General features: G+C 39.5%; 1 long non-coding RNA gene and 1 pseudogene across 1 annotated transcript; both read left to right on the top strand.

Annotated features, from left to right (window-relative positions):
- The first annotated feature begins 34291 nt into the window (after positions 1 to 34291).
- LOC118650319 lies at positions 34292 to 86110 on the top strand. Its single transcript, XR_004965992.1, has 3 exons — positions 34292 to 34340; positions 65410 to 65476; positions 86080 to 86110. It is a non-coding gene; the product is annotated as an uncharacterized LOC118650319 (long non-coding RNA).
- Positions 86111 to 98688: 12578 nt separating this feature from the next.
- Positions 98689 to 99848, top strand: LOC118651360 (annotated as a pseudogene).
- The last annotated feature ends 41049 nt before the right edge of the window (positions 99849 to 140897 follow it).

Here is a 140897-nt window from a genome sequence, read left to right as displayed (position 1 = left end):
AAACTGAAACCCACCCTGAATTGGCTTTGGAGGTGCCAGAGTACAGTTTGGGTTGCAGGGATGCAGCTGGCCTCTGGGATATCTGGAGGAGGCCTTGTAAAATAGGTCTTTACTACGTGGCCCAGTTCTGATGATTTGGTGTATTTTCAAGAGAATGTTGAACATGGAGCTAATCATGGAGCTTTTCGTTTGGGGTCGGGGGAGGACACTAAAAACATTAATACTTTTTTTTCCACCTTCTACGTTTTCCTAGGCTGGGCCAATCAAATTAGCAGAGACAGGTTAACAGGAGAAAAGCAAAGTTTTAATATATGCACACAGGAAATTCACACAGGCATGAAAATCCCATAAAAGTTCCAGAGAGTGAGGCCACATTGGGTATATAAGACATTTTTAGACAAAGGAGAAGTGGATGAGGTATTAGATTTCAGAACTGAGAGTGAGCGATTATAAGTAGTTGAGGAAAAGCAAAATTCTTGCTAAGTGACTCAAAAACAATGGGAAACAGGGGTATCTAGCTAAAAGGCCTGAAGTCCTCTTATTTACCATACTTATTCAAACCAGGCTAAGACGGCATCCTAACATTCCCTTCTTGAAGCAGGTTTCTCCATCCAAATCGTGGGCAGGACAGAGGAGAGGGTCAAGCGTTCTTTCTGAGTCTTGTTTCTTAATAAACAGCTTAAAATCAATATCTCAAAAAGCAACTTAATGGTGGCAATACCAATGTCTTCAAATTTGTTGGCCATTCAAGGCATGAAGCATTTGAAAAGCCAATGAAAATGTTCAAGATCTGAAAAAGAAATTATAGGAACAAAATAAGAGGAGGAAACCTCAAAATGAAGCAATTTTAAAAATAAGATGATACAAGTCCTTTTGCAGTTTAAAAAAATGTTATATTTATGATGAGATGTGAAAATTATATATATATATATATATTTGATATGATGAAAAACAGTATGTCCAGAATAAGAGGGTCAGAGGTCAATGAAGCTCTTTTAATGGCCCTGGTCCCGGGCACATGGAGAGCAAGCAATAGATGTTTCTTAGGTTTAAATACTTTTTTTTCTGGTTAAAAGTTTATTTTTGAATGGACATGGACAACAGGGGGATGGGAGCATGAGTGTGCGGGGCGGGGGGGAGGTTGGGGGTTAATGGGGTGGATGAGGACACATTTGTAATACCTTAACTAATAAAAAAAAAAAGAAGAAAAAAAAAAGCTTATTTTTGGTTTTTGCCCCCTAGAAAGGGATGCTAGTAATGTGGGATATGATATAACACTTCAATTTCATGTGATGACACCTTAGCAATGTCTTGAAATTCCCACCATTGTTAGGTTGGGTGTGACATTCCAGCTGAACCTGCCTCTTTTATTAAGAGGTTTGGCCTGGGTGACTTCAGAGAGGAATTTTGGCAAAACAAAGGTGCTGATTCTAACACAGGTAGCAATCTCTGGGCTCTGGACAACTTTTTGTGTGGGTTCTCCCCTTCCTCCTTTTAAAACTTGCAATTAACCTTGGGTAAAGAAGCTTTTTTTCACTGAAATTTACTTGAGGGACCCATAATTTAAATGTATATTGGGAAACAGCAGAGACAGAAGCTAGGAGTTTTGCCAGACAGCTGGAAACAGCTCTATATTACACAGCGTCTTAAAGTTGGAAGGGACTTTAGAAATCTTCCCTCGCAGCCCCCACACCCGAAGGATGAAGGCAGGAAGCACAGATGAGAAGTGCCTTATTAGAGGTGTTAGAGGTAATTTGTGGCCGGCCATGAAGGGATTAGCAAGTAGAATCCTGACCTTGTCTCTTGCTCCATGCTGACAGAGTGGAAGGGAGAATAGAGTCCACTTTGGTGTAGAAATGCGTCCTATGAAGACCAGGGGAGACTGAGTCATTGGGATTAAAAAAAAAAAAATAGAGATTCAGTGCAAACTGCACACAGTATGTAAGATAGAGGGAAACAACTGAATACCAGGGCTGATCATTTATAACCTGGTTGTTTACCAAGTGTTCAATAATTGTATTTGATCTTAAGACCTCCCCAGCCATACTCTGCTATGTTCTGGGCTTATGGTTTGTGAAGCCTGCATTTATTAGTGTGGATGGAATCCTATGGTATATAGAGAAGAGCTGGTAAATATTTTTCTAGGGAGATCTCTAAGGTGAATATGCTCCATTTATCCATGCTCATTGCTAGTGGGAATAGTGATAGCTGATGTTATAATGCCACTGTAGAAATGAAAAGCATTTGACAGTATGAAATATTATTGGTGAATGAAATGACTGGGTAAAGAAATGGATAAAGAAAAGGTGGTATATATAATGAAAGAAAAGGTGGTATACATAATGAAAATATATATAAAATGGAATAGTGTTAGCCTTAAAAAACAAAAGGAAATCCTAGTATTTGTGATAACATGGATAAATCTAGAGGGCTGGCTAAGTGAAATAAGCCAGACAAAGAGTGACAGATATTAGGGAAAAAAGCCAAACTCATGATAACAGAGGATAGACTAGTGGTTACCAAGGACTGGGGCATGAGGAAAAGGAGAGATAAAAGAAAATAAATAAGTTAGAATGGTAGAACTGCGCATTTAAAAATGATTAACATAGTTTTATGTTACATGTACTTGAACAGAACAAAAAAGAAATATTATCACATGTATTGTTCCCATATTTAACTTTAATAATTTCTTTCAACTTTCCAGTAGCAAAATCCAGGAGTGTGCAAACCCTTAAAACGCTTCTCTGCAGGATAAAATGGTTGGTAAACCTTAATTTTAGGATGCGCAGTGAAAGATTTTAACCTGTGGCTTTCAGCTCACCTGTCTTGAGGCCATTTTATCACGAAGAAAGTTTGTAATCTAGTGCTGATCAGCTGTTTTGTTCCAGGGGGCCTGTACTTTTCCCATTAAGCATTCAATTGATGTGGATGCTACACTTTTGCCTTTTTCTAAAGCGTATCTTTATATCTCAGTGATGGCAAGCCCAGAAATTCTCTACAGGGACATTCTATTGCTTTCAAGCCCCACCTGCTATTTAGGCGAGTAAAATATAATGCAACGGAGGGAGATGTTACTGAGGGCTAACAGACTGCTTTTCAGAGACATCATTTCCAAGATCTTGACAGAATGCCTTCAAACTCCCGAGCAAAGCTTGGAGAGATGGATTCCATTAGAGGCAGAGTGTTTTCTTGAAAAAGCTCTGCAACAAACCCAAATTATCTTTTACAGACTGGAAGCTAACAATTCAACCAAGATAAAAAGCTATAAATGGTCGTTTATCTACAATGGCTATTCCTTTTGCACCAGGACGTTATTTTCCACTGAGCCCAAACCTGTTCCAGAGAACTTTCTGATTTCTTTCCACTGAATGGAAGTGCAGGGCTGTTTTTGCCAATGTAGCAGTGCTTCCTTTTCAACAAACAGCAGAGCACAAGCCCCTGTTTTTTGTACTCTCGTTTCTGTGTGGCCTTGCTTTTAGGGCACGGTTGTCATCTTCTTCTGTTTTTAAAAGTCACACTTTTTAAGTTAGTATAAACTATTTAATTTTTAATTGGCTTCACCAATGCAACTGAAATAATAAAAGTACTGTTCTTGAGGGATTTAAAGTCCTTATAAAAAGCACTTACTGTCTTTCTCTGTGACCTTAATTTTGATTTCCTCATTCAAAAAAAAAAAATGGGAATAACAATATTACTTCAAAAGGTTATTGGGAGTTTTAAATGGAAGTACATGTGTTTGACAAAGTATACATTAGTTTCCCATTTACAAATGAGTGAAACGATTTGTTCAGTTGAAATCCATGTTGGCTTAAGTTCAATCCTTGCTGAAGACTGTACATTTCTGAATATATATTTTTTCTTTCTATAGACTCGTCTCAAAAGTCTTGTAGATATAGATGTTCAACATCTTTCTCCCTATCCATGCACACTATTGAGCAGTTCTGTTTTTTGTCCTGTTCTGTATGTCATTTACAATTATCATCATCAAACACACTTTTAAAATTCCTTTTCACTCCCATGCAATGGAAACTAAGCTAAAAATTCCATGGAGTTCATTTATGAAGTGATAAAAAAAGTTAGTCATAAAATGAAATAAAACGATAAAATCAAGAGACTTATTTAAACTGTTTACAGCCATGCAAATAAAGATAAAAATGGTTTGATAGAACACCTATATTGAAACAATAAAACCTTTAAGCTACCATTTCCACCAGAGATTAGACCCCACCTAGAAGTAATTTGGAGTGGAGTGAATCAGATTTACCTGTTGACTCATAATCTGGGTAAGAGATTTTCAGTCTTTCCTTTCCTGAAGTTTATTGATTTCCCTAGAACATGCAACTACCCTTCAGATCAAGCAGGCTCCCATGGTAACCAGTCAACTAAAAGGACCCTGTTGCCAGGAAAGGTACATGAAACAAAACCAAAACAAGGCAGACAGGAAGACAGGGGCTGCCCCAGTGGTTGAATTGGAAGATGTCAGGGGAAACATAAAAATACAATTATAAAATAGCTCCAACTATTTGCCAGGAATTTATATATTATATTTAGTTTTTTTTTCTTTAGAGACAGCTTTAAAATAAAAATTGTTATTCTGGCTTTTCAGATTCTTCCAAACTTACTTTAATTATAAGCTATCCCTGATGACTCTCTCTCCCTTTAGGTCCCTCAACCACGTAGTCCAAATAAAATTCCTTTATAGCTCTACATTTTAAATTTGCAATTAATGATCATAATACTTGGGACAGAGACCATGATTTGTTCACTGGTCTATTCCTAGAGCCTAGCACAGTGCCTGTCACACAGTGAATTCTAAATGGATACCTGTGGAATGAGTGACATGAGAAGACCAAGGCTCAGGGAAGTGGCTAAATTGTACACAACTACTGAAACTATAGCCAGGGGCCTTTCCACCAGATACTCTGCCTTGGAAGTTCTTTTTGCCCTAAGAAATTAGAGAACATACTAGTATATGTTCTCTAATATTAAATATTAATCACATTTCAGTAAGCTAAAGGGAGGAATGCTGTCTTCCCTCCATTTTAAGATGCAAACACAAGTTTAGTGTCTTGCCTAATATCCCACATGTTCTATAATAATAAGTAGGTTGATGATAATGATAACAACAGCAATGACTTACAAAAAAAGTCAGGGCTGGACCCCTAATTTCTAGTAGCATACTGTTTAGACAGATTCCTCCAAATTTTTCCTTATCCTATTTTGTTGAATAAAGCATAAAAATGATTTTCCAATCTACTTCTAGCATGATTGTCAGTATATGTGCCAGTTTGTTTGTTTCATTTGACAACAAGCATTTTGAGGGTAACAACTGTATTACCCGTTCTCTATATTTCCGCTTTAGAGTCTGGCATTACATAGCAGCAATTCAATAAATACTTATTAAATATATGAATTATGTTGCCAACATCCTTATGACTGTGTGTGCTGATTAGTCTCTTTCTCCTAATCTATATCTATCTGAATAGTTCAAGTAATGCTGTGGTAACAACCCCCATATTTCAGGTTATTTCTCATTCACCATGTCAGAGAGAGCTTTGCTTATCGTAGGGACTAAGGCTGAAGGAGACATCACCATCTTCTGACTAATCACTAAGCTTCAGGGGTTTTCCATAACAGGTGATGAGATAGAGCTGATGAGTCAAATACAAGCCTGATCCAGAGTGTCCTTTGCATTCCTTTGGCCTCAACTATCAAATGGCCACATCTAACTTCAAGGGGGCATATAAATGTCTAAACAAAGATAGAAGAAAATTAGGTCTGATAAACCTTAATAATTCCTGTCATACAACTATAATCTGAGATGTCAGGCTTTGTGAAAGAAGGGAGGGAAGTGGTAGACAAACTCTCAAAGAAAAGAGAATGTTCAGAAAATAAGAAAAAAAGGGAGGGGGAGGGGAATGATGAAAAGCAGAAAGAAAAATCTCAACTGGTAAGGCTATTCCGTCCGTTAGCTCCTGTCCCAAAGGAGAATCAAGCCCTTAATGAAACCAAAGACTTACCTTCTCAATACCTCTCTGTTGCTCATCCACATGCTCATTATTAGTAAGATGGCTGTTCTTATACCACTGTGGATCTTTCATTGGGAATGACAATCACTAAGGTTTCCTGGATCATCTGTCATGCACAAGGTATATAAGATTCCTGCTCTCAACTTGCGGGGGTGTGTGACAAATAGAAAATAATAAACAGAGGTGTCTCTGACACTGAATTACATTATTATCCTTTCCTATCTTTCTCAGCCACTATTTAATCTCTTATTAGTCTCCTTCCTTGTTAGGGTAAATAGCACAAAGGAAAGAATTGTGGATGCCTTATTATGGTTGCATTCCCTGAGTCTGCAAGCACATAGACAGTCCTCAATAAATGTTCACTGATGGCTTGAAAGAGACAACTTTGTGGACAGAGCTATTACACTTGCAACTAAAGATTCATTTTCTGATGTGGGCCCTTTGGAGTTGCCATTCATTTGATTAGGCAAGTTAAGCAGGGAAGTTGTTTTTAATCTTTGGGTTGGTCCTTGGCAAGATCTGCTTAGTCATTTTTTCCCCCAGTTGGTAGTTTGAAAGTCCCTGCAGTATAGCTTATGGCTGGCAGTCAATTAGTTGTAAATTTATTTTTAATCTTTAGCAAATGTCCCTTGTGAACAAGCACAGGATGCATCATAATTACCATCAACTACTATTTCTTCAGCTCCCCTGTGAGCCTGGCAAAGTACTGTGCAAAACAGACAAAATATAGTCCCATACTAAAACAGAGCAAATAAAGATGATTAATTATTTTGCTATATTAAAAAATAATAATTTTGTGTAAGGGAGTGATTTTCTTATCTTCTGATAAAATGCTTCATTGAGGACTAGAGTTTTAAAGTTTTTAAATGAAAAGGCACAACAATAGAGTATATAAACAACAAAAGGGGTCCTTTGATAACTGTACCAGTGTAATAATCTACACTAATAAAAGACAAACATGCAAATTGACTATACCTTCGCTATGCCTTAAGCCACGCCCACCAGCCAATCAGGCAACTGTATGCAAATTAACTCAACCAAGATGGCGGCTGGCAGCCACAGACCTAGAGCAAGCAGGAGGCTTGGTTGGCCCAGTGATGGAGGAAGCCAAGCTTCCTGCCTGCCGCAGCCAGCTCTGAGCTCCACTCAAGGAAACAAAGTTTCAATTATAGAAGATAAATAAACCTCAGATACCTGCTTTCAGCTGGCCATGGTCATGGAACTGGAGCGAGCAAGAGGCTTGGGTTGCCCCTGGCGATGGAGGAAGCCAAGCTTCCCGCCCGACCTGACCAGCTCTGAGCTCCTCTCAAGGCTACAAAGTTTCAATTATAGAAGGTAAATAAATCCCAGAATAAAAAAAAGAAAAGAAAAAAAGGAGAGGCTGGGAGCTTCCGTCGCCAGGGGGGTTGGCCAGCCTGAAAACGGCCCTCAGCCCCTCACCCAGCCTGGCCAGGCACGCCAGTGGGGACCCCCACCCTGAAGGGGGTGTGACCAGCCTGCAAACAGCCATCAGCCCCTTACCCAGGCTGGCCAGGCACCCCAGTGGGCCCCCACCCTGATCCGGGACACCCTTCAGGGCAAACCAGCTGGCCCCCACCCCGTGCACCAGGCCTCTATCCTATATAATAAAAGGGTAACATGCAAATTGACCCTAACAGCAGAACGACTGGGAATGACTGCTCACTATGACACACACTGACCACCAGGGGGCAGATGCTCAATGCAGGAGCATATCCTGGTGGTCACTGCGCTCCCACAGGGGGAGTTCTGTTCAGCCACAAGCCAGGCTGATGGCTGCCAGTACAGCGGTGGTGGTGGGAGCCTCATCTGCCTCCTCAGCAGTGCTAAGGATGTCTGACTGCAGCTTAGGCCTGCTCCCCGCTGGCAAGTGGACATCCCCCGAGGGCTGCCAGGCTGCCAGAAGGATGTCTGACTGCCAGCTTGGGCCCATTCCCCCAGGGAGCAGGCCTAAGCCAGCAGGTGGACATCCTCTGAGGGGTCCCAGACTGCAAGAGGGCATAGGCTGGGCTGAGGGACCCCCCGAGTGCACAAATTTTTGTGCACCGGGCCTCTAGTTAGTAAATAATATGATTACCAGGTGGTAAAGATAGTTTGTTGAGATAAAAAGCAAGTGGCTTAAAAAATCACATAAAACCTCAATAATAAAGGACTATTTCCTTTCTTTCTTTCTTTCTTTCTTTCTTTCTTTCTTTCTTTCTTTCTTTCTTTCTTTCTTTCTTTCTTTCTTCCTCTCTCTGAAAATAAGGGCCCACTTATGCTAAAGGCATGGAAAATACCCATTATTTGTTTTTCTGCTCCAGAAAAAGCATTAAACTAAACCTAGTTGTATGGCTCCATAAACAATTTGAAATTCAGAAGAGTCATAAAGGTAAGAAAGAACAGAGTTACTATATTTAATAGCCCTAGGAAATGAAAGGATGAATAAACTCTTCCTCCTAACCTGAGGATGTAATAAAGAAATATTTAGACTCACTAGAATCTTGCAATTTCATATCTTTCTAAATAAAAAACTTTGAGGTGCACTTTTTTATATGCTGCTGTGATAGGCGTTGATATAGAACACAATGTTCTGTTATTTCAAAAATGTGACTAAAAAAGAGAGAGAAAGGTCTATTTAGAACAAAATGAAGAACACAACTCAAAGCTACACAAAAGCAAATGTGTGTAGATAGAAGCACTTTTTAACTTTTTCCTTGAAATTAGACTAGTAATGGCTGAGAGTCAGATGCTCTGCTTGCAGGGAGTAGGGCCCTTGCTCCAGCATGTGACTCTGAGGTCACCTTCTTCAATTTGTAAAGGCAAGATCTTTCTATAACCTTCTATTTTTCTTCACCCCTTGGGAGATGGTGTAATACCCAGAAGTAGGAGGTTGGGGTGGCAGTAAGACCAAGAGTTCTGAAATGTTAGGCGTAGGTTGGACTCCTAACTCTACCATTTCCTCACCTTGAATCAATCTCTTAGGCTTTTTGAGTCACAATTTCCTTATCTGTAGAACAGAAATGATAATGTTTTCTGGTAGGAGTTTTGTGAGGATTAAATGAGACAATATATTAACTATTTCTGGTAAAATGAGTTGATATCATGTTTTTGCAGAGTGTGGTAAATTGTTAGTTATATTTGCTCATTGATTCATTCATTTATTTACTCATTCATTTGACTCATGTGAAATTAGCCCCAGCTATGTGTTAGGTGCTGGGTCTACAAGATTGGGTTAGCCCTGACTGGTTTGGCTCAGTGGATAAAGCGTTGGCCTGTGGACCGAAGGGTCCCAGGTTTGATTCCAGTCAAGGGCATGTACCTTGGTTGCAGGCACATCCCCAGGAGTGGGTGTGCAGGAGGCAGCTGATCGATGTTTCTCTCTCATCGATGTTTCTAACTCTCTATCCCTCTCCCTTCCTCTCCGTAAAAAATCAATAAAATATATTTAAAAAAAAAAGATTGGGTTAGATAGACATGGTCTTTGTTCTTACTGAGTTACAGAATTATGGAGGCAAATGACAAACATGTAAACAGTAATTGCAATACAGTGAGATGCACTAGGTTCTAAGTAATTTGTAAATAGTATGATACTGAAGTTTAAGAAACATTTACTTTTACATTTAAATTGGGATGTATTGATAGCAGTACTTACAATTTTACTCTCATTTATTTCAGCCCACTATGCTTTTTTTTCTCCTCAAAATAAATAAATAAATAAATAAATAAATAAATAAATAAATAAATAAATAGAGATAGAAACACTATTCAAGAATATATTTCCCACAAATACCCTATGCTGACCTAGCATATAATAGGTGGTAAGTGAACAATAATTATGGGGATGATGAGGAGGATGAAAGTGCGTTGAAATAATGCTACTGACAGTGCAATCCTGGCCGTGTTTTATTGAGACTGTGTGTTGTAAAAGTCAGTTATAGTTCACTCCAGATGTTCTGTTTTTCTGGTCTATAAACTCTAATGACAGAAAACAGGGTTTTATGGCCCCTCAAGAATATCATTGTGTGTATTATAAATAAAATTTTGGAAATAGAACCAATAGTAAGAAAATTTATCCTTTAAAATTTCCCATGTAAAAATTTATAAAGATGGACACATGTATTTTGGGGACCTTAGGAAAGGATTTCTGGTCTCTCAGCACACTTGTCTGATAGGGGTAGGCCAGGTGACATTGCTGGACTTCCTGCTTCTGGCTCTGTCTTGGGTCATTTGGTGAATCACCATCTCCCAGTTCTTGGCAAATAAGCAGGAGAGATACTATGAGGCTTACTGAGACTATCCATCTGGCCTGACATAAACACACCTCACTGCCCTCTGCTCCCCTTACTTGAATGGTATGGAAACCTTGAAGATGTCAGCCTCTTTATTGAAAAAGTCTTCTGCAGCCACAAAAGGCTAATCTGCTAGAGTTTTCTCAAGGAAGTTTAAGGTCATGGAAGTTTCAGGGTAAAGGGAACAGGAGAAAAATCCACAGTCTCTGAGAGGAAATGGATAGGAAGGACCCATCATATAAATCCTGGGGTTCTATTCTAAATTATTTTTTCAGTACCATATTGTTCTCCCCCAAATGAGTTGGATTCCTCAGGCACAGGTAATAATGCATAATTTCAGAAATTCATACAGACCAACAATAGGAGCATTTTTTTTATTGCCCTTTCTCTTTTAGACTGATATTTGGCAGAGATGGCTATAGATAACTGTGTTTTTTTAGGAAGAGTGGATAATGTTCTGGATCTAATTTTATACTAAGTTAAATTTTCAGGGTTTTTCTACCTTTAGGAACTGAAAAATTGGGAGATATGTGCCTAGATAATAAACACAAAGATGTACCATCAATTAAAAGAACTTTTACAAAATTTCAAACTTCTATAAGGGTTGGCAGTATTGTATAATAAACTTCCATGTACCTATCACCTAGGGTCAACAATTATCAACTTGTGAAAAATAAATTTTCATCTCCTATCTACTTTTTCTTCCATACTGTTTTAAAACAAGTCCTGAACATCATATGTTTTTATTCACAAATATTAAGTTTGTATCTCTAAAAGATAAAGACTCATTTTAATTGTGCTTATTATAACCAAAATACCATTGTCAAAGTTAAAAAGTTAACAATAATTTTAATATCATAAAATACCCATATCCAACAAGTGTTTAAAATTCCAATTACCTTATCAATGTCATAATTTTTAATAGTTTTTTTTTCTCCTGAATCAGGAGCTAAGTCAAATCCACACAGTGTGGTGGGTTGATAACACCTTTTAAATCTCTTCTAAGATACAGGTGGCCCCTCTATTTTTTCCCCTTCCAGTTTATTTGTAGAAGGAACTGGGCTTTTTATCTTAGTGCTTCTCACAGTCTGGAATGTGCTGATTGCATCCCTGCTGTGTAGATTAACAGGTTTCTTCATCTTTTGTACTTCTTGCAAATTGGTAATTGCATATGTAGACCTGATCAAATTCCAGTTAGATTTTTTTTTTTTTTGCATGATTACTTCATAAGCAATGCTGTGCTCTTTCATCTGGAGGCCCATAATGTTTGGTTGGCTCTCTTTTTTTGTGATATCCACAGCCACTGATGTTCAATCATGAAACATTGATTCATTACAATTTACTAAATGATGCTATTCTAATTCCTGATTTCTACTTCCCATGAAATCTGAAACATTTTTATAATGTGAAGCTTCCATTTCTTTTCTATATTGATAGTTCAGTTCACATAGGAAAGGCTTGATTTCTTTGCCTTTATTTACTAATGATGCTCAATTAAAAAAAATTTGTTTTGGTAAGTATTAATATGTTCCCATGGATTTAAACATTATTTGCTATTAAACTTCTTGCAGTTTATATAATTATTAATGTGCAAATTGTCCCTTTTTAAATTTTTTTTTTGGTGAAGAAGTTCTGGAACCTTTTAAAATTAGTTCTTGAGTATTAATTAACATGACCCTAGCAGACTATGGTAGTTTCCTTGTTATTTGGAAAGGATACTTGAGGCTCATCTTGTGTTTTCTGCCCCAGTCCTTAGAGAATGGAATTTAAGACCATGATCTGGATCTAGAAATGTATATACGTTTATGTGTATCTGTATGTATATATCTATATACATATCTATATCCTATCTAATAATAGAGAAACATGGTAATTAACTGTAACTTCACTACCCTCCCCATTGGCTAATCAGCAAGATATACAAATTAACTGCCAACCAAGATGGCGGCCGGCAGCCAGGCAGCTGAAGTGAACAGGAGGCTTGTTTGCTCCAGTGATGGAGGAAGCCAAGGTTCTCTGCCTGCCGCTAGTGGCCTCTGAGCTTGCACTCTAAGCAACTATGTTGCAATTATAGAAGCTAAACAATCCCCAGAAACCTGCTTTCAGCCTTCAGAGCTGGAGGGAGCAGGACCGCAACAGTGTTACAATTATAGAACCCAAACAAACCCAGATACCTGCTTTCAGCAGCTGAGGTCTCAGAGCTGGAGCCGAGCCTCAGAGCTAAAGCCAGCTCTCAGCTCCAGTGACAGCCATAGAAGGTAAATAATCCCAGAATTAAAAAAAAAAAGAAAAAAAGGAGAGGTTGGGAGCTTCAGTCACCCACGAGTCCGAAAACGGCCCTCAGCTCCTCACCCAGACTGGCCAGGCACCCCAGTGGGGACGCCCACCCTGAAGGGTGTGTGACCAGCTGCAAACAGCCATAATCCCCTCATCCAGGCTGGCCAGGCACCCAAGCGGGACCCCTACCCTCATCCAGGACATCCTTCAGGGCAAACCAGCTGGCCCCCACCCGTGCACCAGGCTTCTATCCTATATAGTAAAAGGGTAATATGAAGACTGACCCTAACAGTGGAAAGACTGGGAATGACTGGTCACTATGACACACCCTGACCACCAGGGGACAGATGCTCAATGCAGGAGCTGTCCTCTGGTGGTCAGTGCGCTCTCACATGGGAGGAGCTCTGCTCAGCCACAAGCCAGGCTGATGGCTGCCAGTACAGCAGTGGTGGTGGGAGCCTCTCCTGCCTCCTCAGCAGTGCTAAGGATGTCTGACTGCAGTTTAGGCCTGCTCCCCGCTGGCAAGTGGACATCCCCCAAGGGCTCCCGGGCTGCCAAAGGGATGTCTGATTGCCATCTTAGGCCCAATCCCCCCGGGGAACGGGCCTAAGCTAGCAGGTGGTCATCCCCTGAGGGGTGCCAGACTGCGAGAGGGCACAGGCCAGGCTGAGGGACCTCCCCCCCCCCCCCGAGTGCACAAATTTTTGTGCACCGGGCCTCTAGTATATATATAAAAGCCTAAGCAACTGGCCAACTGGCTGACCAGCTGACTGGCAGTAGCTGTGAGGTGCACTGACCATCAGGGGGCAGATGCTCAACACAGGAGCTGCTGTGCTGCGGTCACTTGGCAGTGGCGGTTCTTGGGTGACACACCCGGAACCAGAGAAGAGGGGGTCTGGTTTTGGGATGTGTCACCTGAGAACTGCCCTCTCACAATCTGGAACCCTTTGGGGGGATGTCAGAGAGCTGGTTTCAACCTGATCCCCACAGGCCATGCCAAGGGACCCCACCAGTGCACGAATCCTATAATATACTATATATAAGAAATATATATAATAAGAAATATATATTTTTAAAAAGGCAAAACACATTATGAGTTCATGCTGATACTTCCAGTTCAAACTTAGGAACACTGGCTTTTAAAAAAAATTATTTAAAAAATTTATTGTTGAAAGTATTATATATGTCCCCCTTTTTTCCCCATTGACCTTCTCCAGCCCTCCCCCATACTCAGGCCGTCATACCCTATTGTCTGTGACCATGGGTTATGCACATATGCATATCTGCATAACCTTTGGTTGATTATCTCCCACTCACTTACCCTTACCTGCCTTCCCTCCAAGATTCCTCACGCTGTTCCATGCTTCCATATCTCTGGATCTACTCTGTTCATCAGTTTATTTTGTTCATTAGGTTCTATATATGAGTGAGATCATGTGGTACTTGTCTTTCTCTGACTGACTTATTTCACTTAGCATGATACTTTCCAGGTCCCTCCATGCTGTCTGAAAGGGTAAGAGATCCTTCTTTTTTACTGCTGCATAGTATTCCATGGTATAAATGTACCACAGCTTTTTTATCCACTTCTCTATTGATGGGCACTTTGGCTGTTTCCAGACCTGAGCTATTATAAATTGCACTGCTATGAACATAGGGGTGCATCCATTCTTTCTGATTGGTGTTTCGGGTTTCTTAGAATATATTCCTAGAAGTGGGATCACTGGGTCAAATGCCAGCTACATATTAATTTTTTTGAAGAAACTCCATATTGTTTTTCATAATGGTTGCACCAGTCTGCATTCCCACCAACAGTGCACTAGGGTTCCCTTTTCTCCACATCCTCTCCAGCACTTGTCATTTGTTGATTTGTTGATGGTAGCCATTCTGACAGGTGTGAGGTGATAGCTCATTGTCTTTTTAATTTGCATCTCTCTGATAATTAGTGACTTTGAGCATTTTTTTATGTTTCTTTGGCCATCTGTATAGAAACACTGGCTTTTAAAATTTCATCTAAAAACTTTTGCCTTCTTTCTTCCAGGCTGAGAATTCTGGTTCTCAAGATCACTAGAATTACTGAATTAGAAATGCCACATAATTTCTCTTTTGCTTAATTCCATAATATTGACATAACAGTCTTAGATAAGCAATACAAATACTACTACCAAAATGTAATCTCATAAAACTATTAAAAATAATTTTTTTTTTTTGCAAATTTCTTTTTGTCCTCAGATACATCCTGCTAAGAATATCGGGCAAATGATTGTGTTTTAAAATCACTTAAAATAGTCTTCTCTGTGTAGTTTCGCCATTAACTGGATACAGAATTACAGTAATTTGTTGTTTTATTTTTTCTTTAAAATTTTTTGTAATTATTATTATTAGTTTTAGTGTACTCCCTTTGGTTTCATTAAAATTTGAATTTTAACACCCTAGCCAGTTTGGCTCAGTGGATAGAGTGTCAGCCTGCAGACTGAAAGGGTCCTGGGTTTGATTTCGGTCAAGGCCACATGCCTGGGTTGCAGGCTCCATCTCCAGTAGGGGACGTGCAGGAGGCAGCCAATCAATGATTTTCTCTCATCATTGGTGTTTCCATCTCTCTCTCTTCCTTCCTCTCCAAAATCAATAAAAATTTAAAAAAAGAATTTTAAATATTTGGTACAGGGAGTTAGGTTTAAATTTCTGCTTTAAAATTAACCTCTTTAATGCTTCAAAAATAGCTTTAATTTGTGGTTTTTGCAATGCAGCTAGAATATGCATTTTTCTTTAATAATTATTTTTCAATTACAATTGACATGCAATATTATATTATTTCCAGGTTTACAATATAGACATTTTGTAATAGACATTTATATAATTTACAAAGTGCTCACCCTGGTAAATCAATTATCCATCTGATCAATACAGTTATTACAATATTATTGACCATATTCCTATGCTGTACTTTACATTCCATGACTATTCTGGAACTACCAATTTGTACTTCTTAATCCTTCCACCTTTTTCACCTATTCCCTCAACCCCTCTCCATCTGGCAATCATCAAAATGTTCTCTGTATCTATGAGGCTGTTTCTGTTTGTTTATTTTGTTTTTTAGATTTCACATATAAATGAAATCATCTGGCATTTGTCATTCACTGTCTGACTTAGTTAACTCAGCACAATTACCTCTAGGCCCATCCATTATGTTGCAGATGCCAAGATTTCATTATTTTTTATGGCTGAGTGAGTCATATTCCATTATATTCATGCACAATTTCTTTATCCATTCATCTACTGATGGACACTTAGTTTGCTTCCATATCTTGGCTATTGTAAATAATGCTGCATTGAACATATGGGTGCATATGTCTTTTTTATTTAGTATTTTGGGTTTCTTTGGATAAATGCCCAGAAGTGGAATTGCTGGGTCCATCTTTGTCTCTTGATTTAAAGTTTATTTTTTCTGGTGTAAGCTCTCCAGCTTTTTATATATTACTAGAGGCCTGGTGCATGGGTGGGGTCCCTTTCGGTGGCCTGCAGGGATCGGGCAGAAACTCGCAGTCCAACGCCTCCTGCAGCTCCTACCTGCCGCTCGCACTCATCCTGGCCCAGCTCTGCTTGCCGCTGGCTCGCACCCCCCAATCAGTCCTGATCGGGAGAGGCTTATGCTGACACAGCAGCACTCACCAGCCATGAGCCCTGTGCCTGGCACCCTCCCACAGAGAGTGGCCTGTAGGATCGGGCTGAAACCAGCTCTCCAACATCCTCTGAGATGTCCTGGATTGCATGAGGGCATGGGCCAGGCTAGGGACCCCACTGGTGTAAGATCAGGCTGGGGAAGGACCACGGGATAGCTCCAGGGTATGTCCAGCCCATCTCGCTCAGTCTTGATCAGCCGGACCCCAGCAGCAAGCTAACCTACCAGTTGGAGCATCTGCCCCCTGGTGGTCAGTGCACATCATAGTGAGTGGTTGAGCAGCCTTAGCATATCATTAGCATATTACACTTTGATTGGTTGTTCGGTTGTTCTGCCATTCAGTCTATTTGCATATTACCTTTTTCTAATTTCATGGAATATCTTTTTCCATTCTTTTATTTTCATATGTGTATGTCTTAGATCTGAAGTGAGTCCCTTTTAGATAGCATATATATAAGGGCCTTGTTTTCTTATCCATTCATCTACTATATGTCTTTTGATTGGAATATTTAATCCATTTGAATTTAAAGTAATTGTTATAGATATTTATTTATTGCCATTTTATTACATTTAAAAATCTATTTTTCCCCTTCTTCTTCTTAAAGAAGACCCTTTGACATTTTTGTAATATTGATTTGGTGGTGATAAAAAGTGCTCATCAGTACATGAGTGGATAAAAAAACTGTGGTATACTTATGTAATGGATTCTTTTTTCTTTTTGCTGTTCTGATTGCTGCTCCCTTATCTTCCAAATCGCTGATTCAATTTTCTGCTTTATCTAATCTACTGTGGCATCCCTGTAATGTATTCTTCATTTCTGACTGGTTCTTTTTTTATGGTTTCTATGTCTTTTTTATGCTGTTGAACTTTAAGTTTCTTGAGCATCCTTATAACCATTGGTTTGAACTCTGTATCTGGTAATTTGTTTGCCTCGATTTCATTAAGTTCTTTTGTGTAGCTTTACATTCAATACATCCATGGGAGGAGGAAAGTATAAGAGCATCTTATATTGCTATTTTGATTGATTCTGGGTATTATTTAAACTATTAATATCATGGTAATTCTTAGAACAAAAGGACAAAACTTCCTAAATACAAAAAAACTCTTACAGCCTTTATTTTATTTTAGGACTACAAATATATATAGTGGTTTATTCTCTTCTGCTTGGACTTGAAATTCAGGGGATACTTCGTCACTTAATTTTGCTGATATTTTGGTATCTGAATTGTTTCTATTTTTAAGGAAGATTTAGAAGGATTCATAATTATGCCACTACCACTATATTAGAATTCTCAATGTTGCTTGAGTATGTAGTGGTCTTTCCTTAACTATTTATTTTACATGTGCTCTATTATTTTTAGTTCATGCTTTTGCAGGAGTGTTAATTTTTAATAATGCATATATGACATAACATCAGAAATATCTATCATGGAATCATTTTTACTCAGATTTGAAGAGACCATTTTGGAAAAAATAATATTATAAAATACTTTGAGTCCTTATCACTAAAGTATTATTTTTATACTGTTTTAAATTTGAATTTCTAGAAAATGATGTATTCCTTGAGGATGTAAACAATAAATATGCAATTAGATATAAGAAAGAAGAGGAAGACAAGAAAGAAAAAAAGAAAATGAAATATTATATTAATAACCTGTGCTTTACTCATGACTTTAAACTTTGTTCAGATAATTTATCAGTTCTTAGTAGAGTAATAAAGCACTGTCTTTGGGATTATTATACTTATAATGAGATTTCTTCCTAAGCATATCCTTTCTTTTTAGAAGAAAAAGTAAAACGTTAACTCTTAGGAATCATTATACAATAACTAAGAGAGCAATGAAATTTTATAGGAGTTGGACCAAGCCCAGTGACTTTTCTGGTTTGTGAAAAGTTCAGTGAGAAGTAAGTAGGTCATATAATGGGAAGTTGAAGTAATAAAATGGGGGAGATGGAGAGATGAAATAGCCCTTCTTTTCCCCATGTACATACAGTTGTGGATAATTGTTGCCTTACAGTGTTGTGCTCATTACAGGCACAGGCAGAATATCATAATAACAGGGATATACTTTTGGTGTGAACAAAAATCCATGGTGGTAGGGCCTCAGGAATGTAAAAGAACTTGGGAGGTAGTTTTACATATTGTTTTCTAATTATTCTCATATTTGCTCCTTTGTTGCTTAGAAAGAAAACTCCAAGTAGAGTAATATGTACCACTGTGTGTTAGGATTTTACCACACAGTTAAAAGCAAGGCATGCTATGTACATATATTTCATTTGGTGCTACCACCTATGAGAGACCTAGGTGAGGAAAGTGATGCACAGAGAAGTTAGGCGACTTGCTGAAGGTCACAGAGCTAGTACATTTTGGAGCCTTGGTCTGAACCCAGGTTATTCTGACTCTTGAATTGTGGTCTTAGGCATTGTATGAGTGTTTTCTAAAAACTGCATAGTTTAATATGAGGTGAAGCTTTTAAAAGGATCTATTCCTGTCCAAGCTCAGTTTCCTTTAGGGAGCCTGGGGATGCGTATGTTGTGCAGAAGATAAAGTTCTTACCTGACAGTCCCCATTCAGCTGACAGTCAGCAGAGGATCAGCTTAGTTTCTCAACTGGCCCAGCTCAGCGAGCCCTGGTAATAGTGCCACACAATGTGCCAGATTTCAGGTATATGAAAATGAATGAGATGCATCCTCAGGCCATGGGTCCAGTGGAGGGGCAGGTTACATTAACAGATGTATATAAAACAAAGCAGAAGCTCAATTCTAAGAATTGAGAAAGTCTTCCAGCTGCAAGTCTGAGGAAGGCAAGTAGGGGGCTAATGAATAGTAAGAAGTTCTCTAAGGGTAACCAGATCCTCTTGGTTTGCCTAGGACTTGCCAATGTTAGTATTTTAGTATTGATGGTTCCACATTCCAGGAAATATCTCAGTCGTGAGCATACTGAAATAGCTGGTGATTTGGGTTTCTGCTGGTTCAAAGCATTAATGATTTCCCATTAGGTAACTGGGGAATTCCTAGTTAATTCTACTAGGGAAATCAACATTTATGATCATCACTCTGAAAATGATGGTTTAATTTTTTGTGGGCAACGTTTTAGTTAAGCAAGCTTGATTTACTGCTTTATTTGCTGCTGGTAAGTTCAATGAGTTTGCTTTGCTTTCTTATCTGGAAGGAACCCAGGTTGTCATTAAAGACTTTACAACCACCAACTATGAAGACAAAGGCAACTTAATGTGGGCCTAGTCAAGATAATGGGCACATGTAGACGGCTTGTGAGGGAGCAGACTGCTTAATGAATAAGGATTTGGACCAAGTCCAGGGAACTAGGTTAGGAAGGATCTGAGTTCAAAAATCAACTGGCAGGGTTTCAACAAACCATCAGCACTGGAACAGCCCTAGGTGCGTAATCACCGAGGGTCACCGAGGTTAATGTACCCATTTACAGCTCACAGGGCATGGCCTTGTCATGTGCTTCACCGAGGGCACTGTTTTATTATTTTGAACTTACAGAGTTATTTTACTCTTTTATGACAAGGGTTGTCTAGCATATTACTGTTATAAAGGTGTCCAGAATCTTGAAGAATTACATTTTAAGGTATTCTATCACATAATTAAAAATTTCTTTTTTTATTCTTCCCTTTCTCCTTTCTTTCCCCTCCTGAGTCCTTCTCATTCCAACTAGTCCCCTTTCCTTATTTCTTATACTCTCCTCTCATCTTTTTTCTATCCATCTCTCTTCCTCTTTTGCCCTTCCCTCCTTCCTTCCTTCCTTCTTTCCTTCCTTTCTCCCTCCCTCCCTCCCTCCCTCCCTCCCTCCCTCCCTCCCTCCCTCCCTTCCTTTCTCCTTCCTTCCTTCCTTCCTTCCTTCCTTCCTTCCTTCCTTCCTTCCTTCCTTCCTTCCTTCCTTCCTTCCTTCCTCCCTCCTCTCTTCTCTCCTTTATCTCTTCTTTTACCCACCTTCTTTGAAGGAACAGGGGATTTTGAATCTGATCAGATGAAGGATTCATTCACACAAGGACTTCTTATCAAAGACTGAGCTAGGAGAACTCAACTGGAGTTTTGTTTTCACTGCTGTAGCAAGAAATCTCCCTAAATATCTCTCAGCAAAAGAGGTAGATGTGCTGAAATCTGGAAGAAAGAAATGATAGCATGCCTCCTTGTTCTTCTAAAAAATGTGTGGGCTTGGTTTTCTAATGCCTAGGTGCTTCCTGAAGAACCCTTAAATTCTAATATTGGCAAAAAAAAAAAAAAGTAGCATGAGCTGTTTGGTGTTAGAGTAAGAAGAGCAAAGCTCAGTAACTAGGACAATTTTAACACTTAAGCTCCATCCCTAAGTTAATTCTGAAATTATCGCTGGTTCTAGAAGTGCTAGGGCCACTGGCCCAGGGATAAAGCAGCATTGAGGGTCCTTTCCTGAATGCTCTAGAGCAGCGGTTCTCAACCTGTGGGTCGCGACCCTTTGGGAGTTGAACGACCCTTTCACAAGGGTCGCCTAAGACCATCGGAAAACACATATATAATTACATATTGTTTTTGTGATTAATCACTATGCTTTAATTATGTTCAATTTGTAACAATGAAAATACATCCTGCATATCAGATATTTACATTACGATTCATAACAGTAGCAAAATTACATTTATGAAGTAGCAATGAAAATAATTTTATGGTTGGGGGTCACCACAACGTGAGGAACTGTATTAAAGGGCCGCGGCATTAGGAAGGTTGAGAACCAGTGCTATAGAGCAATCTGATTAGAGTACTCATCCCAGTAACCCATTTGGGAGACTTACTAGCATCTCTGGCTGTTCCAACATAACAGCAGACACTTTGTCTGATACATTTCTAAAAGCCCCCAATGAATTATCCCACCACCTCATGAAGGTAAACTCCAGAACACCCCAGAAAGAGCATTTAGTGTCAACTGGACACCCAAAGGGCTATAGAAGGTGCTTAGTTACCTATAATTCAAGGAAACAAATGGAGCACCTTCATATATCTTCAGAGAGCTGTGAAAAGAGGGGCATGGATACCTCTGTCACACACTAATAGCTCACAAAAATGAGGCAGATGAACCTACACAGATGTTCTGTTAGGAGTATATGGGAGACGAGAACCTAGTAATGGAAAGGAAGAGTTTAACTTTTTGCTTTATTGTCCTTTATCTGCTACTTACTTGCTCTGACAAGTTGGTAATTAGCTGAAACTCTCTAGTCTGGTTTGTTTTTTACTGTGGTATGATCTCCTGAAGTCTCTTTTAGTGATCTTTTTATTTATAGTTTAGGAGGCTTGTACACTTCTGTGGAGAAGGATTCTTTAAAGTAAAAATTATATTGAATTTTAACCTATTTGACTTTTTAAAAATTTTAATATATTTTTATTGATTTCAGAGAGGAAGGGAGAGGGAGAGATAGAAACATTAATGATGTCAGAGAATCATTGATAGGCTGCCTCCTGCAAGTCCCCTACTGGGGATCAAGCCTGCAACCCGGGCATGTGCCTTGGACCAGAATCAAACCCAGGAACCTCCAGTCCACAGGCCAACGCTCTATCCACTGAGCCAAACTGGCTAAGGCAACCTATTTGACTTTGCAGACAAATTTCATCTAAACCTCCCACCTCATGTATCTCTGACTCACCCTTGTACCTAAAAGGACTGAATTCAGATGACTGGATGTGTCCTGTGCATATGCACAGAGCTTGGGGGAGCAAGTCTCAGTAAGAAGAGCTTCTCTCTACTCCCCATGTCATGTGAGCCATGATACTTCATTACCTTCACACTCTGGTTAACCTCATTAAAAATATACTGCCTAACCTGTTTAACGAGGCAGGACTCCAGGAAGTAACTTTTCTTTTTTTCTTCTTCATCCTTTTAAACTATAGATTCTTGACCAAATTTTAAAAGAAGAAAATCAGTTCTTTGCCAAGGGATTTTATGAATGTCTTATAACTAATAAACCAAGTTACTATCAAGGAAAGTTCTTCCACACCTTTACCGGGAGAGCACGGAATGTCCAGTCAACACAGTCATTATTTTACTCACAATGTTAACTCTAGCAACAATGGAAAACTTTCTGTTCTGCCTTAGGAATATTTTAACATTTTACTTAATTTATCTGTCAGATGCCTGAAAAAAATACCACCTCAAACTAAAGAAAACTTAAAATACGCACTTTAAATAAATAGAACATCTTTCTAATAAGATTGCATATCCCACCTTTCAGAAAAGAGCAAGGCATAAAATGTTGAGTACCTCTATAATTGAAATGTTGGTTTAGGACACAAGAAAAGCACAGACAATAGAGAAAAATAAAAACAGTTTTTTTCTTAAGAAATTTTGCCAGAGGAAAAAGTCTCATTCTCATGATGTGTTAGTAAGATCTCAGTCCTGTGTTTTGCTTTATGAGAGGTATTAAAAGTAGCAACAATACAATAAGATACATTAAAATTAGGAATAATGGGCATGTATTGATGACTATAATTTAAGCCTTAAATCTAAGTCATAGGCTAAGAATGCTTACTTTCTGAGTGGTGGTATAAAAGATATTGGGCAAAAAAAATAACAAAAAAGAAAAAAGACATGATGTTGATTTCCTTCAAGTAGTTTCAGGGTGTTTTCTTGAGTATTGTGTGAGAACCCAAATTCCCTGAATTTATATCTGTCCCAGGTAACTAGAAACAGATGTCATCTCACCTAATGGAGAAGAAAAGAATAAAACTTTAAAATGCCTCCTTTTCTTTTTACCTACTGAAGGCCTTTTCTTACTAGGAACATGTGACATCCAATTAAAAAACAAACAAAAGTCAAGGCTTTAATCTGAAATCCTATGGAAAAGTATGATAATAATCTTTTCACTGATATTCTAATCCAAATATTTTAAAATTCAAATGATATTAAGAATTTTATTTTAGGTAGTCTATCCTAAAACACAACACAAATTAAACATATAAGCATGCTGTTAAAATCTGTATAAAAATATTGCATACTCATTCATCTTCTTCAAAACCTCTAATAACATTTTTGCCAATAACAATTTATTGGCATACTTATTAAACATATCAAATGCTATAAAAAGAATAGGGATTGTGCTAAGAAAAATTAAATAATGATTAAAATTTTAGAAATCTTTTCTTAAAGGATATAATCAAAATCAGTTTTTTCAAGGAATACAAATTCTAAAAATATAGGAGTAGGTTAATTACAGTGTTCAGGATTTTGATCCTTTATTCCTTGTTTTAAACACTGAACAGCCCAATGACCCTAACTTCTTGTGGGGAGATGGAGTGCAATTCTTTTAAGTTTTTAAGTGATACAACTTTCACTTATGCACATACAACAGAAACAGAAATTAAATTCATTCAGTGGAATCTCATGTTGCAATGTACACAAAATATCTTGCAAAATATTCAAAGGCAGTTTATGACGGAAAGAAAGCTTTTATAGTTGCAATATATAGATAAGCAGAAGTAATTTGGAAAATGCAAGTCAGTTGAAGTGCAAACAGGTCTTAGTTTTGCTGACTCTACAAAAGGCCATAATACTTTATACTCCTTGAGGACAGTGAAAAGCCTGTAACATCTAAAGCCTGTAATGCTATGAAAATGGAGAAAGGTGAAATGGCTTAAGTCTCCCTCCCTCCCTCCCTCGCTCCCTCCCTCCCTTCCGCCCTCCCGCCCTCTCTCCTTCTCTCCCTCCCTCCCTCTTTTCCTCCAACCCTCCTTCCTTTCCTCTCTTTCCACCTCCCCTCCATCACCATTCCTTCTTTCCTTTCTTCCTGCCAGTCTGCCTTCTTTCCTTGTTTTATTTTCAGCAACCATTAATCAAACATCTGTAATATGTTATGCATCACGTTAAGCCCATTGTGAGTAAAGATGGCTGGAGAACACGCTGTGTGTAAAGCCAGAAAGGAGAGGTGTCTGAGAAGATAGACTGGGCTTACACTGTTGAGGGCACTAAATGTCAGATTAAATTATGATAATAGCTAATACTCATTTAGTGCATGGCTATTATAAGTGTTTTACTTATTTTAACAATTAATTATTTCAACTACTTTATGAGGTAAGTGCTATTATTATCTCCCTTTTATAGGTTAAATAAAAAAACCCTGAGGCACAAAGTGTTTAAATAACTTTCCTAGGGTCACAAGGAGTTACATGGCAGAGCTAGAATTACAATTTCAGGCAGTCTGGTCTTATAGTGTGTGCTTTTAACTATGATGCTATACTGTGATTTGAGATCAACTTTATTTTGCAGGCAATCAGGGGCCATGTTACTCATTGGCTTAGTTTTATTGTAAAGTAAGGATAATAATAACAATACCTTCTTCAGAGGGTTGTGGTGAGAATTAAATAGGATAATATATGGGAAATTGTTTTGAAGAGTTATAATGTGCCACATAGCATTAATAAATATAAAATATTATTCAAGTAAATAAAAGCTTGAGTAGTTACTATTTACCAATGGGCACAACTCTTCCTGATATTATCAGCCAAATATTAGCCTTGATTATATGAAAAAAAAAATTGGAGAAGAAATCAAAAATGATAGTGAGAGGAGATAATGATGGCACTGATGATACTACTGAGGAAAGAGTAACCCATGTAACAAATATTGTTGAGTGCTTATTCTGAAAATGTTTACTTGACCAGATTTTAAACAAAGCCCCTGCCCTCATGTGCTTGCAATCTATGATCATCCAGATTTCATGGCGGACGAAAGGCTCTCAAAACTATTTTACGTGATCATACCATCTCCTGAAAAAATTGCATTGGAAGAGAAATTATTCCCATTTTCTCAATCAGGAGCTTGAGTGACATCTCCAGTGTCATACAAGTAGAATGTAGAGTCAGGACCCAAACCTAGATCTCTTGCTCTTCAGAACATCATTCTTTCTTCAAGACCAGACTGTCTTATGTAGTAATAATAATAATAATAATAATTAATAATAAGAAGAAGAAAGCACTAACTGCATGCTAGGCATTATTGTAAGGGCTTCACATATATTAGCTCATTCGACACAGCAAAGCCTGAAGGATATATCTTATACTATACCAGACTGTTCACTAAGGTAAAGCTATGTCTTTTGATACACATTGGTACTAGTAGACTTCTCTTAGCTTGATATTGCCTCTGAGAGGACATTCAATTTTTATGGTTAATGAGTCTGCACCCTTGAGATGGGGAGCTGGCCTGGAGCAGAAAAGCCTCTCTGAGGTGGTCTGATAGTAACAGTGGGAGACAACGTTCCTTCTTTCTAAGGAAGAAGAAAGATAAGCATTGTGCACAGGTTGGAATCCTCTTCTGAAAACCACAGCTCTGTGTCCTTGCTCTAGCTGTAGTAGCTTGTCTAGATTCCTACAGAATGAATCTCATGGCTAAGCCTGCCTCTTCGGTTTCCTCTTTCACAATCGAGATGTGAGAAAGCTGTGATGACTCCTTTCCCTAGTGTACCAGCCTGAAGGCTAGAACATAAAAAGCAGAGAATGGAATAAGTGAGTAATAGCACCCAGCTAGAAACCTGAAACCTGGCCTCCTTTGACCTCGTTATTGTAATTTTTATTTTATTTTTTAAAAACAGAGGATTGTTCAAGGGGAACAGCTAGAACTGATAACGGATAACAATTAAACAGTCTTAAGTGAATGAAAGTTAAAAATAAACTCTGGGGCACTTCTATGAGGTGTTCACCAGAGTGAAGGTCACAATCTGTATTTAAGAGCAATGATTTTCTAGGTGAAAAAGGTGGAGGGATTGAGAAGTACAGATTTACAATTACAAAATAGTCTTGGGGACGTAAATACAGCATAGAGAATATACACATCTACACAGCATAGAGAATATTATGATAATTATGTATGTTGCCAGTTGGGTACTAGAAATATCAGGGGAACACTTTGTAAAGTATATGACTGTCTAACCATTAGGTCGTACACCTGAAACTAATAAAAAATATTATTGAATGTAAACTATAATTGAAAAAGTTAAAAAAATTAAGTAAATTTGAGAGATAATATCAGTAAAATAAATTTTAAAAAGATCAATGATTTTCCAAAGTCATTTAATAAAAATAAGGAACTATTACAATATTTGATGTTTTATACCTGAAGTCTATATAATTTTATTAGCTAATATCACCCTAATAGTGTCAATTTAAAAATAAATAAACGAAAAAGATATTCCATCTCTTTTTCATTTCAACTCCCCAAATCTTTAAGGACGTCAGCCATGGAATGCACACACCTCAAATCAGGTGGCTCAAACTGGCCAGACAATTTAATCCTCTTTTATATTTACTTAAAATGACACCTTGGTTTTTATTTTTATTTTTTCAAATGGAACATTCTATCTTCATTTCTAGAAAGCTTTGTGTATGCGTATATGTACATATGTGTGCTTTTTGATGGTAGAGAAGATGAAAAGTGTTTGGGGTCAGGGTAGAGAAAAAGCTAGTTATCCACATGAGGAGTAAATTTTCATTTTCTTTAATTTCTATAGTTTCTATAATTTATTTAATTTCTCTCAGGGTACTCTTTCCTTCTCACTAGCAGTGTTCCTAAGACATCAAAGCAACTGATTAATTACATTTTAAAATTGTTCACATTCATTGACATTGGAGGAGAGAAGGATGGAAAAGAAAGAGAACACTTTCCTCACTAAACAGAAAACTTTTTAAAAAGTTTTTGAAAATGCATTTCCATTAAATAAGCTATAACAGTTGTGTGGGACATTGAAATAACTGTGTTTAAAATTAAGATAGTGAATGTAGAATTAGACATAATAAAGAGATATCTCTGGAGCCAAAATGATGTTGGGCACTCAAAATTGATTTTAGTTAAAAAACAAACAAACAACAAACAAAAAAACTGAAAATGCATCTGATTGAAAGGAAGAAACACTGAGAAAATTAATCAAGTAAAAGAACTTATAAATGTACTTTTATTTCCTTTTAATAAAAAACAGTAATAAATTATTAAAACACAGTAGTCTTCCCTGGGCCTCTTTGTATGCTAAAGATTCACCATCCTTTTCTCTTCTCTCCTGACTTAATTATACAGTGTAGCATGTGAATGTTACCTTTAACTTTCCAATGTTTTTTCCACCGTCTCCCATTATGTGACATTAGTGCAATTTGAATTCAGCTCCAAGGTGTACTCTGATTTGCTGTATTCGGTCATAGAAACCCACATCCTTTGCTAGTGACTGCTTTAGGAACCTAGAGCTAAGCCAATCATTTCATAATTTGTGAGCTCCTTTGATGCAATCAGATTGAGGAAGGACTTTTTTCTAGTACTGGGAGCGAGGTGTATTTTATTTCCCTCTACCTGTAAAAAAAGGGAGCATGTAGCCTTTTTTATCATTGGAAATTACCTTTCAGTCAAGAGGTTGGAGAGAAAAAATCTTAGGTCTTTGATGATAACATTGACTTATTTGATTAACCTACTGTTATGTCTGCTCTTCTCTGGACATTCACTTATTTGAACCAATACATTTTCTTATTGGCTTTCAGTGACTTGTTTCTAACAAATATAAATAGTACAAGCCCTCCTCTCTTGGTGATGAACATAGTGCATCTGAAGAGGAAATTAAAATCCATGCAACATTCACACTACTTTCTGCAACAAACAGATAAATACAAACTAAAATTTTAGTTTAATTTAAAATTTAATCTTTGCACATATAACATATCACTCTCAAAACCACAGGGTAGGGATAATATCTAGGTTATCCCTGTGTTCTCAGCACCTAATATGGAAATTGCATAAAAATTATGTCATCTAAATGGTATCTCTACAAATTGCAGTTGAACTAATTACGTTTCTTTATTTATATAGCCTGTATTAGCTCAGTGGTTTGCAATCTCTTTGGAATTATGACATTCTTTGCTTGATTTTCAGTACATGGAACTCTCAGTGAACTCACAGTGTAGTAAGGGAAATAGATACAAATAACCATTTATGATATAAAGTAATAGTCTTAGAAATAAAATGCTTCCAAGACCTGAAGGAAGGAATGCCTGGCTCTGACTGTAATGTGGTCTTATCGAGGAAATATTTCTGAATAACTACATTCTTAAGAGTTCTGAAATAGTTTGTCTGGCAGGCAGGAGGGCAGGGGCAGTGAAGAGAGGGCATTCTAGGCAAAAGGAACAGCATGTGCAAAACACAGTTACATAGAAAGTAAATCATAGCATGTTTAAGAAAGTCTAAGTAATGGAACAATTATGCAGAGGAAGAGAAAGGCACCACTGTTTGCTCAGCAACTAAGTTGTATTAGGTTCTGAGCTAGGTTAACATATATGATTTCATTTAATTCTCACAACAAACATGTCATAGATTAGGAACAGGAGGCTCAATAGGGCTGGCTGACCTGGCTGTTTCTTCCCAGCTAGCAAACAGTCAAGCTATGATTTGAATCTGGGTTGGCCTGGCACTAATAACCAGTCCTTTCTCACTAAAACGTGATGCCTAGCTGTATCATAAGGTACATGTAGGCCACATTGGGAAATACAGCTTCACATTTAGGGAATGCCAGATAGGAGGAGGCTTGTGTTCCTTACAATGGAGTTTGGATCTTATACAGTGTGAAGATGTCTAATAGGATATTGGAGACACAAGGCTGATACAAGTTAGCTGGTGATAAAAAAAAAAGTTGGCAGTTATCATTCAATTGGTTGTATTCGGTCACATTTGCTTAGTCAAAGGGTATGAAGGTAGAAGGCCAAAACAAAGCTTTTGAGAATTCCAATATTTAAAGAATTTTTATGAAAAAGGAGCCAGAGAAGGAGACTAAGAAAGAGTGCTGAAAGAGTTAGAAATGAAATCATAAAAGGGTGGTGAGATAGAGAATTTTATCCTATAGGTGGTAGTGAGTATCAATAGCTTCAGGAGAAGGTAGCAGTTAATCAGGCTTCAGTAATGTAGGATCCCTCATTTCTATCTCTGTTGTAATCTAATAAGTGATGGGTGGGTGTAATTAAAAGACAGCTTTTTATTCAAATTTACAAAAAAATTTGTACAAGAGTAGTTACTTATTGGGAACAAGCTATTTCAGGAAACATTGGTATTTAGAGTCTAATTGGAATCTCAAAGTTGGAAAAGAGCACAGAAGTCACCTAGTCTAGCTTAGGTAATGGATCAACATCCTTATGCTAACACTTGCCCATCCAAGTATACAAGAAGCTTATTCTGATATCACTGAGTTTAGAAGCCTATAAGATGCGGTTATCATCAACAAATAACAAACGACAAATGCTGGAGAGGATGTGGAGAAAAGGAACCCTCGTGCACTGTGGTGGGAATGCAGACTGGTGCAGCCACTGTGGAGAACAGTATGGCGTTTCCTCAAAAAATTAAAAATGGAACTCCCATTTGACCCAGTGATCCCACTTCTAGAAATGTATCCCAATAAAACAGAACACCAATCAGAAAGGATATATGCACCCCTATGTTCATAGCAGCATCATTTACAATAGCTAAGATTTGGAAACAGCCTAAGTGCTCATCAGCAGAGGAGTGGATTAGAAAACTGTGGTACATCTACACGATGGAATTCTATGCTGCTGTAAAAAAAGCAGGAATTCTTACCATTTGCAAGAGCATGGATGGAACTAGAGAGCATTATGCTAAGTGAAATAAGCCAGTCAGAGAAAGATAAATGTCACATGGTCTCACTCATTTGTGGATTATAATGAATAACATAAACTGATGAACAAAGTAGAACCAGAGACATAGAAGCATCGAACAGACTGTACAACCTATGAGGGAAGGTGGTGGGAGGATAAGAGATCAACCAAAGGACTTGTATGCATGCATATGAGCAAAATCAATGGACACAGACAGTAGGGGAGGGGAGTGAGGGCTTGTACTTGGGAAGGAGGAGGTGGGGAGATAGGTTAATGGGGGTAAAATGGAGACTCATGTAATACTTTAAACAATAAAGATTTTTTTAAAAAAGATGCCTCACTTTTCTGGTTTATGTCAATCATTTCCTCTTCATAATGTATCACTAAAAAGCAATGATAATTTACATATTTATATAGTTTTTATTATAGTTTACAAGTTTCAACAAACTTTCACACATGTTTATGATTTGACTATCTCCACAAGCCAGTGAATTAGTCAGAGAAATGAAGTGTTCCACTTACAGATAAGCAAACAAAGGTTTAGCGAGGTTAATGGAAATTAACCTGAGGTTCCTTAGAAATAGATTAATGGGGTCAGAAGAAAAAATTAGCTCTGATTTCTAGTTTTCTCTTAATCACTGTACCATTAGTGGATGATTATATAAATTTGGGTACTGGTTTCTTTCTCTTCACTTTTTTTCATGTAAAGCTTGTTTCTTCAACTCTGCAGTAATCTTCCAAAAGATTTACATTTCTTCTGGCTGAGGCTACAGTAAGATGGCCCACGAGTAATGGTTCTTCCCATTTGGACCACAGACTTGCAGTGAAGATTAAGAAATAAGTGTTGCTTGTTTAAGTGAGTAAGCTCCCCTTTATAGCTGGATAAAATGATGATGTGATTCTATTTTACCAGCATTTAGATGAAGGATTTAACAGTTTTCTGGGTAACTTAACAACTATAGGAAGTCAGCCTGGATATTTCCAGCCTGTTGAGTTGGTTTTCTCTTTGTTTGAATTCTCCACAGAGTTCTCTGTCCCGGTCAATTGACGAGAAAGCTGCTGAGCTTGCCAATCACTGTGTGCTGGAGAGAAGGTGCTACAGAACACAGATATCTCATGTTCCACCCATCAAACGACTCATGAAGAAAATAAAATTCATACTCTAAAATAGACATGACTTTTTATTTTTCTGACTTTTTTCCTTCTATAGTCTAAGAGCAGTGCTGGAGTTATATTTTGAGTCTTGACATTTAGATACCTAGAGATACACAGAATTCATAACGTAAAAAATAAAAGTGTGCAGAAATGTAACTTCTATGGATAGAAGCCTTCTAATGGACCCATCTCAGTTGATGTATTTGTGGCTTACAAATTTTTTCTGATGGTTTTTAGTGTGGGTCCTCTGCCTCTCTCTTGTCTATTCTGTTTATTTTTAGGGGAATTATTCAAAGGGAAAAAGAATACATCTGTGACCAGCTTGTGATGTATTTATCTTATACATAAAGAGATTTGATTTCTTTCCCATGGTCCTGCTATCATGCCCTATCCAACATGCCCATCACAATGAGAGAGAGAGAGAGAGAGAGAGAGAGAGAGAGAGAGAGAGAGAGAGAGAGAGAGAGAGATTGCATCTGATTCCTATATATACCATAAATAAGAAGAATTGCTTAGGGTTTCTTCTAACTATTCTGATTCTCATTACCTTGCCCTTTTATGGAGATGCATGATGAAAATCACAGCCTTTATTTACATAGTAACAAAATACTTTCCTCCCATTCTGTTTTATCTCAGATTAACTTGTCCTTTCCTTGACTCCCCCCTTTCCTCTATTTGTAAACTCAGTACCAACAAATGTGACCTGCCTACCACTTCCATTCAAGTAACCTTTTTTTAGTTCCTACCCACAATTTGGTTTCACTGAGTAATCTCAATGAGGAAATATCTACAAGACCACTTGGCAAGACTTGAGATTTTCCATTCTTTTTGAAAACTAATGAAAAGGCAATTATTGCCTCACACTGTTCTGTTTCACAAAGAACTGCTTTTCTAGTCCCTGAACAGAATCCTCTGTTGCTGTCTTTTATCCTCAGTCACTCCCTGACTTCTTTCCCTAATGTTATTTGACCAATACTGAGGTAAACATATCTTTGGGTCCAGGGAAGTGGCTGCGTTTCTCAGTTGGGAACAGCCATCATACAAGCATGAGAACATTTGTTGAGTGTTTACTATGTACCAGGAACAGAAGGATATGGAGATAGGTAAGACAACCTTGCTCTTTGCAAAGAGCTCCCTGTCTAGCAGGTTAGACCACTATGTAAACAAATTTAGTAATTTCAATTTGTGAGACTCTCAGATCTGAAGAAGCTCATGCTGAGTATAGAGACAGAGGAGATGCATCTGTAACTAGCTTTGGCAGTAGTAGATGAAGAAGACTTTCTGGAAGAATTGAGTTCTGAGCTCGATTTTGAAATATGAGTAGGGATTGCCAGGTGAATAATAGGACAATGGAGGTGGGCTTGTGAAGAAGGATATGGAAAGAAATTAGTCTTGTAATAAAGGCACAGATCAGTTTTATTATAGACCTTTAGGAGACACGTGACCAGATTTATAATTAGAAACATCATTTTGACTCTGTCAAGATGATGGATTTAAATGCAAGAGCTGAGAGCAGTTAGATATCTATTTAAATTAGGGGTTGACAAACTATTGTCAGGCCAAATCTGACCCAGCAACAGTCTATTTTTTTTAGTATATTTAATTGATTTTTTACAGAGAGGAAGGGAGAGGGAGAGAGAGTTAGAAATATTGATCAGCTGCCTCCTGCACACTCCCCACTGGGGATGTGCCCGCAACCAAGGTACATGCCCTTGACTGGAATCGAACCTGGGACCCTTGATCCCGCAGGCCGATGCTCTATCCACTGAGCCAAACCGGTTAGGGCGCAACAGTCTATTTTTGTAAATAAAGTTTTATTGGAACATAGCCATACTCTTCTGTTTATGTGTGGCTTATGGCTGCTTTCATATTACCAGGATAGATTTGAGAGGTTGCAACAAAGACTATATGTCCCACATTTGGCCCTTTACAGTAAAAGTTTGCTAATTTAAGTAGTGCAAGAATTAAGGTAGCAGAAGATGATGGCTTGAACTAAAGCTGGGGCAGTAGGGGTAGAGAGGAGTGGATGGTGCAAGAGCTATTTAGGAGGAAATGAGGATAGAATTTGGTGAATGATTGGGATGAAGATAAGGGCAAAGATGTGAGAGACATGAGTCTGGGAAGAGTCCTAGTTTCTGGATCTCTATTTAGCATCGTGTCTTGCATAAATATGCAAAAGAAGCTGGGAGGTGCAAACCCAGTAGGAAAGATAATGTGTGTATGTAAAGATAAATATCTTTAATACAAGATTGAAAGAAATTAGGTCATGAAATTTCAGGGGAGAGATGATGTTTACATGAATATTTAGGGATAGCTTAAAGTAAAAGTAATAGTTTGAGTTTTGAAAAATTAAGAGGATTTGGACATAGGATAGGAGGTGAGAAAGAAGATGTAGGAGCAGAAGTAAGGATCTGGACACCAGGTGGGAAAATACAGCGATGCCAACTTTAGGAGCTTGGATTTTATAGAATAGACCATGAAAGTCTGAAGGTTTTAAGTAGGAGAATGATAATGTTAGAACTGCACTTTGGCAATGAGATTACAGTTGCTGAATAGAGAAAAGATCAAAAAAAAGAAAAGAAAAGGAAACTAACATTTGTCTTTCAAAGCTTTGCTTTGCTGACACTTTCAGAAAATATTTGTTCTTCCTTTATGTTTCCACCATGCCCCTAAGACTCCTAGAATCAGAGCACTGGTTACCCTTTGTTGTAATAGAATGTGAGAAGCCAGGGACTGTGACATTCTTAGTACAGTGCCATGGGTAAGACCTGTCTGGGATTGACCTTTATATGACGTGACCCTCTCCGGGCCTTGGTATTCTCATCTGGGCTTAATAATTGTGACTATTACTTGTAATTATTAAGTAAGATAATGTGTGAATAGCACTTAGAACAGTGGCTGGCACATAGTGAGGGCCAATACATGCTATTGATTATTATTTGTAGTGCCTAGCTCAGTGCTTGGAAACTAATAAGGATTTTGTTGAATGAGTGATTTTAAGTGCCTACAGTGAGCCAGAGACTTTGTATTAACACTTCTGCAAAAAAAAAAATATATCATTTCTAATTTTAGAGAAGATGTAAGAGCTCTGATAGAAAATGACAGAACCAAGATGTAGACGGAAACTTACCACGCCCTATTTAGTAGAGAGCTGGTAGGAGAGAGAGAATTTAAAGAGATGAGAGGAATGGATGGACTCAAGCCCTCAGGAGACAGGAGAGGAACTGTATCAAAAGCATGGATGAAGGCCCTCGACTGCTTTCCTGAGATAACACAGAGGAGAAACTATGGAGGGTAAGTGTAAGGTGAAGGGGAGGGAAGTAAAACGGTTAGCTGAGTAGGAGGTTGGCAGGCTGGGAAGCCTGCTAAAACAGGAATCGAAGAAGACTCCAAGTTCTTGAGCTTAGGTAACTAGAGGAATGATGATGCCATTTGTAGAAATAGAAATGTGAAGATTTGTTTTTTGTGTATGAACTTGAGTGTTTAGTTACAGATATAAAGTTTGATACTCCCAAAACATTAAGCAATGAGTTGGAAATGTGGCCCTAGAGCTTGGGGGAGACATGGGTACTGTAGTGAAACATGTAGAAGTCATCTGTCTGGAAGTGAGGGCTGAAGTCATGGGCACTGCATGCATGGACAAAGCACCGGGTTAGTCAGCCCCACAGGCCGGTTCTTGACTCAGCCTGAGAAAGGGCTGGCCCACCAGGACCCCATGCCCATCCCTGATACATATTTGTAAGCTGATTTTTGACACTGAATTTCCTCGTTGGCCCATTAAAGGTGTGGCAAGTGACCAGTGTGCAGTCTCAGGAACTTTCTGCATGAATAAAAAGCAGTGCCAGCAACAGGTAAAGTTGTCTAACACAGGGAAAGAGGAGACAGAGGAGTGAAGGCCCGCTTAAAGGGTCAACTTCTTCACCTTTGGTGCTGGCTACCGAGCCCAACCTCTCCTGCCTTTTCTAAGCACAGAGCTTTAGAAATGAATTGAATCTGCTTAAAGCTACCCACCAGAGAATCTGATGCAAGTGAAATTATTTGGTCAGAGAGGGTCATAAACACATGATAAAATCTGACCTTTCCAAGAGGGGATTATCTGTAAATAACTGCGGTTATCCCCTGGGGTGCTGGGCATAAGCCTGGTGGAGGGGCAGAGAGAAGAGCTATTTCCTCAGCTTCCTGGGCATCACTCCAAGAGGTGAACAGCAGAAGGGCTTTACAGAGGCTCAAGTATAAGCCCTCGCAGTCATACACCCACTTCCTGCTGGCAGGGCCACAGCAAATTTACGGGGGCTCCTCGGCTCTGCTGAGCAATGGAATGTGGCTACCAGGAAAAGAATATGAACATTGCTGTTTCTAAATATGTCACCAGTGAAGCTCCTTTTAAAATATTAATTGTGGCAGTGTTGAAAACGCATAAAAGAACTGACAATCGTGCTTGTTCAGACCACAGAAAGTTTAATTTCAAAATGTGGTTTTGAATTGCTTTTTCTCCCTTTCTGCCGGTAAGCAATGGATTCATCAAAACCCTTTCTTTTGAATAAAAGAAGAGCCCCTAATGGTGCCCATCCAGTGTCATTAATGTGGAGGAGGTGAGTGTTATGAGACAGCCTACATTTATGAGGAGCCCATTCGTGAGCCAAATGCCCATTGGAGTGGTTGCTAACAGATCCATTCCCTTAGTTTCCAAGATAAGAAAGAATCAACCCTGTTTTTTAAGACTTGGTATGCAGTGATCACCATATGGTTGTTCAGTAACCTATGCAGAGGAGACCTTTGTTTACTAAATCAGCAGTTCATTTCCTTTGTCGTGTCCCCAGCCCCCGCCCAGGCAATCTGACTTCTGTTGTTTTCAAATTACAACAAAAAGAAGATAAATTTCTTTTTTTATATTTTATTTGGTTATTTTGTTCATTATATTCCACACAGAATTGAAATTATATGTTATTTGTTGTTCTCTGATTGGCTTATTTCATTTAGCATAACATTCTCCAAGTTCATCCATGTTGTGGCAGATGGTAAGATTTCCTTCTTTTTTTTTTTTTTTTTGGCTGAATAGTATTCCATTGCGTAAATGTACCAAGCTTTTTTTATCTACTCATTTACTGAAGGGCACATGGGTGGTTTCAAATCTTGGCTATTGTAAATAATGCTGCAATGAATATAGGAGTGCATTGATTCAAATTAGTGGTTTCTTGAGATATATTCCAGAAATGGAATCCCTGTGTCATAGGGCAGTTCCATTTTTAATTTTTTGAGGACACTCCATACTCTTTTTCCACAGAATGCACCAATCTGCATTCCTCCTAATGGTGCAAGAGTGGTCCCTTATCTTCACATCTTCCCCAACACTTGTTGTTTATTGACTTATTGAAGATAGCCATTCTGTTAGGCATGAGATGATATCTCATTGTGGTTTTTATTTGCATCTCTGATAATTAGTGATGATAAGCATCTTTTCATATGTCTATTGGTCTTCAGTATATATTCTATAGAGATGTTTCTATTCAGGCCATTTGCCATTTTTTAATTGGATTTTTATGGTTTCTAGTCTCTTTTTTTTTTTAAATCTTTATTGTTCAGATTATTACATTTGTTCCTCTTCCCCCCCCCCCCATAACTCCCCTCCTTCCAGTTCCCACCCCACCTTCCGCCCTCACTCCCCACCCACTGTCCTCATCCATAGGTGCACGATTTTTGTCCAGTCTCTTCCCACATCTCCCACACCCCTTTCCCCCCCCCCAAGAATAGTCAGTCCATTCCCTTTCTATGTCTCTGATTCTATTATAATCAACAGTTCATTCTGTTCATCAGATTATTTATTCACTTGATTCTTAGATTCACTTGTCGATAGATGCATATTTGTTGTTCATAATTTGTATCTTTACCTTTTTCTTCTTCCTCTTCTTAAAGGATACCTTTCAGCATTTCATATAATACTGGTTTGGTGGTGATGAACTCCTTTAGCTTTTCCTTATCTGTGAAGCTCTTTATCTGACCTTCAATTCTGAATGATAGCTTTGCTGGATAAAGTAATCTTGGTTGTAGGTTCTTGGCATTCATCACTTTGAATATTTCTTGCCACTCCCTTCTGGCCTGCAAAGTTTCTGTTGAGAAATCAGCTGACAGTCGTATGGGTACTCCCTTGTAGGTAACTGACTTTCTTTCTCTTGCTGCTTTTAAGATTCTCTCTTTGTCTTTTGCTCTTGGCATTTTAATTATGATGTGTCTTGGTGTGGTCCTCTTTGGATTCCTTTTGTTTGGGGTTCTCTGCGCTTCCTGGACTTGGAAATCTATTTCTTTCAGCAGGTAGGGGAAGTTTTCTGTCATTATTTCTTCAAATAAGTTTTCAATATCTTGCTCTCTCTCATCTTCTGGCACACCTATAATTCTGATGTTGGTACACTTGAAGCTGTCCCAGAGGCTCCTTACACTATCTTTGTATTTTCGGATTCTTTTTTCATTTTGCTTTTCCGGTTGGGTGTTTTTTGCTTCTTCGCATTTCAAATCTTTGACTTGATTCTTGCGCTCCTCTGGTCTGCTGTTGGGAGTCTGTATAGTATTCTTTATTTCAGTCAGTGTATGCTTAATTTCTAGTTGGTTCTTTATCATAACATCGAGGGTCTCATTAGATTTCTTGTAGATCTCATTAAGTTTATCGGCGGCTTCTAAACAGTTCTTGAGAGACCTTAAAAGTTTGGTTCTGAACTCTATATCTTCCATTGACAATTTTGTCCTGTTTCTTTGTCTCCGCATTTTTTATGCTTTCTTGGTGCACCCCCTAGTGGTCTTTGTGCGCAGTCTTGTTGTAGTTAAGCCTTGATTGTTGTAGTTAATACTGGGGGGATTTGACCTCCAGGCCAACTGGCTGTGAGAGTCAGCTGTGTCTGCAGTGGGAAAACTTCTGTCCTCTGGGGAGGTGCTAATCTAGCCTTTGCCTGAGGCTATCCGGCAAATGGCTCTGTGCAGGCCTTGGGCAGAGCGGGTAGCACAGGATCAACAGGGCAGGCGGAGCAAGCAGTTATGGCTGCTCTCAGTCCCGTCCCCAGAGGCTCTGCCTCTCAGAGTCCCAGCAACCGCTGCAAACCTCAGAGAGAAAGCTGCCCTCGTGTTCCGACTGATGCCAGACAGTCCCACTTCTCCCGTTTGAGTCTGGGTCCCTAGAGACTCACCCAGAACTGGAGCTCAGGGCCTGAGCCTCCCTCCTGATTTAAAACGACAACTGCACCCTCAGCCACCAGCCCGCTCCGCGCGCACCTCCACACCTTTGTATTTCCGCACTGCACCTCCTCTGAGTCTCAGTATGCTGTTCTCTTTCCTTCTAGTTGAAGAATTTCCCCTCAGCCAGGTTTCCTGTGGTTCTGGGTGATGTCCGTTCCATCTTTTAGTTGTATTTTTAAAGTGGTTGCGCGAGGCAGCATTCTCCGGTGTTTACCTATGCCACCATCTTGGTTCTCCCTGCACTGCCTTTTAAATGGAGGAATGAATTGGTTTCTAGTCTTATGTTTAAGTCTTTAATCAATTTTGAGTTTATTCTTCTGTATGGTGAAAGAAGTTTGTCTAGTTTCTTTGTTTTTCTCTTTCTTTCTTTCTTTCTTTCTTTCTTTCTTTCTTTCTTCTTTTTTTTGCAGGTATCTGTCCAATTGGTTATTGGTTGCCTTCCACATGTGCCCCAAGTGGGGACTGAATCTGAATCCTGGGTATATACCCTAACTGGGAACTGAACCTATCACCTTTTGGTTTATGAGACAGTGCTTGAACCAACTGAGCCACACTGACCAGGGCCCAACACCATTTATTAAATAGACTACCTTTACCCCATTGTATGTTTTTGCCTCCTTTGTAAACTATTAGTTGACCATAAAGGCATAGGTTCATTTCTGGGCTCTGTATTCTGTTCCATTGATCTACATGTCTGTTTCTCTGGCAGTACCATGCTGTTTTGATTACTATTGCCTTGTAGTATAGTTTTGATGCAATCATAAATGTAGTTTTCCTTTATGATGACTCATTATAAAAATACAACTAATTTCTGGATATTTATTTTGTATCCTGCTACATTACTGAACTCCTTTATCTATCCTAGCAGTTTTTGTTGTTGTTGTTGTTGTTTTTTTTTTGGTGGAATCGGTAAGGTTCTCTCTATACCAGTGATGGTGAACCTATGACATGCGTGTCAGAAGTGACACATGAACTCAATTTTTTTGGTTGATTTTTCTTTGTTAAATGGCATTTAAATATATAAAATAAATATCAAAAATATAAGTCTTTGTTTTACCATGGTTGCAAATATCAAAAAATTTCTATATGTGACGTGGCACCAGAGTTAAGTTAGGGTTTTTCAAAATGCTGACACGCCTAGCTCAAAAGGTTTGCCATCACTGCTCTATACAGTACCATGTCATCTGCAAATAATGACAGTTTTGCTTCTTCCTTTTTAATTTGGATGCCTTTTATTTCTTCTTCTTGCTCATTGTTATGACTAGGACTTTCAGTACTATGTTGAATTAGAATGGTGCAAGCAGACATCACTGTCTTGTTCCTGATCTTAAGGGAAACACTTTTAGTTTTTGCCCTTGAGTATGATGATGCCTGTGGGCTTGTCATATATGACGGTTATTTCCTCTATTCCCACTTTGCTGAGAGTTTTTATCATAAACTAGAGGCCTGATGCACAAAATTCGTGCAAGAGTAGGCCTTCCTTCCCTGGCTGCCTGCACCGGCGTCCCTCTGGCACCCGGGACCTGGGCTTCCCTCACAGCCCTGGCTTCGTCCAGAAAGTGGTCTGGAAGGACGTCTAGTCTAATTAACATATTACACTTTTATTATTATAGATTATTATAGATGGGTGCCAGATTTTATCAAATGCTTTCTTGTTGATATTATCACGTAAATTTCATCCTTAATTTTGTTTATGTGGTGTATCACCTTTATCAACTTGTGGATATTTCAAATTTGTATCCCTGGAAGACATCTCACTTGATCATTAGGTATGATCTTCTTAATGCATTACTGGATTCTGTTTGCTATTATGTTGTTGACAATTTTAGCATCTATGTTCATCAAGGATATTTGCCTATAATTTTTTTCTTTGTTGTCTCCTTAACTGAATTTGGAACTAGGATAGTGCTGGTCTCATAAAATGAACATTGAAGTCCTCCCTCTTTTTGAATTTTTTGGAACAGTTTGAGAAGGATAGGTTTTAGTTCTTCCTTGAATGTTTGGTAGAATTCACCTGTGAAGCCATCTGTTACAGGACATTCGTTTATTGGCAGTTTTTTAAAGTTACTGCTTCAATTTCATTAATTGTAATGTGTTTATTCAGATTTTCTTATTCTTCCTAATTGAGTTTGGAAGATGTATGTTTCTAAGAATTAATTTATTTCACCAACACTGACCAACTTGTTGGCATTTAGTCGTTCATAATATTTTCTTATAATCCTTTGTATTTCTGTGTGTCAGTTATTACTTCTCCTCTTTCATTTCTGATTTATTTATTTGGGTCCTCTATTTCTTTTTCTTGAAGTCTGGTTAAAGTTTTGTTTGTCTTTTTTATCTTTTCAAATATCCAGCTTTTAATTTCATTGATCTTTATATTGTTTTTATTTTTTTTAGACTTTATTTTGTTTATTTCTGCTCTGATCTTTATTATTTCCTTTCATATACTATTTTGGGCTTTGTTTGCTGTTCTTTTTCAAGTTTCTTTAAATGTAAAGTTAGATTGTATATTTGAGATTGTTCTTGCTTTTTGAGGTAGGCCTGTAATGCTATGAGTTTCTCTCTTAGGACTGCTTTCACTGTGATGCACAGATTTTGGGTTGTTGTGTTCTCATTTTTATTTGTTTCAAGGTTTCTTTTGATTTCTTCCTTGATCTTATTGTTAACTCATTCATTATTTAGCGACATGTTATTGATCCTCCATGTCTTTGTGTGTTTTTCAGTTTTTTCCTGTGATTGATTTCTAATTTCATACCATTATGGTCAGAGAAGATACTTGATATGATTTCAGTCTTTTTCCATTTATTGAGACTTGTTTTGTGTCCTAACATATGGTCTATCCTAGAAAATGTTCCATGTACACTTAAAAGAAATGTATATTCTGCTGTTTTTGGGCGAAATGCTCTGAAAAGATCAATTAAATTAATCTGATCTAGTGTATTATTTAAGACCACTATTTCCTTGTTGATTTTCTGTTTGGAAGAACTATCCATTACTGTCAAGCTCTCTCTTCGTGTCCATCAAGTGTTACTTTATATATTGAAGTGCTCCTATGGTGGGTGCATAAATATTTATAAGGGTTATTTACTCTTGTTGGATTGCTCCATTTATTGTCTTTAATTTTTAAATTCTTTATTGTTGAAAATATTAACATATAGTATTACATGTATCTCCTTTTCCCCCATTGACCTCTCCATGGCTGCCCCCACCCCCCCTGCACATGTCTTCACCCACGTAGTGTCTGTGTCCATTGGTTATGCTCATATGCATGCGTACAAGTCCTTTGGTTGATCTCCTACCCCCACCCTCCCCTGCTTTCCCTCTGAAGTTTGATGGTCGGTTTGATGCTTCTATGTCTTTGAATCTATTTTTGTTCATCAGTTTATGTTGTTCACTATATTCCACAAATGAGTGAGATCATGTAATATTTATCTTTCTCTGACTGGCTTATTTCACTTAGCATAATATTCTCCAGGTCCATCCATGCTGTTGTTAAGAGTTCTTTCTTTTTTATAGCAGAGTTATATTCCATTGTGTAGATGTACCACAGTTTGTAATCTACTCCTCTACTGATAGGCACTTAGGCTATTTCCAAATCTTAACTATTGTAAATTATGCTGCTATGAACATAGGGGTGCAAATGTCTTTTCTGATTGGTGTTTCTGATTTCTTGGGATATATTCCTAGGAGTGGAATTACTGGGTCAAATGGAAGTTCCATTTTTAATTTTTGAGGAAACGCCGTACTGTTCTCCATAGTGGCTGCACCAGTCTGCATTCCCACCAGCAGTGCAAGAGGGTTCCTTTTTTTCCACATCCTCGCCAGTGCTTGTCATTTGTTGATTTGTTGATGATAGCCATTCTGACAAGTGTGAGATGGTACCTCATTGTCATTTTTATTTGCATCTCTCCAATGATTAGTGACTTTGAGCATGTTTTCATATGCCTCTTGGCCTTCTGTCTGTCCACTTTCAAAAATGTCTATTTAAGTCTTTTGCCCATTTTTTGATTGGATTGTTTATCTTCCTTTTGTTAAAATGTATGAGTTCTCTATAAATTTTAGAGATTAGGCCCTTATCGGGTATAGTTTTCTTTGTCTCTTACTATAGCCTTTGCTTTAAAGTAAATTTATCAGATATATGTATGGCTACCCCAGCTTTTTTAAATTTGTCATTTGCATAAAATAACTTTTTCCATCTCTTTACTTGTAGTTCATGCATATCTTTCCTTCTAAGGTGGGTCTTGTCAACAGCATTATATCTATATCTATATCTATATCTATATCTATATCTATATCTATATCTATCTATCTATCTATCTATCTATCTATCTATCTATCTATATATGTTTTCTTATCCATTCAGCTATCCTTTGTGTTTTGATTGGAGCATTTAAGCCATTTACATTTAAAGTGATTGTTGTTAGGAACATATTTAATGCCATTTTATTCTTTTAACTATCTTCTTCTTTTCTTTCTTTTTTTTTTTTTTTGTCTTCTTATTTTTCAAGAAGGCCTTTTAACATTTTTTGTAATACTGGTTTGGGCAGTAACAAATTCCTTTAGCTCTTCTCTTGTCTGGGAGGCTCTTTATTTCTCCATCAATTTTATTTGATAGCCTTGCTGGGTACCATAATCAGTCATAGGTCCTTGCTTTTCATCAGTTTGAATATTTCATGACAATCTCTTCTGACCTAAAATGTTTCTGTTGATAAATCAGCTGATAGACTTATGGCAGATTCTTTATAGGTTACTAACTTTGTTTCTCTTACTGCTTTTGAGATTCTCTCTTTGTCTTTAACCTTTGGCATTTTAATTATGATGTATCTTGGTGTGGGCCTCTTTGGGTTCATCTTTTTGGGGACTATCTGTCCTTTTTGGACTTCTGTTTCTCAGGTTAGGGAAATTTTCCATTATTGTTTTTCCAAAGATGTTCTTGGTTCCTTGCTCATTTTATTCTCCCTCTGGAACTCCTATAATGTGGATATTGCTATGCTTCATGTTGTCCCAAAAGTCCCTTAAACTATCCTTATTTTTAAAAATTATTTTTCCTTTCTGCTACTCTGATTGGGTGTGTTCTGCTTTCTTGTCTTCTAAACTGCTGATTTGATGCTCTGGTTTACCCAACCTACTGTTTATTCTTTCTAGTGTATTCTTCATTTTAGATATCACATTCTTTATTTTTTATGGTTTCTATTTCCTATGTCCTTTATTATGTTTGCTATCTCTTTGTTGAAGTTTTCACTAAGTTCCTTAAACATCCTTATAACCATTTTTTAAAACTCTATTTTGCTAGATTGCTTGACTCCATTTCATTTAGCTCTTTTTCTGGAGTTTTCTCCTGTCCTTTCATTTGGGGCATGTTTCTTTGTCTCCCCATTTTGGCAGCCTATTTGTGTTTGTTTATATATATTAGGTAGATTTACTCTGGCAACCTGTCTTTTTAGGGTGGCCATATGTAATAGGTGTTTTGTAGGACCCAGTGGTGCAGTGTTCTTGCTCACTTCATCTGGGTGCTCCAGCAATGTCCTTTGTGTGGGTTATGTGTCCTTCCTGTTGTAATTGAGTCTTGATTGCTATTAGCCTGTTCACGTGTGGGGTCAACCCTCAGGCTGGTTCACTGTGTGGATCAACCTCCTTCAGAGTGTACAAACTGTGTAGTTGCAGACCACATGAAGAAGATATTTCCTCAGTAGATTCTAGTGCCTGCCAAGATCTCCATTAGGATATGCCACTTGTGAAGCTAATTGGATCCTGTTCTGATGTTGTCTGAAGCTAGCCAATGGGTGCAATGGTTCTGGATCCTCTTGGGAAGAACTCTGGTGCAGGCAAGTGTCAGTTGCTGCTTGTGACTGGATTTGGGCAAGCTGTTTGGAACTACCAAGCGATCCACAGTTTGTAGCTACCTCTGATGAACCTGTATGTACCCAGGAAGGACCAAGTTGTGCACCAAAGCCAGCGTTTACCAACACCAGGCCCAGAGGCAGGTGAGTAAAAGTCCCAAGATAGGCTGAGTCAATGAAAGAACCTTTGGTTGTATTTGAGTTATGTGAGAGGCTCTTAGTGAGTCACCAGGTAGGGGCGAGTGGTGCTCACCAGATTGATGGAGGTTCAAATTCAGTTCCAGTGCTGGGCCTGAGGCAACTTAGCAAATGTCTCATGGTATACCAAATCTGCCTTCTATCTACTGGGTTCTCACAGACTTTTGTGGTTGGGTGTTGTCTCAAGAAGTCATCAGGGTGAGACCAGCAGAATTCATCAGACCCAAACAGATCAAGATATGGCCACTTAAAAAATTATTCTCTCCTGGTAGGGAGGGTGAGAGAAAAATGTCTCCTGTCCAAGAGCCACACAACTTAGTCTATCCAATGTTCTGCCAGCAGTCCAAGCTCAACAGGGTAGGACCACTGGGAGTTGGGAGGGTGAAACTAGTGGATCTCCCATGCAAGGGTGGTGCCAGTCAGGCTTGGGGGAAGGTGTGAGGAGTGGCCTCCACTCCCCAGACACAGCATTCAGTCTGTCTTGGATTCTGTTCAGGCTTCAGCAGGGCAGGGCCTCAAGTAGTCTAGAGCAGTGGTTGGAAAACTGTGGCTTGTGAGCCACATGTGGCTCTTTGGCCCCTTGAGTGTGGCTCTTCCACAAAATACCACATGCGGGCGCGCTTTTACAGTGCGATTGAAACTTTGTGGCCCATGGGCAGAAGTCGGTTTTCGGCCTGGGTGAGTCTATTTTGGAGAAGTGGTGTTAGAAGGAGTGGGGGGTGTCGGTTAGTCGGGCGATGGGAGACGTGGCGCAGGTGGGCCATGGGATACATAGCGCTGGGGAGATACATTGTTTTGAGGTACGTTCACTGAGGTTGACCCCTTCCAACTCTCCTATCCACACTCGTCTATCTGAAACAAATATACAAGACAAGTGTGGATAGGAGAGTTGGAAGGGGTTGACCTCAGCGAACGTACCTCAATCAGACTGAGGGTGTTTTTAGCAAAGGCCAGCCTAGGAGTACCCTAATTAAGTTAATAACAATGTACCTACCTATATAGTTTAAGTTTAAAAAATTTGGTTCTCAAAAGAAATTTCAATCGTTGTACTGTTGATATTTGGCTCTGTTGACTAATGAGTTTGCCGACCACTGGTCTAGAGGATGGAGCTACCTGGAACCCAGAGGGTGGGGCTAGAGGATCTACCATGAGGGGGGTGTGCCAGTCAGGTTCACAGGAAAGTGGAGGGAATGGCCTCTTCCCCAAAGCCACACCACTCAGTCACTGAAACCCCCTGAGTATACAAAGATCTCTACACCCTGGCCTAGGCAGCTGACTCCCCAGCAGGGTGGGAGCTCTGCAGGGTAGGGTAACAGAAAGACCAGAGGGTGGGGCTATTGCATTCCCCCAGGCTAATGTTTTAAGGAGGGGAGTGCTCCAACCAAGATAGGGTACCTGCATTGCAGGAGAGTGACTCAACACAGGGTCCTGGCACTGTCCCCTCAGCTCTCTTCCCAGAGCCACAAACCCAAGACGCTTCTCACACAACTCCAGTCTGCTCCTTCCTCCCTCTGCCAGAGCCCAGGGCTACTGGCTATGAATTAGATTTTGTGCATTGACTCTTTAGGAGGGGGCCTGTGTCTCTTGCTGACTTTTGTGTCTTCCTGGAAGACAGAATCCCTGCTGATTTTCACAGCCAGATGTTATGTGGACACCTCTTCCCAGTTTAGGTGCTCTGGGCTGGGGATCCTGGTGTGTTGTTGAGACTCCATGTTCCTAGGGGGAATTTTATTTTAATCTTCATCCAATGGTGTGTTCTATTATTATTAGAAAAGGTGAAAGGGGGAGAGAGAGAGAGAGAGAGAGTGATGTGAAAGAAAAACATTGTTCAGTTGCTTCCTGTATGCACCCTGATTAGGGATTGAACCTGCAACCTAGATATGTGCTCTGACTGGGAATCAAATCCACAACCTTTTTGGTGCATGGGATTGATGCTCCAATCAATTGAGCCATCTGGCCAGGTCTCAGGGAGAATCTTTGCAGCTGAGATATCCCTTCGGAACCTCAGCCACTGCCTGTGGAGCAGGGTTAGGCCTTTTTGCATATCTGCCCTTCGTACCAATTGCAATGTGGCTTCTTCTGTAAATCCTTGGTTATAAGACTTCTCTTCAGCTAATCTCCAGTTGGTTATTCAGGTTGACTGTTCTATATTTTAGTTGTAATTCCAGTTTGGTCCTTAGAGGAAGTAAATATAACATCTACCTAGTCAGTCGCCCAAAAGATCTAATTCCCATCTAACATTTCTAAATATATCAAGAATTGGAAACATGGGGTCTGTGCTGGGAGTTTTTCTAAACCTGATGGTGTGAGTTAGGTTTGGATTTCTTTGAGAGTAGGGAACCACGTCTCATACTTAAAACAAAAACAAACAAAAAACACTTGTAATAGTCATAGGATCTAGAACCAAGTTGGAGACTATAAAGAGTTAAAGAAAATGGTGTAGAACATGCATTCCCAATAGGAGGAATACCACACTCAACTGGGTGAAAACTGGTTTGGGAGAGAAAGATGAAAATATCTTAGATATTACAATCTAATCTCTCCAAGGCTCAAACCTAGTACTTATTTCATGGTGATGAGAGGAACAAACAGGTAAAACATTTCTAGAAAGGGTCTGTGGAGGGAGGGAGGCATTCATTATTTTGAAAAACACAGTTGAGAAACACTGGTGGCTATAAAGGAAGGAGCCCTGTTATTTTTTGTTTGTTTGTTTGTTTTTGTATGTTTTTTTTTTATTTGTTTTTAGTTAGAAGGATCTCTTTTGGAGTCTTCACCACTAACTACCAGCGTAGCTCATCTCCATCAGCTTCAAGTGTCTTCATCTGTGAAACAGTGATCATGACATAGCAAGGAGGCCAAATTTGTTCACTATCATATACCCTCCACTTAATACAGTGACTAGCACAAAGTAAGTTCTAAATAAGAATTTATTAAATGAATGATCCCTCAAGAGCTATTTGATGATTGAGAGGATGACCCCAGAGATCCTAACTTATACTTGAAAATGTTTAGATGCTCAGTAAAACTGATAGTTGCCTTTATTTTCTCCCTTCTCCCCAACTGCCCTGCACACACAGACTTCACAGATGAGGACATGAGAATAAGACAGGGCAAGTAACTACCCTAATGTTTTAGATCAAGTCTGTAACCCAGCTGAGAACTGAAGCTGGTTCTCTCAACTCCAATTGAGCTTTATTTCATAAATTATTAGAATCATTTTCCTAGAATACTCACAAAATTCTCTATATTATTGAAAAGAAAGTTCTTACATCACTGAAGTATATAATCAAGCCATATGTAAATTTGTTTCAATATGGCACCATCTGGATGTGCTAAGCACACATTCACATGCCTGGAGCAATAATGCAAGTGCTCTGCTCTGCCAATAAGAGGGTCTTGAAAGAGCTTTGGGAAGCAGTCTAAGGGGCAAACTGACACATGGCCCTGTGTCCAGTGTGACAGGCAGATAATTCAGACAGGAAGACTGGTAGGCACAACATGATGCTTTGGAAAAGCCAGAGATTCAGATGGTGACTGGGTGGATAAACAGGGATGCATCACTGGTACTCCACTAAGGGTCTTCCCAGTGCTGAGTTTATAAACTCTACATTGTACACCAACATATGCATCCAAGTATCACAAACACAACATTTGAGAATGTAGAATTGCTTCTAAGAATTTCCAGCCATCAGCTTCAGCAACATTCAAATAGTAAGGGCATTCTGCTCCCTTTTCATTCCATTTTAGCATTTGGTAATGCTTTATGCTTTCACATTTTTTTAGTAAATCTATTTTGAGGGCAGAGACTATGTCTTAGGCTCCATGCATACTTTCCTTGTTATACCTTGCATGTAGTAGATTCTGAAAAATGCATGTTGAACAAATGAATTTATGTTATAGCTAAAAGGGAAAGAGGGCAGACTTAACATTTATTGATCAATTTTTATTTTCTAGGTGCTGTACGGTGCACATTACAAGTATTATTTCAATTATCCTTTACAATATACTCACAAGTAATTTGCCCAATGTCACAAAATTACTAAGTGGCTGAGACTAGAGTTAATCAAGGTTATTTATAAAACTCCAAAGATTATACTTCTTGAGGAAAAAACAAAACTATCAGCAGCCACAAGAATGTACCTCAAATACCTTCCAGCACAGGGAGTGTAATTAACCAAAGAGCCCAACAGCATTTACTAAAGACCCAGCTGCTGCTGTGAGTTGTGCTTTGACAACTCTCTCCACTTTTACACAGAGGCCATGCCTCCCATGGCTGCTCCCGGCCAGTAATGGAGGGCAGCGGGGATGGTAATGCTGGATGACGTTGATTTAAGGACACACTTCCATAGGCTGCATGGCAAATGAGGATCTTTCTTTCTGTTCATCTTTTATTCAGTCCATCTCTTTTTTACTGGAATCAGACTTGCCTCATGATCTGATGGCGCTTTAAGTCTTTCCACACTCCCTTCTGGTATTTCCCTCGTAGACATTTCCCCTAATAAAATGCTTATATATTTAATCAATTCTTGGGGACGGATTTTTAGAAGACCTGATTAACACAGTTTTAAATACTTTTTCCATTCCACACTATTGAGATTCATAGCTGAAGTTAGTTTTCATCAAACATTTTCCCCAAATGTGCTTTCTATCCCTGATGGCCTGGGGACTGCCACAGGTAAAAGATCATAGAAAGCTCATGCTTTATTTTGCTATTACTTGTCTAGTTTTTGTCTTCACAATAAGATAAGCCCCATGAAGCTGTGGCTGTCTTGTTTACTGCTATATGCTCATTGCCTACAATAATAGCTGGTATATAGTAGGTGCTCACTAATAAAGGCTGAAAAATTATAACAATTATTTTTCTACTCAATTATGTAGTCATATTTGTTTGATATTTTTGAAAAAGAAAATATCTTCAGCAAAATTGAAGTTTAAATGTCATTTAAATGTAATATTTAACCTTTAGTCTTTAGCATGTCAGCAGGTTTAAAAAAAAATCCCTGTTTTAAAGTTATGAGTTAACTAATTTGCCCAAAGGTAAATTTTAGAAACTCCTAGTTCCAAAGTGTTTTCCTTTCTATGCAACCATGTTCTTTTGTATTTACATTTTACTGATATATTCCAGTTTGAGAACTTTTCTCCCACTTTACCACTTTCCTATTGTAATTAACTTTACCCAATTTGTTATTTTTCTTTGTATACATTCTATTCCCTGCTAGCTTCATGTAATCAATGACTACTCTAATTCATACTTTTTATTTTGGAATCATTTGGAAACTTGAGGAGGGAGGACTGCACCCAATCTTTGAATCATTGGGAATTTTTTCTTGCTTGTCTTTGATTCACTGGGCATAGATCTTTCATTCTGTCTTTTCTCTGTGGAGGGTGGAGTTTTGTTCTTATTAAATTGTGGAGAAATGCTTCTTTGCGATTGAAGTCATGCTGAACAGCGGTGTTTAATTAACTTCCCTCTTCCTCCATGAAGACCCTAACACATGGAGATGCTCAAAAATTTCTCACCCCCTCTTAAATGAGATGAGCTCTACAGTGACAACACCATTCTTTTCATTCTGGCTAAAATTTTCCTCGGAGACATAACCCTCATCCAATTTATTAATAACTTCTGTTGATTCTACCTGAAAAATATACCAGAAACTGATCAATTCTCACCACCTTCATTGTTACATTCCTGGGACAGGACCCATCTCCGGCTCATATTATTAAAGTTGCCTCCTGACTAGTCTCTCTACGTCTACCCTTGCCCCCTTACAGTCTGTTCTCAATACTTTTAGCTTGAAGGCATATCCTATCACTGTGTTCTACCCCACCCTTGGCTTCCTAAAGAATCAAGGTAAAGGCCTGAGTCCTTAGAGTTCACTTCCAAGGTCCTACTCAACTCTCAGATCTCATTTTACTCTGCTCTGGCCAAATTGGCTTCCTTGCTATTTGTCAAAAATGGCAGCCATGTCTGGGCCTCAGGGATTTTGCACATATTGTGTTCTTTGCTTGAAAGGCTCTGTCTTTAGATATCTGCATGGCTTGTCCCCTTTCTTCCTTAAGGGTTCTGCTCAGATGTCATTATCTCAGAGAAGGCTTCTTTGACCACCTAGTTAAAATTGTAACCCTTCCTACTACTGACACTTAAAAAAAATAATTTTTTTTTTTATTGATTTTAGAGATAAAGGGAGAGGGAGAAAGAGACAAAAACATCAATGATGAAAGAGAATCATTGACCAGCTGCCTCCTGCACAACCCCCACTGGGGATTGAGCCTGAAACCCAGGCATTTGGCCTGACTGGGAATGGAACTATGACTTCCTGGTTCATAGGTTGAAGCTCAATCACTGAGCCACGCCGACCGGCAACTCCTGACACTTTTGATCACCCCACCCCCTTTTTTTTTATAAGCATACATCTTATGATAAACAGAAAAATCATGTATTTTATCTACTTAGTTTTTTTTATTAATCACTTTCCTCTAATTATAATAAAAGCCTGATAAGGGTGGAAATTTTTTGTTTGATCGTTGATGTGTCTCTAGCACCTGGCATGCAGTAGACACTCCATAAATATTTGTTGGATGGAAGAATGAATGTTCTGCCTCCTTATTGATCCTTCCAATGCTACCTTGAATATGAAACTGGTCTATGAAATTTTCCTAGCAATCAACCCAACTGCTGGTCCCCTCCTTTTAAATGGAGTACCTTGGATGTACATATTTTATAGCATTGATCTATGCTATACATTTTCATGGATTTTTTCTTCTAAACAATGAGCAACTCAAGGGAAGGGATGGTAATTTATTAATCTCTGTACCCCAAGCATTTATAACAATACCTGGCATGTAATAGTTATTCAATAAATACTTGTTGGTTGAAGTAATTAATTAATGAGTAGCCCAAGCAAAGCACAGCTGTTACCACTACATTTGCTACTGCAGAATAGTAACTTGTGCACAATTTTCATAATTGTTGGTGACAATAGCAATGATGATAACAGAGTCACCCTGACACTGGAATGGGGAATCTCCAAAATTCCTTGAAAGAAAATATGATTGGGTTTTAGGTTCTTGGCTTCCATCTCATTATGGCAAAGGATTAAAAGGCTGAAAATTGGTACCATTGACTAAGACAGTTTTCCAGTAAATTGGTGAGCTATTCTCTGAGGCAGGACTAAAAACCTTAATAAAATAGTGAAGATAAATCAGTCATTATCAAGGTTAGTAAAACATGAAGGTTTTAACCATATTCCTAAAATTACCTAGGTTTGATAAGGAAAGCAATTGGATTAGATTAGATTAGATTAGATTATTCTAGCAAGATTTTTTCTTTTTTATATTATTTTATTTTTAAAGATATTTTTGTTGATTCCAAAATAGTGGCAGAGTAAGTGGAAGCTACACTGACATGCTCCCAGGACCAAACTGGAAACTGAAATGCAGAAAAACCACCCTGAATAATCAACTGAAGACTAGCTGGAAAGAACTCTGATTACCAAGGGCTGAAAATGGGGACTACATAGAGAATGGTAGGAAGTATGAAGGCACGAAAGGGCTGGCTGGGCTCCCATAGACAGTACCTAAAGTTCTGGAGGGATATCTCAGCTGTTGGGGTTTCCTACTGAGAACTCTGGGGTCTAAATCTCAAGCTAGGCTCCCCAGAGCAGATCACCAGAACCGAGAAAGGTGCTAACATAACACCTGGCTATGAAAAGCAGCAGGGTTTCTGTCTGCCAGGGAGAGATGGCTGGAAATGCAGGCACCTTGTTAAAGGGCTAATGCACAAAATTTTGTGTGCAGCCACTCACCTTGAGCTCTGGCAGAGGGAGGGCAGAGTGGACTGAAGCTGTGTGAGGAGAGTCCAGGGTTGGGGGCTTCAGGGTTGGTGCTTAGAGGGCAGCCACTCCAGTTTCCTGTGCTGAGTCATTCCCTCACACTGCTGAGGACATCTTTCTCTGTGGAACTTTGCTATCCAGGCTGTTACTGCCTGGGGGGAAAGCAGTTGCGCCATCCTGTTGGAAGATCTCTTACCCCGCCCACTGGTCAATAACCTGAGGCTTATCAGTCTGAGTGTCAATCTGACTGCAGGCAGAGGTGGATTTCTGAAGTCTTTGAGTCTTTGCCTGATCTCCTCTGTATCTGGAGTAGGAAAAGTAGGAAAAGACATCTTGTCCTTTCAAAGGTACCCAGCCCTAGCAGAGGGAGCAACAAGCTGTGGATTTCTCATAGCTACAAACAGGATACTCAAAGCCCATCAAAAACAGTTTCTGACATTGTCCTACACTAGAGATTGGGAGTCATATCAGTTAATGGTTAACCTAATACATAGACACAAACTCAAATAGGCAGTCAAAATGGGGAGACAAAAAACAGGCCCCAAATGAAAGAGCAAGAGAATTCTCCAGAAGAAGAGCTAAACAGAATGGAGATCAGAAATTTATCAGATCTAGAGTCTAGAACAGGGGTGGGCAAACTTTTTGACTCTAGGGCCATAATGGGTTCTTAAACTGGACCAGAGGGCGGGAACAAAAGCATGGATGGAGTGTTTGTGTGAACTAATACATGTTAACACTGCTGCTGGTGAAGGAGCGGAGGAGAGAGCAAGAGAACCCTCCGCTCTTTCGGCTATGCAGGCCGGATAGAACAGCCGAACGGGCCGGATCCGGCCCGTGGGCCCTAGTTTGCCCATGGCTGGTCTAGAATAATGATGGCAAAGATGCTCAACAGCATGAGAAAAGATATAATAACTATGAAGATTGACATAGCACTAATAAAGAGCACAGTGGAAGGAATACACAACAGATTAGGAGAAACTGAGGATCAGATCAGTGAATTAGAAGACAGGATAGGAAAAAAGATCACCCAGAGAACCCAAAAGAAAAAACAATTAAAAAGTAGGAAGGCAGCTTAAGGGAGTTTTGGGACCACATAAAACATAACAATATTAGAATAGCAGGTGTGCTAGAAGAAGCAGAAAGGGAGAAAGAGATAGAGAACTTGTTTGAAGAAATAATGACAGAAAACTTCCTTAACTTGGTAAAGGAAAATGTCACACAAGTTCATAAGGTACAGAGAACCCCAAACAAGAAGAACACAAACAGGCCCATGCCCAGGTACATCATAATTAAAATGCCAACAATTAAAGACAAATTGAGAATCTTAAAGGCAGCAAGAGAGAAGCAATTCATTACCTACAAAGGAGCTCCCATAAGTCTGTCAGCTGATTTTTCTTCAGAAACTCTACAAGCCAGAAGGGAATGGCATGAAGTTCTCAAGGTAAGGAAAAGCCAGGATCTGAAACCAAGATTACTATATCCAGCAAGGCTATCATTCAAAATAGATGGTCAAATAAAGAGCTTCCCAGACAAAAAAAGGCTAAAGGAGTTTATCACCACCAAACCAGCACTGCAAGACATGCTAAAGGAATTGCTGTAATGAGAAGAAATCTAATCTAATAAAAGAGAAACATGCAAATTTACCACACCTCTGCTATTCCCCCAAGTCACGCCCACCAGCCAATCAGAGTGACTATATGCAAATTAACCCAACCAAGATGATGGCTGGAAGACACGGAGCTGGAGCAAGCAGGAGGCTTAGTTGCCCCAGCAATGGAGGAAGCTAAGCTTCCTGCCTTCCCTGGCCGGCTGTGGCCTCTGCTCAAGGCAACAAAGTTTTAATTATAGAAGATAAATAAATCCCAGATACCTGCTTCCAGCCAGCCTCCACTGGGAGCTTGGGTGGCTGGGGGCCGTGGCCAGCCTGCAAACAGCCATCAGCCCTTCACCCAGGATGGCCACACCCTCATGGGCTGAGGGTCCCCACTGGGGGGCTTGGCCAGCCTGCAAACAGCCATCAGCCCCTCAACCAGGCTGGCTAGGCACCCCAGCAGAACCCCCACCCTGATCCGGGACACCCTTCAGGGCAAACCAGCTGGCCCCCACCCATGCACCAGGCCTCTATCCTATATAATAAAAGGGTAATATGCAAATTGACCCTAACAGCAGAATGACTAAGAATGACTGGTCACTATGACACACACTGACCACCAGGGAGCAGATGCTCAATGCAGAAACTGCCCCCTGGTGGTCAGTGCACTCTCACAGGGGGAGTTCTGCTCAGCTACAAGCCAGGCTGATGGCTGCCAGCACAGCGGTGGTGGTGGGAGCCTCTCCCACCTCCTCAGCAATGCTAAGGATGTCAGACTGAAGCTTAGGCCTGCTCCCTGCTGGCAAATGGACATCCCCCGATTGCTCCTGGACTGCCAGAGCAATGTCTGACTGCCAGCTTGGGCCCATTCCCCCAGGGAGTGGGCCTAAGCCAGCAAGTGGTCATCCCCTGAGGGGTCCCAGACTGCAAGAGGGCACGGGCCAGGCTGAGGGACCCCCCGAGTGCACAAATTTTTGTGTGCCGGGCCTCTTATATACACATATATACACTAGAGGCCCAGTGCATGAAATTCCTGCACTTGAGGGGTGGGGGGAGGGGGTTTCTCAGCCCAGCCTGTGCCCTCTCGCAGTCTGGGACCCCTCGCTCCTTACAGCCCACCTGCTCACCACTCCTTACCACTTGGCTTGCTGCTCCTTAGCACTGCTGCAGAGGCGGGAAAGGCTCCTGCCACTGCCACTGCACTCGTCAGCCATGAGCATGGCTTCTGGCTGAGCGGCACTCCCCCTGTGGCAGCACACTGACCTCCAGGGGGCAGCTCCTGCATTGAGCGTCTGCCCCTTGGTGGTCAGTGCGCACCATAGCGACTGGTCATTCTGGTCGTTCTGCTGTAACAGTTGCTTAGGATTTAATTATATAGATAGATATAGAGAGAAACAGGCATAAGGAATTAAAATGGCAATAAATAAGTACCTATCAATAATAACTTTAAATTCCAATGGATTAAATGGTTCAATCAAAAGACAGGGTAGCTGGATAGATACAAAAATATGACCCAATTACATTCCTGTCTACAAGAGTCCCACCTGAAAGCAAAAGACTCACATAGGATGAGAGTGAAGTGATGGAAAAAGTTTCCGTGCAAATAGAAATGAAAAATAAGCTGGGATAGCATACTAATATCTGACAAAATAGACTTCAAAATGAAGTCCGTCACAAGAGACAATAAAAGTCACTACATAATACTAATAGAATTGATCCAACAAGAGGGTATAATCCTGGTGAACATATGTGCACATCATATAGGCACACTTAAATATATTAAAAAAACTTCTAGAGGACTTCTACAATCATAGTAGGAGAACTTAACATCCTGCTGACTTTACTGGATAAATCTTCCAGACAAAAAATTAACAAGGAAACAGACTCTAAATGACACACTGGGTCAGATGGATTTAATAGAAATTTATAGAATATTTCACCCAAAGATACAGAATATACATGACCAAGTGCACATGAGTCATTCTCAAAGTTAGACCACATGCTAGGACACAAAATGATTCTCTACAAGTTCAAGAAGTTTGAAATCATATTTACCAGCTTCTCACTGGAGTTAAATTTGAAATGAACTACACTAAAAACACTCAAAAGCATTCAAACACATGGAGGCTAAATAGCACGTTGTTAAAAAATGAAAGGGTTACCAATAAGGTCAAGAAAGAAACCAAAAACTTCCTGGAAACAAATGGAAATGAACACACAACAACTTCAAATCTCTGGGGCATAGCAAAAGCAGTCCTGAGAGGGAAGTTCATAGCACTACAGACATACCTCAAAAAATAAGAACAATTAATAATAAAGTATTTAACCCTACAGCTTAAAGAATTAGAAAGAGAACAACAATAAAACCCACAGTTAGAAGAAGGTAGGAAATAATAAAGATTAGAGCAGAAATAAGTGACATAAAAAAACAACAATACAAAAGATAAATGAAAAGAAAAGCTGGTTCTTCGAAAAGATAAACCAGATTAATGAGCCGTTAGCCAGACTCATCAAGAAACAAAGAGAGGACCAAAATAAATAAAATCAGAAACAAAAGGGGTGACATCACAGAAATACAAAGGATTATAAGCAAATACTATGAACAATTATATGCCAACAAGTTGGGCAATGTGGAGGAAATGGACAAATTCCTAGAAAAATTCAGTCTTCCAAAACTTAATCAGGAAGAATAAGAAAACCTTAATAGGCCAATAACAACTGATGAAATAGAAGCAGCGATCAAAGAAAACCTCCAACAAACAAAGCCCTGGACTGGATGGCTTCACAGGGGAGTTTTATCAAACATTCAAAAAAGAACTAACACTTATTCTCCTCAAACTACTCCAATATATCCAAGAGAAAGGAATTTTTCCAACCTTATTCTAATCCCAAAGCCAGATTAGGACAATACAAAGAATAATTACAGGCCAATATCCCTGATGAACATAGATGCTAAAATCCTCAACAAAATATTAGCAAGTCAGAGCCAGCAATATAGTAAAAAGATCATGCACCACGACCAAGTGGAATTTATTCCAGGAATGCAAGGCTGGTACAATATTTGCAAATCAATAAACGTGATACATCACAAAAACAAACTGAAAGACAAAAATTACATGATCATATCAATTCACATAAACAAACTGAAAGACAAAAATTACATGATCATATCAATTGATGCAGAAAAAGCATTTAGCAAAATCCAACACCCATTTTTTATAAAAACTCTCAGCACACTGGGAATAGAGGGATTATACCTCAACATAATAAAAGCCTTATATGACAAACCTACGGTCAACATCATACTCAGTGGGCAAAAACTAAAATCATTTCCTCTAAGAATAGGAATAAGACAGGGATGTTTGCTTTCACTACTCTTATTCAACATAGTACTGGAAGTGCTAACCACAGCAATCAGACAAGAAGAAGAAATAAAAGACATCCAAATTGGAAAGAAGGAAGTAAAACTCTCATTATTCACAGATGACATGATATTGTACATAGAAAACTCTAAAGACTCCACCAAAAACTACTAGATTTAATATATGAATTCAGCAATGTAGCAGGACACAAAATTAACAGCCAGAAATGGATGGCATTTTTATACATCAATAATGCATTCTCATAAAAAGAGACTAAACAATCCCATTTCCATTGCAACAACAACAAAAATTAATATACTTGGCAATAAACTTAACCAAGGAGGTAAAAGAGCTATATATACTCAGAAAACTCCAGGACTTTGAAAAAAGAGATAGAGGAAGACATAAACAAGTGGAAGAATATACCCTATTCATGGATTGGTAGAATTAACATAATTAAAATGTTCACACTTTCCAAAGCAATCTATAGATTCAATGTAATCCCTATTAAAATACCAGCAACATATTTCACAGATCCAGAACAAATACTCTAAAAATTTATATGGAACCAAAAAAGACCTCAAATAGTCACAGTAATCTTGAGAAAGAAGAACAAAGTTGGAGGGGTCACAATACCAGATATCCTATCTAATAATAGACAAGCATGGTAATTGACCTTACCTTCGCTATGCCTCCCATTGGCTAATCAGCATGATATGCAAATTAACTGCCAATAAAGATGGCAGCTAATTTGCATACTGCAGGCAGGGCAGGACAGCACAGCCGCCAGCGTGAGCCCCCATCCCAGGCTGCAGGCCAGCCCTGGAGGCCCCAGAAGCCTCCCAGAAGCCTCCCAGAAGCCAGTGATCGAGGGGAGATGGGGGTATCCTGCCCAGGCCTGACACCTCTGGCGGAGTCGATCCTGGGATGAGAGGGTGATGGGGGTCGATGCCTCTGGCCGAGGCATAAGGCCTGGGTGGGGGCAGAGCCGGTGATTGGGAGGATATGAGGGTCCCCTGCCCAGGCCTGAAGCCTGAGCCAGAGGCATAAGGCCTGGGGCGAGGGGGGGGGCAGCAAGACGGCTATTGGTGTGAACTACAGAGGAAACACCTTTTCTGACCGCTCATTGGTTAAGCTCTCTGTATGCCACTGGTAATATTCTTAGTAACTTGGGTAATAAGAATCCAAAACAGTGATCTAGGGTTTTTCACCACACTCCTGGCGAAAAAAACAAAGGTCTGCTGCTGGAGGGCTAAGAAATGTCATATCCTGCCCTAGCCACTTTGGCTCAGTGGATAATGCCTTGGCCTGCCGATGGCAGGGTCTGGGTTCAATTCTGACCAAGGGCATGTACCTAGGTTGCAGGCTCCTCCCTGGCCGGGGCCCAGCTTAGGGCTCATGCAGGAGGCAACCAATGGAAACATATCCTCAAGTGAGGATTAAAGAAATTATTATTATATGAAAAACACATCCTGAAAATGCTTAAAGAAAGTTGTCATTTTTTCATGGTGAAAGGACTGGAATCCGTGTTGATGAAAAAACCTTGCTGGCTATGGTGACTGGCAGTGGCTGCAGCAGTGGGGTAATGGGGCTGGTGCCTTCCCCTGATCATCCCTGTCACCTCCCACAAAGGGAGGCCAGACTGCAGCTTAGGCCCTATCCCCAAGGGGAGCAGGGAGTGGGCCTAAGCCGTCACTAGGACATCCCCTGAGGGCTCCCAGTATGTGAGAGGGAGCAGGCTGGGCTGAGCACCCCCTCCCCCTGCCAGTGCATGAATTTTGTGCACCGGGCCCCTAGTTAAGTTATAATACAAAGTCACTGTATTCATAACAGCCTGGACTGGCACAAGAGCAGGCATATAGATAAATGGAATAGAACAGAGACCTCAGGGATTGATTCAACCCATTATGCTCAATTAATATTTGACAAAGGAGGCAAGAGCACACAATGAAGTGAAGACAGTCTCTTCAATAAATAGTGTTGGGAAAACTGGACAGATGCATTCAAAAAAAAATGAAACTGGCCCACCAACTTAGACCATACACAAGAATAAGCTCAAAACGGATAAAAGACTTAAATGTAAGATGTGAAACCATAAAAATCATAGAAGAAACCATAGGTAGCAAGATCTCAGACATCTCTCATAGCTATATGTTTGTGGATACATCTCCTAGGGCAGGGGTCCTTAAACTATGGCCCGTGAGCCACATGCAAATACAAATATTGTATTTGTTCCCGTTTTGTTTTTTTACTTCAAAATAAGATATGTGCAGTGTGCATAGGAATTTGTTCATAGTTTTTTTTTTTAAACTATAGTCAGGCCCTCCAACGGTCTGAGGGACAGTGAACTGGCCCCCTGTTTAAAACGTTTGAGGACCCCTGTCCTAGGGCAAGGGAAACTAAGAAGAAAAGAAGCAAATGAGACTACATCAAAGTTAAAAACTGCACAGCAAATGAAACCATCAACAAAATTAAAAGGGAGCCCACTGGGGGAGAACATATTTGGCAATGACACATCTGTTAAAGAGTTAGTACCTAAAATATATAAGGAACTTATTCAACTTAACAAAAGGAAGACAAATATCTAATTAAAAAATGGGTAAAGGACCTAAATAAACACTTCTCCAAAGTGGACATACAGACGGCCAAGAGACATATGAAAAAATGCTCAAAGTCAATAATCATCAGAAAGATGAAAATCAAAACAACAATGAGTTACCCACTCACACCTGTCAGAATGGCTACCATCAACAAATGACAAATACTGGCAAGGATGTGAAGAAAAATGAACCTTAATATACTGCTGGTGGGAAGGCAGGCTGGTGCTGCCATTATGGAAAACAGTATGGAGTTTCCTCAAAAAATTAAATATGGAACTGGTATTTGACCCAGTGACCCAGCTTCTAAGAATATATCCTAAGAAACCTGAAACACCAATCAGAAAGAATGTATGCACCCCTATGTTCATAACAGTGCAACTTACAATAGCTAATATCTGGAAAGATCCAAGTGCCCATCAACAGATGAATGGTAAAAAATAAAAAGTACATTTACAGCATGGAATACTATGCAACAGTAAAAAAGAAGGACCTCTTACCCTTTGAGACAGCATGGAGTGACTTGGAGAGCATTATGTTAACTGAAATAATCTAGTCAGAGAAAGACAAGTATCACATGATCTCACTCATATGTAGAATCTAATGAACAAAATAAAATGAGGAACAAAATAGATCCAGAGACATTAAAAGCATGGAACAGAATGTTGAATATTGGAAGGAGGGTGCGTCAGTGGTATGACATCAACCAAAGAACTTGTATGCATATATACATAACCCATGGACACAACAATAGGGTGGTGAAGGCCTGGGGCAGGGGGTAGGGGTGGGCTAGAAGAGTCATTTGGGGAAAAGGGGGGACATATGTTATACTTTCAACAATAAAGATTTTAAAAATAATAATAAAATATAGAGAGGTATTTCTCTAAAGAAATAAACTTTGGAGATCTGATATTTTTCTATTGATGAAACACATCTATAGCCCTAGGGGGAAAAATATATATATATATATATATATATATATATATATATATATATATATATATTTTAGAGGCCTGATGCACAAAATTCGTGCAATAGTAGGCATATCTTCCCCTGGCTGCCGGCACTGGCTTCCCTCTGGCACCTGGGACCTGGGCTTCCCTGCAGCCCCAGCTTCATCTGGAAGGTCGTCTGGAAGGACATCTGGTCTAATTAGCATATTATGCTTTTATTATTATAGATTCAAAGTTGGTATTGCATACTAAAGGCTATGGAAGCCTTGAGTGTTATGACACTACCAAGAACTTTAGAAAGTTTGGCAGAGTTGCTACTGTGTCTGTGGCAACGTTAATGCTGCATGTCTACCATCCAAAGGCTGGCAAAAGGCTGGTGTAGTATTTTAGCATAAATGGGCTTTTTAGAGAGGGCAAAAAGTATCATTTTGATTTTTTTGTGCTATAATAAAAGCCCGTATGTACTTGTTTTGCAACCCTTGTAGTTGCTAAGTTTCCTCCAAAAGAAACCAAAAATCTTTTCCTTTGCAAAAGACAATTCCCAAGGTGGGCTGAGGAAAGAGCAGAAACCAATCAGGAAAGGAATTCTGTATTTTAATGGTGCCCTACTTTTCCATTTTCTCTTTATTAAAAATTCAGCTTCTGTTGAGCACAGATAGTGAAAACATGCCACCTCACTGATGTATGTAATGAAGTGGTCCTCAGAACAAAAGGATACATTGTGATCTGAAAATATTCTATCAAGTTATGAAAGCAAATGATTCCTTGCCAAAGCAATCAGCTAGAAATTCAAGAAAACTCTGCAGAGTTCTGTAGAGGCATCAAATCTATGTTTTGCAGTAGCACAATTTGTGATGTGTATGTGTTTGTGTTTACATATGTATATCTAGCCCATATGTAGATATTCACTTCTTATATTAAAGAAAGCAAAAAAGCCCAAGGAATGCAGAAACAAACAAAAAATGCTGCTCCAGATGGTGTGTCCATTCATGTGAGGAAGCGTCATTGAGAAGACTGAAGCTCCCTTGTGCTCTGTGTCCTCTGCTTGGCGCCCAGCCCTCGAGTGATGCTCTGCTGTTCCATGTCCCTCCTGCATGTGACACTGCCTGTTCACCTCGCAGTCTGCAGGCTTCATTTGCTCCAAAGACACTGTTCCTTTTCTGCTTGCTGCGAGCCAGGTTGGAAGGCCCGGCTGTCGCTTCCTAGCAGTTACTGTGCTGTGCTTCTGAGTAGCCACACACGCTTGTCACAGTTACTCTGCCCTTTCTGGTGACCATTTGGCAACCCTTTGACACAGGGGCTGCAGCGAGCTCCTGGCTAATGTGAGGGGTATGGCAAGTAGGGGTGCTAATGAAGTGGCTCGGTATGTTGCATGTGAATTTTGCATGCGATTCTGGCATCACTTTACAAGCTGCCCTGTGGGTGGGCTTTTCTGGAGACATGAAAAAAAGGGATTCTTCTAAAGGCCTCTTTTCTAGTCTTTCAAGCCTCTTCCCCTTCTATATTCCCTCTTTCCACCTACTATTGCTAATCTTGTAAGTCAAAATATTACAATCCTGTGCTATAAAGAAATAAAACAAAACAAAACAAAACAACAAAACAAAAAACTGTCTATTATTGATTGGATACTATCTAACCCCCGATGCCTGATATCCAAGGCTTTGCTAATGTGAGTTATGCAAATGGCTCCAGTAACTTTTTATCTGTCAATAAATGATGGCTATAACAACAATACTAATGTGTGGCTTTATTGGGCCTTATTAATTATAAAGAGCGTTCACGTTGATGGTCATAACAAGCTCATTATTCTCAGTCCTCATATGAGGAAAGCAAGCCTTTAGGAAAATGTGCACATTTGCAAGCCTCGAGCAGGCCTCCGAGCACTTTGCATGCACATTCGGGAATTCTGGAAAGCACCATTTTGACATTCATTTGTAACATTGAAAGACTTTGAATAATAACCCAGAGACTTAAATTATAGTATGCAGGGCCAAGTTTCCCTGCTCCTTTCCCACTCTTGCTAAGTACATGGCATACTCTGAACTGGTTACTTGGGCTTGTCTCACCCCCTTGGCAATGCAGGCGGCCGCTGGGGTGTTCTCCAAGCTTCAGCTCTTTTGGGCATCTTAAGGAGATAATACCTATTGCGTGTTGAGGCCCCTGGAGGCTGTGGCATAGCTCTTACGATTTGGCATTTGTAGCCAAAAGTAATTGTTTCAAAATAATCCCAACGAGGAGGCGGTATTATTTTTTTGCTCTCTTGCTAGAGCCATAAGAGGGTAGGGAGGGGCCTTAGAAATGGATGCAGATGCTGTTGTCACGGTTTCTTGAGAAGAGAGCAAGCAGTGAGGGTATTCTTAAAACTACCGCATAGTGCTGAGACATCATAAGCACTCAGTAATTATCTGTGAAATGCTGAAACAAGTAGCATTTTCTCTGTGTATTTGATGGTGATGAGCAGATATCCCTGCTGTCGGGAAAGCCTTTATCATCTTGGCTTAACCACCCCAGGAACAACGCTCTCAGATGCAGAGGTTTCCCACTTCCTGGATCCAGACCAAGGTATACGCGCTGGCATTCTCATCTTGTCAGTTTCCCTCAACCACTCAGTGCCACGTGAACAGAAGAGACTGAAATAATCCGGGACAGCTAAAGTGCTGCCCCCATGACTTTGGAATTTCTGTCCCAGTCTCGTGACAAGTGGAATCATCTTACCAGCAACAAAGAGGGACTATTTTCATTGAAAACCTACATGGCAGGCAGAGAGGGTAAGCTCCTTACTTGCTTTAGCTCTGATTCCCACCCAAACTTAATTGGGTAGGAATGATTATCCTCAATCCACAGACAATAATACCCAGCCCAGAGAGGTTAGGCAAATTCTTCAAATTCGAAGAACTCTAAGTGTAACCAGGGTTCGAGCCAGCTCTATAGTAACCGGGTCACTGTTTTGCAGTATGGGTGTGGGGAGCCCAAGGAGATGAATTGTGTGTCATGTGCTACCCACACTTGATCTCCTTGACTTCTCTCAACAGCTCTGAGAGGTTAGTGTTACTATTCCCATTTATGGATAAATAAACTGAGGCTTGGAAATCATGAATAAATCCTAAGTTTTTATACCAAGGTTGAATGTCGGGATTGTTTCTACATAGCCATAGATTACTTAAGCTATGGTACACAGCAGAGTTTTCAAGACTTGGTTTGTGTGCATACATATAGATGTGTTCAATTATTTGAATCCTAGACAAAGGAGATCTGCCCAGGGTGGATAAGAGGTGTATGAAATAGGAGAAAAATATGAAGTTCTTTCCTAAAAAGTGTTACATGTGGGCTCAAAACTTAAATGTGCATTGCTGAATATAAATCAAGTGTCCTTTACATTTTTTTGCTTATTTATTTTTAATCTATTTTAGGTCTTCTGTATGAGAATAAAATAGAATGAATGAGAGAGCAAATGCATGCTTTATTGGAAGTCGGTTTTCAGAATCTATGTTTGAATATAGAACAAGTTGATGCCTGAAAGATTGTTTTCCACAGAATGGAAACTACCTTGATTGAATCAGGACTTGAAATTGGGCGTTTCTCGTCAGTGAGGCTGGTTGTACTGTTGTCCAGCTGTTTACAGATGCTTCCACCCAGTAGGAATTTTACCCTGAGTCAGAAAGTTAATGGCGTGGCTGTCACCTTGTGATTTATTAGTAAAATTGCCCCTCTGAGTGCAGGGTATGTAGAAGGATGGTCAGCTCATAACTCATGCTGTTGCATAGTGGCAATGATCATGGGTAAGACAGACCCTTCAGAAAGTGAGGTTGTGAGTAAAATAATAATGCTTTCCCTGCTGTAGTACATGTCATGATGCCGTCTCATGGGCAATGTGGCAGAAACTACTCCTATAATTTCCTCTTTGTAAACAGAGAATGTGTTCATGGAAATTCTGAGAGGTTATTTGGGATATTGGATTTTGCTTTACGGCATCTCATGGTTCTTTAAACTTTGCATAAATGACCAGGTTGGGGGTTTAGTTGGGGTTTAAAAAGCAGATCATGCCTTTTACTTTTTTTCTGTGACATTGGCTTATAATAAACTGACCTCTGAATGTGCCTGAATAAAAGCAACTCAGAATTTGGGGGGATGGTTGGGTTATGGTAAAGCTTTCAGGATAACTCCCAGCACCTCCACAGCAGCCAAAGAATTTTCAGTCCTACAGAAACACACATTAACCAATTCTAATTCTTTTCTATCTAGCTTGTAGCCTCTGAAAAAACTTAATAATTAACGAGGTACACCATCAGAGAGTTTTTAAAAGCCTTCGCGTAACTGCTTGCTTTGACTCCATCCAATATGTGACATATTCCAGAGAGAATCAATAATCTAAGATTTTAAGATGAGAATATATATATATATATATATATATATATATATATATATATATATATATATATATAACAATATCCTGGTTGCTTATTTGGACTGTAGGAATTAGACTACAGAGCTACAGATGAATCCATTAGCATGTACTTGCTGGTCAAGACTGTGGCACACCCTGCCCTCCATGGAAAGAGACACACCCATTTTTAGCCACCCACACATACTTTCCTTCGCTTATTCAGGAATTTTGCCTACATTTACATGTTTTTCTCTTACAGACCACACAGCATGTCCTGTGGGTCAGAGGAAATATGGAGAATGTAGCACAACTTACTTTCTACTGGAATGCGTGTCTTCTGTCTAGATTTCCTTCAGTTACCAAGGTTTGATCATTTCAATTTTTTCAGATGTATTAGAAAAGTCTCGCCTGAAAATACAAGTCGGCTTTGTTAAAACCACTTCCAAAGCATACCTGTAAGTCAAGTGGCATTTGAGTACATAGCAATTGCTTTAAAATATATTTGCCAAATGGATTGACTATTATTGCCATATTGAGAGTAATTCTCCATATTGTGGAGAGAGATACAATGGTCTAACTTAGTCTAATTTTATTGAACAGAAGACTCTTTTAACCAATTCCTCACATTCAGATCCATGCTTACATGAGCTAAGCAGCCTTGTAAGATGGCCTCCAATTATTCCCGAGTCCTTGAATTCATGCCCTCGTGTAATACCATCCTCTTGAGTGGAGGCTGAGCTTAATGACTCGCTCCTACCAAATAAAATATGGCAAAAGCGCTGGATAGCACATCTGAGATTAGGTTATAAAAGACTGGCTTTGACCTGGCTGGCATTCTCTGGCTCTCTCAGTCCCTCGGATGAAGCCAGCTGCTATATGTGAGCTTTCCTATGGAGAGGCCCATGTGGCAAGGCGGTGAGGGTGAAGCCTCTGGCCAACAGCCAAGTCATTGAGGCCCTTAGTAAAAAAAACTGCCAAGAAACTGAATCCTGCCAACAACTGAGTGAGCTTGGAAGTGGACTTTTGTTGAACCTTGAGATGGTTGTAGCCCCGACTGATTCTTTGCAGACTTGCAAGAGGCTTGAGCTGGAGAACCTAGTTAAGCTACATCCAGATTTATAACTTACAGAACCTGTTAAATAATAAATGTGTATTGTCTTAAGCTGCTAAATTTGGGGCATAATTTTATACACAGCAGCAGATAGCTAACACACTAAGCAAAAGCCAGTCCTTCCTCTATCTTTCCTCCTTCCCTCACTCCCACTTCTCCTTCTTTCAGATGTTGGTTAAGCATCTTCTACATGCCAGGGACCATGATAGACATTGTGAATGTGTCATTTGACATGACAGATGTGATGGCTGCACTCATAAGGCTCACATGGGGAGAAAAACACTGGACAAATGATCTAATGACTGACTTGACAGTAATGGTAGAGTATTTTAGAAATATGACATGGGGTCCTGAGTTATTCTGAGAGAAGTTGGTCATCAGGGAAAGGCTTCTTAAACCATAAAGTGTGAGTGGAATAATTTCAATTTGATTTCCCATGGAGGGAATTCCCTTCCCATGGAGGAATCCAGCCACTTTCCTTCCCATGGAGGAATCCACACACCTATATAATGTGATCATATGACATTTACAAATAGAAATGGAAAGCTATTCCATACTCAGCAATAAAAACAGATGAAATGCTCTCATTGGTGACATGAGATATCATGCTAAGCAAAAAAATCAGATGGAAAAAGTAAAAACACAAAACCATGTAATTTCACTCATATGTGGGATATAAAACTGAAAGCAACAAATGAAAATACTAGACAAATAAAAACACATATATGCAGACAACAGTATGGTGGTTACCAGAGGGAAAGGAGGATGGGAGAGGTAGTAAAGGGTAAAAGGAATCAGATATATGGTGGCAAAAAAAGATTTGACTTTGGATGGTAAACACAGAATACAATATACAGATGATGTATCATAGAATTGTATACTTAAAACCTGTATAATTTTATTAACCAATGTCACCCCAATAAATTTAATAAAAAATCTTAAAAAAAGAAATGTATGCATGACAAACATATGGGCCATCTGCTGATACTCAAAATATTTTCTTTGATAAATAAACAATTTTTGTCTGTGTGCCTTGGACCTATCTTTTACTAAATTTATTGTCTTGAGTGCTGGCTCCCTTACACTGCCCCTACCACCTCCAGATGCTGTGTCTCTGCATTTTAATAGGACATTTCTATAATTATTTGTTAAATTACAAATGACTATGGACGTGAGAGTATTTTAAGGGCAAGCATGATTGTTAATTATTTTTTCTTTTCTTTTTAAGAAGAAAAAGAGACTTCCAAAGGTTAATTATCAGTGATTGGAAAGGCCTCATCTAAAAAACCACACAGTTTTGTTTTATGAGGATGGCAGCCTATATGTATTTGTTTTCATAGTGTGAAACTCAATCTACAATATCCTTATTGGCTCTCCCAACATTCCTAGGCCCTGGAGTTCCCCCAAAAGGTCAAGCACCAAGATTTAACTGAAACTTGAAATTCCTGAGAATAATTATGATAAAAGGGCGAAGGACCATGGTAATGGATGGATGTGTTTAATGCTAGTAAGTGAGAGGTGACAGATGACATGGGTGAAGGTGATAAAAGAAAGAAAAATATGGGAGTTTATTCAACTAGAAGACAAAGGGCTTTTTTTGGGGAAAGAAACAGATAGTTGTTGGTAATGTAGAAATGATTATGGGGACCAGGCTGTGAGCTTTCAGAGTTGGATATAATAAGACAAAAACTTGCAGTGCTGCCTCAAAATTATGTGGGAGGCATGTGGAGTAGACCCTCTGGCTGATTATTGTAGTCATCTCTGGGTCCTGATCTTGTGAATCTATACTAATAAAAGGGTAATATGCTAATTAGACCGGGTCAACCAGACATCTTCCGGATATCCAACTTCCTTCCGGACAAAGCCATGGTGGTGGGGGCCGAGGCAGAGGCGGTTGGGGTGATCAGCCTGGCAGGGCAGGGCAATTGGGGGAGATCAGGCAGGCAGGCAGAGGTGGTTAGGGGTGATCAGGCAGGCAGGCAGGCAAGCGGTTAGGAGCTAGCGGTCCTGGATTGTGAGAGGGATGTCCAACTGCCGGTTTAGGCCTGATCCCTATGGACATCCGCTGAGGGGTCCCAGATTGGAGAGGGTTCAGGCCAGGCTGAGGGACACCCCCAACCCCCGTGCACAAATTTTGTGCACCGGGGCTCTAGTAAAAAATAAAAAACACTTAGAGGATCCATAATTCCAGATTAAGATTTTTTGGGGGCAGAACTAAGTGCAATGTTTCTGAGAATAGAGGAAAGGGTGTAGAAGAGGGGAGGGAAAGCAAAATCAGTAAAGCTATAGATGCCAGCACAAGCAGCCTTTCTCTCCATTTAGGCCCAGGAGTTGCTCATATATCTACTAAATACTTTCAACTTATTGTTCATAGAAAGAATTGAAATATGAATATAATTAGCCTATAACCACCAGTACAATAGAAAAGCAAGATGATATTTTTAGAATGCAGACAATTCTAAAATTTCTTAATAAGCTTCTTGGAATAGTTCATTTTATTTGATTTTGGAACTCAGGTAAGAATATATAAAAGTTAATGATTATAGGAGAATTCAATAGATGAGAAAAGTGCATGAAGACTTTCCATAATGCAACGTGATGGCATGGTTACTGCTAATTGTGGTCAAGGTGATGGATGTATTTGTTGGAAATCTTTTGGTTGCAAATGACAGAGAAGACAACTCAATAGCTAAGGTAAGAAGATGTATTGGCTCATAGGACTGTAAAAGAAAATATATTGAAAAGGTAAGGCTGGATCCAGCAGCTTGGCCATCCCTGGCTCTTCTCAATGTAAGATACCTGTCAATGCTTCTAGAGCCCATAAGAGTTCTTGTATACATTATTCAAGAAGAGTATGCCAGTGGAAGAGCAAGGGATCTTCTTTTTTTGAGGCCTCCATCAAATATCTTCTTACCTATTAGTGATATGCACTGGGTCAGAGGCTCATGTCTCACCCAATCAGTAAGGACATGGAAATAGGATCTCTTGATTGCCTGAAGCCAATTAAAGCCTAGCCCTGAAGCAAGAGAACAATTTCCTTTGAAGCACACTGATTGAATGAGGGAGGATCTTATACCTGAACAAAACTCAAGATACTGTTATCAAATGAAAAGAATGGATGCAGGGATCAAAGCCCAACAAAATCCTCTTTATAGGGCAATGTGCTCTTTCATGTTGGAATGGGAAGGTATCTAAAGTTCCCTTCGTTCCTAGATGCAGTAGAATGAAAGGTACCATCTTTTATACTATTACTAGAGGCCCGATACATGAAATTCATGCAAGAGTAGGCCTTCCTTCCCCTGGCTGCTGGCACCGGCTTCCCTCTGGCACCTGGGACCTGGGACCCAGGTTGCACTCGCAGCCTCAGCTTTGTCCGGAAGGTCACCTGGAAGGATGTTTGGAAGGACATCTGGTCTAACTAGCATATTATGCTTTTATTATTATAGATAGGCTAACAAAAAATATTGCTCCTTCTCCTATGGAAAAGCCATCAGGTTCAGTGTATAAAGGTGAGGAGGCAGTGTGGGGCCATTGGATTATTCAGGAAGGCTCTAGTTCCTAAGTATTTTACAAGTGACTTGAGACTTTTAATTTCTGGCCTCTGATGTAAGGTAGCCTCTGACTTTAAACATTTCACCATCCTCTATGAGGGGTGGGGTGTTCACAGCATAGGTATGGTTGATCTGTTTTATGATAAGTTTCTGAATATAAAAGAACTTAGAAATTTGTTATTTTTTTGAACTATGAATAACTGAATGGCTGGTAAAAGGAGCCATAGACTATTATTTCTTCCATGAATGATGGAGACAGGACCATAATTAATACCAGTCACACAAATTCCCAAAACTGGCAGAGTGGTTAAATAGGAGGGAAGAAATCCTCTACACCAACCCACAGGTGACCTTCAACAGAGAAAATGGGTTTTGTTCCATAAATAAACATAATAAGTATAATGAACAGGAAGTAGCTCATTATTTAGAAAAATCAACTGATCATCTCTCGTTGATTATATAAATGCCAAAGAGCACTTTCAAGTATTTTAAAGATAATATAGTGGTTTGCAAATGCCTTTCTACAGAATAGCAAAGGAACAGTATGTACATTAAAAAAGCATGCTGACCTTGTCAAAGGGACTCTATAAATTACCTTGTGAAGAAGAGCACAGATTCTGTGGCACCATCCTGTCATTGCCCAACACTTTAGCAAGAGTTAGTAGCTAATTCTTAATTTCTGAAAATAAAGATAATCCGTTATAGGAAACAGATTCAATTAAAACAGGACAATGTTATCAGAGTGCTCTAACCAGTCCTAAGTCTTTCACTGGGAGTTGAGGCTCTGGAGTTAGAGATCAGGTCCCAGTTTTAGGACTTAAGATCTTGTGGCTCTGGTAAGTCACTGGATATCTCTAAGCCTTGGTTTACACACCTACAAAATGAGAAATAGTAACAACTAACTGGTAGATTGTGTCGATGAAATGAGAGAATGCACATAAAGCCCTAAGGATAATTCCTAGCAGTTAATAAGTGTTCAAAACCTGTATGTCTTAAAGGAAGTTTTTCTCCTCTCTAGCTTCTGTGTAAGATATTGCATAAAATGTCATACTTCAGGGATCAATGTCACGGTTAACCAATTTCTCATGACTTACCTGCACCCATTCAATGTTCAGAAATGCATACCCTCACAGGCCTATTTGACCTGGTTTTGTTCATTATGGGTCCTTGTAGTCCAGCATAATAGGCACACAATGAATATTCGTTAGAGCAGCTCTGGCCTGCTGGGTAGCGGTTATAACGGCACAGCTGGTGCCACTCTGGCTGAGGGAATGTGCTGTTTTAACTTGTTGCACATTTTTCATTTTACTGCCCAGAGTTTTGACCAGGCTTGCAGGTTCCCCTCAGTCTTTCTGCCTGAGCCAACCCCACCCATCTACCTCCATTACCCATTAATAAGCTTTCTTATTGCCTTCAATATGATGTTCCAAATATGCCCTTTTTATAACTGAGAGCAAGTGTCCTTCTTCAACTGTTGCTGGAAAATGTTTTTATGACTGCAACACAGTTTCTGCATCTTTCATTTCTTTCTCACATTTCAAACCAGAGATCTTTTCTTGCAGGTGACAACATTTTACAACTGTATTCTTTTCCCAGTTTCTGCAGTGAAGGAAAAAAGCTGACATTTCTGAGTACCAAAAATGAGGCAGCCTGGGCCTATGCGCTTTCACATAAATTACATAATTCAGTACTCCTAATAACCTGAAGGGTGTAGCAAGTATTAATATTTTTATTTTATAATCCAGGAAACTGGATCAGAGAACCTAAATAAATTGCACAAGGTCACAAACTAGCAAGAGCCCAAACTGGGATTCCAACAGAGTTCTACAAAGTTCCAAGTCATGTTACTTCTACCTGATTCCCAGACTCCTCTATATTATATGCTTTTTATTATTTTCATCACATTCTCTAGTGATCTTAAAGTGCAGGTCAAATGTTCCATGTTCTTTTATGCCAGTGTTTCTGACTTTGTTAAAAATATTTCTTTTTCTGAGGTTCAACCAGTATTCTAGAAGGAAAATAAATCTCACAAGACTTTAAGGAGAAACTGTAGCATAGAGTGTAAGAGCATAGAATTTGGAATCAGGCATATGTGGTTATCAGCTGTGTATTCCTGGAAAATATACTTAATCATCTTTCTGAGCCTTAGTTCCTTCATCTGTAAAATGGGGATTTTAATAGCTAACACAGAGGTGTTTGAGATGAAGTAAGGGTAACACCTATAAGGCACTCAGCACCAGACTTCAGTGTGCTCCCTTTAAGAACCAAGATTCTGATCCAAGTGGCACCTAACCAAGTGGAGGCATTCTCCAGGTCCTCATGTGTCAATGCTGAGAAATAAGGAAATAGGTATAGTTCAGGGGTGGGCAAACTTTTTGACTCGAGGGCCACAATGGGTTCTTAAACTCGACCGGAGGGCCGGAACAAAAACATGGATGGAGTGTTTGTGTGAACTAATATAAATTCAAAGTAAACATCATTACATAAAAGGGTACGGTCTTTTTTTTCAATAGTTTTATTCATTTCAAATGGGCTGGATCCAGCCCGCGGGCCGTAGTTTGCCCACGGCTGGTATAGTACCATGTGAAGAGAGGAGAAAAAGTACTGAATCCCAAAGGGTAGGTTTTCATGCTTAACTTTTCAGTAGCTTCTGGGTTGCAGATGCTTTCAAAAATTTGAACTTTGCAGTTGCAAATGCACAAAGAATGAACACAAAGTGGAAACAAATGTCTGTAAACATTCTAGAAATCTATGAGTCTAACTAGTTTTACCCAGTTCTAGTTTTCTTTATCTGCCAGTTTGCCTAGTACTGAATATGAGCTATAAACTAACTTATCCTATCTAATAAAGACAGAATACGCAAATTGACCATAACTCCATGACAAAGATGGTGACTCCCACAGCTAATAAGGAGGGAATATGCAAATTGACGCGACAAGGCGAGAGGTGGAAGGTGGCTCTGGCCGGAGAGAAGGCGGAAAGGCGGCTCTGGGCTGGAGCGAAGGTGGTGCCGGCAGCCAGGGGAAGGAAGGCCTATTCTTGTACGAATCTTCGTGCATCGGGCCTCGAGTCTACTTTAATAAAAAATGCTATGTATGTTTGACCTTTAAAATCACAAATGTCAGTAGAAAAATGTCTTTTTTTCTTTCATAATAAAGAGTAACATGCTTTTATATCTCAATTATGAACATTGAGAACTGTGTTTGAATAAAGATAAATGAAACAACCTTATTTAGCATTTGTCTACAGCACGATAAGAGAGAAAGAGAAAGACTGTTTTTAACAGTCTGTCCTTCTTTCACATGAATTTCTCTCAGCCACTTTATAGGTCACAAAGTTGGAGGCTGAGTGAGAATTTTGGCAAAAACAACAAGGTTTCACCACAAAGAGGAATATAGTTTCTCTGATCTGTCTAACTTTGGAAAAGGATAAATCCCTGAGCAGGTGATATTCACAGACCCAGTTCATGCAGTTGGGGCTTTAAGAAAAAGCTTAAGCTTCCTGCACAAACGAAACCGATTCACTGGAATGTATCTCCCCCTCAGCCACACGCCCTGGCTTGGGAAACTCCTACTCAGCTTTCAAAACGCAGCTGAAATGTCACGTCCTCTTTGACTCTTGCTTGGACCAGGCTGCAGGTTAGCTTCCAGGAGGGGAGTGCCTGGCCAGTCCACACCTTCCCAGACACCGTGACTGTGCCTCCACTGCAGCTTCTCGCACACTCCTTGCCAGTGGTCTGTCATGTGAGTGTCACTCCCATTGGATGGTCAGCTCTTCCACTCAGTCCTCTGTGCCCAGCCAATAACAGCCCAATGCTGAGCAACAGTTCCTTGGGATAAAGTTGTTTGATACACTTCACTGACAGAGCAATTTGAATATTCACCAGTTTACTTATCTACTGTTTCAGGATTTTATTCTTTTTTTAGTTATTAGTTATTTTATCTGTTTGCTCATGATTGTACTATTTCAGTAGGGCAGCTCTTTCTGCTTCATGTGATTTAACTGGAATGGCTATTCTGGGCTGGAAGATGTCAGTGGCCTCCGCTGGAACAGAGGTCTAGGTTGTCTAGGTGGTCCTCTTTCCGTCACATCCTCCAGGACCTCTCTCCAGGTGGCCTCTCTTTCTTGATGAGCAATTGGCTTCTTAAGTGCTGGCTCAGGATTCAAGAGGGTGAAAGTGGAAGCTGCCAGGCTTCTTCAGGCCAGAATTCTCACTTTTATTCCTTTTCTATTGTTTAGACAAATCACAGGGCCAGCTCAGATTCAAGGGAAGTGGAAAATCAATTGGAAAGGAGTGGAAAGAATTGTTGGTGGTTATCTTTGCAGATAATCTACCACATTCTACCTTTGCCATTTCAGATGTCAGAGCTCTACGGAGGACTGGAAGCTACTCCTTTGTCCCTAAATAATTTCCCTGTTATATACTGAATTGTTGTGGAAGATTTTAGATATACTATTTTGTATTAGGGTTGTGTGTGTGTGTGCACCCGTATGTGTGTGCATGTGTGTGAGTGTGTGTTACTGTGGCTATTTGACTTTTCTTTGAAAAAATCTCCTATGGCAAAATTTGTAGGTTAAATTTGTTTCTACAAAGAGGAAATAACAACTGCCTTGATTTTATGACTATTCCCTTACATGCATATCCTTGGACTTTTGGGAGTAGTCAAATTGTGAGAGGTGATATGAATTAAAGTATCCTTCAAACGGGGATCCACAGAGAAGGTTCTCCTTAATAGTAGGTGAAGAGGAACACCTATAATACTAATTATAGATATGGTATTATGTTTGCCTATATTTCATCTTTGCATTATATAAACTATCTGTTTTCTTCCTCAAAGTAGTTATAATACTCCCTTCTTTTAAAGAAAAGGTGTTTTTAGCTGCTGCTGCTTCTTCTTCTCCTCCTCCTCCCCCTTCAACAAAATGAAAGCTACATAAAGTTAAAATCCTGTATAATAAAGAGCTAATATGCACATTAGACCAGGCGGCAGAACAACCTTCTGGAACGACCTTCTGGAGTGACCTTCTGGAACAACCAGTGGGTGCGGGGCGGGGCCACGGGGCTGCCAGACAGCTGGGGCTTTGAGGGCCGAGCCCCTTGCATGAATTTCATACATCAGGCCTCTAGTGAAAGATAACAGAAAACAATTGCACAGTTATTTAAGTGCCTACTTAATGTATTTGTTGACCAAAGGCTTTTATAAATACGATTTCTTTAAAAGTAGAGAAAGTTACAGAATGCACAGATTTAGTGAAAGAAAGGGGCTTCTTTCATTATCTTTCCCAACACCTTCATTCTGTAAATGAGAGATGACTCTGGAAGTTACATGATGCAATACATAAAAAGTTAAGAAAAAAACATTGCTTAGAGAAATGTGTTAAGATAAAAAGCCACAGAAATCCTTCTTTGAAATGTTATTTAACTTCATATATTGCCAGTACTCTGAAGAAAAGTGAGAAGAGATGGAAAGCAATTAAAATTTTGTAAAGAAATAAAGTTAGCAAGAGAACCTTAAAACTTTGGTTTCTTTATCTGTAAATAATAGCTAGATAAAAATTGGCTATTTTAAGTACAAATTGTAATATGAAAATGTTCATAATTTGTAAAGTTATTCCATGTTTGAAACCTAGAAAGGCATTGATTGACTTCAAAATATACTGTTCACATATAGAACAGACCATGTATGCATGTGTAACTGGTCAGTCAATAGCTTCATGCAGAAATATTTAATCTTTCCACTCAACAGTTGCTTATTATGCTCCATTAATGTACCAGGTAACATTCTAGTCACTGAAGGTACAGCAGTAAACAAAACAGACCATCCCTTTGCTTAGAATGAGAGTTTGTATTCTAATGGGAGGCTTGTATTTTCTTACTTTGGAATGAAGCCTGAATAATGATAAATATTTAGTAACTTTGACTCTCTGAGTGTAGGTACTGTGGAATGGGAAAAAGCCTCCAACCACTCTCTGAATTTGTCTTCCACTTTCTTCATTAAACCACTTTCTTCATTTACTAGCACTTTTTCAACAAAACAATAATACTAAAATTTTGCTGGTCTAATTATAAACGTTGTCATTACCATCAATATTTACTATTATGCTAGCAGAACTAATCCTAATATTAGAATGGTATAAATAATTTTAGCATAGCACTGGAAATAATTTGTGAATTCATGATGAGCAGGGTTTTTAAAAAATCCTGTTCATTCCTCAGGTTTCCACAATAGTTTAGTTATACTTTAATCACAATATTCATTAATTCAAATGTTGTCTATATATCCATCTCCATCATTAGACGGTGGTCTTTTCAAAAGAACTGTGCCCTATTCTTTCTTTTATATGCATAGCACCCACCTAGTTCATTCAGCAAATGTTTATGCAATAAATATCTTATTTGAGAAATTTTATCAAGGTTAATTGAACCTTGCAAATGCCTTGTGAGGCAGTTAGTGTAGGTGTTATTTGCATTTTATAGACAAGAACCTGAAATCACTGGAAGACATTTATTATATACTCAAAGCCACAGTGCCCATGAAGATTGGAAAAAGAACTTAAATTTGCATTCTATGAATTCAAGTCCAGTGCTGTTTCTCTGAAAGGACATTATCTCCCTGCATATATCCATTAGTATATATCTGTATATTTTTTAATCAGGGGTGTGTCTTTGTCACCACTCCCCACATTCCTGTTTTTCTTTGGTTACATCTCTTCTACTTGCTTAACCTTGAATTGACCCTTTAATCCTTATGTTGATTCAGTAGCCATAGGAGAAGGAAGGTCAGAACAAAAAAATTGTTTTATAATTTTTCTTTGAAAGATTAGTCACCAGTTTTTCTTTGCCTTGCACACCTTTGATAGGCTGTAAGCATTAGAATTACCTAAAAGAGTTCCAGCATTAAGAGTGTCTTATTCGAGATTGAGCTTTAGGGTATTTTTTTATTATGTAAATATTGAGGAATTTGAATGAGAGGATTACTGATTTAGAAGGTCACAATGGAGATAATAACATGGAGGAAGAGAAGTTATAGAAAGATTAATTAGTTAAAATATCAGCCAGTAACAAATAAACACATGCATATAAGTTCTGACATGCCAGATTGACTTACTTTACAAAGTGCAGAGGAAGACAAAATAGAGAAGGAAGAAGACTGAGAAAAAAACAGAAGTTTTAGCTTTTTTGGACTAAGATCAAAGTCTGAGGTTCTGGTAAGTCAGGGTGATATCCAAATATTTGACCTACTGATTCAGAAACTCAAAGTGGGGCCCAAGAATCTGCACTATAATAGTGTTTTCAAGTGATTCTTATATACACTAAAGGATGAGAACCAATAGACAAAAGCAGAGTTTTTCAAAGTATTATATGCATTAAACTGATTCAGTGGGTATGAAGTAGAACCTGAAAGTGTGAGTTTTCAACAAGTTTCCGGCTGATACCAATGCTGCTAGTCCATAGACTACACTTTGAGTAGGAAGTCACCACGTATTGGAGTTGCTGCTATGATATCTATGCTACAGAAGGTACTATGGAAGAAGTGAATTTTAAGAAGCTTCACTGTGATTTATGACAGAATTCTTCTTTGGCAACTCATCAGGAAAATTTGCTAGAGATTTCAAATTACTTTTCAATGTTTTTGTAGGTGGGACTGTCATTTAGACTTGCCAAGAGGCAGCTTGGCTCCATGCAATTTCAGTTGTAAAATCCTGGGTGGGAGGTCAGGAGACTCCGTGTATTTCTGATGGAGTATCCAGCCCTGCCTTTTCTAGTTTCAAATAGCTTGCAGGGAGGGGGGGGGATGTAAATGGATTCTTTGGGTAGCACATCGTTCGGGCTAGTTTCTTAATGCTCATCTGTTTTATTCCTGCCAATTAAGAGCAACAGCTGTCTTACAGGAATGGTGGTTGTTAGGAAGTGACACAGCTGTGGGATTTAGATGAGATAACAGTTGTACAGCCAAGATAAGGCATCATTAGAATGCAAAATGCCATAAATCTGATTTATAGCACATATCCAAGGGGGAAAACTTAAACCAAAAATCAACTAAAATAACAACTAGCTCAAAAGGAAAAACAAAACAAAATATCAACCCAGAGATGTCCCAAAGTCAAGTTTTCTCAGACTATTTTAAAAATGAGATTTGAACTGGAAATTGACCAACAGAGATTCCAATTACCTCAATTTTCTACAGTGCCTAGAGTTATTAATTTGTTCCTAAGATTTAAATATTTATACAAAATATGTCCTCTTCTTGTTCAGTACAATTTGACATTTTCAAATCCCTAAGCCATAATATGTGTCAAAAAGAGTGGACATACTGAACATAAAAAATGGTCAGTGACTAATATTTGAAAACTGGTATTATCATAGTAAAAATATCACTTAACCAATATAATCACTCAGCAACCCAATGGACCCTATATAATTATTTTTTCTTCTTTATTGTGAGAATAGAACCATCAATATGCCTGCATATTTCAAAAGGAATATAACAATAATAATATAATTAATTATTACAATTAAATTCTACTACCTAATGTTCCTTACATACATCAAAAGATTTTTTAGACTGCCACATCTTTGTTAATGCTACTTCTCTTAGAATACACCCCTTTTCTCATCCCAGAACACCTATATCCTATTTATCTTTTATAAACCATATCATATACTGTAGGGCGTGGCTATAGGGTTAAGCCTCAGACTGACCTGTTGGCAAAGCCACAAACAAGTCCCAGCTTAGAGGGCACAGTCCTCTTAGCATAATTAGGTTTGACCTTATGACTCTCCCTAGATCTTATCTAGGAAGCTAATGGGCTGAGGGAGATGTAGCAAGTGCTGCCAAAACAAGTGAAACTCACAAGAACATTGTAACTATGGTGACCACTACCTTGTTTAACTCTGGCTGTAAAATAAAGGCTCAGCTTGCCTCTGGATCTCTCTCTCTGCGGCCTCAGCCAGGCACAGAAAGATCCACCTAAACCAGCAGTTCTCAACCTGTGGGTCGCGACCATCAGAAAACACATATAGCATATCAGATATTTACATTATGATTCATAACAGTAGCAAAATTACAGTTATGATGTAGCAACAAAAATAATTTTATGGTTGGGGGTCACCACAACATGAGGAACTGTATTAAAGGGTCGTGGCATTAGGAAGGTTGAGAACCACAGCTTATTCTCTTTGTCTGTCATTTCTTCATCCTTTGCCACCCTCCCTCAGGCTTGCAGAACCCTTGGCTGAGCTGCTCAGCACGATATACAAATTCTTCATGATCTCTTTTAGGATTCTCTCAACTAAAATTAATATATTCCTACTTTGAATTTCTATCTCAGTTTATCTATGTCTTATGCCACCTATACCTTTCTCCTTGGGATTATAGTTACTTAAGCACGTGCTTTATCTTCTTTAATCCATAGTCCTTTGAAGCCAAAATGCAGGTCTGACTGATGTTGGGAACTATTTTGTTCTACCAAAAAAGTGCTAAAAAAGAAAAAAATAAAGTTGCTTGAACAAGCTACTTTAGAGGTTCTGGAAGGAGAGCCCACTTATTATTTTTAGTTTTTATCAAAGAAATCAGCATCAAAATGAAAAGGAAACCTTCTATATGGGAAAACATATTTGCCAATGATACATCTGATAAAGGGTTAATTTCCAAAATATATAAAGTACTCATACAACTCAACAAAAGGAAGACAAACAATTAAAAAATGGCAGAGAACCTAAATAGGCACTTCTCTAAAGAGAACACACAGATGGCCAAGAGACATATGAAAAAAATGCTTAACATCAGTTATTAACAGAGATATGCAAATTAAAACAAAAATGAGGTACCACCTCCCACCTGCCAGAATGGCTACCATTAATTAGTCAACAAACAACGAGTGCTGGGGAAGATGTGGTGAAAAAGGAGCCCTAGTACACTGGTGGTGGGAATGCAGACTGGTATAACCACTATGAAAAACAGTGTGGAGTTTCCTCAAAAATTAAAAATGGAACTTCCATTTAACCCCGTGATCCCACTCCTAGAATGTATCCTAAAAACCCAGAAATACCAATCAGAAAGAATATATGCACCCCTATATTCATAGCATTGTTATTTACGGTAGCTAAGATCTGGAAACAGCCCCAGTGCCCATCAGAAGGTGAATGGATTTAAAAACTGTGGTATATTTATACAATGGAAAACTATGCAGCTGTAAAAAAGAAGGATCTCTTACCCTTTGAGACAGCATGGAGGGATCTGTAGAGTATTATGCTGAGTAAAATAAGCTAGTCAGAGAAAGACAAGTATCAGATGATCTTACTTATATGTGGAATCTAATGAACAAAATAAACTGGTGAACATAAAAGGTCCAGAGACATGGAAGCATGCAACGGACATATTTCAGAGGGAGGTAATAGGGGAGAGATTAATCAATGAACTTTTATGTTTACTGGAGGCTCAGTACATGAAATTTGTGCACTTGGGGGAGTCCCTCAGCCTGGATTGCGAGAGGGCGCAGGCCAGGCCAAGGGACCCCACCGGTGCATAATCAGAGCCGGGGAGGGATACAGGAAGTTGGCCAGCCAAGGAGGGACCGCAGGAGGGCTCCAGGGTGTGCCTGACCCATTTTGCTCAGTCCCAATCAGCTGGACCCCAGCAGCAAGCGAACCTACTGGTTTAAGTGTCTACCCCCTGGTGGTCAGTGCACATCATAGCAAGCACTTGAGTGGCCTTAGCATATCATTAGCATATTATGCTTTGATTGCTTCAATAGCTGACCGGATGACTGGACACTTAGCATATTAGGCTTTTATTATATAGTACTAGAGGCTCGGTGCACAAACATTTGTGCATTCGGGGGGAGGGGGTCCCTCAGCCTGGCCTGTGCCCTCTCGCAGTCTGGGACCCCTCGGGGTTGACCACTTGCTGGCTTAGGCCTGCTCCTCGGCAGATTGGGCCTAAGATGGCAATCAGATATCCCTCTGGCAGCCCGGCAACCCTGGGGGGATGTCTATTTGCCAGCGGGGAGCAGACCTAAGCTGCAGTCGGACATCCTTAGCGCTGCTGAGGAGCCAGGAGAGGCTCCCACCACCACCACTATACTGGCAGCCATCAGCCTGACTTGTGGCTGAGCAGAGCTCCCCCCTGTGAGAGCACATTGACCACCAGAGGGCAGCTCCTGCATTGAGCATCTGTCCCCTGGTGGTCAGTGTGTGTCATAGTGACCAGTCATTCCCAGTCGTTCTGCTGTTAGGATCAGTTTGCATATTACCCTTTTACTATATAGGATAGAGGCCTGGTGCATGGGTGGAGGCCGGCTGGTTTGCCCTGAAGGGTGTCCCAGATAAGGGTGGGGGTCCCGCTTGGGTGCTGGCCAGTCTGGGTGAGGGGCTGATGGCTGTTTGCAGCTGGTCACACCCCCTTCAGGGTGGGGGTCACCACTGTGGTGGCTGGTCAGTCTGAATGAGGGGCTGAGGGCCGTTTTCAGGCTGGCGGGTGACTGAAGCTCCCAGCCTCTTTTTTTTCCTTTTTTCTTTTTTTATTCTGGGATTTATTTATCTTCTATAGCTGTCACTGGAGCTGAGAGCTGGCTCCAGCTCTGAGGCCTGGCTCCAGCTCTAAGGCCGCGGTGGCTGAAAGCAGGTATCTGGGTTTGTTTAGCTTCTATAATTGAAATATTGTTTCTTCTGGAGCTCAGAGCTGGGCCGTGGCAGGTAGGGAACCTTGGCTTCCTCCATCACTGGAGCAAGCAAGCCTCCTGCTCGCTTCAGCTGCGTGGCTGCCGGCCGCCATCTTTGTTGGCACTTAATTTGAATATCCTGCTGATTAGACAATGGGAAGCATAGTGGAGGTATGGTCAATTACCATGTTTGTCTATTATTAGATAGAATAATGCATAGCCCATGAACAGACAATAGTGTGGGGAAGACCCGGGGAGGGGGCAGGAGTGGGTTGAAAGGGATCAATATGGAGGTAAAAGGGGGACATCTATTATAGTTTCAACAATTAAGTAAAAAAACAAAGAAAAGATAAAGGGCTGGAATTTAAGAGAGATGCATAAGACAGAGGAGAGAAGATGCAAAATCTTGTACAGGCTAGAAGATCAGATAAATATACCCAGATAATGAATGAGTTGCCTGTTGTAATCTGGTCATAGCTTGGGCTGAATGCTAAGGTTATTACATCAGAGTTTCATAAATTTCTTGAGAGAGGACATTGGGAGAAAGATTTCCACAAAATATTGTGTTTATATATGGAGGCACAGTATTTAGATTGTTGCTGTTCCTGTGTTAATGCATAGTACATATATTTCTAATGTCTAATTTTGCCAGGTTTGTTTGTTTATGATCCTGAAATATCCTAGTACAGGCCTTTAGTAGAAAGAGAAGTCATCTAGCTAGAATTGATTTATTGTCATTTTCCAAATTTAACTTGGGCATAGTAACTATAATCCAATATACAATATGTGAGAGAAATAACAAATTAGTAGGTGATTTCAAAGAGAAAACAGAAGAGGACTTTTGACTACAATGTTAAAAAAGGACTTCATTCATTCATTCAATTAATAGGTAGTATTTGAGTACCTGTATTTCAAGTCCTGGACCTCATAGAGTTTTTGTTCTGTTTGGGGATCTATATCTATATCTATATCTATATCTATATCTATATCTATATCTATATCTATATCTATATCTATCTATAGCTATATCATCTATCTATAATCTCTGATAAATTACATAAATAACTGCAAAATCACATCTATAATAATAGTTAATGAGGTAATTGATGTATGTTTGACATATTACCTAGAACCTACTAAGCAAATGTTTAATAAATATCAGCTATTCCAATGATTAGTTTTTAATCTAAAAATGGTGTAACAAAAGGTGTTTGAGCAAGGAAATGAAAATTATTGAAGATGTTTTCTGATGCTTAATCTGGAATTAATTTGAACTTGAAACAGAAAGTGACTAAAATTGAAGACTCTATTCCCTCTCAAATCTATTCTACAAATTTTATAAATGAGGGCATCTATAATGGGAAGGAAAAGGTAGGATCATATATTTGATATGAATGGAGCTAGAATTGACCTAGAGTAACTAATTTGAAAAAGGACAAAGGAATGCAGAGATTTGGAGCATGAGTAACCATAGATGGTGGTGATATTCAAAGAACTTGGGGACATAGCACTAGGAGCAGGTTCATGAGGTGGATAATGAAGTACATTTGGACTTACTGAGGTTGAGATGCTGAGATTTTCAGGTGGAGACTTTCAGAGAGGCAATGGGGTAAATATTTATGTTTAGGAGTCACTTGCATAGAGTTATAGCTACAACTGTTGGAGTATATGAAATTACCTTTGACGAAGGACAATAAAAAATTAGCTGGTTCCCACCTGGCTGATGTGGCTCAGTGGTTGAGCTCAACCTATGAACCACAGGGTCACCATTAGATTCTTGGTCAGGGCACATGCACGAGCTGTGGGCTTGACCCCTGGTGGGGAGCATGCAGAAGGCAGCTGATCAAGGATTCTCCCTCATCATTGATGTTTCTCTCTCTCCCTATCCCTTCCTCTCTGAAATCAATAAAAAATATATTTTAAAAAATTAGGGATTCCCTAAATTTGGGGTTGACAGGAAAAAAAAAAAGTCTGTGAAAGAGAAGGGGAGCGAGTAAGGCAAAAGAATCATGAATGTGCAGGGTTAATGCAGCCCTGGAGGTTAGGAATTCTAGAGGATAGCAGTTTCAAATTCCTGGGAAAGCTCAAATAGAATGGCAGCTGAGAAAGGCTGCTGAACTTGGCCATAGGAGATCATTGATGACCATCACAAGGACAATTTTAGAAATCTTGTGTGGGGGTGGCCAGATTATAACACTTTGAGGAATACCCATGAATTGAAGACAGAGAACATGGATTAATTTTGAAGAAAAGTTGGGTGGCAAAATTGAAGAGCCTGGTAATAAAATCATTTAGGCTGAGGGAATAGCAATGATGAAGAAAAGTTTTCTTAGAATGCAGGAGAGTTGAGAGCTAGAATCTACATTTGATGGTGTTCTATGCTTTGGCTTTTTTATTTGGCTAAATTAAATAATCTGGAATCAAATGAAAGTGAACCAGTTGCAGTCTTAAAATGTACCAAACCCAATGCTATTCCACTTTGTCGTAGAAAAGTGATGTAATTACATTTGTAAATGATCTAAATTGGCCGTAAAATGGCTAGGCCTCTAGTAGGGGTCCATCCTACTTGCTAGTGATGGTAGACCCTGCCAGACAAATAATGCTTATGCTGGGCTCCTGGTAGTGGTAATGAACAGTATAATAACAAATTTTAATGTTATACTGGCATCCTAGAATGTAATCTGATCATATCACTATAAATGGACCCACAGCTATTTGCATTTCCAATTTTGATTTAATGACATGATAATTATTGATTCCCATTTCTACTTGGAGCTTGAAGAATGTGTATTACATATGAGTGAATGTATCTGTGTATTTGTGTGTGTCATAATTACTAGTTATTGAATGCTACTAGTTTGAAGGCACAATAAAATGGATTAGACATATCTATAATCTACATTCTTGCCCTATATGATAGAGAATATTATTCTACATTTATAAATGAAGAAACTGGAATTTCAGAAGTTAAGTATTTTATTCAAGGTCACACAGCTAGTGGGGAATTATAGATGAGATGCAAACCCAGCTCTGCCTTTCACACTCTTTCCCCTTTTTTGGATGTATAAAGGGGGAACAAACATAGGAATATGATACACTTTATAAGGGATAGGAGAAAGCTATTACTGGAAATTGTGTCCTGAATTGTATTGAATTCATTAAGTGATTTAGTTTTTCTTCATTTGTAATGAAACTTGTGGAAAGTGGGAGTTGGAAGGGATCTTAGAGATCTTCATTTCTGGAAACTAAGGCAGAGATTTGTTTACCATCACCCAGACTATTCATGAGCTGGGACCACAAAGGATCTTCTGCCTTCAAGTTCTTAGTCTACTTTCTTAGATCTAGCTTAAAGTATATAAAGAAAAGTTCATTTATGGATTTTTCAGTGATCTGCTTCCATCATGTAAAGACTTCTTAGCATTCTGGGCAGAATCTCCTTGTAAGTCTCAGGTGCTTGAACTCACTTGGACTTTGTTATGCTAAGACGTTTTCTCAGTAGAGTTCTACCTATTACGTTTTGACTGATATTTCATTTTTCTTTTACAAGCTGAGCAACATGAGGCTCTAAGATATATGGTGTAAAAGTACTTGTTAAAAAAAGGAATAATGCCATGTCAAAGAGATTTATATTGGCAGTTTAATTGGAAATATTGCAATTAGCATGAAACATCTCAATTGATATGAGTTTGATATTCTTATTAAATAAGAGAGAGAAAACCTCTACACATTATTATCAGAATCATACAAATGATGGTTAATACCTCAATTTTTAAGAAATATATTTTTATTGATTTCAGAGAGGAAGAAAGAGATAGAACATCAATGATGAGAGGGAATCATTGATCTGCTGCCTCCTGCATACTCCCTACTGGGGATCAAGCCCACAATCCAGGCATGTACCCTGACCTGGAATCAACTGTGATCTCCTGATTCATAGGTTGATGCTCAACCACTGAGCCAGGCGGGCAGGCTGGTAATGCATTTTTTTTTTTAATACAATGGTATTTTATTAAGGTAGCACTTTGGTAACGATCCTTCGGGTAGTTTATGCTTATCTAGAATAAAGTCTCAAAGCTTCTCTCTTTTTTTTTGCCCTTGACATTTTTTTTTTAATTTTATCTCTTTATTGATTAAAGTATTACATATGTGTCCTTATCTCCCCATTACCCCCCATCCTCCCCTACTCATGCCCTCACCCCCTGTTGTCTGTGTCCATTGGTTAGGCTTATATGCATGCATACAAGTACTTTGGTTGATCTCTCCCCCTTACCCCCACCCTCCCCTACCTTCCTTCTAAGGTTTGACGGTCTGATTGATGTTTCTTTGTCTCTGGATCTGCTTTTATTCATCAGTTTATGTTCATTATATTCCATAAATGAGTGAGATCATGTGATATTTATCTTTCTCTGACTGGCTTATTTCACTTAGCATAATGCTCTCCAGGTCCACCCATTCTGTTGCAAATGGCATGAACTCCTTCTTTTTTATTGCCGCATAGTTTTCCATTGTGTAGAGGTACCAGTTTTTTAATCCACTCATCTGCTGATGGGCACTAAGGCTGTTTCCAAATCTTAGCTATGGTGAATTGTGCTGCTATGAACATAGCAGTGCATATATCCTTTCTAATTGGTGTTTCTAGTTTCTTGGGATATATTCCTAGAAGTGGGATCATTGGGTCAAATGGGAGTTCCATTTTTAATTTTTTGAGGAAACTCCATACTGTTCTCCACAGTGGCTGTACCAGTCTGCATTCCCACCAGCAGTGCATGAAGGTTCCTTTTTCTCTGCATCCTCACCAGCACTTGTCGTTTGTTGATTGTTGATGATAGCCATTATGACAGGTATGAGATGATATCTCATTGTTGTGAATTGCATCTCTGTGATGATTAGTGACTTTGAGCATGTTTTCATATGTCTCTTGGACTTCCTTCTGTCTTCTTTTGAAAAGTATCTATTTAGGTCCATTGCCCACTTTTTGATTGGGTTGTATATCTTCCTTTTGTCAAGTTGTATGAGTTCCCTATAAATGTTGGATATTAAACACTTATCGGTGATAACATTGGCAAATATGTTCTCCCATGCACTGGGCTTTCTTGTTGTTTTGTTGATGGTTTTATCTGCTGTGAAAAAGCTTTTTATTTTGATGTAGTCCCATTTGTTTATTTTCTCTTTAGTTTCCATTGCCCTAGGAGCAGTATCAGTGAAGAAATACCTTCAGCATATGTCTGAGATTTTGCTGCCTGTGGATTCCTCTAGTATTTTTATGGTTTTCCATCTTATGTTTAAGTCCTTTATCCATTTTGGGTTTATTTTTGTGTATGGTGTAAGTTGGTGGTCTAGTTTTATTTTTTTTTGCATATATCTGTCCAATTTTCCCAACACCATTTATTGAAGAGACTGTCTTGACTCCATTGTATGTTCATGCCTCCTTTGTCAAATATTAATTGAGCATAGTGGCTTGGGTCAATTTCTGGGTTCTCTATTCTATTCCATTGATCTATATGTCTGTTCTTGTGCCATTACCAGGCTGTTTTGAGGACAGTGGCTTTGTAATACAGCTTGATATCTGGTATTGAGATCCCACCTACTTCGTTGTTCTTTCTCAGGATTGCTGCAGCTATTCAGGGTTTTTTTTTTTATTCCAGATGAATTTTTGGAAAGTTTGTTCTACGTCTGTGAAATATGCTGTTGGTATTTTAATGGGGAGTGCTTCGAATCTGCAGATTGCTTTAGGTAGTATGGACATTTTGATGATGTTGATTCTACCAATCCATGAATACAGTATGTTCTTCCGTCTGTTTATGTCTTCCTCTATCTTTTTTTTCAGTGTCCTGTAGTTTTCCGCATATAGGTCTTTTACCTCCTTAGTTAAGTTTATTCCTAGGTATCTTATTTTTTTTGGAATGATGGTAAATGGGATTGGTTTTTTAGTCTCTCTTTCTGTAAATTCATTATTGGTGTATAGAAATGCCATAGATTTCTTGGCATTAATTTTGTATCCTGCTACATTGCCAAATTCATTTATTAAGTCTAATAGTTTTTTTGATGGAGTCTTTAGGGTTTTCTATGTATAGTATCATGTCATATGCTAAAAAGGACAGTTTTACTTCTTTTCCAATTTGGATGCCTTTTATTTCTTCTTCTTGTCTAATTGCAATGGCTAGTACTTCCAGTACTATGTCGAACAGGAATGGTGAGGGTGGGCATCCCTGTCTTGTTCCTGTTCTTAGGGGAAATGGTTTTAGTTTTTGCCCTTTCAGTATGATGTTGGCTGTGGGTTTGTCATATATGGCTTTTATTATGTTGAGGTATGATCCTTCTATCCCTCCATGCTGAGAGTTTTTATCAAGAAAGAGTGTTGGATTTTGTCAAATGCCTTTTCTGCATCAATTGATGACTATGTGATTTTTATCTCTCAATATGTTTATGTGATGTATCACATTTATTGATTTGCGGATATTGTACCATCCTTGCATCCCTGGGATAAATCCTACTTGGTCATGGCATATGATCTTTCTGATGTACTGCTGGATCTGATTTGCTAGGATTTTGTTGAGGATTTTGGCATCTATGTTCATGAGGGATATTGGCCTATAATTCTCTTTCGTTGTGTTGTCTTTGTCTGGTTTTGGTATTAGGGTGATGCTGGCTTCATCGAATGAGCTTGGAATAGTCTGAGGAGGATAGGTTTTAGTTCTTCCTTGAATGTTTGGTAGAACTCCCCTGTGAAGCCATCTGGCCCCGGGCTTTTGTTTGCTGGAAGCTTTTTGATGACTGCTTCAATTTCTTCCATTGTTATTGGCCTATTGAGATTTTTAGAATCTTCCTGATTGACTTTTGAAAGGTTGTATTTTTCTAGGAATATGTCCATTTCCTCCAGGTTGTCTAGTTTGTTAGAATAGAGTTGTTCATAATATTTTTTAACAATCCTTTGTATTTCTGTGGAGTCTGTTGTTATTGCGCCTCTTTCATTTCTGATTTTGTTTATTTGGGTCCTGTCTCTTTGCTTCCTGGTGAGCCTGGCTAGAGGCTCATCAATCTTGTTTATCCTTTCAAAGAACCAGCTCTTGGTTTCATTGTTCTTTTGTATTGTTTTTTTTTTTTTTTGTCTCTATGTCATTTATTTCTGCTCTGATCTTTTTATCTCCTTCCTTCTGCTCACTCTGGGTTTTTCTTGTTGCTCTCTTTCTAATTCCTTGAGTTGTAGAGTTAGATAATTTATTACCATTTTTCTTGTTCTTTGCTGATTTTTTTGTGTAGAGGATTTATTCAGTGATGTCAGTGGTGTACTAAAGTCCCCTACTATGATTGTATTGTTGTTGATGTCTCCCTTGATATCTTCCAGGAGTTTTTTTTTATGTATTTGGGTGCTCCTGCATTGGGTGCATATATGTTTATCAGGGTTATATCCTCGTGTTGTATCAATCCCTTTAGTATTATGAAGTGGCCTTCCTTATCTCTTGTTATGGCCTTCACTTTGAGGTCTATTTTGTCAGATATAAGTATTGATACCCCAGTTTTTTTTTCATTTCTCTTTGCCTGAAATATATTTTTGCATATCTTCACTTTCAGTCTGTGTGAGTCCCTTGTTCTGAGGTGGTTCTCTTGTAGACAGCATATATATGGGTCTTGTTTTTTTATCCATTCACTCACTTGATGTCTTTTGATTGGAGCATTTATTCCATTTACATTTAAACTTATTATTGAAAGGTACTTGTTTGTAGCCATTTTTATATTTTGTGCCTGTGTTCTTTCTTACCATTTTATTTATTCTTTTTACACCAGTCCCTTTAGCATTTCTTGCATTGTTGGCTTGGTAGTGATAAACTCTGTTAGCCTTTTTTTTTTTTTTTTTTTTTTTTTTTTTTTTTAAATCTGTGAAGCTCCTTATTTTCCCTTCAATTTTGAATGATAGCTTTGCTGGATAGAGTATTCTTGGATTCAGTCCCTTGCTTTCCATCACTTTGTAAATTTTCTTCCATTCTTTTCTGGCCTGATGTGTTTCTGTTGAGAAATCATTTGATAATCTAATGGGAGATCCCCTGTATGTAACTTTCTGTCTCTCTTGCAGCCTTTAAGATTCTCTCTTTGTCCTGAACATTTGCCATCATAATTATGATGTGTCTTGGTATAGGTCTTTTCAGGTTCATCTTGTTTGGGACTCTCTGTGATTGTGTGACTTTTTTCTTCCCCACATCAGGGAAGTTTTCTGACATTATTTCTTCAAATAGGTTTTCTAACCCTTGTTCCTCTTGCTGTTGTTCTGGCACCCCTATTATTCATATGTTGCTTATTTTCATGATGTCCCATAACTCCTTAAGGATCTCCTCCTGTCTTTTAATTTTTTTTCTACAATTGCAGTTCAGTTTGGTTGTGTTTTGATTCCGTGTCTTCTAATTCGCTAATTTGGTCCTCTGCTTCTTCTAGTCTACTGTTAACTTTCCATGGAATTTTTTTATTGCAGCTATATCACTCTTCATTTCTTCTTGATTCTTACATAAGTTATTGATTTTTTCATCCATTTCTTCTTGATTCTTACATAAGTTGTTGATTTTTTCCATCTGGTTTATGTACTGTATGACCCTTAGTCTGAATTCTTTTTCTGTCATGCTGCATGCCTCTGTTTCACTTAGCTGCTTTTCTGGTGAGTCCTCCTTTTCTTTCCTTTGGGGGTTTCTTTGCCTACCCATTTTTGGTCTCACTGACTGATCTAGATGTCGAGTCATGCAGGGGCTGCTCCTTGGGTGGCAGTGGCTCCTTGGGTTGCGGTTGCTCCTCGGGTGGTCCTGGAAGCAGCTTCTCTGGTGGGTGCTGTTTGCAGCAGTGGTGTCTCCTCTGGCTGGTGGGGGAGGCTTCTCACACAGCTGGTGTTCCTTGGATGGGGGTGGGCTGATCATGAGGCTGCTGTTCCTCAGATGGTGGCAGGCTGTGTATGGCTGCTGCTCATTGGACAGGGGCGGATGGCTCATGTGGCTGCTGTTCCTTGGATCAGGGCTGGCTGCACACTGCTGCTGTTCCACAGGTGGCATGTGCTGCTCGTAAGGCTGCCGCTTCTTGGACAGGGGCAGGTTGCTTGCAGGGCTGCTGCTCCTCAGACAGGGTTGGGCAGCTCACCCAACTGGTGCTCGTCAGACAGGTACAGGCTGCATGTGGCTGCTGCTCCTCGGACCAGTGAGGGCTGCACAGGGTTGCCACTCCTCTGACATGGGAGGTTTGCTCGTGTGGCTGCTGCTTCTCAGACCAGGTTGGGCTGCTTGGGAGGCTGTTGCTCCTCAGGCGGGAGTGAGCTGCATGTGCACCTGATGCTCCTCGCATGGGGGCAGGCCACTCACCCAACTGATGTTTGTCAGACAGGTGCAGGCTGTGTGTGGCTACTGCTCCTCAGACTGGTGCGGGCTGCTCGGGCGCCTGCTGCTCCTTGAATTGGGGCAGGCTGCTGGTGGCGCTGCTGTTCCTCATACAGGGGCATGCTGCTCACACAACTGCTGCTCCTCGGGCAGGAGTGAGCTTCACATGAGGCTGCTGCTCCTCAGATGGGGGTGGGCTGCTCACTCAGCTTCTGCTTGTCTAACAGGTGCAGGCTGCGTGTGGCTGTTGCTCCTCGGACCAGTGTACGCTGCACAGGGCTGCTGTTCCTCGGACATGGGCAGTCTGCTCATGTGGCTGCTGCTCCTTGGTCCAAGGCAGGCTGCTCTGGTGGCAGCTGCTCCTCTAATGGGGGCAGGCTGCTTGTGGCACTGTTGTTCCTTGTACAGGGGCGGGCTGCTCACACAGCTGCTGCTCCTTGGTTGGGGGCAGGCTGCTCATGTGGCTGCTGCTCTTCAGATGGGGACAGGCTGCTCCTCGGACAGGTGCAGGGTGCGGGCTGCACGCAGCTGCTTCTCCTTGGATGGGGTCAGGCTGCACGGGGCTGCTGCTCCTCAATCGTCGGTGGGCTGCTCCTGCAGTTGCTGCTCCTTGGATGGGGTGGGCTGCTCGTGTGGTTGCTGTTCCTCCAATGGGGAAGCGGTCCACTTACACAGCTGCTGCTTCTTGGACAGGGGCAGGCCACATGTGGCTGCTGCTCTTAGGCCTGGGGCGGGCTGCTCATGGGGCTTCTGTTTGTGTGGTTGCGGTGGCCTGGGCTAAAGCCTTGGTCCGGTCAGAGGGGAGCATGCTTCAGAACTCACAGGGGCCTGCACCCATGGTAGCTGGAGACTTGTTGACCATGGGACCACAGCCGAGGTAGGAGGTCCCTGGCAAAGGTAGCTATAGAGTCCCAGGTGTTATCTGAGGGCACCCTGGGTGGAAGTAAGGCTGGGCTCACAGTTACAGCAGCTCTCCCCTTCAAAAAGGCTAGGCCTCTGAGGAGGAGCTGGCCTCCTGGTACTGTTTGCAATGGTAGCAGAGGCTGCCTAATTAGGCAAGCCCAGTTAGCCTGCCCCCGAAGGTCTTGTGGGATCTAACTGTGCCTCACTCACACACACACACACACACACACACACACACACACACCCCATATGACCACACACTCCTCTTTTGTTCACTCACTCACTCACTCACTCACTCACACTCCCTCCCTCACTGCCACCTTCTTCCTGCCTCTGTATTTGGGTCTGGGGTGTTATTGACCTGTTCGTGGATGGATTTGCCTCTCCAGGTGTCTGGTTGTGTGGTTTGCTCTCTAGTACCTAGCCAGACAGGATAAAATTCACCTCGATAAGACACCACACAAAGGGAACAAAGCACGAATATATTCATGACACCAGTAACCCCACTACAAGTAACCACCTGAGAAAAGAGAATTAGGAGAGAGAAAAGAGCACAGATGATATAAAAGAGAGAAGAAAAGATAAGAGAGAAAAGAAAAAGGAAGAAAAAGGAATATATATATATATATATATATATATATATATATATATATATATATATTACAAACACCAAACACCCAGCAAAGAGGGTGGGGGCAGAATCTGTAGAGGCTGAGCTTATATACAGAAAGTAAGGTTAAGAGTTGGATGAATATGGGGAGGACCTCAGTTCAATATAGAGGAAGTAGAAGGGGGTGGGTGGATAAGTAGAAAGAGAACGAGAAGAAAATATTAATAATAATAATAAATTTACAAAAAAAATGATTTCAAACTGGTATAAAAAATAAAAAATAGCAAATAAAAAATAAAATAGAGTGATGGAAAAATAATATGAAAAGAAATAGAAAATAAAGCAATAAACAAAAATGGGAAAACAAAGGAAAAAAAGAAAAAAGAGATAACAAAATAATAATTAAAAAATAAAAATACAAATGAAAAAGTGAAGTGTTGTTCCTTTGGCTGGCTTAAAATCCCAGTCTTCTATACTATGCTGTTTCTCAGGTTCCTGTTGCTGGGACTGATGGTCTCTCTTTAGGCCAGTCCCTTTGGACTCTCAGGGACTATTTAGATTTTTTTTTAATCCTTTGTACCATTCAGGGTGCAATCTGGGTGTGGCTGTATTGGTTGCCTGGAGACTGGAAAAGAGGGGCTATATCTTCAGGACAAAATGGCTGCCTAGGTCCCGGGCTCAGGTATGACTCAGCATCAGACTCACTGCCACTTCTCCTGGACCCCTTCCTCTCCCCAGCCACTCTCCAGACTCCACAAGTCCACATCTTCTCTCTCACATCAGCCGCAGGTAAGTGTTCATATCCAAAAGGTCCTATGAACTAGGTTCAGTGAAGAAAGGCTCACGCCACAGAGAGGGGAAAGACTGCGCCTCTGTGAGCTCCTCTCCTGCCGGCACTGTGTGGTCCGGTCAGCCCTTCAGGCTGCCCCCTCTAAGTTCAGCCTTTCGTGACTATGGACCCAGATCTAGACACCCCTGCCATCCAGCAGTCCTGTGGACCTTCTTTCCACAGTCAGATGCTGTGCCTGTCCCCAGGGACACATTTTGGTGCTGTGCGGATCCCCTCTGACCCTCTGGGCTCAAGGTCTGTCAGACTCTCCTGCCCAGATCCTTGATTTTACCTTTCTCCAGGGATCCTCTGCCCTTCCTGGATGCAAACTCTCATCAGCTGAGTCTCCTTTGCCAATTCGGGTTGGATGTTCTTTGTTTCAGCTGCTCATTTTATTTGCTCCAGGACAAGGCTCAGAACACATCCGTCTATTCTGCTGCCATTTTGTCTCTCCTCTCAAAGCTTCTCAAAGAAGTTTCAGTTTCTTTCAAAAACTGTCATTGGTCTCTTATTATAAAGCACTATTGCTCCTTTCATTGTGGCTACACTTTAGAAATAGATGCTGCAGAGATAAAACACCACCTGGGATATTTCTCCCTTAAAGCAGGACAGTAATTGTTAACAGGCTTGGTGCTTTTGTGGGTTTATTTTAAACATTCCTAAAAAAGTAGGATTTGTAATTTTCCTTCAGATTACAAGCTGACACTTTAAAAAAAAAAAAGTAGCAGGGAATGTAGCACTTCTGTGTGATGGCAGCTGATAATTACCATAGTGTGAGTGGGGCTAGATATAACCCAGGCATTTTAAGAAACATGGCTGATTACAGAGCTTTAAGAGTAACTCAATTCGGGAATTTTGCTTTGTTAGTCAAATTGAACTGTCTTACTTAACCAATTTCATCACACGTCTTTCTTTTATTTTTCAACCAAAAGCCACTTTCTCATCTTTAATTGCAAGGCTGTTCTCAGGAAGAATGACATACAAAACTGAAATGTGAAATATAGGAAATCTTCTAGGAGTATCAGTATGAAACAGATTCTCATCATGTGTAACACCTATGGGAAGGCATACTGTGTGATAGCATTTTTTTTTCATAGTGTAAGAAGGTTACACTTTTTTTCCCCCTGAAAAAGTAAAGAAATAATTTTGTGGCTAATGTCAGGATAAACAAATGTCACACTGTCTGAGCTTGGTAGTATGTACACCCAGGGAACTTAGAGAGAACTGTTAATCCAACTATGTGAGAAGTGAGAGAAGATAGTGTCTTATAAGTAAATGGGAAGTCTTCAAACATATTTTTAAATACAGTTAGTAGACAATAATCATTTTCCTTTTTAAATTAATTGTACACCTTAGAGTTGCTCAGTTTTGATTACTGGCACACACGCAAAAAATGTGTGTGGTCTGATAGTAGAAGATTCAAATTCACAAGAATGCAGAATGTAGTAACTGCTATTGCAATGAAAAACTATTGCTCAGTCATATTTCATGTAATTCATGAGTTATAATTTGTCTACATAAATACCCATTTCTAAGAGTTTAGCCCAGGGGTGGGCAAACTTTTTGACTCGAGGGCCACAATGGGTTCTTAAACTGGACTGGAGGGCCGGAACAAAAGCATGGATGGAGTGTTTGTGTGAACTAATATAAATTCAAAGTAAACATCATTACATAAAAGGGTACGGTCGTTTTTTTGTTTTTTTTTTTTAGTTTCATTCATTTCAAACGGGCCGGATCCGGCCCACGGGCCGTAGTTTGCCCACGGCTGGTTTAGACCAATAAATGCCCCAAACCTCTCCTTCTGAAAACGGGGGCTGAAAATACTTGCAATTAGGGAAAGATGCAGGTTATTTAAAGTCCAAGGCCCTCTTAAAGAAAAGTACATAATTATGAATATAAAGTTAGATCAATGACCTTGCAAAGAGCCTTAAGGGGTGCTGAAGTTGAACTTCATAATTTCATGGTAAATCCATCTCTACTTGAGAAATAGTCTAGTTTATACAAGACTGATGTGGAAACATATTTACATCTGATGAACCAGTGTTCCTTCAGAGATCACAATGGTATTCAAGACAGTTACCTTTGCCTTTACTGGTCACTTTCCTCCAATTCCAATCCTTCATGCTGCCATGTCTGTCTTCATTAATTTTTACCCTACCTCCTACCAAACACATACAGAGATATGATTCCACTTTGTACCTCTATCACTGTTTCTTCAAGCTTACCTTATATTGTCTAATATTACCACAGCATTAAATTAGTGTTTTGGGCTGAATTGTCCCCCTACTCCCCCGCAAATTCATTATTGAACACTTAACCCCCAAAATTTCAGAATGTGACTGTATTTGGAGATAGGACTTTTAAAGGGGTGATTACGTTTAAATGAGGCTTTTAGGTGAACCCTAATCCAGTTTGGGTGGTGAACTTATAAGAGGAAATTTGGATGCATAAAAGAGACACCAGGAATACACATGCATAGAGGGGTGACCATGTGAGAAGGCAAAAAGAGGGTGGTCATCTGCAAGTCAAAAACAGAGGCCTCACAGGAAACCAACTTGTCAGCACTTTGATGTTGGACTTCCAGCCTCTAGAATTCTAAGAAAATAAACTTCGGTTGTTTAAGGCACTCGGTCTGTGGTATTTTGTTACAGAAGTCCTAGTAAACTAAAACAGTTAACTAGAATTTATCAAATAAACCAGGGAGCGGCCTAAGCCATCAGATGGACATCCCCTAAGGGCTCCCGGAATGCAAGAGGACATAGGCCAGGCCGAGGAAACCCCTGAGTGCATGAATTTTGTGCACCGGGCCTCTAGTTTTATCTAATAAAAGAGAAACATGAAAATTGACTGTACCTCTGCTACACTCACAAGCCACGCCCACAAGCCAATCAGAGGGACTATATGCAAATTAACCTAACCAAGATGGTGGCCGGCAGCCACAGAGCTGGAGCAAGCAGGAGGCTTGGTTGCCCTGGCGATGGAGGAAGCCAAGATTCCCGCCTGCCCTGGCCGGCTGTGGCATCCGCTCAAGGCAACAAAGGTTCAATTATAGAAGATAAATAAATTCCAGATACCTGCTTCCAGCCAGCCTCCACTGGGAGCTTGGGTGGCTGGGGGCTGTGGCCAGCCTGCAAACAGCCATCAGTCACTCACCCAGGCTGGCCAGGCACCCCAGCAGGACCCTCCTCCCTGAAGGGGGTGTGGCCAGCCTGAAAATGGCCCTCAGCCCTTCACCCAGGCTGGCCAGGCACCCCAGAGGGACCCTAACCCTGATCCGGGACACCCTTCAGGGCAAACCATCCTGCCCCCACCCATGCACCAGGCCTCTATCCTATATAATAAAAGGGTAATATGAAAATTGACCCTAACAGCAGAACGACTGGGAATGACGGGTCACTATGACACACACTGACCACCAGGGGGCAGATGCTCAATGCAGGAGCTGCCCCCTGGTGGTCAGTGCCCTCCCAAGGGGAGCTCTGCTCAGACACAAGCCAGGCTGATGGCTGCCACTACAGCAGTGTTGGTGGGAGCCTCTCCTGCCTCCTCAGCAGCTCTAAGGATGTCCAACTGCAACTTAGGCCTGTTCCCTGCTGGCAAGTGGACATCCCCCAAGTGCTCCCGGGCTGCCAGAGGGATGTCTGACTGCCAGCTTAGGCCCAATCCCCCAGGGAACAGGCCTAAGCAGGTAGGTGGACATCCTCCAAGGGGTCTCAGACTGGGAGAAGGCACAGGCTGGGATGAGGGACCCTCTCGAGTGCACAAATGTTTGTGCACCGGGCCTCTAGTATGCTTAATAACACAACAGAAGCTAACTGAGTGCCTATAGGCACATTTTTCAAATATTTTGGTTGAATGAAAGAACAAGTGCTTGCATGCACACACACATGCAATCAGGCTAGATTTCAAGAGGGAGTTTTGATGAAATAGCATTCTTTTTTATTTTCTTCCCTCGGACAATGCCAACTGCAAAGGAGGTTGTAGTGATAACATAAAAATCCATGATTTAATAGGTCTTAATGATGATCAAATACATACAATCATTGAGTCCTTATATGGTAGAAATATAGTGATAAAATAAAATCCATGATTTAATAGGTCTTAATAATGACCAAATATATACAATCATTGCGTCCTTATATGGTAGAAATTCAGAAAAATAAGAGGTGACCAAATTTTCCCAAACATATCAGAGCATTGAAATCATGATAGACATTCTTTTGAAGATGAAAGTAGTGCCCACAGGTACAAAGGTTTTTACTGTTGTTTGTTTGTTTTAACATGGTCTTTTACAGTAGGCTGGCTATTTGTCACAGGCCTTATATGGTGCTGCCTGAAATTGTAAACTTTCTTTGAGTGAAAAAAACTATATGGTCAGATATTTTGGAAGAAATCTTAAGAAAATGTGTCAATACAACCCACATCTCATAGGACATGAGATAAATCTGTGTCACAAAACCAATTTATTAATTTGTGATCAGTTATAAATTACTATCCCTGTGCATTTGACAATGCAGAAGACATAATTATTATTTATGTGGGGACTTGATGAGAGCATATTAAAAGCAAAGAAAATAGTTGTTCTTGAAGAGTTTTCACTAGTTAGAAGTGCCTACTGATGAGTTGGTCTTCCATTTCCAGGGAAAATTTTATTTCAAATTGATAGAACATACATTTATCTATTGTGCTATTTATTTATCTTATAAACATTTACTAAGCCTCTACAATAGGCCAAATATTACACTAGGCATTAGATCCTCTAAAATAAAACAGTAATATGCAAATCGACTGAATGGCTGAATAGTGGAGTGACCATCTGGACGACTATCTGGGACTCCGTTATGACACCCAGTGGCTCCAGGCCAGCCAAGGCAGGTGTGATGCAATTGGTCAGGGGCCTAGCCATCTCCCCATGATCGCCCTGCAGAGGGAGGCCCAGGCCACCAGCCAGTAGGGTGGTCAATTGGGGGGCCCCATGATCGCCCTGCAGAGGGAGGCCCAGGCCACCGACTGGTGGCTGTGGTAGGTGGGCAGGGCCTCCCTCTGAGGGAAGCCAGTGCTGGCAGCCTGGGGAAGGAAGGCCTACTCTTGCACGAATTTTGTGCATCAGGCCTCTAGTATACAATAATGAACAATGCCAACATTGTCTCTGTCCACATAGAACTTATGCTTTAGGCTGGCATGGCCCCAACGCCGAGTGCCAGGACCGCGGCAGCCCCCTTCCAGCCGGGTGCTGCTTGCCACCAGCGCCTCTTGGCAGCATTTCCCTGCTGCAGGGCGGCCTGAATGGGCGCTGAGGGGGCCGGCACCAGCGGTCCTGGGCTTCGTGTTGCTGGGTAACGGGCCTGCTCCGGGCAGCGCCTCGGCCCCTCCTGCCCCGGTTTGCCACTCCTTCCCCATCCTCCGGGCCCCAGCCCACTGGTCGGTCCTGGTGCAGCGGAGGCCAAAGCAATGGGAACCCCTCCGCGGGGTACCTGGAGCAGCGGCCTTCGCTGGAGAAGCGGTGGTGTCTTTGAGGAAACCCAAAGCCCGCGGTGATCCCTGGCGACCGGTTCCGAACTCTGGGGAATCAAAACTCCGCGGCGCTATGTAGCCTGACTTAGGGCTGTCATGGATACATTGGTAGATGATATCTGCATTCTAAATCATGAAAAAGCCCATAGGAGAGATACAGTGACTCCGGTCTCAATATATTCAAATGAGTCTGTTGCTTCACATTTTGCCCTTGTCACTGCATATGAAGACATCAAAAAATGACTCAAGGATTCAGAAAAAGAGAACTCTTTCCTAAAGAAAAGAATAAAATTTTTGGAAGAAAAGCTTACAGGCGCTTTATTAGATGAAGAAACAAGTTCTGTGGGACGAGAACAAGTAAATAAGGCCTATCATGCATATTGAGAGATTTGCATTGATAGAGATAATTTAAAGAGCAAATTGAATAAAATGAATAAAGACAACTCTGAATCTTTGAAAGTATTGAATGAACAGCTGCAGTCTAAAGAAGTAGAACTCCTCCAGCTAAGAACAGAGGTGGAAACTCAGCAAGTGATAAGGAATTTAAATCCACCTTCATCAAACTGGGAAGTGGAAAAGTTGAGTTGTGACCTGAAGATCCATGGCTTGGAACAAGAACTAGAACTGATGAAGAAAGAATGTAACAATCTCAGAATGGAGCTACAAAAAGCCAAACAAACAGATCCATCTCAGGAAGACAATCTGGAGAGCAGAGATCGCCAAAGACGAAGCATTTCAAGCGACAATGTGCAAAATGCATACTGGTAGCTGAAGAGAGAAATGTCTAATTTACATCTGGTGACTCAAGTACAGGTTGAACTACTAAGAAAACTGAAAACCCCAACTGCGATCAAGAAAGCCTGTGCCCCTGTAGGATTCATGGAAGACCTTGGGAAAGAAAGCACAAAACTGCACTTGACGAATTTCACTGCAACATACAGAAGACCAAATGGCAAAACTCTTTGTCATACCACATCTCCCCCTTTACCAGGAGATGTAAAGATTTTATCAGAGAAAGCAATTCCCCAACCATGGGCAGATAACGAGAGACCTATTCCTCATGACTGTTCAAACTTTCAGGAACACCACTCGTATGGCAGAAATTCTCTGGAAGACAATTCTTGGGTACTCCCAAGCCCTCCTAAATCAAGTGAAAAAGCATTTGGGGAAACTAAAAATAAAACTTTGCCTTTACCTATCCTGCCACTCCCGCATAACTTGGATCAATGTAATCAAAACTGCCTTTATAAGAATTAATTCTGAAGAGATCTGTGACTTGGTCATGAGGTTGCTGTACCTCCTGCAAGTATTCTTAAGAAATTATTTAATAAACTGAAAGCAGGTTTTGATTAAACTTTCAATGTACACATTTGCACATACTGTAATGTATTATGTAGTTGATTTTCCAGTATGAGAGCAACCCTCCAGCTTCACATTCTGGCTAAGAATCAGATATATACTACTAATAAATTAATAAACTTGAGGTGTTTCAAAAAGGCAAAAAAACAAAACAAAAAAAACTTATGCTTTAATTGTCATAGTTAGCGAGTAAGTTGCATTTAATTTTCCCATTGATTAATGACATTTCTCTTTACTTTGGCTCAGTTATGCTACTCATTACTTTCTATAGTGCTTATTTCCATAAGTGTTTATACAAATATTGTATTCATCTAATAAAATCCTTTTTGAAAGAATGGTCCAAGTTTTCCATAAAAGTATAAAACATTCCAAATTCAAGGCTCCCATGACCCGTACTTTAATGCTCTAGGCATCATAACACAAATCTGAAAATAAATCTGAAAAATATCTCCAAATAGACACATATTTCCTAGTTAGTCAAAACACAATTAAATATAGAGATCTATGTATATTTTCCCTTGTATTGGAAGGAGTCTACCAAGATAATTCTCTAAAAGCAGAAAAACAGTTCTAATACCTAAGGGTTTCTATGGATCAATACTTGATAATGCATGCTCTTTCTATTGACACCAAATCAAGTGAAATTTTGACTTGCTTGGATTCTACACATATATGTCAAGGAAACCTATTCTTCTCATGACTTCCTTGCCTACCTAGCAACTTACTAAGATTAAGTTGTCTGACTTTGGTGAACGGTCATAGTTCTTGATGTTCATACACATAAAATCATTGTCTAGAAGGAAAAAAGAAAGAAGAAAATGTCTAATTTCAGGGAACCTTATATTTCCTGGGTTGATTCTATAGATTTTTATCCAAGGAGTAAACTTTTAGAAGAGTTGCTGGAGGTGAAAATGTATGAAGGCAAAGATCTACAGAAGCTGCCCTTTATCTAACCACATCACCTCTCAGAAGCCATGACTCTTGTGAACTGGATAAAGTGGGATGAGTGGCATAATAGATTTAAAGGTATAAAAACTAGACATCTGAAGAGACTTTCTTGTTTTAAGGATATACCCAACCTACTTTTAAAATATTCCTTTAATGGGGAGTTTAAAGGAAGTTCCTTCCTATTATGAGGTCAATGATGCCCTAGTTAAATCATCTCTTTGTCATTTAAGATGGCTTTAAAGGAAATATTGTGATATTGTCTCTAAAGGGAAGCTTTTTTTATTTGGCTGGCAAATAAATTGGATATTTAAAGAAGACCAACTCACTGCTTGCAAATGTCATCTACTTATAATTTCTTATTAGAGGCTTAACTAACAGGTAAAAATGCTACCATGATGCACATAAATACTACTGGCAAAGCTTTTATGGCTACATTTTAGGAACTCCCAGAGGATTTGTAAATCTGCATCACTCGAAGGTCCCTGCTCTGTGGGGGAAGAAGTGATGGGGAAGATGAGATCATTACCCACTTCTGTCCCAGCTTAAAATTATGAAAAGACTAACTAGAAATTACTTTTCTTCACCATAGGTCTGCTATACTCAGTTTTATTACCCTCATCAGTTTATTAGATACACAAATGTCCTTATAAAGGAATTTTGAAATAATCATTGTTTTACCATATATGTTTGGTGCAATATACCTTTCTTCATATACTTGAGGGGATAAAATTTTTAAATTGGTTCTAAATATTTCCATGCTGGTCAAGTATAGATTAAAGATGTGCAAAAATAGAATCACTTAAAGGTCCTTTGGTCTCTCAATTTTTAATGTTTCTTAATCAGCTATTGCCTATGGAGGTGGGACCCTGGACTCTACATTTCACTTGGGCTACTTGCCTGTTGTGTGATATGATTATGACCAAGCCACTGGATTCAGAACCATAGTCTCTTTATCTGAAAAGCAAGAGGGTTGTACTTCTATGTTCTTTAAGCTCTTCCATATCTACAAGTCTATGACTTTCTTTGAGAGGTTACCAAGATACATAATTCTATACTGTGTGTGATTTTATTTCTCCTTCAGCACAGCTAAGCACCACCTCGACTGCACTGTATTCTTCTCTAGTGGTTTCAAAGGGTATAGCCAGTTTCATTATGTTCCATATATCTTTGCTGAAAGAGATTAGACTCAAGAGAACATAGTCTTTGGCTCAAGTCATTTACTGAATTAGTGTAATGAAATGTAAAAGAACTAGCTTGCACTCAGGGACAGTTTTATTTCTCTACCTGTGGAGAAACAGAAATTCATTCAACATTTGGTCAGACTTAATCACATCTTAAATCTATCTCTTGAGGGTGGGAATGGGAGTTGGACCGTTTGGTTCTAATGTATCTATTTAATTCTACTTGTCTTTATAAAAAAAAAAATGGAACATGTGTTGTTGTTTTTTTGGTGAGAACATTTGAATATTGCACTTGAGATGGTTATGTCCCTTTATTTGTTTATGCATTTTGCACTATTTCTAGGCATTGAAATATATCACTAAAAAAACACAACAAAGATTATTTTTCTTGGAGCTTAAATTCTAGCAAGGAAATAGAGGAGACCGACAATTAACAATAGATAATAAAAAATTAAATAATGTGGTACATAATTCTATATTACATGTAATTTAGTATGTGATAAATGCAATGGGGAAGAGAGAAAAAAGATAAAGTAGAAGAGGGTTAAAGGAATTAGTATGTTGGGGGAGGTGGTTTGTAATTTTAAATAACCTTTTCAGGTAGGTTACATAGAGGGGACATTTGATCTTGAAGTAAGTGAGGATGTGGACTATGTTGATATTTAAAGAAAAAGTGTTCCAAAGGGAACAGCAAATACAAAAAGTCTAAAGTTTCACAGTGCCTGGAGTGTTAAAATATATCAAGGAGGCTAGTGTGACTGCAGCAGAAGAAACAAAGAAGCAGCCAGGGCAGATCACAATTTTCCATTTGCCTCTCCAGATCTGTCCTTATCTGCTCTCCACCCTGTTTGGAGTCACAAAAAGGCTGATATGTATGGACTACATCAACAAGCTTCTTTGCTCACCAGCTTCCAGAGGTTTAGCCAATGGGAGTTACAGAGGAGAGATCCAAAGGCAAGAGAGCAGTGAGCTCAGGTCATTTATTCCCCTGGCTTCCTCCGTGCTGGGTTGCTGCTTATTGACTTTATCCTTTTACCAAATGCCACTGCTCCTGTCAGACATCCCTGAAAACAAAAGTCCTCCCGTGGGCTCATGTAACTGGTAACTACTTTCTTCTCTTGCCCCAGTAGGTCTAGGGATGGCAATAGCTCTCTACTATTGTGGCCTCAGGGTAGTGCATCATCTGATTTTTTTAACCCCCAACCTCATTTTGCAAAAAGTCCCTTTACTAAACTCCCCTCAATTACCAGTTAAATTTTGCCACCATTTTCCTTCCAGGTCCCTAACTAGTAAAGGTGTTGTAGACCATTATAAGACCCTTCATTTATTCTGAGAGAGATGCAGAAGAGTGACTCATGTTTTAAAAGAATCAGTTCAGCCCCTGTGTTGAAAAGTCTGTAAGAGGGCAAGGCTGAAGCAAGGAAAGAAGTTAGGAGGTTACTGCTGTAATCCAAGTGAGATCCATTCCATTTGTATCCTGCTAGATAGACCAGTTTTTCTAATCAATAACCCGTCAATCTAAAATGCATCTCATAACCCTTTATAAAAAATCCATAAACTTTTACCATGGCCTAAAGACCCATATAGCTTGTAAGAAACAATTTCTTCATAGCAATTCTGGTTCTGCTAAAACAAATCCTGGGTATTACTAGTAGGATAATTCCTGCTTATAAATAGAATTTTAAAAATAAAACTAATTACCCATTGGTTATTAAATATTATTCCATTTTTCTTCATAGGTCATTTGCTCTCTGCTTCACAAATAAAATGTATTTTAAAATACTTTTTTTAGTGTTCTTTTAATTTTTTGTATTGTGTATGGTATGAATACTTTGCATGAGACCTAACCTTTTAACAAATTTTCAGGTGTAAAATACATTATTATTAAACATAGGTATAATGTTGTACAGAAGATCTCTAGGGCTTACTCACCTTGCTTGACTGAAAATTTATGCCCATTAATCAATAACTCCCCATTTCCTCTTCCCCCAGCTCATGGCAACCTCCATTCCACTCTTTGATTTTATGAATTTGACTATTTTAGGTACCTGATATTGGTGGAATCACTTAGTATTTGTCTTTTGACCTGCTTATTTCATTTAGCATAATGTCCTCACGTTTCATTTTCTTTGTTAAGGCTGTGTAGCAGTGATGGCGAACCTATGACACGCGTGTCAGAGGTGACACGCGAACTCATTTTTTGGTTGATTTTTCTTTGTTAAATGGCATTTAAATATATAAAATAAATATCAGAAATATAAGTCCTTGTTTTACTATGGTTGCAAATATCAAAAAATTTCTATAGGTGACATGGCACCAGAGTTAAGTTAGGGTTTTTCAAAATGCTGACACGCCGAGCTCAAAAGGTTTGCCATCACTGCTGTGTAGTATTCCATTGCATGTATATGCCACATTTTCTTTATCCATTCATCTGTCAATGGATATTTAATTTGTTGTTTCTACAACTTGCCTGTTGTGTATATTAATGGAATCAACATGGGAGTGCTAATTCATTTTTTTCAACATTATTTTTGAATTCCTGCTACATTTTTTCTAGATAAATATCTCCAAGTTAAAAAGGATAGGATGGCAGTGGGATGGTGATGGAAAATATTAATTGAATACATACCAAATTCAAACTGACAAGAGCTGTGATAGAAAGATCCAGGAGTGTTGAACGACCATACCAGGGAAACATGATCTAGTTTGGGGGAGTTCCATGGGAAAATTTTCTTACAAAGGAACAGAAGTATGCTCTACCTGTAATAGTAACAGACATTTTCACCAAGAATAAGAGTTTTCTCATACTTGACAAAGTCAGATTTCTCTTAGGTATCCTTTGACTTTGAACACAAATAGAGGCTGCTTATAGTTTGCTTAAAGCAATGGAGGTAGAATATCATCTACCTGATCATGGTTGGGTTGGGGCGTGTGGTTAGACTTATGTTAGAGCCACTCTTACAGACTCTGTGTGTAATTATGTATGTGACTTATTTCCCCCAAATAAATGCGTTCGGTTCTGAGAGAAGGGGATGGGATTCCCATATACTGAGCACAGACTCTGTTCCGTGCACTATTCCAGGAATTTAAGTGCGTTCACTTTTTCTCTTTTCTAACAGCCCACATGGAATCTAGTCTGTCAGCACTACCATGAAAAACATACCACTAATCTGACAACCTTTGCTGTTTTCTCTTTAATTTAACCTACCAGCATCTCAAATATAGGCTTGTGGAACAGTTTTCTGACTGGTCTTCCTGTTTCTACTCATGTGTCCCCATAATCAGTTCTCCACATGGTGACCAGAGTGAGGTTACAAAGTTAATCAGAGCATGTCACTCTTTTATTCAAAGTGTTTCAGAATTTTCCCTTTGCCTTGCCAAGAAAATGGGAAGCTTGTACACTGAAGATAAGGTCCTGGATGATCTGTCCTTTGACTTTCTTCCCATCTCCTATTGCCCTCAGTCTCTCCCACTGCAATCTGGCCTATTGCCATTTTTGGTACATTCCAATATGTTCCTGCCTTGGAGTCTTCACACTTGCTGTCGCTTCTGCCTAAGCCACACGCCCTCTTCACACAGATGACCGCATAGCTTGTTTCTTCTCCTTGTTCAGATGTCTCCTCCTCATCTCAGAGAAGCTTTGCTGATTCACAATGCCAAGGTCTCCTCTCCTTGCCTGGCCCTTGCTCTTGGACCTCTTGCTCGACTTGGTTTTTCTTCATAGCCCTTATCACCTCCAATATAACATGTGTGTTTATTTGCATATTTTCCAGAATAGAAATTCCAGAGGACAGAGACTTTTTTTTTTTTTATCGTTCCATATTCTCAGAACCAATATGGTGCCTGGTACATAATATTATCTTTGTATATATTGTCCTTGTTATTAATCCTCACCTGTAGATATTTTTCCATTGATTTTTAGGAAGAGTGGAAGAGAGAGGGAAAGACAGAGAAAAACATCAGTGTGAGCAAAACACATTGATTGGCTGCCTCCTGCATGAGCTCACACCAGGGTCTGGTCTGGGGAGGAGCTGCAACCAAGGTACGTGCCCTTGACCAGAGTCGAACCCAGGACCCTTCAGTCCACAGGCTGATGCTCTATCCACGGAGCCAAACTGGCTAGGACTACAAATATTTTTAGAATAACTGACTGACTGAATGATCTCATTCAAAACTCTTTGCCTGTGATGATCTTCAAAGGCGAGTACCAGAAGTCCAGAACCACACTCTTGTACTGTTTAGTCAGTCTTGAACTGCCTTGAATATAAGTAGACATTTAGAAAATATTTCTTAAAAATAAACAAATATAGTCATAAATAATAAACTTTTCAAATTGCTGTCGAGAGGCAATACAATTTTATAAGTCTTTATGGTTAGACTTGGCTGTATGAATATTATATTGGCCATTTGCTTTGTCAGATTGAGCAAATCACTTAACCCTTCCGAGCTGGGTTTCCTGACCTGAAAAATTAGGTTAATAATAGGAGTAGCCTCATGGGGATTAAATAAGAGGAGGAATGTTCTCAGCACAGGTCTGCATCTGTTGTCAATAAAGTAATCCTCCAGCTTGGGTGAAGCGGCCTCCTCTGCTCCTTGGTTTCTCTGGGGCAGAGCAGTTAATCTCAGTCAGTATTTTCTGTTTGTCTGCTCCTCTATTAGGTTTTAAGCCTTTGGAGGGCAAGGACTTAATTTTATTAATCTTTAAATTTCCTGAACATTGAAAGTCCTTAATGAATCTGTTTTGAATCAAATAGGACTTAATTTGAGATGACAGCCCTTATTCCAGAAAAAGAAAGGCACTGTGATATTGACCAGTGTCAATATTAATAATTATTGATGAGGCACAGGACCCTACTATACTCATGTCTATGAAAGTTATGAGCAGAAGCCATTTTGGACAAGCTGTACGCTCGGGTCTTAGGCATAGAGGAACAGTAGGATGAGTGAGAGGGAGGAGAGCCAAGCTGGCTGGCAGAGAACTTCCCTCCATGCAGACCTTGTTCTCTTCCCGACTGCTATTGGCTTTTGCCAAAGTCGGCTTCCTAAACGCTCCAGTTGGATCTCTTTTATCAGTTGCTAGGTACTGCCAGTTGTGTCAGGTGAAGTAGTGGAAATTTATGTTCAACTTATAAATAGTTGAAGAGCCTGTCTTGGTGCAATGTGAAACGAGCAAATATTCCATTTCTCCTGGGAGGGATCAAGATTCAGTGAACGATGCTGTCATGTCAGCTGTGTCAGGGCCCCTGTTCATGAGGCCACACAGCTATAAGTTATTCATGGGAACACAACAAACAAAGACTTAGCTGTAGCGAATAATGAGCACTCTTCTCCTGAAGGTTGCTCTGCAGCTAGAAGCTGAGGTCTGCAGTGTCACCCTGTCAGAAGCAGAAACGGACCTCACCCCCTTTAGGGGCGGTGTACTTTGCAAATACAAAAAAAATGTTGCACTGAGCAACCCAAGGCAGCTCCAGGGACCTTTATGATCGTCTGGCGACATGGGATGGGGGTATAGTCTTCCTTTTCCAGGGAAAGCAGAGAAAATATTTTTAGTTGTATTCATGTTTCTATCCTGGATAGATATTAGGGATTTGTGTGTGTGTGTGTGTGTGTGTGTGTGTGTGTGTGTGTGTGTGTGTTGGGGGAGGGGGGTTCTTCCTAATATCTTTGGCTCATATATTCAGATCTTTATACTCTGATGCCTATAATTAAAAGTTCTGTGAGAAGAGGATTTTCTTCAGAGTGCTACTTAGTTCTTTTATATTATTTAAAGAGGATATTATTTCAGAGGGTGAATGAAGGTCAATAGGAAGAAGTACTTTCTCTTTTTGTTTCTTGGCTTAAAGGAGCTCTGAAGTCTTCATAGTGAACAGTGACAAAAAGGATTGGATTTGGAATCAGATACGAGTTACAATACTAGGTTCCCTGAGGCCATAGGCATGTTACATAACTTCTCTGAGTGATATGATGACGGATATTAAAACTTGGAAAGCTCTTACTAAATGGCATAGCATATTCAAAGCATCAAGCACTATCCTTTTGTATATTAGGTGTTCAACAGATTTCTTCTCCAACTTTTCTCAGAAATAAAATTATCTTTCTCATTATCTACTTATTTTATTTTTTTTAAAGAAGAGAGAGAAAGAAACATTGATCAGTTGCCTCCCACATGCACCCCAACCAGGAACTGAACCCGCAATCTAGGCATGTGCCCTGACCAGGAATCGAACCCACAACCCTTTGTTGCTTGGGATGATGCTCCAACCAAAGCCACCTGGCCAGGGCTCATTTTCTATTTATTTGAATGTCATTATCTGTTTTTCTGTTAGCTTTAGATAACACCCACCACTCTGAGGATGAAGTTCACACTCTAGCAGAGCCCTTCTTAGATCTCTTGTGTCCTGTTTTTCCCATCAGTCACTGGCCACATTTACCATTGTTTCGGCTTGATCTTCTCCATGACATCTGGCTAACTTATTCTTGAAAATGTACCTTGGCTGTCATTTGTCCATGTGCCTTTTCTGACCCCTAAGTTTGACTCTGTGCTCCAGAGGCACCTGTCATATCCTCTTCCTAGACTGTGTTAGATTTTTCTCTATCATTCAACTAGACTTCAAGTTGCAGGCACCCACCATAGTGACTAGCACATAGTGAGTGATCAATGAATGCATTGAATGAACAGACAAATGAAAGACTAAATGTGAGCAAGGGATTTCCTAATTTGAAGATAGTTAAAAATAGAGATTTTTTTCAGTACCTAAAGTATGCCTGGACCAATAATTAAGGTTTTACTTCTTTTTTTTTGGTAAAGAAAGTTGTTAGTTTGTGGGGGATTCTGTGTTATTGTGGGTCAATATACAGACACTGGACCCTGATGGGCTAGGTTCAAATCCCTTCTCTGTCACTGATTACTGTGTGATCTTGCATTAGTTATTCAACCTCCCTGAAGCTTAGTTTTCTCACCTGTAAAGTGAGAATAATAATAATTCCTATTTTAGGAGATGTTATAAAAATTAAATCAGATTTTGCATGCAATGAACTTATAATACCTGCAATGAGCTTATACCAGCACATGGTATATGGTAAACATTAAATATTTAAGAAATGAAATAAAGCACTCACAATTAAGTGCAAAGGATCAGATTTGGACTCAGAATAGGGCAGGGTGCCCATAGACAAGAAGCATTATTAGGTTGAAAGCATCTTATTACCCTCCAAAAACTGACAAAACAGAAGGATTAATGCCTCTATAAAAAGTAATATCACTGCAACTGCTCCTCCTTCTCCCCTCCTCTGTAGAGTGGGTGAGTTTAGTGACAGACTTTGGAAGGAGCTAGAAATATCAGCTTAAAAAATACTTGGCAACCACTTTAGAATGATATCTGACTTTGGGGGAAAGGGAGAATACTGAGGTATTCCTTTTACCCAAATTTAGAAATGTCATGAAGGCATAATGAATCATCTTTCAGAGGCTTTAAAAACATTTTTCTCATACTGACTATTGCCTGTTGCCTTCCATTGCCACCAGTTGTGAACCTCAGGATAACCATCAAAACCCCAAGGACGTTACCCAGTTTTATGAATGACGGGATCTGCTTCAGGTTTAATTCCTTCACCACACTTGATGGACAATGTATTTGGCTCCTCAATCTCTTTTCTACTCTATAAATAGTCTAAGTCAATCAGGGTAAGCCCATCCCTCTTATCAAACTTGAGCTCAGACATGGGCCAGTGCAATACAAGGAAAGCAATTTGGGAGGAAAAACCTAGTCTTTCCTGCTGGAAGTGAAAAAGGAAGCATGTTGCTCTGAATCTTGCTGGAAACCATTTCCAGGCAAGACGGCCAGCCTTAGGATGAACCAGCACTGGGACTGGCAGCTCGGAGCGCTGGGCGGTAGTGCATCCATGACGCCATGGTCGAGCCCACTGACCACCCCTAGCTCTGTGCTTCCTCTTTTGCATTGCACCGAGTGTCCTTACCATTAAGCTGGTTCAGCTGGGTTTCAGTTATTTGCATCCAAAAAATGTTCTAATCAAATGCACTCATAATGCTTCTTCCGCACTGTCTTGTAAAGCAGTTATTTGTGTCCGTGTGGGTGTCCTTATTAGATTGTGCATAACTTGAGGGCAGCTGCCATGACCCATTCATCTTTTATTTCCCTATTTGTTGATATATAACAATGTTGAAAGAAATAGGTCCCAACAGCCTTTGGTCCCATTTAACAGCAATGAAGCCCCTATTTAAAAATAATTTGCTTTTTTGATTTGTAATCATAAAAGCCAGTGCTTGGTAGAAGTGAAAAAAAAAAAGCATGATCTTTCCGTATCTTTTTTTATGTTGCTCATGCAATAGTTGGAAATAATAAATCTTATTACAAATTAAACCATTGAATTATGTTTTCATAACATGCAACCAAGTACACTCCCCTTAGCTTTCCCTCTATCAGAACTAATTTCAGGCAGTCTGTTTATAGAGGGAAGATGAATTTTATTGGTGACAAATGCACTCCTGCATTAACAAATTAAGTGTGCTCTCAAAGGAGAAAAAACAAACTCAGAGAAAATTGGGTTGTCTGAAAATTGAAGTCTATAAAAAGGACTTCTTTCCTCAGGGACATTCAGTATTTTTTTGTAATCACATAGAAAGAAAAACATATGCCTCTTGAGTATAACATTAAAATAAATTAATTTTGCTGCCTTATTCATAATGGCTAACGGCAAACTGGGAATGTTTATTTCTAGACTTCACTTGCTCACAAAACCAGGTTTTCTATGACTTTTATCTCACTAAAGATAAATAGTTGTGTCAACTTATAGAAGATAAAAAAAAGGTTTTTGTTCCTCTATTTTTAGCTTCTTATTAATAGACGAGTGGTCATGAGGAATAATAGGGCCTTAAAGCCTCAAGATCTTGACTTCATGTCAGTGGAACATCTGCTTTTTTATGCTGTTCTTGGGATGTAAACTGTCTTCTACTCCTTAGAAATATACTGCAGTATGATTAGACCCTGAAGTTCTCCTTTGTTCAGCCCAACTTGTAGTTACTTTTTACCTCTGTTTTCTCCTAACATATATAGTACTAGGTTTTTCCTTCATCTGTTCTTCCATCATCATCCTCTGTCTGTATACCCATTCTTCTGAATGCTAGAAAATTCAGTCATGTGTATATTTTTGGCATTCTCCAAGTCTAGTGTGGAGAGGCACCAATCCACCACAGGCATAAGTTACCACATCTACAGTATCTTCCAATGAGATGAGAGCCTCATTATTTTTACTTCAGGGTATTATAATTTTAAATATTTGATTTTCATAACCTTTAAAGTATGAAGAAGAATGAATGACCTGTGGGATTGATAAGAAGTCACTGAGAGATCCTGAAACATAGCAGTATTTCCTGCCATTCATTCACCAGTTGAAAATCATGTTGTGTAGAGAAATGTCGTAGCCATTGATGAGAACCCTAATATTTCATTGCAAAAGAAATAAGCTTTTGTAAATAAACAGCTGCCATGTGACCACAAGTATATTTGTACAAGTCTGGGAACATTTTGAAGGTGCATAAATGTGCTATTACCTTTGTTCTCTCTTTGATTTTTTTTTTCTAAAGTTTTTAACAGAGATGGCATTTAACTAAAAAGCAATACTATCCAAGCCTGTTTTATAAATAGCTGCGTGCCCACTCACTAAGGGTAAATAATTCATTCTAGTAGGTTGATTGCTGAATATAGGGTTTTAAAAAATGTACTTAACTGCATTGGATTTATTTGAAGGTGTAGTTCTTATTTGCAAAGCAGAGTTAAACCTGAGCAAAATAACAATAAGCCTTACAGGAGAGACTGGGGACAAAATACCGAACTGAGCTTCCTTTTGGAAGTGAATCTCTCTAATATCTTGTCAGCTAGAAACTGGCTGAGATGCAGCCCAAGTGATGGATTCCTTGGTCTTGTCCTATCATGGAGCAGAGGGAAGTGGCCAAATATGGGAGATAAGAGTCAAGGAAAGACACTGATACCTGCAGGAATACCTAAGCAAGTGCAGGGGGATATGCCATCTAACTCAAAATAATTCTTCATGTTACAAGGGTAAGCTATTCTTTAATAAAAATGCTAATATGTTTCTTGAAGCCATTTTTTTACCTTCAGGCTAAATTTTAAGTCGAAATTAAGAAAACAAGAGGTTGTCTTTTCACAGTATATTTCTGCTCCCTAACCTATTCTTATTCGTTTTAAACATGCTTAATCACTTGACAAGACTACACAAATGATAGACTGTTTGTATTAAACACTTATTACAATTTATTTTCCCATGTATGATTAGGTATAATCATTGCTGCCAGAATGTAAAATGACACGTCAACTATAAGCAGAGATAATAGCAGCTGCATGCAAGAAAAGGCATACAAAACACCGGAAACTTATCATTACATCTCTCTCCCCATCCCTTGTATTTGCGTCAGGATGCATCTTAAGTAGCATAGACCTTAGGTAGTCATTAAATATCACACGAATATTCTACTAAGATTTACTAAAAATATATAGAGCTTCCATGGGTGCATGCATTTTCAATTTTGAAAAAAGTTTAACCCTAATCCTAACCCTATTTTTTTCCTGACTTTAAAAAAAACCTTCCTAGAGGCCCATAAGTTAGTCATTACACTATGTAATAATAGAATCCACAATTTTTCAGATTATTAAGTATAAAAACATGATACAGATTTTAATACTATGAGTATTTGACTACACCTGACAGAGACCATAGCAATGTCTACATATATTGCTCATTTGGCCTGCAATTATAATTACAATTTATTGTATTGGTTATAGTCATTAAACACTTTCTTGCTGAAGTTGTTCTGCTCTTGCTGCCCTTTCCATAGAATGATTGCATTACAAGTCTTGAAAAGGTCTTAGAAGTCAACCTGTACACTCTTTACCTTATATTGTAGATGTCCATACAAAAGCCCACAGAGATGAAAGGTCTCATTCTTGGTAGCAGAGCTCAGATATTAAGTCAGTTTTGTAGAGCTCAGTTTTTTAGAACTCATTCTGAGGCAGGATAGTTAGATGTTAGGATAATTTTTTGACAAGTGGGAAAAGGGAAACTTAGATAGATGGTTTGACAATGGGGCCAATTTGAGTAATTTAAAGCCAGCTAGTAAATTGCAAAATCTCATCTTCTCTAGCCAGAGAATAAATAGCTTAAATCATCCTGGTTAAGGAGGTAGGTAGACCCAATTAGTGCCATTAGTGCCAGCCAGATCCAAGGATGGGTGAAGTCAGGGGGAAAAATACACACACACACACACACACACACACACACACACACACACACACAACTAGAACCCAACAAATCCAAGATAGAGGTAAAGTTGGCTAGTAAATGACCATGATCCCTCCATATGCTCATTTTGGTACATCAACACATTAAAGAACACACCTGGAAAGCTGATTAATATTGTTCTAAGACCCTTTCTTGGGACCTCCCCTAGGATTCCTGCCTTTAGAAAACATTTAAGAACCTTCCAAACAAAGGACGCTGCAAGGGCTTCTCTCTGTAGTATGCCCTGTTTTTCTTCCCCTCTTCTTGGGCATGAAGTTATTTTCTCCTAAACTCTAAGGATCTTAGGAGAGTTGCAACTGGAGCAGTGGGCAGTGGCAGCTCATCCCAGGCTAACTGCCTGGATCTGTCTCCAAGGCCCCCCTTTCCCTGACTTTGCAATGAGATAACAGCAGCCCCACCTTGGCTCACTGCTGTCACTGTGACTTTTACTTCTCAGTGAGACCACGCCACCTTGTGTGGCTCATTTCTTTCCTATAATGTTTCTGGAGGGCCAAAGAAGCCTTGTCTAGGCTCTCTCCTATTACTTCTTCAACCCTAAGCCCTTCCATTGTTTCACTGTTCCCAAATTTAATAAACATACTCTCAGAATCACCTGGACTTGTACTGTGAAATCTTTCCTGCGTGAAGTCAAGAATCCACACACTACCAGCCAGCCAGAGGCAGGCCCGCTCTTACCCTGGTCCCTTTCTGGTGACAATTCCACTGGCATAAAATAAGACATCTCCTTCACATTGGTTAGGTTAATTGGCTGTCTCTCTGCTAAGCAAATGTATAGTATTTGCAGTAATTTAATAACTTTCTATTTTATCTTATTTTGTTTTTCATAGAACCACTGGGAAAGAACACATGCATTTCTGAAATAACAGTGTCAATGGCATTGTGACATTGGTCTTTACTTCCTGTAAATGGGTTTAGACATATATAAAAATAGTTCTGCATAGTGCAGTTAAGATTAAATACATTCTGCAAAGTTCTAGGCAAGTCTAGTATTGATATAAAAGGTTAAAATTTAAAATTCTAAGAAGTCTTTGTATTTAAAGACACACACGGAGCTTATCAGTACTTTCCTTCATTATTCAGGTCTAGTATTTACTATAATGATACAAGTTGAATAGAATGTTACAAGAGTAATCATATTTTATGGTTATATTACCTACTTTAAGGTACACTAACTCTCATTTAGTGTTTTACCCATGCGTGAGGCCACATGTAAACTTGTCTTACATCACACTTTGACATATGCTATGAATCAGTAAGTTCACTTGAACCCTGAAACTAGGAAATAAATTATTGTAGATAGCATTATAGGTTACTGAGTTTAGACCAATTCAACTGTCAAGGCTATTTTATGACATATTGTGTAAACTGAAAAGGTAAAAGATCACTTTCTTGTTAAAAAAAAGTAATGCCTTCTTTTATAAAATTTTTTATTGCAGTTATCTTAACTTCATTAAAAAATCCCACAGGTAGTATTACAGGGCACTGAGTTTAGCAGGGGAAGGCACTGGGGTAACCTTGTGCCTGTGGAGACACATTGATTGGAGCCAGCTCTTTTCTTTGACTCAAGAATCAAAATCTTGCTATTTGACCACCAATAAGTAACCTAATAAAGAAAACATAGCGTGCAAAGTTACTTATTGTGTCATCATTCATACCCATGCATAATTAGAAAAAATAAAGTTAATATTCAGTAATATGGAATTAGTTTGGTAACTGATAGCTACATAGGATGGTGGTATTGAGTGATTCTAAAATTTTTCTGCAAAATGTTGCTATTATAATACTTCATTAAAACATGGAAATATGTGAAAATTAAAAATAATCTGCAAAATACATGTCTTTTTTGAATAATAATACTAGTTTTGATATTTCATTTTACATTAGATTCTAAATACATAAACTACTTAGTTTGACTTTGAAATAAAAATGAACAAGTACATGAATTGTTTTTGTTTCAAAACTAAACAAAATAAAGACATTTAAGTACTATTTTTTCAAAAATGGCCAGAAATCATCATTTTTTTCAAAAATAGTATGTAAAGTTATAAACTATGTCATAAGCCTAGTTTATAGTAATTATATAATGTTGCAAAATAGTGGCTTTAAAACACTAAATGATGCATCTTTCATTTCCAGTAATTCCTAACTATGAGCCAAGGCACTTCATCCCTTTACACGGTGGCATTTGCTGCTTCCAAAGGAAGGCAGGCCCAACTAGTAGGGACACAATTGTCCTCACTTGGCTCCAAATTTCATCTCTTTTTTGAAGCCCACAGTAGACGCAATATTCTAAAGCCACAATACTTTTATGAACCACTTGGGAGAAAAAAACAGTTTCATTGAAATTCAAAAAGTTTAGTTGGTAAAAAGAATAAAACCCAGTGCATGGAGGTGCTGAGTTTATATTATAAACCAGAGACTATGCAGAAATCATAGTGCCATAGGAGACGCTGTGTGATTTTTGTTTGTTTTTCCACCTGGAAATCAAGGACTTTGAACTCTGTTAGGCTTAGTTGAGGGAGACACTCAGGGAGGATTTTTACGGAAAGCCATGAATATGAATGCTGGACAGGGCCCTGCTCCTTGTCTTCCTTCAATGAAAGTGTGGTGTAGGAGATTAGGACTCTGACATGGGCTAAAGGTTCTGAAAGGAGGAGAGGCTGGTGTCCTACTTCCTGTCTGGAATTCTGGAAGGAGACACTTTCCAGAATATCTGTGTGGGGCTACCTTAGTAGGTGGAAATGGTGGAGTGATGCTTCAGAGAGGGTCTGAGTTACGCTCTTCCATCATCTTACCCTCAAACGCCTTTGTCCTTGGATACATCTAGGAAATCCCAAACATTGTCTGTGCATGAGCGAATGTGAAATGTACTTGAGAATTGTGATCCATCTGTCTGCCCGGGGTCACAGGGTGCTGAGAGCATGGGCCTATTGTAGAGACTTGGTGAGGGAGCCTCAAAGCATCCGCAGCTGTAGAAAGTGCTGAGAGGCAGCGAGAGAGCAGAGCTCCCAACCAGAGTTTGACAGACCCTTGACCTGGAGACAGAGCCCCACTACCATCTAGGAATTCCAAGATCTGGAAGCAGCAGAAAGAGGCTAACACCTAAGATAGGAAGATGAGGCATGCAGCCTAGGCGAGAAGCTCCTGCCCCCAGATCAGCCAGGATCTTGCATAAGCCCTGAGAACTTACCTCTCTCCTAGGAGAAAGGAGAACATTTGGGGATAAAGGGGGTGGGGGGGGGGTAGGAAAAATTGCTAAGAGATTCGGTTTGAAAATAGAAGAATTCCTTTGAGCTTCAGGGTAAGTAAATAGCAGAAAGAAAGAAGAAAGGAGAGGAGAGGAAGAGAGAGAGAGAGAGAGAGAGAGAGAGAGAGAGAGAGAGAGAGAGAGAGAAGAGAGGAGGGGAGGGGAGGGGAGGAGAAGAAAAGAGAAGACTCCCTTTTCCATAATTAGCAGAAATGTGGGTTTAAGGACTAGGTTAGTTTTAACTATAAGAAGTAAAGAATTTTTGTTTCTGCACACCTGTGTTCTTGCACTTTAAGAAATTAATACCTCCTAAAATTGGTGTGTGTGTGTGTGTGTGTGTGTGTGTGTGTGTGTGTGTGTGTGTGTTCAAAGACCGAGATTTTGTTAGCAGTTCTTGGTTTCAGGAAACATACTGTGGCTTAGTATACAGTGGATCAAGGCTGAAGAGACCAGTGGAAAGCATGTAGTGGGAGCAGAAGCAGAGATCTGGAGAGAGAGAGAGAGAGAGAGAGAGAGAGAAGATGGATAAAACATGGCCAGTAATCTCAGATTCACTTTTTACCCAGAGTTTTGGCTCTGGAAACCAAGGACTGCTGGCAATTTGTCTAATCTGAGGTAAATCAGGGTTAGTTTGGAGGAGAAACCAATCTGTTTAGATAGCTCAAGGCCAGGATATAGGAATTGAAGAGATTTTTTTAAAAAAATTACCGACCATGATATTTGAGCCATATTGCCTTATGGGTTGTTTTCATGTTTATTTCCTACAAAACAATGGGTTGGCTGCTGGGCCTATGGAAGGAAATTTTGCATCTGGTTCAGAGTTAAAGAAGCATGTTTGCAAGTGCACTTTGAAATTGCATGGGAGGCCAGAGTGAGAAGTATGGGGTGCAGTGTAGTATTGCAGAAACAGCAGAAAACAATTTGTAATTGAATATATCTGGGTTTAAATCCTGAAACTTGTGTTTTGTTTTTTTGTGTGACCTTGAGTGAGTCAGTTTCCTCATCAACAGAATGGGGACAATCACATACATTTCTAGTATTCTGTGTCAGGATAGATAATATGTATAACATGTGTAGTCCTTCTCTGGCACCTATCCGGTGGGTGCTTGGTAAATGTCAGCTTCCAGCAGAAAGAGACATATTCATTCATGATGGTTTATTTAATATTTTTGTTTCCTATGTTTCACTCATTGTATAGGTTTCTATAATGGCTGCAACAAATTACTACACATTTGATGACTTTAAAAAATCAAATTTATTTTCTCACAGTTCTAGAGGCCAGAAGTCAGCAAACCATCGTAGAGTCCCTCCAGAGTCTCCAGCAGGAGAATCTTTTCCTTATCTCTTCAGTTTCTGGGAGCTGTCAGCATTCCTTGGCTTGTGACTGCATCTCTCTCTGCTCTACCTTCACATCACCTTCTGGTGTGTGTCTGTGCTTAATCCCCCTCTGCTCCCTATAAGGCACATGTGATTGCATTTAGGGCTAACACAGGTTAAACTTCTCTCCAGATCCTGAATGTAATCACATCTATCGCCATATAGGGTAATATAACAGGTTCAGAATTAGGAAGTGCATATCTATTTGGGGAGCCATTTTTTTCTGCCAACCACACCTATCTAAATCTTGTCTTATTGTCTAAACACACTAGTATGTGTCCCCTCAAACTTTATATATTGACTAGAGACCCGGTGCACAAAATTTGTGCACGGGGGTGTGTGTCCCTCAGGCCAATCTGCACCCTCTCCAATCTGGGACCCCTTGAGGGATGTCCGACTGCCCGTTTAGGCCCGATCCAGCAGGATCGGGCCTAAACGGGCAGTCAAACATCCCTCTTACAGTCAAGGACTGCTGGCTCCCAACTGCTCGCCTGCCTGCCTTCCTGATTGCTCCTAACCGCTTCTGTCTGCCAACCTGATCACCCCCTAACCACTCCCCAGCCAGCCTGATCAACACCTAACTGCTCCCCTGCTGGCCCAATTGTTCCCAACTGCCCTCCCCTGCCAGCCTGGTCACTCCTAACTGTCCTCCCCTGCAGGCCTGGTCACCCTCAACTGCCCTTCCTTTCAGGCCTGGTCCCTCCCAACTGCCCTCCCCTGCTGGCCATCTTGTGGTGGCCATCTTTGACCACATGGGGATGGCCACCTTGTGTGTTGGAGTGATGGTCAATTTGCATATTGCCTCTTTGTTAGATAGGATGATTCTAATGCCTAATGTGATTGGGAGGCACTTATGTCATGAGGGTGGAGCTCTCATGAATGGGATTAGTATTCTTATACAAGAGTCCCCCACAAAGATCCCTTGCCCTTTCCACCAAATTCAGATACAAGGAAAAGTCTGTGACCTAAAAGAAGGCCTTCAGAACTGTGAGAAGTAAATTTCCATTTTTTGGAAGCCACTCAGTCAGTGGTAATTTATTATAGCAGCATGAATGGACTAAGACAACTTGTGGGATTTCTTTTCTTTTTTTTTTTTTTTTTTTTTTTTTTGGAAAAACTAAAGCCTAACATGTAAGATTTCAGACACAATTTTAACTTTGCTTTAAAGTGGACTGAGGTAAGAGTGTCTATGGGAATAAGGGATGTAGTTGCTGGAATAAAGAAATGAAAACCCCAAAGATGGATACCTGAAGTCAAGCACCAAGATTTGGAAGTGAGGAGATTTGGAATAAAGGTGTTATCTCTAAAACATAATGAAGTATCACTTCTTTCCAAGTTAGTCCAACACATTTAGGTCTAATGTGAATTTCTAGGAATCAAATCCTATTTTGCTACTGATTTCTATTATATAATTGAAACTGCATCTGTGGAAAAATCTCTGTCATCTGAACTGATTCCCCCCCCCCCCCCCCAGAGATTTACAGCCATGCCCATTCCTGTAGCACAGTATCAGTTTAGATGCTGGTGTTCTATATGTTGCAGTGTTTTTCTTAGCCCACACCTGGGCACTTCCCTCTGAATTACAGGAGTGCCAACTTGACTGGGGAATCATTGAACTGTGTATTTGTAGCTTCTTTGATGGTCATCAACATTTAAAATTTAAGTAAGACCCTTGGACTTAAGTGACTTATGAAATATTTCCCCCTGTTTATTATTCTGTTTTCTAATTCTACATGTTTATTGTAGACAGTGAAATAAGAAAGGGATTAGGAAAGAATAGCAGCAGGAGAGAGGCTAGGTGGGGCTGCTTTGACTCTCTAGAAATGTTATAGGAAAGAAATGAATCTAGGCTGGGCTGCTTTGGCTCACTGGAGAGTCAGAGAAAAGGGGCCCGAGGGACAGGTTCAGGAGGTTAGCCTGGGACGAGTTGCTGCTGCCCATTGGTCCCCTGTTTGCAAGTGTCCTGGGGACTCTGAGGAATGAGGAGATGTATGCCTGAGCGGGGAGAAAGGGCTGGGCCTGCTCCAGGGAGGGAAAGTGCCTAGTTGAAATCTTGATGTGGTTGTGGGAGGAGGCAAGTACCCCTTTTACCTACATGGCCATCTTGATTAGAAGATTAAAACTAATTTAAAGTGAAAGATGTATATGTAAATAGAAAAATAATGCTTGGCCAAACTTTTGCCTGCAAAGAAATAATCTTGCACACATTCTTAAACTAAAGATGCACTTATTTCTGGTTTGGTATCAGAAATACTTGTGCTTTTGTTAAAAATTTATTTTGTTAACCCTCACCCAAGGATATGTTTTTATTGATTTTTAGAGAGAAGGGAACAGACAGAGAGAAAGAGAGAGGAATATCAATATGAAAGAGAAATATCTTATCAGTTGCATCCATATGGGCCTCAATCAGGGATCAAACCCCCACCCTAGCCATGTGCCTTGACTGGTAATAGAACAGCAACCTTTTGATGTATGGGACGATGCTCCAATCAACTGAGCCACCTGGCCAGGGAAATACTTGTGCTTTTCCACAGAATTTACTTTTTTTAAATCTCATGGACATGGTACATCATGTAAATGATCAAATTTTCATTTTTATATCAATCATTAAATTTATTCCCTGGCTATAAGAGGATAAGGAGAGAGAACCAAGATGGTGGCTTAGGTAAATGCTGGTACTCACCACCTCCTACAATCACATCAAGATTACAACTAAAATACAGAACAACCATGATTTAGATTTAGAATCACCTAAAATCTGACTTCAGGTAAGTCCTATAACTAGTGAAGTAAAGAAGAAAGTAGATCGAGACCTGTAGGAGGGGTGGAGGTGCAGAACAGGTGGTCTGACATCTGTGTCATTTTTTTAATTGGGAGGAATATCCTGGCTGCAGAGGCTTCCCATGAGGAGCAACAGGTCCCAGCCCTACAAGAGACCCAAAGCCCAGGTTCCAGAGCTGGGAAGAGAAGTCCCTGTAACTTCGGGCTGTGACAACCATTGGGGATTGTGGCTGAGTGACATGAAGGCTGCTGGAGACCCAGGCAGTTTCTCTTAAAGGGCCAGCACATAGACTTCGTTGGACTTGGTTCTTCTGGGCTCCAGTGCTGGGGTAGGGCCTTGAAGGAACCTGGGACATTTGGGGAGGAACTGTATTATCTGACATAAGGACAAGAACTCGGGATGGCTTTCTCCCAGACAGGGTGCTCACAGAGGTCATTGTTCTTGTGCTGGGACCTCCCCTGTCACAAAGCTGAGTGGCAGCTATATCTGAGTTTTCATCAGCCTGGCTCACACTGTTCACTTGGCCCTGGTGATTCCCTGAGACTCTGGTCCATCCAATTTGCAACCACACCCAAGCTGTTTGCAGCAGCTTTTCCTGGCTCAGGCTTCAGACTTTCCTAAAACCTCTCAAACAAGTAGTAGCTGGTGTCAGAGTACCCCATACCTATCAATAAGAGGCCCAAGGTCTGGCACTAGCACCAGCATGCTTTGCTTCACAGCTTGGCTGTCTTAGGGTGTCTTTATGAGAAGAGGGAAATTTGGACATGAAACATACATGTAGAGGTCTCCATGTGACAATGGAGTCAGAGATTAGAGTGATGTGTCTATAAGACAAGGAATGCGAAAGATTGCTTGCAAACACCAGAAACTAGGAAAATACAGGAAGGATCCTCCACTGGAGCCTTGAGTGAGACAGGGCTCTGCTGACACTTTGATATTAGGCTTCTAGTATCTCTTGCTATCTGACAATCAATTTCTGTAGTTTTAAACCTCCCCGCTTATGGTGAGTTGTTACAACAGTCCTAGGAAACCAATGCAGGTTTTTCTACCAGAAAGCCAGGTGGTACGGCAACACATACTGTAGAAATGTGGGCGTGGCTTTGGAATTGGATAATGAGCAGAGCCTATAAGAATTTTGAAGTGCATGGTAGAAAAAGCCTAGGTCACCCTGAAGAGGTGCTGGTAGAAACGTGGCTGTTAAATGCGATCTATTGACTGCTCAGAAGGAAGTGAAGACGGCGCCAGAGAAATCTTTCATCACCTCAGAGAATTTATATAGAGACATGTACAGAATGTTGCCAGAGATATGAATATTAAAGGTACTTCTGATGAGAACTTAGAAGGTGACGATGAAGATGTTATTGGAAACCGGAGGAAAGGTGATCCTTGTCATGAAATGGTAGAAACCTGGCTGAATTGTTCTCTGCTGTTGAGTGAAATTTGTGTGATGAACTTGTATATTTCACTGGGGAGACTTTCAAACAGTGTGCAACGTGAACCTTGTTTCTTCTAAATGCTTATGGTAAAATCTGAGAGGAAATTGAAGAAGAAGCAAAAAGGAACCAGAACTTGATGATTAGAAACCTTCCCAGATTGTATAGATAGGGTGGTCTGGAAACAGATCCAAGAGTTTGGCTCGGCAAGCTTTCCCCGAAGAGCTTAGGTGTTTGACTCTTGGATCAAAAAACCATCTTGGGCCTGGCCAGGTGGCTCAGCTGGTTGGAGCATTGTCCCACGCACCAAAAGGTTGTGCGTTCAATTCCTGATCAGCGTACAATTCCTAGGTTGTGGGTTTGATCCCCAGCTGGGACATGTGCAGGAGGCAATCAATCAATGTTTTTCTCTCACATTGATGTTTCTCTCTCTCCCTTTCTCTCCCTAAGCAGATCCTTGGGTGAGGGAAAAGAATCCCGATGACATCCTCTGAAGACTGACAAGGCTTTTTGAGAATTTTATGCCAGCTGAAACACTGCCAGCCAGGACTAAAAGAGACAAAGAGAATGAAATGAAGGGAGAATGACTGTGAAGGCAGGACTGTGGATACAGAGGCCTCGGAGAATGAGACTGCTGTTCTCGAGGGCCCACAGGACAGAGCAGTGAGCCCAGAAGCTTACTAGTATTCTCAGGTCTTGAAAGCCTGATGGAATTCTTCCTGCTGTGTATGAAATCCCTTTATTTTTTCCATTCTCTCCTTTTAGAATCAGAATGTCCGTTGAATTTTGGAAGCAGATAACTTGTTTTCGAGTCTCATAGGTCTGTGGACAGAGAGAGATTTTGTCCCAGGATGGACCATAACTAGAGTCTCATTCATATCATTCATATTCTTATTTAGACAATGAGATTTGGAACTTTTTTGAGTTGAGGCATTTAGGTGAGAATTTTAGATTTAGAGTTAATGTGAGAATGGAATAAGACCTTGGGGGATGTTGGGATGGGCAGTGTCTATTTTGTACATGGGAAAAATATAAATTTTGGGGGGGGTCAGAGGCAGACTGTACCGGGCTGAATAGTATCCCTCAGAAATTCATGGCCACTTGTAACTTGTGACCTTCTTTGGAATTAAGGTCTTTGCAGATATAATCAAGTTAAGATAAGTTCATAGTACATTAGAGTAGGCCCTAAATCCAACATTAACCTGTATTATGAGAAGAGGAGAGGACTGGTAGACACAGATACACTCAGAGGGAATACCACCATGTGAAGATGGTGGCAGAGATTGCAGTGTTGCATTTATAAGCCAAAGAATTCCAAAAATTGCCATCAATCCCCAAGAAGTAGGAGGAGGCAAGGAAAGATCATTTCGTAGCATTTCCAGAAGCATGGTAACTCTCAGACACTTTGTTTTTGAATTTCTAGCTTCTTATATCTGTGAGAGAATAAATTTCTATTTGTTAAGCCACCTACTTTATGGTATGGTACAGCAGCCCTAAGAAGTTAATGCAGTGTCCATGTATGAGTGTATGCCTGTATGTAACATGTACATGTATTTGCAGTTATATATGTAAGATAAATTATTGCCTATTTCAGATTTCTGCCATCTAATTTTTTAAAAAGTAAAATTATTAAATAACTGTGTATTCCTCTCTTATAGCAGTAAGATTATATTTTGTTGTTAAGGGTTGTTATTGAAATAACAATGTCTTTGGATAAAAATGTAATTAGTTATATTACTTCCAGGACAATGACCCGGGATAGATTTTTCTTAACCTTTGTATTTTCCTGACTCTGCCAAAAGGAAACTTAATGGCCTTCTGCAGGAAGTTATCGCAAAATTCCCAGCAAGACTTAACATGATTAGGGAATTCTGTGCTTGAAAGACCAGAGATCCCTTTGTGTGGGTGTTTCATTAAGAGGAAATGCATTTGGGATTTGCTAAGAGATCGGTCATGCCAGCACACATGCAGGTTTGTTCCTGAGTGGCATCTGCCCTATTTAATGTGGCCACACAAGCCTCTGGGAGAGACAGTGAGCAGATGCACTGGAGACATTTGCTACGACAGAAACAAATGAGGGAGAAAGGCATCTTCCCTCCTTATTTCCATTTTATGCGTTTTAGGGTTTGGCAGGGGTGAGCTCTGCTTTCATGTAGATGATAATGTCATGCTGAAAAGGACTCAAACCAAACAAGGTTCTCGCTGAGCTGTACACTGACTTCCTGTTATTTTCTTAGATGTTTTCTTTTACTCTTGAAAACAGACAACAGCTAACTTTAAAAGCAGCAAGACAGCTTTTAAGCTTACTATCGTTATTCAGATCAATTTGGAACCAAGTCCCACCTTTCATATCTTCTCATTTTAATGCACTTTCTTTATTGGCCACTGGCCAGAGTAGAATTCAAGAAGTGATAAATACTCATTTACACCCAGACACAGCAGCATGTGCTGAGATGGGAGACAGTATTTACAGTCATTAAACCTATTGCATTTCGGGGGGGGGGGGGTACTTATTCATATCAGCTGGGGTTGTGTTGTGGTTGTCCGCACTAGGATGGTTCACTGCTGCTGGCTTTAGGAAGAGATTTGTCACTCTTAGTGGCTTTGCTGCTCAATGGTCCATACTTGCTTTCTTCAACCTTCAGCAACAATTTATAACATGAATGTCAAATTAAGTTTAACCAATCTGGCTTAAAATCAACTGGTCAGATGGCACATAGCTGAGACACTTATTGTAGCTGATACGGCAAATAGAGAAACACAGCAAATCTGAATGAAATCCCTTTAGAAGAGAAAACTTGTCTGTTCTAGAGCTCAAAGAGAAAAATCTCTGTTCTTAAAATTCAGAATGTCTCTTGGCAAATAGGTCATTTAGCCAGTGCGAAAAATATGTAACGGCCACTCAAAAATTTTTTTAGCCTATTACTGGACAATTGGGTTAATCCTCAAGTTGAAGCTAGCGGAAGAAATACAAACCTTAGGGTTCTCAGGATCTTGCTATGGTTTCATGCATCTGATACTCTGAGCTGGCCTCAACCAGCTATCACATAGCTGAAAACACCTGACATTCTTGTAGCTGACAAACACTGAAAGCATTGGAGGCAGTGAGTTGGCACAAATGCTGCATGCCTTGGCAAAAACATGACCAGACTTCATGTGGTGGCCCACGGGGACAGCACCTGCCTCTGAAATCAGGCTCACCACTCTTCAAAGGACAGCCCCGCCCCTAAAATATGCACTTTTATTTATTCCTGTAAAAAGACTGACGAAAGAAAAAGGAAATCAAACTACTTTGGTTTGGACAAATATACTGTAAAGCCATGCAATTAACCTGAAAATACACAGGTAAAAAGCACACCAGCTAAAGCATCATTTAATGATCTGCAATAAAGAGAGATGCTGGTTTGCTTTCATAACAAAATACTGAAAAGGGAATGCAAGGTATGTGAGCATGACATGAAAGCATAAAGTGACATTTTGCTGGATTTAGCAAGACAAAGCATTTAGAAAAATTACACAGGTGATTCCAAGCAATGTATAAATATACAACTTATACATTAAAACTAGTCTCTGTACCTGGAAAGATAAAGCACCTTTAATCTAGCATATTTATATTTACCGAAAAGAAGATTGGATCCTGTTTCTCTACCATATTTTTCCTTTTGAAAATTATACAGATTGTTTACTATTTCATGTACTTTAAGCTTAGTGACACTATTGATAACTGGGAGTATTCATCTAAACTAGAAGAATGGAAGGGATCAACCTTTAGGCAGAAATTATGGAAACAGAGGAAAAAGAGACACTTCACAGCCAAATTAGTTTGAACTGCAAAGTGCATATTTTTTCCTTTAGACAGATGCTTATTATGTTATTTCCAAATAACATCAGACAATTGCTAATGTGCAATGTAATATTAAAAAGGAAGTATATTGATTCTGTGACATACTCTATGCTATCAGGCAGCTGATACAAAGCATGGTCTTAGAAGCAGAAAGAATTCATAAAATATTGCATTTTTGAAGGTAGAATATTTTAGAGAGGTAAGTGCAGCAGCTTTGGAGTCAGACAAGTTGAGTTTAAAATATGCTGTTATTCAGTAGTTATGATCTGGGGCATTTGCTTAACCATACAAACTTTCTGTTTCCTCATCTGTAAAATTAGGATAATAGTAAACTTATCACATGAAATTGTTGGAAAGACTAAATGGATAATGCATATAAAGCCATAAATAATATCTAGCACATTACAATGGCTCCATAAATGTTAGCCAGAATTAGTGTTTTCGTGCCTGCTTATGCACTAATTTTCAAATGAGCCATACAGAACATCATTTGGGAATTGAGCCATGATGCAGATAAAATCACCAAGGATTTGTTTTTGTTATTTGCATGCAAAGGGAAAATGGCATCTAACATTAGTCTGCCCGTTGCATGAATTAGATGTTAATGTGCTGGATCTTGGCACACTTTATAACTCTTCTTTGTTCAACCCTGTATTGCAGGGTCTGGAAGTCTGAGAGCTATATATTTCCCAATCTCCTTTGACAACAGCGTTCTGAATTTGTATTAATTTCCATCAATGAATTACATTTTGTAATATTTGGAAGGCAGAACAGAGGCAAAAGTGTGTTGACCTGGCTCGTACAAGCTCAAAGAAACCAATTTTGTGCATCTCTTCCCAACTTTGTATTCACTAGCTTTAAATCTGCCATAGTGAAAGTATTTACAACACAGAAATTGGCAAATACTACAAAACAACACTTTATTCCTGTCCAGTAAGTCAGTTGTTAGATATTTCTAGGACAGCACTGGGTAGAAACCATATTATTAATTTACTAGTATTGGCAAGTAGATAACTGGGCATTGATAGAATTGAGGTTTTGCAGTGATTTTTGGATGTTACTCAGCTTATCATCACTTGTCTCAGTGCTGCAGACATCTGTGACAATTGAGGGCAGTTAAATAGCATTTTCTGGTTGCTTGAATCCAGTGGTGAACCTGTGCTAGTGGTAGCCTCTAACCTTTGGTCTTTCAACAGTTTTATAAAGCACCACATTTTTACTAAATTTCTTCCTAAAATACCTAGAATACTTTCTGTTTTCTTGAAACTTTGATAATACATCACTATCTAAACATGCAATTAGATATAGTATTGTAGCAGGACTCATGTCTATTTGACAAAATTAATAAAGATTTTGAAAAAAAATCCATGATAAACTTTGAGTATACAATAGTAAGTCCTCACTTAACATCATCCATAGATTTTGCAACTTTAAGTGAAATAACTTGTAATAAAACCAACCTTACCATAGGTTAATTTATATAAATAAAAGTTAATTTACTGTGGCACTTCACCAACATTGAATGAAACAATGTTATTTGAGGACCTGCTGTATCTATGAGGATGTCATATCCAAATTTACCTGAATGCGAAGATAAGCTCAGTGGAATAAAGTAAACAGGTGAACACACAAAAAGTACTTATAGGGCACAAGACATTGACATATTTATAGGTTTTAGAAAAAATTAAAGCAAAGAATAGAAAAACCTGATAGCACTTTGAGTGAGGGAGTTTTGTGGGTTTTTTTGTTTTGTTTTGTTTTGTTTTTGTTTTCTTCTTGTTTTTTTTTTTTTGTTTGTTTGTTTTTTTGGGTTTTTTTGGCTTTTTCTGAAGTCAAAAGAATAAAAAAAATAACTCTGGAATTTGAATAAACCAATTTTTCTAAGAGAGATGAACTTACATATGAGTAAACAATCTAGATTTACATATTAAATGAATATATAGTGAAAATCTTCTATGTTGAGTTTTGTGGTTGTTTTCTAGGGGAATATACAGTAAATGTAAAAAATATATTTTTTGCTCTTAAAGAAATTATAAAAGATACTGAAGCATAATATAAACTAGAAAGTTATACATTTCTTACAAAAATCAGATAGAGTATGCTAATACTAATGTAAGAAGGTATTTTTAAAGGCAATTAAATATTCCTTATTTCGTTTGTATGGTGAAGCCTGGATCAATTTAAAACACTAAGTTTAAGTGAGTGCTGACATTGTTGGATGGGATGATAATATAGTAGAAAAACTTGGTAAGAATTGAGAGGAAGGAAAGTGTTTATTGCACGGTTATTTCTTAAATATATACTATGGGCAAAGCTGACCCTGCAATGTGGATATAATTCCTGCCATCATGGAGTGTATAATCTAGTGAATGAGATTGATGAGTGTAATGAGTTGAATAGCATCCACCCAAAGATTCATGTACATCAGGATGTCATTTTATTTGAAAAGAGTGTCTTTACAGATATGCATATAGTTATGCATCTCTAGATGAAATCACCCTGAATTTAAGATGTCCTCATAAGAAGGAGAGAAGAAACAGAGAGACATAGAGAATACCAGGTGAAGATGGAAGCAGAAAATAGAGTTATGTTACCACAAATCAAGGAACACCAAGAACTACCAGAAGCTGAAAGAGGCAAAGTGGCAGTAGTTTTCCCAGTTGGGTGATTATCACCAAAAACACTAAGCAGATTGGGCATTGGACCAACTACAATTGGTGCTTTCCTAGGTGGGTGTCATGAACAGATGAGGCAACAGATAAGAGAGCCAAGAATGTTGGCAAGAGAATGAGCAAACTAAGAGTGATGGGGTAATGAATGAAAACAATAATAGAACTTCAGAATCTTGGGTTCTGTCATTGAACTACTATTAGCTAGGTGGGTCATGTTGGGAACATCTTTCAAATGCTGTGGGCTTCAGTCATCCTTTTCTGTAAAGTGAAGAACTAGACTAAATAATTTCTAAGGTCTATTCCAGCTTGAATAATGTGTGAGTCTGAGACTACTACAGGAAGTAATGAAGGCAGGAAAGAACAGAGGTGAAGGTTCAAAGTGGGCTGTGGATTCATACAGAAGATTTGAGACTCATAATTGAATGCATTTATTCAAAATGAGATGTCCATATAAAACAAAATACATTCTAAGCCCCGACCGATTTGCCTCAGCAGATAGAGAGTTGGCCTGCGGTCTCAAGAGTCCTGGGTTCAATTCCAGTCAAGGGCACATTTCCCGAGTTGTGGGCTCAATCCCCAGCATGCAAGAGGCAACTGATCAATAATTCTCTCTCATCATTGATGCTTCTATTTCTCTCTCCCTGTCCCTTCCTCTCTGAAATCAAATATATATATACACACACACACACACACACTCTAAGTTTCAGTAAAACTTTGTATTTTAATCAGAATTCTACTCTACTTGAAAATAAAGGAATCTTGGCAACTCTTCATTCTCTATAGTAAGAAAATCTTTATGTATAAGAGCCTACAGTGAGATTTATGAGGAAAATGGGATATGGACATATCCATTATAAAGGAAGGCTGTTAAGTAGATTGTGAAACTGAAACTGGGAAATCCCTCCCTAACTCAGCTACACCCACACAAGAAATAACACTCACTATTCACTCACTGTAGGAGTGAAAAGTGAATAATTTAGTAACCCCATATTGGCTATGTAATTTATAATTTTTTTTTTCCAGCTGCTTGTGTCCTAACTTAAACTGGTTAAAGTGAGTGAAAAGACATTTGGGATTAAAAGCTGAAGGCATTAAAAAGCTAATTTTAGAACCTGAGACTACTTTCTGTGACCACCACCTACCATTATCAAATTAAGTAAATTCTCATCAAGAGTGGCAATAGGAACCAAAATATAAGGAATCTCTCATCTTCTTATGTGTGGTTTTGTCCTAAGTAAAAACAGCAGTTGGGATGAGATTCTGAGCCCAGTCATCCTTCAGTTGGGATCTTTAGCACAAGAAACCCCATTCCAAGACCGCTACACATGTCAATGGATCTGGTGCTGCATTTTGCTATGAAGTTTCCTCCTGTGTAACAGAATGCAACTGACATGACCTCAATATGTGATGACTCACTCCAGGAAGACTCTATAGGGAAATAAAGTGAAAAACAAAATTCTCAAGTGTGAAGTTAGAGAAAGATTTTTCTGTGTGACAGACAGAAGATGGTATTAATAGTGAAGGGTAAAAGCTGAAACATTCAAATGTTCTGCTAAACATCCCAAATTTCTCATTTCAGTGTGGATAGAAATAACTACTTGAAGTATTTCCATAATCTCAGTTTCAACTCCAGCCAGGAATCAGAAAGGGGGAAAAAAGCCCTCATCAAGCAATTTATAAACTAAAAATAAAGATGACAAAAAGTCAGATTCAGATTAAATTGGAAAAGCTGGTGGTTTGGAGCAGTAGTTTAATCTCCCTAAGACAGAAATATGTAGGCTACAGTAAAAGAACCCTAAGTATTTACTGATATGTACAGAGGGAAATAACTAATGCCTGGCCTTATTCAATACACACTGACATGTGAGCAATTAAACTTTGGCATTCAACACTGATTATTAGTGAGTCCAAAATGGTCATATTTTCTGATCACGGAGAGCTAAGAATTTAAAATAAATGAAGTTTGCCACTTGTTATACAATCTCTTCTTGAATATCTTCCAGGGCTTTGGTGAGCTAAGACAGAAAAATATAGCTCCAGTTCTGCTGAGTTGTTCCCAAGGACTATAATTATATTTTATAGTATGTAGCTCAACCAAATCATTTTTTATTTGAAGTAAAATGTAGCAACAACAGCTTGAGACCCTTGAATTTTGCCCCAAATATTGCTATTTTGTCATATATTTCCTAAAACCCCACCTGTACCACAAAAAGACCCCAATAATATGCTCTTCCTGTAATATAACTCTCAGAAGAGGCTGTCCTGGTAAAATTCCAACCTTAGACATTACATTTTTGTCTTTACTAAGGAAGGTAACATTTTGAACTAGAAAGAACATTGAGTCTTTAGGATATTTGGCTTCAGTTTTGGCTTTTTCTCTATCTGCTGTATGACCTTGGGGGACTCATAAAAATCTCTCTGGGCCTCGTTGGCTTCTAAATAAAATGATGGGTGGATTTATTCTTTCTATAAAACACAAATGGTAATTGTCTATGATTTCATGAATACATAGGCAACTCACAAATATAGATGATATCTATCAGCATATATTGTACTTTCCTGTTAAGCAGATTTATCTATGAGAAGTGGCAGGAGTCAGAACTATTGGCTTCTGCTCTTGATTTTATTTTCTTATTAAAAAAAATATCTCTGACAGAGTTTTGGATGACTCATTTCAGGAAAGGGTAGAGTTAGAGCAAATAAAGAAAAAAGATAATTTCAAATGAATAAAGAAATGAAATAGTCATTGATGAATTAAAGAATGAAAGTTTTGCCCAGCTGGTGTATTTCAGTGATTGAGCATTGACCTATGAACCAGGAAGTCATGGTTCAATTATCAGTCAGGGCACATGCCCGGGTTGTAGGCTTGATCCGGGGGTATGCAGGAGGCAGTGGATCAAGGATTCTCTCTTATCACTGATGCTTCTATCTCTCTCTCCCACTCCTCTCCTCTCTGAAATCAATAAAAATATATTTTGGGGAAAAAAAGAATGAAAATTATTATTAAAAATAAAATTTAGATCTAGAGAAATGCATTTGTATGATCTAAATAAACTATGAAATGTTGCAAAAGAATTATAAAGGAAGAAAAGATGTAGGGCTTACAAATTTTGTAAAAGAAGTAAGAAAATTAAAAATTCCATTTAGAAAGATGTTATTTTCTACCTTGGGTGTGTAATATATGAATGCATGTTTATATATCTACTAGAGGCCCGGTGCACAAAAATTTGTGTACTTGGGGCAGGGGGTGGTCCCTCAGCATGGCCTGTGCCCTCTCAGTCTGGGACCCCTTGGGGGATGACCACCTGCTGGCTTAGGCCCGCTCCCTGGGGGATTGGGCCCAAGCTAGCAATCAGACATCACTCTGGCAGCCCGGGAGCCCTTGGGGGATGTCCACTTGCCAGCAGGGAGCAGGCCTAAGCTGCAGGAGGACATCCTTAGCGCTGCTGAGGAGGTGGAAGAGGCTCCCACCACCACCGCTGTACTGTCAGCCATCAGCCTGGCTTGTGACTGAGCAGAGCTCCCCCTGTGGGAGCGCACTGACCACCAGGGGGCAGCTCCTGCATTGATCGTCTGCCCCCTGGTGGTCAGCGTGTGTCATAGTGATCAGTCATTCCCAGTCATTCTGCTGTTAAGGTCAATTGCATATTACCCTTTTACTATATAGGTTAGAGGCCTGGTGCACGGGTGGGGGCCAGCTGGTTTGCCCTGAAGGGTGTCCCGGATCAGGGTGGGGGTCCTGCTGGGGTGCCTGGCCAGCCTGTGTGAGGGGCTGATGGCTGTTTGCAGCTGGTCACACCCCCTTCAGGGTAGGGGTCCCCACTGGGGTGCCTGGCCAGCCTGGGTGAGGGTCTAAGGGCTGTTTTCAGGCTAGCTAAACCCACCCAGTGACAGAAGCTCCCAGCCTCTCCTTTTTTTCTTTTTTCTTTTTTTATTCTGGGATTTATTTGCCTTCTATAATTGAAACTTTGTTGCTTTGAGTGGAACTCAGAGCCAGCTGCGGCAGGTGGGAAGCTTGGCTTTCTCCATCATTGGGGCAACCAAGCCTTCTGCTTGCTCCAGCTCCATGGCTGCTGGCTGCCAACTTGGTTGGGTTAATTTGCATATAGTCGCTCTGATTGGCTGGTGGGCATGGCTTAAGGTGTAGTGAGGGTATGGTCAATTTGCATGTTTATCCTTTATTAGTGTAGAGTAGAGGCCCAATGCATAAAATTCGTGCAAGAATAGGCCTTCCTTCCCCAAGCTGCTGACACCAGCTTCCCTCCGGCATCCAGGACCTGGGCTTCCCTCGCAGCCCTGGCTTCATCTGGAAGGTCATCCAGAAGGATGTCTGGTCTCATTAGCATATTATGCTTTTATTATTATAGATGAGTGCATATACATACACATATGGACATATATATGTACATATTCATGAATATATAAGTAAACGCTTTTTAACATGTACACATACTGTGACCATGGAAAATAGAGGGAATCAAAGACTCCTTTGTCCCCTGCCACCTGAATTTGAATTTCTCATGGTAGAAGATAGGTGGCTTCTTCAGTCTAATCTACAGATGTCCTCAGACATAGGGCATGGGGTTGAGTTCCAAGGTATAGTCATGCCAATTATGCTAATTTTCTTTCCACTGTCCTAGACTTATTGAGAAGGTGTGCTATCTTACATGGCAAGTACCAAGTCGTACTAGGGGAGTCTCTGTGACTCAGGTGAGTGTAGGCTATCAGGAAGAAGGGAACTATGAATTGGAGGTCCTTAGGTAAGCAATTGAGAAGAACTTGTGATGAATTACTTTTTGTTCTGGAGCAAAAGAGGAGAGCTATAAGACCAGGTGATCACTGGATTTGGGGACTGCCAGTCACAGTCGCAGAAATATGATGATGCCTTAAATATATACGTACATTTAACAAACTGCAGTATGACTGTATTCCAAACCTCACAATAGCTAGATTAAAAGAATTTGATGTGGATTAGTGATACTTAAAGGATGGTGGTTCTGGATAGTAATATGGTGGGCCAAGGATAAAATGATTGACCAGGGATCTAAGTGAAGATAGACTCAAAACCATGAATGACTTTGACCAGTTTGATTTTGGGCACCGACCCAGGGTTTCTGGAAGACTATGTTTTGGATTATCTAGATGAGGATCATATGATTTCACTCATCTGTTGAATCTAATGAACAAAATGAACTAACAAGTAAAATAGACAGATGCAAAGAGAGTAGGCTGACGGCTATCCAGGCGGGGGATAGGGGTGGAGGTGGAGGAATGAGCAAAACAGAAAAAAAAGGAGAAAAACTCATGGACACAGACAACAGTGTAGTGATTGCTGTGAGGGGAGGTGGAGGACGGTAAAGGGAAAGATAAATGGTGATGGACAGAGACTTACCGGTGATGTGTTGTAGAATTGTGCACTTGAACCTGTATAATCTTATTAGCCAGTGTCACTCTAATAATTTCAATAAGAAGGGGAAAAAAGAAATAATTAAAAAGAGAACTCAGCTTCTATTAGAGACTTTACTGATGATGTTTGCAACCAGTGATACAAAACATTCTATTTATTCATTTATTTATTTCATTTATTCACTTATCCATTAACTCACTGGCCACCCTTTAGAACCAGACATGGCACTAAGGCACTTGATAGCCTAAAAATGTGGTTCCTAACCTTTATGGGTTTATAAATTAACAAGGGAATATGTGTGTAACTGAATAATATCAATTGAATGCGATAAAGGATAATTATATATGTAACATTATATATATAATACATATAATTATATATACTTGCACATGTATATGCACTTGTATTATATGTACATACTAGGAGCCCAGCGCATGATTCAAAATCGTGCGGCGCCACCCACCCTCGAGTTGCCGGTCCGGTCCTGCCTTACTCCCCGAGCAGAGCCCAGCAGCAGCCACGGCCGCTGCCGGCCCAGCCCTGCCTCCCTCTCCAGCACTTGAAGCAGCTGCAGCTGCTGCTGATCAGGCCCTCCCCTAGCGCAGGTGCATGGAGGCCCCTGCCAGCTCGCCCCTGACGCTGCACGCGCAACCTCCTCCTGTCTGGTCAACCCGTTACAGCATCCGGTTAAATAGCATATTTCTCTATTTCTCTCTATATAGATTATACACACATTCATACACAAGGATCATGGCTATACTGACTGACAGGATGCCCTAACTATACCTGAGGGTAAAGGCCTTCAGGTGGACAAGGGCAAGGTATGTTTGAGGAAAGCAAGTAAGTCAGTGTGGCTTGAGCAGAGTCTCCAAGCAAGGGAGAGAGCAGAGGAGATAAGATCAGAGAAGTGTTAGCACGAGGAGGCTGTGTAGGCCTTTGTGAGGACCTTGGCTTTTACCCTGAGAGAAATGGGCAGCCATTTTAAGGTTACAATGAAGTCAAAATTAACCTCTTAACGTACTGGGTGATTTCTCCAACAGAACTTAAAATCACAAGTCTTGGCCTCCAAACCTAAAGTGAAGACATTCTATACAATAAACAAAGACATTTTTCTCCATCTATTCCTTTTCTCTCAGGTACTACTGAATTTCTTTGGTTCTGGGTTCTAAGATCATGCTTTTGCTTGTGACAAGGTTCTAGAAGCTGAAGGTTGGCATGTTTATGTATTTATGGATTTGGAAACAGCAAGAGGAAATTTTGTTTCTGTGGGAAAGGCCTGTGCCTGCAGTTTGAAGCCATTTGGCCAGATTTGGGCCATATCCTCTAATATAGCTTACCAAGAACAAGAGTGATATTTTAATCTCCACTTAGCTAGCACTTGCATCTATTTTTTAATTGGTTCCAAAATGAAGGGGAGGAAGGGATGCTGGTTTTAATACCCTCAAACCAAGAAATGCTCTACTTGTTGTTCCCCTTTTACTTAGGTGCTGCAGCTGGAGGCTGAGGTAAAAAGAGAAAAAGAGGGAAAGAGAGAATTGAGGGTGTTGGAGAGGAACACTAGTATTTTTAAAGAAGATTATAATTGTAATTATTCATTATATTCAGAATTACATTTAAGAATGCATTATTTCTCTGTTCCTGAAGTTTCTCCTCTCAGACCCAGAGAATGAGGGCATCCATAGATTAAATATTCCTTAACGTGCTCTCTTATGAGGACAAAATAACTGTTAGTCAACTAAAATGACATTATTAAAGGAAATAAATTGGTATTGGTTGAACTGGTTTTTAGTGAAAATGTTTTAATTTTCATTTCTCTGATGACTGGTGATGGTGAGCATTTTTTTTTATATATTTATCTGTATGTGCTCTTTGGAGAAGTGTTTATGCTGGTCCTTTACCCATTTTTTAATTGGGTTGCTTGTCTTCCTGGTGTTGAGTTGTATAAGTTCTTTATATATTTTGAAAATTAACCCCTTTAGCAGATGTATCATTGGCAAAAATATTCTCCCATTCAGTGGGTTGCCTTTTCATTTTGTTGATGCTTTCTTTTGCTGTACAAAAACTTTTTAGTTTGATGTAGTCCCATTTGTTTATTTTTTCCTTTATTTCCTTTTGCATGTACGTGTCCAATTTTCCCAACACCATTCATTGAAAAGACTGCCTTAACTCCATTGTATGCTTTGTCAAATATTAATTGACTATAAGGGTGTGGTTTTATTTATGGCTTCTATGTTCTGTTCCATTGATCTACTAATATATGCCTGTTCGTATGCTAGTAGAAGACCATTTTGATTACAGTGGCCTTGTAGTTTAGTTTAATATCAGGTAGTGTGATACTTCCAACTTTTGTTTTTTTAATCAAGATTGCTGAAGCTATTTGGGGTCTTTCTTGGCTCCATATGAATTTTTGGGATATTTGTTCTATTTCTATGAAATATGCCATTGGCATTTTAATAGTAATTGCATTGAATCTATGGATTGCTTTGGGTAATATGGAAATTTTAATTATGTTAATTCTTCCAATTCATGAACATAATATATTCTTCCACCTATTTGTATCTTCCTCAATTTCTTTTCTTTTTTAATTTATATTTATTGTTGAAAGTATTACAGATGTCCCCTTTGTTTTTTCCCCCATTGACTTTTTCCCACGCATTCACCACACTATTGTCTGTGTCCATGGACTATGTATATATGCATATATAAGTCCCCCGTTAATCTCTCCCCACCCTCCCCACCCCTACCTTCCTTCTGAAATTCCTCAGTCTGCTTCATGCTTCTATGTCTCTGGATCTATTTTGTTCATCAGTTTATTTTGTTCATTAGATTCCACATATGGGTGAGATCACATGATATTCATCTTTCTCTGACTGGCATATTTCGCTTAGCATAATGCTCTCCAGTTCCATCCATGCTGTTGCAAATGATAAGAGTTCCTTCTTTTTTATAGCTGCATAGTATTCCATTGTGTAAATGTACCATAGTTTTGTTATCCACTCTTCTGCTAATGGGCACTTGGGTTGTTTCCAATTCTTAGCTATAGTAAATTGTGCTCCTGTGAACATAGGGCTTCATACATTCTTTCTGATGGGTGTTTTGGATTTCTTAGGATATATTCCTAGAAGTAGGACCACTGGGTGAAGTAGGAGTTTCATTTTTAGTTTTTTGAGGGCACTCCTCAATTTCTTCCTTCATTATCCTATAATATTTTGAGTACAGGTCTATTACTTTCTTGGTTAAATTTATTCTTAGGTATACCTTATTTTTTGTTGTAGTAATAAATGGGATTGCTTCCCTAATTTCTCTTTCTGATAGTTTGTTATTGGTATATGAGAATGTCACAACCTGGGTATGTGCCCTGACTGGGAATGGGACATGCTCCAACCAACCGAGACACACTGGCCAGTGCCAATTGTTTTACTTTTTAGTCTTATTATGACTAAGGGTGTTCAGAAGTACTTATAATAAAAACTGGAAATAATAACACAGATTAAGCATGCGTTATATATTTATCAACTGCATTTTAAAACCTCTTTTGCAGGACTTGAGGTCTCACCTATTATATATAATCTTTAAAAATCATGGCTGTTTGTATAGCTTGACAGCTAGAGGAGGAAGAAGGAAAAGGGGAATAGGGAACTAAAGGCAAAGAAGGAAAGGACTGCTGCAGGTTGTGCACCAAAAGAATAAACAACCTGAGAAAGCATCAACACCAGTCCTAAGAACACCGTTTCAAGAGCTATGTTCACTCGCCTGAGACAGCAACTTTTCCAGGTAAGGTCTCTGCGCAGTGAAGGACAAAGTGGTACTAGTTCTTAGGAAGTTCATTCAAGTGGAAAATGGATTCTTGGATGTAGTCCCATATAAATTATCTTTCTAACCACATGAGGATATATTCCCATAGCTATATATCTTGAAGTGAAATAAAACATACCCAGGAGAGAACAAATCCTCTAGAGCTATTTTCCATCAACCTGTTTTTATCTCCTGGAACTCATTCTCCTCCTTTACGAAGAGGTTCCTGTGAAAGTCTGACTCAGAGCTTCCAGCACCTCTTGAGGAGGATCTCAGACACATTTCAAACTAATCTTACACATTTTAAGACCATGCATTCACATAGCATTTTCTGACACACTTTTCAGTGTTCTGGAAAGTTAGCTGCTTCTTTATCCCACTCCTCAGATATTTCTCCTCTATTTTTAACCTCTCATTATAAAAGCAATACACATTCATAAAAAATGCAATGTAGATAAACAAAATAACATAAAATACATTCGTGATTCACTAAGAGATAATCATTTTAAGGTTTTTCAGGATATTTTTCTAATATCTTTTTAAAATGCTCATGCTATTCATTTATATATAGGAACCACATTTTAAATGCTATTATAATCAACGGTGTTAAACCAAGCCAACAGTTTTTGACCATTTGGATTGTGGCAGATTTCCTTACCATAAGTAGGGAAGAGAAGGAATAATTAATTTTGAATGAATTACATACAAATAGCCAATACTTATGAATAAACTTTGAATATTCATTTTGGACAATTTTTCACTTTCACCAAATTGTGTTCTCTCCCATACCTCCAATTCTTTTCTTAAATTTAGTTTGGTTTGTGTCTTTCCACACTTATGCACATGCATGTTAATTTTTCATAATCATACAAATACACACACAACAACACCTTGGTAACTTGTTGTTTTTTTTTCACTTAATAGCTCTTAGGCATTATTTCAGGTCAACAAATATAGATCTTTTGAATATGGATTGTAAGCTTTGATTTTCTACAGATAATAACTTAATATTTATTTACTAAGCTAGCATATCAGATGGGCAAACAGATTCATTACTTGTTTATAAGTAGTCTCATAGGAATAACAATTTACTTGTAGACTGAGGCATTGCAAAATAACTCACTGTGGCTAAGAATTATTCAAAGGCAAGCTGTACAACATCAACTTATACACCAATATTGCTATTTCAAAATCAAATACACAAGACCTAAAAATGGCAAATATGTTTTTTTATAAATTATTTTTCTGTAAGTTAACTTTCAGAGTATATTAATAAGACATACTTTTAAAATAGATATGTATCATTACATTACATTATTTTTGAAATGAGACAAATAATAAAATAAAATTAATTATAGTATTTAAAGAATATAAATTAAATAATTTTAGCTTAGATTGTGTGTGTGTGTGTGTGTGTGTGTGAGATTTGTGATTTTTTTTGTAAAAAGGAAAAATTGCTGTAGTAATTTACCATTGTTTTTTACAAGTTGAAAAATAAAATCTAAAGAAAATTTCTTCCTTGAGGGTTCATCCAATAAAGCCTGATAATAAAGCTACTATAATGTATTCAAGAAAGATGGCAGAATGTCTTATAAATTTGTAGGCAATCAGGCAGGCAGACAGAGTGGTTAGGGGCGATCAGGCAGGCAGGCGAGTGGTTGGGGCAATGAGGCAGGCAAGCAAGTGGTTAGGAGCCAGTGGTCCCAGATTGTGAGAGGGTGCAGGCCAGGCTGAGGGACCCCTCCTTCCGTGCACAAATTTCATACATTGGGCCTCTAGTGATTTGATAATTGAAGACATGTTATAATTGAGGAAATTATGCTAATTGAAATAATCCAGTCACAGAAGGACAAATAGTGCATCATTCCACTTTTATGAAGTATCTAATAGAGTCAAATTCATAGATTTAAGAAGTGGTTGCCAGGGGCTGAATGGGGGGAGAAATGGGGAGTTACTAATCAATGGCCATAAAGTTTCAGTTAAATAAGATGAATAATTTCTAGAAATATTAATAATTATTAATTCTTTTTTTAAAATATATTTTATTGATTTTTTACAGAGAGGAAGGGAGAGAGATAGAGAGTTAGAAACATCGATGAGAGAGAATCATCGATCAGCCGCCTCCTGCACATCTCCCACTGGGGATATGCCCGCAACCCAGGTACATGATCTTGACCGGAATCGAACCTGGGACCTCTCAGTCCGCAGGCCGACGCTCTATCCACTGAGCCAAACCGGTTTCGGCAATAATTATTAATTCTTAATAATTTCTAAAAATAGTACAACATTGTACCTATCCTATATAATAAAAGCCTAATATGCAAATCAACCGAACACAGAACGACTGGTGGAATGAATGACCACCAAGGGGAAGACACTCAACATAGGAGCTGCCCCCAGCCCGCAGGCCCCAGGCCAGCCAAGGTGGGTGCCAGCGGGGGTACCCTGATCATCCCACCAGTTACCCTGCAGAGGGAGGTGACTAGCAGTGGCAGTGGGGGGTGGGGCCAGCCAGCAAGCAGGTGGTGGTGGGGGGTGATGCCAGCTGGCAAGTGGCACCACCTACCCCTCCTCCCCTCCGATGGCCCCGCGGGTCGGGAGGTGACTGGTGGTGGTGACAGCGGTGGGGGGTGGGGCCAGCATGCGGCGGTGACAGGCCAACCAAGGTGGGTGCCAGCGGGGGGACCCCAATCACCCCGCCAATTGCCCCATAGATCGGCCCTGATCACTGGCCAGGCCTAGGGACCCTACCCATTCATGAATTTCATGCACTGGGTCTCTACTAGTCAATAATATCATATTATGTATTTTAAAATTTTGTTAAGAGAATATATCTCATGTATTCCTACCATAATAAAATAAAGTTAAAAACAAACTATAGTACATCTATACACAAAACTGGAAAAAGTCCACACCTATTGATACATTCAACAACATGGATAAATCACAAATGTATTTTGCTAAC

Source organism: Myotis myotis, unplaced genomic scaffold (assembly GCF_014108235.1).
Source record: "Myotis myotis isolate mMyoMyo1 unplaced genomic scaffold, mMyoMyo1.p scaffold_m19_p_3, whole genome shotgun sequence".
NCBI classification, from domain to species: Eukaryota; Metazoa; Chordata; class Mammalia; order Chiroptera; family Vespertilionidae; genus Myotis; species Myotis myotis.
The sequence above is the reverse complement of the archived record's forward strand: the minus strand, read 5'-3'. Positions and strand labels throughout refer to the sequence as shown.